General features: G+C 41.9%; 4 protein-coding genes across 6 annotated transcripts; 3 read left to right on the top strand and 1 right to left on the bottom strand.

Moving 5' to 3' along the window:
• The first annotated feature begins 9,289 nt into the window (after positions 1 to 9,289).
• igf2bp3 (insulin-like growth factor 2 mRNA binding protein 3) lies at positions 9,290 to 41,917 on the top strand. 3 transcript variants are annotated; one of them, XM_079523035.1, is made up of 15 exons: positions 9,290 to 9,949; positions 10,902 to 10,962; positions 17,887 to 17,935; positions 21,215 to 21,266; positions 21,832 to 21,886; positions 23,788 to 24,066; positions 26,174 to 26,308; positions 26,751 to 26,873; positions 28,619 to 28,754; positions 30,771 to 30,914; positions 36,667 to 36,789; positions 37,367 to 37,441; positions 40,622 to 40,753; positions 41,045 to 41,158; positions 41,667 to 41,917. In XM_079523035.1, the coding sequence occupies exons 1-15, from the start codon at positions 9,775 to 9,777 to the stop codon at positions 41,814 to 41,816; spliced, it is 1,803 nt and encodes a 600-aa protein (XP_079379161.1). In that variant the 5' UTR covers positions 9,290 to 9,774; the 3' UTR covers positions 41,817 to 41,917. The 3 variants fall into 3 exon arrangements, with proteins under 3 accessions (XP_079379161.1, XP_079379160.1, XP_079379159.1); XM_079523034.1 differs by having other exon boundaries at positions 21,823 to 21,886; positions 36,670 to 36,789; XM_079523033.1 differs by having other exon boundaries at positions 21,823 to 21,886.
• A 6,547-nt stretch (positions 41,918 to 48,464) lies between these two features.
• gpnmb (glycoprotein (transmembrane) nmb) lies at positions 48,465 to 63,819 on the bottom strand. Its single transcript, XM_079522090.1, has 13 exons — positions 63,620 to 63,819; positions 61,895 to 62,782; positions 61,185 to 61,346; positions 58,588 to 58,770; positions 57,527 to 57,688; positions 56,626 to 56,723; positions 55,704 to 55,929; positions 54,522 to 54,581; positions 53,409 to 53,621; positions 52,816 to 52,924; positions 51,526 to 51,749; positions 49,247 to 49,343; positions 48,465 to 48,792 (listed from the first exon to the last, which is right to left on the bottom strand). Exons 1-13 carry the CDS (start codon positions 63,696 to 63,698, stop codon positions 48,636 to 48,638), a joined length of 2,658 nt encoding a protein of 885 aa, XP_079378216.1. The 5' UTR covers positions 63,699 to 63,819; the 3' UTR covers positions 48,465 to 48,635.
• An 8,280-nt stretch (positions 63,820 to 72,099) lies between these two features.
• Positions 72,100 to 86,225, top strand: LOC306937897 (polypeptide N-acetylgalactosaminyltransferase 15-like). Its single transcript, XM_079521923.1, has 10 exons — positions 72,100 to 72,968; positions 73,665 to 73,831; positions 74,840 to 75,044; positions 77,691 to 77,858; positions 78,730 to 78,847; positions 81,970 to 82,164; positions 82,461 to 82,592; positions 84,012 to 84,113; positions 84,824 to 84,967; positions 86,008 to 86,225. Exons 1-10 carry the CDS (start codon positions 72,340 to 72,342, stop codon positions 86,209 to 86,211), a joined length of 2,064 nt encoding a protein of 687 aa, XP_079378049.1. The 5' UTR covers positions 72,100 to 72,339; the 3' UTR covers positions 86,212 to 86,225.
• A 1,285-nt stretch (positions 86,226 to 87,510) lies between these two features.
• oxnad1 (oxidoreductase NAD-binding domain containing 1) lies at positions 87,511 to 100,222 on the top strand. The gene is made up of 8 exons (XM_079522151.1): positions 87,511 to 87,617; positions 88,251 to 88,390; positions 90,388 to 90,451; positions 90,600 to 90,703; positions 93,803 to 93,944; positions 97,328 to 97,573; positions 98,562 to 98,670; positions 99,657 to 100,222. The coding sequence occupies exons 2-8, from the start codon at positions 88,263 to 88,265 to the stop codon at positions 99,812 to 99,814; spliced, it is 951 nt and encodes a 316-aa protein (XP_079378277.1). The 5' UTR covers positions 87,511 to 87,617; positions 88,251 to 88,262; the 3' UTR covers positions 99,815 to 100,222.
• The last annotated feature ends 20,984 nt before the right edge of the window (positions 100,223 to 121,206 follow it).

Below are 121,206 nucleotides of genomic sequence, written 5' to 3'. Positions count from 1 at the left end.
AGTCGTCCTTACCATTTTTTGTATTTCAGTTTCTTAATCTATTGCTAATCTATCTAGTGGTTGTAAGGAGGAAGGACAAGGCAAGTGTTTCTTGGGTCTCAAGGAATGTTGTAGGATCAACATGAAGAAGGGTAAGTCTTTATTTTACAGCGTTTTATTATGTCAGTGTTGATGAGAACATGAAAACTCTGTGGGGTCTCATTTGCAAGTATTGAACATTAATTTGTTTCCTGGTATTCCAGTTAATTAGAAGTGAGCTGTAAAATAAAGTTACCATGGATTGGTGGTGGTACTCTAGTCCAGTGGTTCCCAAAGTGGGGTCCGGGGTCCTTGAGGGAGTTCCAGGGGGTCCCCAGCTAAATGATAGTTTGGTTCCATTTGTACACTCTCAGAGTTAAATTAACATTGATTTTACAATATAAATTGGCGTTAGAGATAGAAATGCCATATAATGGGGACTGTAACCTGTTGCATATCAAACTGGGGGTCCTTGAAATGAAAATGGTTGAAAATCACTGCTAGAGCCATACAAATCTTCTCATATGGGGGTTCCTGGCATATATTTTCAAATGGGGGTCCACAGGTCGGATAATTAGTGTCATTTTGGGGGTCCTTGACATGAAAAGGTTTGGGAACTACTGCTCTAGTCTTAAGTCACACATTCAATGGTCTCATACAGCATTTGAGTACATCCAGAGGTTTTTATTTTCTTGTGTGTATAATAATATTTATTTATTGTTGTTACTTTGTATGGAAATATAAAAGAAATGGTATTATAAAGCTCCAAAATGTGCTTGTTTTCTGCCTCGGATGTGAATGACATTGAAGTTCCTGCTTCGCTTTGTAGATGTAATTGAGTGGAGAAGACACTCAATTTCACAGAACAGTATTACTCCCAACCTTGTGCCCAGGTTCTAGACTAGATACATAATCAAGTTCAAATCAAATCATTTTGGTCTACAATTGGAGGTTGGGGGGAAAGGAAGTAAACAACAATAAACTACCAGTTGTTTATTTGGTCTATTTTTTTAGTCTTTGTCCAAACCGATACATATGGTCTTAGAATTTCTATGTTCATTACGTTTTATGTTCATAAATTAACATGGGAGTGATACAAAGCAGACAACTCACTCAGTTTCCTTGTGTTGACTTTAAATAAAAATGATTGAGGTATGATGATGCACGTAATCGCAACCCTAACATTATTACTACATATCTTGCAAGAGTAGTGGCATTATTATCATGTTTACATTTGGGTACCGGCTTTTTTTTTTCTCCTTCTCATGAACAAGATAGTGTTATCAGTTTCTCAATGTTTGCATTGATCAAAACTTCACACTGAATAATCCAATCAACTAACCACTTTTAACCCTATATACTTCCTTGACCGGAGCCCAGAGGGTCTAGCAGGCCCCCTCATTTTCTCTCTCTACACCAAGACACTTTGTCGAAAAAAGACAATCTACAAGCTCACGTGTTTCAATGACCTGCTATTTCAGTTCAGTGTTCGCCCCAGAATAGAGATGATAGGGTTATTGTGGTTAAGTCAACTTGGTTCTATCTATTGCTATGATTTATTTTCAAATCATAGCACTGACTGCCACTGAACAAAATCCTAAGTCTGAGTGGCTAATAAAAGTAAAAAAGAAAACCTATGCTGAAGCTATCGGGGAGCTTTTCATCTGTTGACCTTAGCCCTAATAGTAAGGCGCTTCACCATGATGAGGTTAATAATCACTGCTGACATATCCAGGGGCCCCTCCGAGTTATGCATTCATTCACACTGACTGAGATAATTCTATAGGTTCCAAGGTAAGCAGCTGCACGTTGGCATGATTCAAAGGTCAAAGTATGAGTTCTTTCTTGCTCAATAGATTCTGCAGCCACGTAGTATATATATACGCTGAAACATGGATTTATTTGTGTGTATGTTGCACACATTTACAACTAGTGAACCTCAGTCACCCTCATGTTACCATTATGTTTTGAATGAGTGGCCTACAATTACAATTTAGGCATTTATAGCAGTATCTGTTCTGATTAATTGAAAATGTTGGACCCTGTTGTAAATAAGTGTAATGCCTAATCATGGATCGTCCACACAGTAACAGTTTTCGTACTGACTTGTGCTTTCGTTTGAAATGTACCCATTCTGCATACTGAAATAACATTTTCAATCAATCATATTATCAAGACAGCACTTACAAAGTGCGTAAATGACATGAATATAGAAAAATAGAGTCATCACACTGGATCATACTCCCATAGTGAATACAATTACATACTTGCCACCGATGCTTCATGAAACATCACCTTGTTGGTAACTGAAGATTCAATATATGGGAGCATGATGCAGTGTGTGGACTCTTATGTTTCTATTTTAACATGTTTTGTCCAGCACCTGAGATTCTATCTTTTGGAGACACGTGCTTTGTAAACTTTTTGCATGAACGAAAGTCAAACAATCGACAGAGTAAATGTTCATGTACTGTAAATACTAAATAGAGTTAAAAGAAAACAATTAAGCGCTACAAAGTAACTATACCAAACACCAAACCTAGGCTGTAGCACCTGTCTAAACAACATGCTATCTAAATAACATTTTTAGAATGTGTGGGCTAGCTAGCAGACAGTATATAAAAACATATGAGAACAAGCATAACCTTAACATAATGTATGCGGAATATACTAACATCTGTAAAAGAAAATGGGCAACAAGAAGTTAAATGGTAATGGCAAAACATTTTCATTGGGCTGGGCACCCTCTGATCAAGGAGTGCTGGCCAGTGGGGACCCCCAGGGGTCCTTGAGGGAGTTCCAGGGTGTCCCCAGCAAAATTAGTATTAGTTTATTCACTAAAGATGTATTTGCTCTTCTACAAGCTCATGTTGATGTTTGTAAATCTGCTATTTTCTAAACATTTCTGAAAAACCTTGACAAATTGTGGCACACAATTTTACTTATAGGGGTCCCTGGTACAAAATCTTTTTAGATAGGGGTCCGTGCCAAATACATATCAATTTGGGGGTCCTTGACATGAAAATGTTTGTGATCCACTGCTCTGATCTATGATCCGTTATTGTCATGGTAGAGAACAGGTGCATAGATGTACACCCAAATGCACTGACATTGATGTTAATGTTAAATACTTTTGAGCCCTCCTTGGTGGAAGGGGTGACGGGTCATCTGTGGATTGGATTATCGGAAGAATCTTGTGTATACAACTTGGAGTTTGGTTTCCAGACATTGTTTGGAACAGAGAAAAATCAAATGTCCACAGGCGTGGCAAATACAACATCATCATGGTTCTTTCTTCGTAACTGTTCTATGACAGTGATTTTTGTAAAAGATTTTAGGGCCAGCTTACATGAAACAGAAAAGGTTAAAGACAATCCAAATTGATCCCTACACAGACATGTTGTGTTAATTCAACTCTGAAAGTGTAAAAATTGACATGTATCTCCCAGAGTTAAAGGAACACACAGGATTTGGTTGTGAAGTATTAAACCACAGGACAGTGTGTGAAAGTTAACAAGTGACAACATGCTCTTAAGTCTGAGTCGATACTTGATGGAATCCAAAGACTGAAAGCCTGGCCAAGATTGTGGAATGTGCTAATTAACTAATCAGAAGTTTGCATGATGTGCCGATAGTGATCATATCTCAAGAAAGCTCTTAACAGTTACAAACCACATGAAATGGACATATTTTGGGGTCCATATGTTATATATCCAAGTATTTGGAATATTTTGACCAAACCTGTGACCTTGTTGTGAGATGTTCATAATGATGAAAGAAAATTACTATTTAGTATTTAATGAGGGAACAAGTGAGTTATTTTCTCCTTTCAATACACACGTTTATTTGTATAGCACATTTCAACAAGGCACTTAAAAGTGCTTTACACAAAACCTTAAGACAGAATTCAAATGCAATATGAAAACAATTCTACTCTGAAGATGAGGATATTTGCATCTCAGTAAATAGAAATCCACAGACAGGTCCTTGTTATGCATGGGACATCACTTCAACTGTGCAGATTTAGGAAACCTCTTAAATGCATACATCTTACATTTAGAATTCTATAATAAAATAAAATGATTGCCATATGAAGGGGACAGAGGTTAAATCAATGTTAGCTATTATGTGGGTGTATTTACTAAACCTGGACCATGTCACTAACAACTTGTTGAAACGTTTATACCTGAAATTAAATATTCAGCCTTCTCCATATTCAGTAATCATGCAGTTTATTTTTTGGGAAACAAACATAGGCTAGCTAGTAGCTAAGAAATCAAACTTGGAAGCACAACTAATCATGTTTTGCCCCTTTTCTATAAATCATCAATGCACCTGGCAAAAGCAAAAACAAACAATAAAATAAAAAATACATTAGCCTACTTTTGAATTGTCAAAAACCACCCTGATCTCGGATACAGTAACCAATCAATCAATTGTATTACATGAAGTTAACAAACGGCAAGAAGAGAACAAAACTTTGTCCAGTAGGCTTACATGCTAAGAGACCATTATATTTATAGGCAACGACTTGAATGTGTGACAAAGACAGCAAATATAGGCCTGTGTATACGTGACCACATGTGAAAAGATCCATGTTTAGGCTAGATTTGAATAGATGTTTTATCTAACTCATTCTACTAAAATATATACAATACCAAATTAATCCAACAATGTTAATGATTAATACAATTGCTTTATTTTACACAAATGTTCAAATCCAGAATAGGCTAAACATATAAGCCTATAGTTGGTAAACAGGTGGAGTTTGCAAACAAGTATTTAATGTCATTTTAAGAAATACATGTGGTCAGGCCTACTGTAAATGGATACTGAGAGTCAAGCGAGGTATTTATAGGCATGGCAGGGATCTACTAACTATCTGTCTATCTTATCTATCTATCTATCTACCTACCTATCTATCTATCTATACACACACACACACACACAACACTCACAAAAAAAAGATAGTTCTACATTTCTTCACATTCATATTTCAATATTTGCTTGGTCCTGATTCTGAGCAATTCACAACAAAACAGAGCCCAAGAAATCAACCATATCAATCTGTCTTTGTGGATTGCTTCTTTTACAATAAACAGCAACAATTCCATTACCATTTTAACAATTTCCCAGTCACCATTTAGCCTTTATTTAGCCTATACTAGGCCTACACAAAACAAAAAGCCTATTCCTTGCATGTTTTCAGAGGGCACAAACCCGCCATTTTATAATGAGATGTGGGGGTGCCTGTCCTGCATAAAGGGAATCTGGAGTAGAAGAATATGTGATAAGTTTATCAAATGATCTGATTACCCATAAGGCAGGTTGTGTAGGTATACAATCAGTTACTGTAGCTATAAAACCTTAATAACCGCGTCTTAATAATTACATCGATATAATGGCAACGTGCACGAAAGTTTTGTGGTGTTGGTCTTAACATTTCTATTCAACATGGCGTTCCACGACAATGTTCCATACATTCTGAACAAGGCGGTGTCAAAATAGATCCGGATACAACGATCCCATTCGTCTGATACGAAATAAATGAAGGAATGGATCTCACCCAAACTTTTAAAAGTTCCTTAGTTCGAATCAAAGTATAGCGCGGGTGTTGCTTAAAAGGGGGAGGGGGGCAAGATGGTTCTATTCTACACTACAGCCTGGAGTTAAACAACATAACACACAACGTTGGGGTATATAATATATGCTAAGCTACATTAATCGTAAACATAGTTTTTTTTCTTCCTATAAATATCTTCGGTTTAGGTTAAGTAAAAACAGACCGACTTTTTGCCCGTTCTCCCTTCCCTTTCATGAAAGCCGCTGAGCCGCCTGAACGCTCTCTCCACACGCAAAGCTGCTTGTCCCAAAACTTTATGTCAGTTTTGACCCTATGGAACTTGGCTATACGGAGGAGTCCTGGGTCTGGGGGGGCGGGGAGATTTTTTTCTGTACATTCCTCAGCGATACATTCACTCCTCCTGCGCAGTGTTGGCTGCACACTGGGAGCCACAGAGTCTTCTATGTGCACAGGCAACAAGGCCCCTGTGTCACACAAACAGTATACTGATCACTTTTTATCTCTTCGGATATTCACATTTAAATCGTCAATCAAGGACAGAAAGGCGTGCACCTTTCAGGCAAAACCCTTTAGGCTTGCATTTCGTTATTTACGTCGCTCCGGGGGTTAATATCGCCGGATGAAATTAGTTCTATTAAATTGTATAAGCTTATCTATACCACGAAGTTTAAGCTAATTCAACATTGTGGGCATCCACGTGTAAAGAAAGCTACAAATCTGCAGCTGAGCAAAAGATAAACAGTATGGGCCTACTGTTATTTATGAAAAAGTTAAAACGAATTACAAAACGGATGAAAAAACACAATTTGTTGATGTAGTAAACGTGGATTTTGGAAATACCCTACTCACTTTTTGCATTAATCTATTTTAGTTATCCTCATACTGCCAGCACAAATATGATCTCTATCCACTCATTAAGAGCAGCTACAAAGTGCCATGGGTTGAGTCAGCGCTTCATATTTCACATCTTTGGTTGGACCTAATTGAGAAAACATGGCGAAAAAGACGCATAACTCGCGGGCTGATTCATATAGAATGGGAGAACAAGGAGAGCCAATGAATGAGCTCGTTGAGGCCGAGCCAGCACAAGTAGTACGGAGCAAATCTGAAGCCACCTGATTGGTTAGCTGTCCCAGCCAATGAAATACCACTCTGTCTCACAGTGTCTGCTCGGCTGTAAAGGGAGTACACCGAATGCAGCTCTGGTCCTAGTAGTCTGTGACACTGCAAAAGGGCCCAATGCACATTGCACAAATCAAACTTACTTCTCTCTTCTGTTGTCTATGGCTATATAGAAGTGTATTTGTACGTCTCTAAATGATATGATGAATTGAAAACGGTGGACCCTCTTGTAAACAAGTGTAATGCTTTATGGTGTCGTCCACTCACAGTTAACAGTTTTTGTATTGAGTTGTGCTGAAATGTGTAATTCTGCAAACTGTTAATAAATACTTCAATCAATCAGTCTACTTTAAATGAGCAAGTAACCTATTATTCCTTTAACTTTGGGAATTGCAAGCATAACCAAGATCAATAGTTATCTGCATGTGTGTATCTTAACAAAATAGCCTACATTTCTTGGTAAAGAAATGTGGTCCCCAGGACCATAATGTAAACAAGTTAAACGACTAAGCTTTTTGTGTTATCCCTTTAACATTCATTGTAAACCACCTATGTACAAACTGTTGCAAACTGTTAAAATCAATAATACAATTTAAGATCTTAGGTATATGTTATAGCTAATCTTAGCTATGAATTATGCACTGTTCAAATTAGTCACTTAAGTCTCTTGAAATAGGCCTAATAATGCATCTCCTAGCTTTACTGTGGCACATAGACACACACATAGACACATGTGTAAACTGTGTTCATGGTAAATGGTAAATGGTGCATTTATATAGCGCCTTTATCCAAGGCGCTTTACAGAGATTGTGCATTACATTCACCCATTCACACACACATTCATACACCGATTGTGGCGGAAGCCATGCAAGGTACCAACCAGCACATCGGGAGCAATTTGGGGTTCAGTGTCTTGCCCAAGGACACTTCGACATGTAGCCAGGAGGAGCCGGGGTTCGAACCGCTGACCCATGGATCATTGGACGACCTGCTCTACCTCTTGAGCCACAGTCGCCCCATCATAGATTGGAGGTGAATCAACTGATACATCCAGGAAAAACAAGTAATGGATTCAATTGACAATTATCTCCACCAAAACAACAAAAACATTTTAGTTGCACTATAAGGCCTATGTGTGCCTTAATAGGCTACTTAACTTATTAAGTAAAATTAGGAACTACTGTGATCATTGTTTCACTGTAAACAACACTTCCTGTTTAGGTATTTTGTTCCGAGTCATGTCAATAGGCCTACATCTATAGTGGGGTTGTGGTGTAACCTTGGGCCCATGTGCAATTGTTTATGTTTTATGTGTTGGTTTAGGAAAAACTTTGAAAACTCCTCCAATGAAACTGTATCTCAGGCTGTGACTGTTCTAAAGTGTAAATAATAGATACAGGTATGTCTTTGAAACATGATAAACCCATCCCTCTATATAGGGGTGACCTGTGACTAACCTTCAGGTCTTTGGCTGTCATTTTCACATTGACTTAATGGCAGTTGTGCAATCTTTTTCTAAACATGGATTCTACATTTGAGTCAACTGGGCTGTGCGTTACATTATGACGCCGCACACACACACACACACACACACACACGGCAGCGTGGCAGGCAAACCCCTCCCTCTTGGAGTGCACGCACAGACCCATGCCTGAGGTATAGCAGAGCAGGTTCGCCATATGCAATTATGCATTCAGTCGGCGTGGCGGCGGGGCAACGCTATTTCAGTTTGTTTAAACTCCCCGAAAGTTGTGTCAAGAAATAGGTGGGGCGGCAGCACAGCAGCCTTCTTCTCACTCCGTAAACCCCCCTTACCATCATGTAATTTTGTGTGAACGAACACGCCGCCGGACAAGTCGGGGGCGTGCGGCTGGACTTTGTATTGTGGATCATAGGAGGGAAGGGAACCTTGTTGAAGAAGATGGATGCCATCATTTGAATAGTAGTAGGTAGTAGGCTACGTGTCATTCCCATATTGACCGCGGGGCCCAAGAAGCGACGCAGGGCCCTCCCTATCGTGCATTCTCTAAAAATCCGAGCGTGTTCATGATGTGCAAGCATACAATTTAACAATATAGTGCGATATCATTTATGAATGGCCCTACCCCCTTTCCCTTCTACACTACTGTGCCATCTGTAAAGCGCTCTTATATCACCATGGACGAGCTTTGGTGGTGCGCACAGTCACTCACAAGCCCCCGCAATATCATACCAGTCCCCTGCTATGGGTGTGCGACTGTGCGTGCGCGCACCCCCCGTTTTACTATTTCTCCACCGACCAATGAGAATCGAGTATTCAGCACAGACAGAGAAAGGCACACGAATGTGATTCTAGTAGGAGATACACTGGGTTCTCACGGAATCCCTTTACGCACATACATAGCTAGCCAGGTCCCCCCCCACCCCCCAACACCAATCCACTCTTCCACTCCTTTTCTCCACCACTCCCCTCTGCTCTGCTGTCCCCACCCCAGATTCCCGTGCAATTTTTCCCAATCCCCCCCCCAAACACTTAATTGAGCAATTGGGCTCCTCACGTGTGGGGTTGATTTGTAGTTTGAACACGTGGCTCATTCAAAAAAGCCGGAATAGCCGAGGATTTTTTTTCTTCTCCCCCCCCCCACTCTCTCTCTCTCTGTCTCCACCACCTTCTTCTTGGTTTTGTACTCAGAGGCGGGCGCGAGCCTTACCGTGTGTGACATTCTCTGGTCTATGTCTATTTGCCAGGGGGGCTTGTTGGAGGAATACAGAAAAAAAGTAGTTTTTCCTCCGTTTCACACAACGTACCATCGTTTGGAGACGCGGGATTAAAACATTGAGATTTTTTTTTACGCGACAGAAAGAGGGGGGCCAGGGAGTGCGAGCGCAGCAGCGAGGTTGCCAGTCAAATCTCTCTGTGGCTTTACCGACCTGGAAGCACGCCGCGGACACACAACTACTCCGTACTAGTGGTGGAGGCGATCCGAGCTACTCCAAACAAACACTGCACATTCTAGTGGGTAAATAGCGATTTGTCCCAGCTTAAAAGGGTGTCCCTTTCGGCGCTGAACATGAATAAGCTATACATTGGCAACCTAGGCGACGAGACGACCACGGAGGACTTGGAAACTCTCTTTGAGCAGTGGAAGATTCCGCACACGGGTCCGTTTCTTGTCAAAACTGGCTATGCGTTCGTGGATTGCCCAGACGACAAGAATGCAATGAAGGCCATTGATATTCTTTCAGGTGAGATGCTTTATTCTTTTAAAAATATATAAAGTATTTGAACGAACGACGCACACACACACTGCTGCAAATTGTGGAGATCGCTTTACTTCAGGCCCCTATGAGAGCGATGCATGTAGTCTTGTAGGGTGGGGGTGTTACCAAACGGATATTTCTCTCCCACAACCTCTATTTGGCCTTTGACACCGTGGACGCAGATAAAAATACATGTAGATTGAAATGTTGTGGCCCCCGGTGTAATGTACTGTTGATCAGGATGTACGAGCAGCGAGCACACACACACACACACACACACAATCACGGGGATATGCATCATGCATGCCAAGGCTTCTTCTTATTGTGGCTTACGCCATTCAGAGTAGTAGGGCGCATAAAGCATGCTGGCCCAGTGGCCCGTGGAGTGCGTGCTATTCGTAAAATATAAGCCACAGATCACTTTTAAAGGCACTCCCTTTGAACTTACCGCTTGTCCTGGTTTCAAAGTGTAGGGCCCCTCAAGTGGCCTAACTTGTTACATTGTAGCACACAGTGTAGCCAGTCTGTCCGCCCATGCTTACATTACACACCAGGTGGTTTAATTGTGCTGGTAAAATGTAGGCCAACTACAAGACCTTTTTGTCTTTAAAGTATGTTTTGGTTTGTTAGATGTACCACAACGTGAATAAACCAATCACATCTCTTAACAGTCCACGTTAACAGTTAAGTTAACCTCATATGTAGTTTTACGAATGGGCTTGATGTCTTAATATCCAGCGATGTGTAGGCTACATTGGTGTTACATGATTTGATTAGTAATGGGCTACACACTATTTGAGGACTCTTGCATATTAGTATATGGCTCAGATATTTTTGTGCAATGGCATACAATATAGTTGGACTAGCTACTAGCAAACGTGTCTCGTAGCAGTTAAACGCTTTTAAAAAATAAAATGCGTTTTATTTCCTTTCCTAGGTAAAGTGGAACTTAATGGAAAACTTCTGGAAGTGGAGCACTCTGTCCCTAAACGTCAGAGGTAGGTCCAGGGTTTACTCGTGGGGGGCTTCCTTCCAGGTTCCTGGTGGCGACATTTTTTTTTCTTCCTTCAGCCATTTTCTACAAGTATTGTGTTTGTCAAGTGGCAATTCTGCATTTGGTAAACGCGAGCTAGCTGTGGCAATTTTGTATTCTATGTAGATGTATACCCATTTCTATTTTTGCCCAAATGAAAGCCCGTTTTAACGAATGCTTTAATTTGGGGTCAAATCAAAGGTTGTGTGATGCACTCCTCCCCCCTCGCCATGATGACTGCGTGTGTCCTGAAAAACCATTGTTTTTTTGTTTATGACTAATGCCTTTTTTCTTCTCTGCTGCCCCGCCAGTTGGTAAATGATGTATTCACGTCAATGCACGGTATGGTCATACGTAGGCTAGGCTACTAGGCTATCCTTTACATAGTCTATTACGGGTTTTTTAAAGCCAGAGATTGCTGAAATGTGCAGTAGGGCTGAGTGAGGCGTAGGCCTGTGTGAACTGAAGTCGTCCATTTGAGAAGGATCTGCCCGTCAGTCTCCCTGCCTGCCCTGAGTTTCCGCCCACCCTACACAACACGACATGGACTCCCAAACGCTAATGGGATGGCAGCTTTTGGGCCCTAGTCATGGAAACCCCATACAGTGTAATCCCCAGTCTTAATTTAACTCTGGAAGTGTACAAATGTACCCAAAAAGCCCCTTATGGGTTCATCTGGAACATTTGTAGTTTGAGTTACAAATGGACAAATTAACAGATTTGTACAAATGGTCACTGAAATTGCATATTATGCAATAACCAATTTCCATGATATTTTGACCCAATTTAAGTTACACATTTGGAATTTGTCATTGTGTGCATAATTGGCACATTTGCCATAATTTAATCATTCCTTGATTTTAAATGCGGTCAGTTTTCTTGGTAATCATTCAAAGGATTTTAAACCGGTGTTGGTATGTTTCTCAGTATTAATACTCATTTTGTTTTGATTGGGCAACCTGTTGACATGTAGTAGTCAATGTAAGTGGAATAATAATTAAAACTACATTGAATGTAGAGCTGAGCACTTTGTGTATAATTTGTTTTAATTAATTTATATGGCAAACTGGTTTCAGTTCACACATTGATGTGAAATGAAAAAGAAAAACCTGTGTGCATTAGTGGGGGAAATTAACTTTATGATTGGTGGGATAAAATAGTGGAGTAGTAGTGAAGAGGTTTTGCATGGATACATTCCAGATGGAAGGTGAATTTGGGGTTTAAAATCTGAGCTGGCTCTGGCGAGGAAATTTGACGTTGCTCTATCTTGGTGTTATACAATATTATTGGCCAATAGAATGGCCACTCAATTTTCAGCTATATTAAAAAAATAATATATATATATATTTATATATTTAAAAAAAAAAATATGCCCTTGTTTAAACAGAAAAAGCACAACTAGTCAACGTTAGCAGTATACTGGCCACACACACGCAGCTCACTCGCTAGTCGGGGATGCGTGTACACTGAGCCCCCATTTTGCATTCCAGCCTGCTGAGTATCAGCTGTGGGCTTGGCCAATCAACATAGCTTAACCTTTGAACCCTTCAGTAAGGGGAAGTCTTGCAGCAGTGAGGTAGTCTCGCGAGTCTCACTGGAAGTGCCACTTACAAGTCCCATACAGTAAATTACAGTGCCGTAGGATAGCATGTACATTGTACACACTTGGAGATACTGTGTAAAGAAGGCTCAGGGTGTGTGGAGACGTCATAACGTTTTCAAGTATTTTTGAGGGGCACTAGCCCCTCCTATGTCTAGCTTTGAGGGTGTGCGTAAACACAAACATTAAATGTAAATGACATTGCAAATGAATGGCCATTTTTGAGTTTGTGTAAACCCAAACATTACGTAAACACAAACATTGAAGACGAAGGTTACGATGCAAATTGTGATTGGCTGGAAATTGAATGAGATGATGTATGATAAGAGGGCCCCTCACTTCACATGGGTGTGATTTTGTTCTTCTTCCTTTCCTCCATTGTGTGTGTGTGTGTGTGTGTGTGTGTGTGTGTGTGTGTGTGTGTGTGTGTGTGTGTGTGTGTGTGTGTGTGTGTGTGTGTGTGTGTGTGTGTGTGTGTGTGTGTGTGTGTGTGTGTGTGTGTGTGTGTGTGTGTGTGTGTGTGTGTGTGTGTGTGTGTGTGTGTGTGTGTGTGTGTGTGTGTGTGTGTGTGTGTGTGTGTGTGTGTGTGTGTGTGTGTGTGTGTGTGTGTGTGTGTGTGTGTGTGTGTGTGTGTCAAATCAGTTGAAATCACACTTGTGTGAATTGAGGGGCGCTCTTATCATACATCACATTCCGTGCTCAGCCAATGAAATCACCACAAATGTCATTCGGACAATCACTTTTGGCATCTACACTTTTCTGCCCTCACTTTTATCCTCTGTCTAACAGTGTCTATGTACTTTGCTCAGCCAATCAAATCATCGCTATGGGGTGATCAGCTGCTGTTTGTATTCACACAAACCCTCAAAGCTGGGTATAGGAAAAAAACAATACACATTTGTATGATTAACATTTCCAGCCATTTTACTGTCATACATTGACAATTCATGTCTTTAGAAGCACAGATTGTATAAACTTGGGCGGGACAATGCTTCCCCATCTTTAAAATGTAGGGGGGAAAACATGGCAGTTGAAAACTGAGCACCTGGGTGTGAACACAATCTACAGGTGTATCTGTTTACATTAAAAGTATACATTATATTACCACACACCACATAGCTTTGGAGAAAGTGTAGACGATTGCTTGTTAGCCTGTTAGTGTTATCCTAATCATGCTGCATAAAACTGTAGCTATATGTTTGTCTTGGCCTGTAGTTATTCGCTCTGTAAATGGTTGATTTGCTCATAAATATGTAAATTCATCCAACATTTAGAATAAGCCAAACTGTTGTATCAGTGTTTTTATTTTATGTTGTCTTATACACTTTGACCTGCCTTCCATGGTTATGTCTGCCTGGTTCCATAAAACTAGCTAGGCCCTACATTACACGCACACACATTTCCTGTCACTAGTGTGTAGAAAGTCAGAAAATGCCATAGTTTTGAAATAACTGCCCCAAGAGTATTAAGGGATTTTTTTATATGCGCTTGAAGTTGACAGATGCCATAGAGGGACTATGATAATGGTTTGTTGGTGCGCACACACCAACAAACAAAACACTGAAACAGAGCGAGCGTGTGTGTGTCGGAACAGTCCATTTAAAAAAAGTGGTGTTCTATAAATAACAGTAGAAATTAGTAACAATAATTGTCAATGTTTAGGTGGCCAAGCTTTGTTGTACAATACGTATTTCCTGGCTCATATTAGAGAAATTCTATGCCACCCAGGGTCACGATGGGGTCCCACCTGCAAAACGGAGATTTAGGGCTGAGACTGAGAAAGTGGCCCCATGTTTCAGTCAATCTGCAGGTCGAGTTTCCTCAATGATCCTTCACAAAAATATCAGAAATTGACATTGAGTTATCTAGTCCGTTTTGTGGGAGCGGCGTTTGTTTAATTTTTTAGATAAATGTAAAAACTTCCAACAAATCTAGGTACATAATGGTTGAATGTAGCTTAATGGGCATTGAAGGGCCTGTGAGAAGGCAGCAGAAACTAGGGCTGCATGGCGGTGAGTTATTCAGAACCTCTGCATGCTGAATAGTCAAATGGGTGTTGAGAACAGATTTTGAGAGTGTTTGTATCTACTGGTTAGTATTGATGGATGGAGCTACACAGCATGGTTGGATAGCTGAGAAATGGAGATGAATACGGATGTGGTCTCGTGCTGCCTGCTCGACATTAGATTCCCCTTGTGGTTTCATGTATGCATATACATGCTTGCGTACGTGTGTGTGTGTGTGTGTGTGTGTGTGTGTATGTGTGTGTGTGTTGAGGGTATTTTACATACATACACTTTTCCCTGGTGCAGGCCCATAGATCTCAGCTGTGTTGAGAGAGGGGGTGGCAATGTGGGGGAAGGGGGGGGTGGGCTGAATGTGTAGAATGCTGGTTGAATTTAAAAGTAAATAAGGAAGCCGGCCATCTCCTGGTCACACGATGAGCCTATGCTAGTCTCTCCCTAGCCCCCCCCCCCCCTACATGTTTCTGTCAGTGGACTTGTCCTGTGTCCATGGCAACGGGGCCCCACCCCCACAGGGCAGAGAGGGCCCTTGTTACCCTTCCCTGGAACAGGGTTAGTCCTCTCCACCCCACCCCCCTTCCCAAATCAAAGGCTGGAACTGGGGAATGCACCCCCCCTCCCCCCCATTCCCGGGCTGACTTCCTCCATGTGTGGAGCTATAGGTTAATCCAACTGGAAGTGCTTGGTGCATTTGCACATTTCGCACGGCGTTCCCACCGCAATGCAGAGCATACAGAAGGGGTGGGGGGGTGTAAGGGGGCTGGATCAGCTAGGAATGGCACAGTGGGCCGGAAAGGGCTGGAATTCCTCTTGGAAGCTCATTTGGGAATTTTCTTTACGATTCACTCATTTGGAATTAAGTGGTTTCCTAATGTTTTAAATTAAATCAAATCTGTACACACATGCAGCACGGCTAGCTTGACATCCAGAGGAAAAACATCTTATTTTTTAAAATACATTTTAATTAATGGCCTATGCTGCTAAGCATTCTCCTTCACACACATGTGCATGCCCCTTCATGTGGAAGTTCTTTTTGGGCCTGTGTGTGTGTGTGTGTGTGTGTGTGTGTGTGTGTGTGTGTGGCTGTTGCATGACCCGTTGTAAAACCTGTGTTATATGCTTTTCTCCCAGCTTGCGTACATTTCTTACTATGTGTTTTGGGGCTAAAGGTGAATTTCTGATGTTTAGGGAATAGGGCCAGGTGATGGATGTGATGTGGTGCTCTTCCCATTGCTTTTATCTACCTCAGTGGCATGCATGTAGCTGCGGACCCCCATCTGAACATATTTTGTGCCAGAGACCCCATACAAGATTTGTGTTAATGTTTCAAAGATATTTCCCAAAATATAAAAAATAGTCCCAAGTTTTTGAAAGATCTACAAGCATAATCTAAAAGCTTTGAGAGCTTGTAGATTGGCTGTTTTCAAATGGCCAATGTGTATATAGGTAATATGTTGTTAAACTTATTTGCTATTTTAAAAGGTCCTTTAGCAAGGACCTTCACTTTGAAAACCAGTGATCTACCTAAATTGTCACGGATTGTGTATTCAACAGTTTGTACAAGCTGATCACCTGAATTTAAATATACTGTATGTTGAACTGGATTTGATCACACTTGAGGAAGATTATTCAGGGGGAAAGGCTTGGAAAGCCTGACTCCATAGATAAGTGTGTGACGATAAGCCTCCATGAGCTCATTAGTTGATGTATGCTGGGTACACAACAAAATCTGTGATTTATCCATTTCTACATTCTGTGTTAAATTAACACAATGCTTTTATGATGTACACACACATCGATATAGTCTACACCTGTAGGCTATATGGATGTCTGTTTATATGGCCTGTATAGAACTAGGTTAGGGTCAGGGTTTTCCCCTGTACGATGGTTTTTTTTTTGCTTTTTTTTTTTTCTTGCTTTTTTTTTTTTTTTGCATGTATGTGTGAGTAAGGGTCAGAAATTCTGCTTCAGTTCTCAGCTGTATGTACATTGTGTTCCTTTTAGGTTGGTGTGTCAGCAGGCGATGGACTTTGGAGTGGCCGCACACTTTTCCTCACATTTTACATAACATCAGCCACGTTCAAAAGAACACTTGTGAAACTGCCTATGTGACTTCCAATCAACAAGTCATATTGTCTGCATGACCTCCAAAACATATCCCTTTGTACATCTTTTTGTCTGGTATTCCAGTGGTGCGCAACCATATATAAATTGGGAATCTCTATGCCAAAAAAAATGAATGAATGGATGAATTTGAAGTTTCTCATGCTGGATGTAGTCTGCATTGCTTAGTAATTCAGTGACTCTTTAAATGGCCGCCTTCGTTTGGCTCTGGTATGTGTGTGCATATGCCCGTAGTAGTTGTTCCCCCCCCCCCCCCCCAAACGGCCAGTGACCTGGCCAAGAGAGACTCCCATCGCGTCCTGTCCGACTCCCTCATAATTTAATTTGGTGTCACTTAAAATCCCTCTCCTCTGCTCCTTCAAATTTTCCCAAAGTGTGTGTGCTACTGTGCACGACCATCGTGTACAATGTCTGTTGAACATGGCATGAGTAAAACAAACTCTGCCAATGAGCAACATCTCACCCGTACAACACACGCAATGAGTACATGTCTTGGGAAGAAAAATAAATCTCATTCAGGGTGGTGTGAGTTTTAGCCCCCCCCCCCACCCCACCACAAAAACACACAGAATTTTCTCTTGGATGCCACTGTCGCTTGCTCTCTCTCTGACGTCTCCTTCCTTCTCGTCTTCCTTGTCCTCAACCCCCCACCCCCGTCTCTATAGTCACCTCATCTCCCAGTGCTGTGGTGTGAGTGAGACGGCTGGTAGCGGAGTGCATTGAGATTGATTTTCCATGTTGACCAGGCCCATCTTGTTTTAAGCTATCCAGCAGTGACTTGAAGCACCCCCCCCATGTGTCTGTCGCACATGTTCCACCTGCTGGGTATGGGGAATGGCTTGAAATGGTTGGAAAGGGATTCATCCACAGCTTCTCCACCTGTTTGTTTGATTATCTCTCTACCACCCAGCTGGACTGGAGAACAGAGACCCACTGATGTCTTCGTGGTCGATGCCTTTAGTTTGTCATTTATCGCACACACACACACACACACACCCCACCCTCGGTGATACTGATTATGCTATGACTTAACTGCTTTTATTTTCTCTACCTTTCCTCCACCCTTACCCCCAACACCCCCTTCTCCTCTTTTGCGCTCTCTCTCTCGTGCTCTCTGTCACTCTGTCTGTCCTCTCTCCAGGAGCTGTAAGCTGCAGATCAGGAACATCCCGCCTCACATGCAGTGGGAGGTGAGTGCTAACAGGCTGCTAACTGCTGCCAGGGCGGGGCACGCATCGCCAGCCGGCCCCAACTGGGCTCTCATTTAGACTTATGTCTAGAGCTGCCACAGCTGCCCTGGGGGTTGAACTGAGCACCCTCAACCTATTGAACAGAGCAGTGGGTGCTGGCCAGTCTTTCTTGGTGTGATGGCGTAGAGGTCAGCCTCTAATTATTAATTGTTAGATTTTTATGATTTAGACCGTAGCAGTGAATGTACTAGGGCAGGGGGACAATGGCATGGAGAGCATTTGTAACGACTCACGACCGAACCCTACATGTAGAGAGCAGCATCACAGGCATGAACAAGACCTCCCAACCCCTTTGTGTGCGCGTGTCTGTGCACGCACGCGCGAGCGCGCACACACAGTCACACTTCGAACCTTTCCCGACCTTACTGGGCATTTATGATGTCTTTAGTGTCAGTTAAAATACCATTTGCTAATTACCTGCGCATCCCTTATGCTTTTCTGTCTGGACTGTCCATAATTTGTAAGGGAACACGTCCTCTGATCAGAGCTGTCCCAAATACTGAAAGGTGTAAAAAATTATAAATTAATCACCGTTCTTGAAATACTACTCGCATTGGTTTGGTCTTTCACACGGGTATTTTCTTAGGAAGACTTGTATTGTATTGTAATTAACATAATTAATAAATACATTTTGTATGGTCACTGACTTTGCACATTGGTTGTGACTAGTTGCTCATGGGTTGCGAAAACGAAACACTATTGCTGTAAAATGTCCCATGTGAGCATTGAGCCACAGTGAATGAGAAATATTTAATTATTTTGGATTTTGCAGCGCTAAATTACAAATTTACAATCTTTAATATTCTGATGTATTTCTCGTGTTCATTTGATTATGAGTACATAATCCACAGCTCGGTCAAGGAGTCATTGAACTGGGAGCTAGCTGGGAACGGGTGACTGCATTTGAGTGGCTAAAGCAGACTGAAGTGTTTCTTTCAAACCCTGTCTTCATCTTTATATTTAATGGTTCAACATCAGTCATCAACTAAAATCAATTTCACTGGTGTCTGTGGTACAGGTGTACTGCATTGGGGTGGAATTTCCTGTCTTGTGTCATTGCCCTATTAAGTAACAGTTAAGTGTGTGTGTGTGTGTGTGTGTGTGTGTGTGTGTGTGTGTGTGTTCATACATTGTATTTATCATGTTTGTTTCCTGCACAGGACAGCAGATAGATAAGCGAGTAGACAATTTATAGTACAGGAAAAAAAGATTGTCTTTGACTAGAGACAATGGTGCAGGCCTTTATTTATTTTGTAGAAAGCTTTACAAATATATATATTCCTTCCGAAAGCCATGAAGTCAAATGAAATGGTATAATTAAAAATTGTCTGAATTTACATTCTATGTTATGTAAAACTAAAGCAATAGTTTTCCCCCTCCCACAATAAAAATAATGCTGTGGTATTGTTTTGGCTTGCCATGGGTTTTATGTGTGGTTAATACTATGCTAGTATTCTTACAAACATGGGACATAACACTTGATCATTTATTAATTTTTTCTGCCTCTGGAAGTTTGATCTTGTGAGACATTGGATGTATGCATAACATTAGATTCAGTAGCATTCGCTACCCTTGATCAAATGGCTACAGGCTGGTCCAGCGTTTTGTAATGGTGGGCTCGTTATGCCTACGCATGTCGCTACGCTGCAGTTCCAGATCCACCCATGTTGCTAGTATGTGGCAAGCAAGCCTTAAGCTCTCAAAGGTGACATGGAAGGTTTTTTCTATTTTTTTCCCCCCCTTGGGAGGGGGAAGGGTTAGAAGAATGGTGAGAATAGAATGAGATCTTTGGCCTTGTATGTAGCTTATCGGGTAGATAATGTGTCTCGTATGTATAGCCACGGAACGCGGGCTGTAGAGTGAGTAGTGGTGTGTTCACCAGCCATAGTGGGGTGGGTGGCCCTGGACTCCTTCCCCTTTCGCCTCCATGTGCTGCCGACTCACAGAATGTGTAGCATGAACGAGCGCCCCTCCCCCAGCCACCACTTCCTGCTGGAATGCACGACCCCACCCTTTCCTGAATGGCCTGGATTTCCATTGGCCGGCCCTCCTGGACAGATGGGCGGCTCAGCCAGCCAGCAACCAGCAGCTCTTGACTTCAGGGAGCTCTCATATCTGTGCAGGAGCAGCCAATGATGGGAATTGGAGATGGCAGGGAGGCGGGAGGTAGTGTCGTTGGTGGGATGGTGGAGTAGGGGTTGGTGGGGGGAGGGTGAAGCAGCCTGGTTGGCTAGGAAGGGGGGTTGAGCTGCCGGGGGTGTGGTTGTCCATTTTGACTGAGCATGGTTGCAGGTCTTTGGCATGTAAGCTGTTCTTGGAACCTTTCCCCGTTTTGCCCTCACTTGATGTGAATTTGAATCCTGTCGCTGCCATGTTTTGGGCAGGCAACAAATGTGATTTATTTGATTAAACAAGACGACGTAGAGCCTGACTGTCGAGGTCCCACGTATGCATTAAATATTGGGATTTATATAACTAAATGCCATCCGTCATCACTTGTTCACTCGTCTGTTAAAGGACTAGTCCTAAATGTTCGGTTCTGTAACTAATAATTATGTTACATTTTTATATGCGTTATTTTGTGGTGATTCACTGACCCCAGAAAACGTGTCTTAAAATAAAATCCAAAATGAATTGAGCACACAGACACTAGAGTCTATATTCAGTGGGTAAACATCCTGTGAAAATGGTGCAATGTGGCCCTCTGGAGTGAGTGGAAATATAGTGGCCCTCTCCATTGTCAAAGTTGCCCCTCCCTGCTCTGGTCAATGCAGTATATAGGGTTAAGTGGTTAAAAGCAGTTTATACCTGTTAATAATAAAATCTTTTTTAATAAGATTTTGGAGTGACACGCAGCAAAGGTTGTCAGGATGGGCATCAGCAGCCTAGGTGCCCGGACTACACCTGTGACCCTGTACACCTGTGATTTTTAACTTTTCAAATGAGGGTTTCGGAGTGTCTTGGATGTGCTTCCTGCCAGTGAGCTGGGCTGGTCCCCTTGCAGATAAGCTTTCGCTGTCGTGACAGTGCTAATGATTACAGATGAGAGCAGCCAGGTCCAACCAAACCTCGTTTCCTGGAGCATTTTATTTGGCCTTTTGGATTTGACCTTGTATGTCTTGTAATGTAGGTGACGGAAGCTTGTTCTGCAGTTTCACTTCATCAACTTGCTCGGGATGGCCTGAATGTCTAATACGGTAATGTCTTTGTTTCCTGCAGGTGTTGGATGGTATGTTAGCCCAGTATGGTGCAGTGGACAACTGTGAACAGGGTAATTATGTCTTTCTGTTCTTAACCCATTAAGACCTGAGGCCCATTCTACAACATGCCTTCTAAATCAGTAGTTCTCACACTTTCAAGATTTGTCAAATAGCAGAGGAACAAGCTCAGAGCGTGGTACGAAGTGACACTTCGTAACCCTTTTATATCTACTATTTTTGAATAGCAAACGCTAAAATCTAAAATGACACGGTTGCTTTCCTGGTTTTAATACACACCTTCTCCACACATCTTCCCTACCTTCAGATTTGTTGTGTGTGTGTGTGTGTGTACTGTAGGTTTGTGCATGTGTTCATTTTGTGTCCACCCCGTAAATCTCCTGTAGTTGAAAGAATACTGTAGTCTAGTTTACCAGTTGGAATGAAGATAAATTGAATGACTGAATTATAAATTGGGTGAATGAGGGAATTAAAACCCGTTGTCAATGGAGACCCTCCGTTTCCTATGGGAACTTCAGGTCCCGCACAACAAGCTAAAGCCCATGAGTGTGTTTTCCAACTGGTATGCCATTGGTGTTCTTGTATTGACTACTCCCTGCTTTCACGCAGTGAACACAGACACGGAGACTGCAGTGGTCAATGTTCGATACGCAGCCAAGGATCAGGCCAGACTGTGAGTCACTCTTTCACACGCGCAAACACATGCACACACTGCCTCTGCCCAACTCCTAACATCCAACTTTGTTGCCTTGATGCATTTTGCCACTTGTGGCTTTTTCCCATTGTCTAATATTCCCAATAGTCTTAGAATTAGCTACTTTTATGTAGTTTCTCATGTAATGCACCTGATTCCTGCTTCCGCCCCTACATCTTATTTGATGTCATGCAATAAGCAGTGAAAGAAATTGCCCATTTGGTGCCCCCTGGTGTACATGATATACACTGCAGTAGTGTGTTTCATACATGCTTTCATGGAAGAGCTGATGCCTTATTCTGTGTAGTTATTAACCTTGACCCTGCTGTGAGAAGGCATGGATCAAATGTCGGTACTTGAGTCTGAGAGAGATGAGTCTGTTTAGTGTTTATATATGAAACTTATATACTTTCCCTATTTTCAACTGCTTTATTATAAACTCAGCACAGAAAGTTTGGAAACTTACATTTTGGTCTGTTATTTCTCCCCTTTATTGCCTTTAATAAGTTTTGAGTTGCTTAGCAGATGTGAGAAACTACACATATTGGCCATGTTTACACTTATTAATTTTACACTGTGGAAGAACCATACACGGCCACAACAGCTTGGCACCTCCTCCTAATGCTGGTCACCAACCTAGCCACATTTTGCTGTGGGATGGCATCCCATTCCTCAACCAGGATTTGTTGCAAGTCAGCCAACAGGGTTCTGTTGGTCACTAGCACGTACAGCACGCCCAAGCTGATCCCGCAAGTGTTCAATTGCGTTGATATTTGGACTCACGGCAGGCCATTCCATCCTCTCCACTCCCAAATTCTGGAGGTACTCCTCCAGAATGATCCTGGCTGCAGCTGTGGGGGCGAGCATTGTCGTCCTTTAGGGTGGCGTTGGGTCCCAGATTCTGAAGATATAGGATCACCGCTGGCTTCAGAATCTCATCCCGATATCTCACTGCATTGAGATTTCCTTCAATCATGACAAGTTCTGTCTTGCCTGTGAGAGATACCGCCCCCAAGCTGTTGTGGCTGCGTATGAATTTTCCAGATGCTACTGAGTTTCCTAACACTGGGTGTAAAATAAATAAAGTGTAAAAATGGCCAATATGCGTTTTTATTTTTCTTTAATACTGTTAGAGTGCAATCATCCAATCCGCTAAGCAACTCAAAGCAAGGGTGAATGCCAACCATTGCCATTTTGGCAAATATTTTGGAGGCGCTACTCACACGTTTTAGCTCTGCTGCTCATTCCAGGAATGCCAGATCCTTACAAGCTATACCTCGTTGTAAAGATGACTAATCAACAATACCAATTGGCATTATTAAAGGGGAGAAATAACCAACCAAAGTTAAGTTTCTGAACTTTTTGCGCAGAGTTTATTTTGACACTTGCTTTGGCAATGTAAACGTATGTTTTTCTCAAGCCAATAAAGCTCATTTGAATTAAAAGTGTAGTCTTTTAGCCCTTTTAAAGGATTCAGGAAGCAGTCATAATTTATAAGTGCTACACTCAGCTATACGAGGGGTTGGCTTTTATTCAGAATCGCTTGCCTCTCAGTGTTCTGGCTCGGTTACTCGTAGCTTGTGTATTCTTTAGCCCTCAAGTCTTTTCACCCGTACGCTTGACTGGTTGGACTTTAGTGTTTTTTCAGACAAGGTAAAGGGATGAGAGCCACATAATGAACCTTAAACTTGCTGATTGTGTGCATTGAAGCTGATCTTGTCATATGCTGTTTGCACTGATTGCTTTCCTTCTATGAAAGTCAAGCTGGTCATATATATTTTTCTCACCTGTGAATCTGAACATCTTACCAATATTTGCTAGAACAGGGCAGAACGCTTCACCCTGACTGTCGATGTTAACAACCTCCTTTTGCTCACCAGAGCCATGGAGAAGCTGAATGGATTTATGATGGAGAACTATGCCCTGAAAGTGTCCTACATCCCAGACGAGACGGCAGCAACAGATGCCCCTCCAATGGGGGGTAGGAGAGGATTCCCTCCCCGTGGACCCCCGCGCGCCGGCTCCCCTGGTATGGGTGCAAGGCCCAAACTTCAGTCGGATGTGCCCCTGCGAATGTTGGTCCCCACGCAGTTTGTTGGCGCCATCATCGGCAAGGAGGGAGCCACTATCCGAAACATCACCAAACAGACTCACTCAAAGTACGTTTTGAATCACAGGTGTCTGTAGTTGCTACTTGGCAATGTAAAACTGAACAATGTTGACTACTGGGTACCCACAGTGGTATTGGCATAACTCTTGGGTGTGTGAGATGAGTCCAGGAGTGCCTTGGGATAGTTGTGACAACCACACATTATTTAGTTTTGATTCCGCAGAGAACAATCCTTGATTCTGTGGTGTTGAAAAACAGCCAGTAATCAAGCAAAAATGGATTTAGTTTTAATTATCAAGTAAAATCCTTTATGAAATGGATACAGTTAATTGTAATACCATTCTAAAACAATGTGTAACCTAGTAATTGAGTCAATGTTACTGGTTCTTTGTCCCTCTTGGGCAGATTTATTTTGCAGCATAAGTTCAGGAATTGTAAGTGCAACAAAAACATACCATTATAAAAAAGGTTTTGAAACATTATGCCTGTAGCTTTCAAGCTACAGGATGCCAGTGACTGTAGAGACTCATGCTGAGTTCGCTGTGAAAAAACGGCCTTTTCCTAAACTGTATGCATACACACAAAGCGGCACATGCTTGCACGTTGCACACGATCCCCATCTGACGGCGAACCGGATAAAAAAAAAAAAACCCTACAAAACAATTCTCTGCCATTCTGCTTGATTTCTGCACTGTGCTGAGAAATCTGCATATATGTGTATATATATCGCCCCCAATTTTGGAGAAACGTAGAAACTGTTTGTGTGATGACAGTGGAATTAAAGTCAATGGTGCTCATTTGAAGAACCTTGTTCTTCAATGCAAAATGTACCTGAAGCTGAACTACAGAAGAGCATAAGCTCATTGACATGTCCACAGACTGTCAAGAGGCACATTTATGAAACGCAGCCTCTTGTGATGTTCTGGGTGAGTTGTCAGGCAGAATTCCCAGAGCTTACTGTAAAAGCAAAATGTACATGGCTAGGTTGGAGCTAGAAAATGAGGCTCTGTCCCTGTCTACCACTATAACCAAGAATAGTTTGACTCTTGGGCTTCTTGGCCCACCCAACGCACACCAGTCGTCTCCAGCTTGATCCCTGGTGGTTCTTGTTCACATTCGGTTGAAAATGAATTTAATGAAAAGGGTGTGGAGTTTGCATGTTCTCGTTCTCTTGCACGTTCTCTTGCATGTTCTCGTGTCCCCTAGGCCTAAGGTAGGCACAAAAACGTGCAGTAATCCTGGTCTCTATACTGCCTCCCCCTGGTCACCTAGTCAGATAAAGGGTAAAGGAACTGGTTGGAATAACGTGTTCCTTCCACGAGCCACCCCCCCCCCCCCCCCGCCACGTCAAGTGATAAGAAGCGGCCTGCTCACTCCTCATGCATTGAAGGAAGCATAAGCTCAGTTTGCGGCACAGGTTGGCAGAGGGAGAGCAGCACCCAGGATTACAGCTTAGGCGCTGGAACCGCGTGAAAACAATGGGTTACAAAAATCGTGGGAAAAACCAAACAAATGGCATCAAATAACATCAATGAGAAGAGTTAAAACACGAGTGAGTGCAACCTACTCGGGAACAACGCTAGTTGTAAATCTTTTTCATATTCTTTTCACTTAACACTGACCATAACCAGAAACACTGATGAAATGTTTTCCCTTTCCATGTTTTCCATTCACCTAATGCTGAGATGGCTGCAGGTTATTTATTCAGTATGCAATGCAATATTATCTAACCATGTAAACCCACTTTGATAGGTGAAACCATGTATGTGTCGCACACGTTATATACATTTCTTATATTATTATTACTAGTGTCGTTTCTGTCAGTGTACCCGCCTGCCGCTTAAAGCCCATATATGGAGATTTCTGTATCTGTCAGTCTGTCTCTTTTGCCCATATATGGAATCTAGGCAAGTCTGATCATATTGACATCAGCATACTCCATATATGGGGATTTGTGAATTTACAGACGGTGAACTACACAGACAGAAAACTTGCATATTTTATAGTAGGATGGTGAGGATACCATCTCGCCAATAAGGATATTTTCTCTATGAATACAGGTGTACCTTGAGATCTTTACTTGCCCATTGGTGTGCCTTGGGTGCAAAGTGTGAAAACCACAATCACACGATCCTCCTCCTTTTCATGCTCCCCAGGATCGACATCCACAGAAAGGAGAATGCGGGTGCAGCGGAGAAGCCTATTACAGTCCACTCCACCCCTGAAGGCTGCTCCAACGCGTGCAGAGCCATCATGGACATCATGCAGAAGGAGGCAGTCGATACAAAGTTGTGAGTTTGCACACGTGTCGTGCACATTTCCCGTTTATGCACAATAGCAAACAGACCAACTTGCACACGTACTCAAATGTTCATGATTTGCTCAACCCTCATGGAAGCAGTTTTTTTTCCTATATTGATGGCTTCTGTATATTTTGACCGCAGTGCTAAACCTTTTGTTCCTTTTAAATGGTTCTCCAGTGGATTAATTACCTAAATTAAATGTGCTTTAGTGAGTGATAGCTCTTACCAATTACACTCCCAATAATGCAGTTGAGAGCTGCAGCAGACAGCTGTGTGTCTGTTTTTAGGCACAGTAAAGCAATCAGATTTTTTTCTTTCTTTTTCCCTAAACTTGACACCAATTACTCTGTCAGCCTGTTATGAATTATGCAAGAATACTGGTGAGACGCATCATTAACTAGGAATGTTATTTGCATGTTTGGCTTTGCAGTACGGAGGAGATCCCATTGAAGATCCTGGCACATAACAACTTTGTGGGAAGGTTGATTGGGAAGGAAGGCCGCAACCTCAAGAAGATTGAGCAGGACACAGAGACGAAGATCACCATCTCACCGTAAGATGATCTCAGACACACAAACCTCTTGGAGAACCACTATGGCTTCTCGGAATGTTTGTACTTTTTTTTACTTTTTTTGTTTATAATATGGACCAAGACAAAAAATAACCAGGTAAACGCACTTTGGTAGGTGAAACCATGTAATGTGTCGTACACGTTATTTACATTTCTGATGATATTATTATTATTGACCTCAACTGAAGACTGGGACTTAAAGGACAACTTTGTTTTGTTTTGTTTTCAACCACGGTTCATGTTTTAGGTTCTTTTTAGAGAAAGTAAAAGATGAGTTGTTTTTTTTAATTGCTTTTTCACAGGCTCTATTGAATGTGAAGGAGGAGGTACTAGGGGACTGCCATACTGTGTATATAGTGTATACATCCCAAGCATTTATTACATATTTTTTTGGGCTTAGTACAGTAGGTAGACGGGAAACGGGGAGAGAGATGGTGAAGGGGGGCGGGGGGGGTGGCAACACAGCAAAGTTCGTCGGGATCGGGTCTCAAACCCGCGACACACTGTCATGCTGGATTACCAGCGAATGTGCTTGGACCGCCAGACTGCCGCTTTGACAACGCCCATTCCAGAAACTGCTGCCGTGGGGAGGGCTTTCAGTCTGAATAATGAAGTGACACAAAATGTAAATTCAGACTATCAGTAGTGACAGTATCAGTCTAGTTTGAGGTAGGTCTAATGACAGTCAGACTATCAGTCTAGTTTGAGGTAGGTCTAATGACAGTCGGACTATCAGTCTAGTTTGAGGTAGGTCTAATGACAGTCAGACTATCAGTCTAGTTTGAGGTAGGTCTAATGACAGTCGGACTATCAGTCTAGTTTGAGGTAGGTCTAATGACAGTCTGACCAATAGTATGTCTGAACTAAAGCCTGTACCCGTACACTAGTAGTATTAACCAATACACACACACACACGTACACAAACTTTGTTTGACCTCATTGAACTTGGTTTGACCTCATTGTCTGTATTGCCCATAGTGGATGCATTCACCTGCACACTAATATGCTCATTAAGACTATAGCAGATGTCCTGGTAAACAGTTTATACTTAATACCCACTCAGTTATGACTTAAGACTATAGCAGATGTCCTGGTAAACAGTTTATACTTAATACCCACTCAGTTATTTATTAGACTTTATTTCAAGTCTCCAATTATAGCATGCTAAGTTCCTTTTTTTTTGTCTTTGTCCATATAAACCATAGTCTTCATTTTATTTAAATGTGTGCCCCCAAAAAATCTTTTTCATATTCTTTTCACTTAACACTGACCATAACCAGAAACACTGATGAAATGTTTTCCCTTTCCATGTTTTCCATTCACCTAATGCTGAGATGGCTGCAGGTTATTTATTCAGTATGCAATGCAATATTATCTAACCATGTAAACCCACTTTGATAGGTGAAACCATGTATGTGTCGCACACGTTATATACATTTCTTATATTATTATTACTAGTCCTTACCCGTTCAAATATGTGAACACCAAATTATGTACAGTGTGGGTACAGTGATGTAATGGATCCTATTATTGATGTATGTATTTTGAGGTTTTTATTTGCTGCTTTTTCACAGGCTCTATTGAATGTGAAGGAGAAGGTACTAGGGGTTGCCATGCTGTGTGTGTGTGTGTGTGTATATAGTGTCTACCTCCCAAGCATTGAATCACCAACCACTCACAATATATATCACTATCCCACCATAGCCGTAATTTTGTCATGTGTCCAGTCTCCAGGACCTGACCTTGTACAACCCTGAGCGAACCATCACAGTGAAGGGCTCCATCGAGGCGTGTGCCCGGGCTGAAGAAGAGGTGATGAAGAAGATCAGGGAGTCGTACGAGAACGACGTTGCTGCCATGAATGTAAGTTCACTCGACAGGAGAACAAAGTTTATCTGCAGGGTGTAAAAAGTTGGAATGGTTTGTTTTGAAAATCATTTCTCCTCGGGTTGGGAAAAAAAACAAAACATTTTGTTCATGTGTAAAACAAGTGTCTGTATTTGTAATTCTAAAACATAAATTGCACAATATTAGATAACATCTCGGGATCCCCCAGGAGGAAGTTAATAATGTTGCTCGGGAGAGGGACATCTGGAGTTCTCTGGTAGAGCTGTTGACAGATAAGCGGTTGAAGATGGATGGATGGATAGATAGATTTTTTTTGTTAGTTCTGTGTGGTTGTGGGTGCATGCTTGAGTTATTTTTATTTTATTTTTTTAATATTTATCCCACGATTTTGCAACCCATTTTTTTCACTCTGTGTCAATTATCTAATGTAATCCTGGGCGCTACACTTCCTCTGCCAACTTGGGGGGGCAGCGGACTGACCGCATGCTTCCTTCTATGCATGAGGAGTCCAAGCTGCTTCTTTTCACCTGACAGGGGAGAGTGTCCCCGGCTGGACGTAGCGCGTGGAAGGAACACGTTATTCCGCCCAGTTCCTTTCACCTCCATCAGGTGCCCCGGCTGGGGACACGGGGACTGGGAGAACATGCAAACTCCACACAGAAAGGCCCTTTCGCCAACCCTGGCAGTGGTTCCCTATGGTCATCAAATTGCTTTAGTCTCTCGCTCAGTCTGTTTCTCTCTGTGTGTGGTAAATGGTGCCTTTTATATAGCGCCTTTATCCAAGGCGCTTTACAGAGATTGTGTGTTACATACACCCATTCACACTGATGCTGGATGAAACCATGCAAGGCACCAACCTGCACATCAGGAGCAATTAGGGGTTCAGAGTCTTGCTCAAGGACACTTCGACAACTAACTAACTCTGGGGGAGTCCGGGTTTGAACTTGTAACCTTGCGGTTCCCATCCGGTCACTCTACCCCTGAGCCACTGTGTGTCTGTCTCTGTCTGTGTGTGTGTGTCTCTCTCTCGCGCTCTGTCCGTCTCTTAAGTCTGCCATATCTTCAGTGTTTGCCTCGTATTTCTGACCTGGGATGGGGGGGGAGTTTTGACGCCAGTGGTGTAAACAAAAGCTACGGGTACCATTTAGAGGAGTGGGAGCTCGTAGGTGGAGCCTCAACAGTGGACACTATATAAAACATGCGTGTTTAAGTTTGAATTGAAAATATCCCAACACATGCATCACCAGTATAGATGAATCCACAGAGCGTCTAGCGTCATACTTTAAATGCTTGGTATAACGTACAGCCGCCTTGTTCATACAACAAAGATTGGGTAAGACTGACGTTATGCATCTTTCAGGACCTTTCACTGCTTCGTCTCAACCATTACTCTATGGCTCTGGTCTCAGCCACCGCAGTGTCTTTTTTGACATTCTGTTTCTCTCCAAAGTTGAATGTTGCCACTACTGTTGGAGCAGCCGTAAACTACACAGGTTCATCCTGATGTTCTGGGCATCTTTGTAAAGTTAGCGTTAGTAAAAAGCAGGTAAAAGAGTAACGTTTAAGGCAGACTAACATCAGTCATTGTTCCATTCAATGTAGTAGAAGAGCCGATTGTTTACACCGCAGATATGTCGTCTCCGCCTACAGGAAATACGTTGCCTGCGACCATGGGACCCGTTTCTGAATCGGCTGATACAGACTGTGTAGGGTCTGGTAGATGACCTTCCCCCTAACCCCAGCTCTTCAGTTGTGTTTTCAATAAAGCACAATTAAAACCGGATTTATACTTTGTTGTGCATCTGTAGCGCCACCAGAAATTGTAGATCTATAACTTTGGAATGCATTTGTGTCGTGAGCTTATAGATCTGCTATTTCCAGCGTGTAGTGAGTGAATATAAAGCCCAGTCTTCATTTATAGCTTTCCCCCCTCCCACATTGTTCTTTAAAATGTATATATTTTAAATCTTTCCATAGCCCACTACGCTACATTGTTTTTAAAGTGTTTGAAATGTTGTGTCCTCTCTGCAGCTTCAGTCCAACCTGATCCCAGGTCTAAACCTAAATGCTCTGGGCCTGTTCCCTGGTGGAGCTCCAGGTATGGGTCCCTCCATGATGAACAGCGGCCCACCTCCCGGACCCCCAGGTGGTGGATACTCGGGGGGATCGTTTGGGGTGAGTGTCCTGGTCTGTGCTGTTGATCATCACCCCTGGTCGTCATGTCACACATTGTTTGTCTGGCAAATTCTAATTTCATGTTTTGTTTATTTATTTTGGTTAATGCCCTATTTCGTCAGTGTCGCTGTATTTTAGTCAATTATGAGCTTGTACAGTTGCCATTTGTGAATTTGAATCCTGTAAAGTACGTTTTGTACGCACAACTGCAACCATATGGTGGTCATACTGTAGCTGCAAACCCAGTTGCTTGTCAGCAACAAGTGGCACTTTTCACTCCACTAGAATGCCTCGTCTCGTATCCCATGTTGAGATCCGAGTGGAATAGTAAGAGTGGCGACACGCTTTGATCTCGCTGCAAAGCGGGTGCCTATGGGCTATAGTTCCAAACATTGGTACTATCCCAGATATAAAAAAAGAAGGATCCGGGCACACAAAATGAGGAACGCCTTTATTAAATGAATAAGGCAACTGCCCTGGTTTAATTTAATAAAGGCATTCCTCATTTTCTTTACTTTGTGTGCCCGGATTAGAGAACAGCGGATGAGCTTTTTTGTCACCCGAATCCGCATGTGCATAATTATAATCCGCCCGTTATCCGACCGCAATTTATTAATTAATCCAATTTATTAATCCGCACCACCCGCAATCCGCTGCGCAGGGAAGCGCCCAGCGTATACAGTATAGCCAATCTACAAGCTCACAACGCGACGCTGCGACGCGTTGTGAGCTTGTAGATCGGCTATTTATACTACTTGTACAAACAATGTCACTCACCACTCTCTCGACAGTTCACCAATGTTACGTAGTGGTTGTATATATCCATTTCCATGGTAACACGCCGTCCACGTTTTCGCGACGTATTTTCATACAGCATATCCAGCGGTCATCGGCGGCAGGGTAAAGAACTTAATCACTCCCAGTCCCACACCGAACGTATATTCCTCCCTTCTGTTTTACTTAGTTTTAAGTTTCTCTCAGACTCACTAGCTGCCTGTTAGCAACTTTAGCGTAGCTGCCTGTAGGAGACCACTGTGTTGTTGTTGTGCAACAGGACCCAACTTCATAGGCGGCTAATTTGTGCCAGATCATGGAAAATGATTAAATTAAAATACTACTACTAACGCACGCACGCCGAGATTGTGTGCGTTTTAAAAGCTATAATAAGCATATTTATATACTTTATTATGCCATTACTTTATTTCCCGCATTATTTCACCCGCGGTTTATCCTATATTAATTTATAATAAATTGAATTGACCCTAATCCACCCTAAACTGCGGTTCACCCGCGGCAACCGCGGCTAAATCCGCCACCCGCTGGTCTCTAGCCCGGATCCTTCTCTTTTTATCTATGTCTTGATCGCGTTTTGATCCGTGTGAGCACCTTTTTATCATTATCACATTTTGCTATCTCCATTGAGCACCTGGTTACTCTCATACTATTCCACTCGGGTTCAGATATCCCTCTGCGACCCATAAACAATGTTGCTGTTGGTCTATTTGTTAATTGGAGAAATGCTGATTGTCAATTCAAAGATTTTGTCTACAAAATAACCTTTTACCAGGTTACCAATTTGTTCTAATGGACGACTTCACCCATTTCAACCCATCTTCATATAAATGGTCCTCTCCTCACACACTGCCTTCATATAAATGGTCCTCTCCTCACACACTGCCTTCATATAAATGGTCCTCTCCTCACACACTGCCTTCATATAAATGGTCCTCTCCTCACACACTGCTCATGATAATATTGTACCATTTTTCTTTACTCGGCCTGTGTCAATTTTAAATTGTTTGACAGCGTGCTTCGATGGAACCTATTCTCTTGTGGCGTTTAGTCATCACCCAAATTGTTTTTTCATTGACATGAATTTACCGGCCAGGTATACCTGACAAAGATCCGGTTTATTTTGGGAGCGTTAAGACGGACCTTGTATGGATCTTCTCTTTCTTTACACCATATTATGATGAGCATTAGTGAGGACCAATTATATAATGAAAATGGGTGAAGTTGTCCTTTTATGACTTGCCTGGTTAAATTATATACAGCTCCATCTCAAAGAATTACAATATTCTGCGAAAGTTCATTTTCTTCCGTATTATAATTCAAAAAGTGAAACTCTTATATTCTCAATTCAATTTGCGTAAAGTGAAACATTTAAAACCTTTTTGTTTTAATCTAGATGATTATGGCATACAGCTCATGAAAATCATAAAATCCCATCTCAAAATATTAGAATATTTTACGAGACCACTAAATCCAGAAATGTCGACCATCTGAAAAATACATTAATGTATGCAGTCAGTACTTGGTCTGGGCTATTTTTGAACAAATGATTTCAACAACGGGGCGTGGCATGGAGGTGATCAGCCTTTGTCACTGTTGCGGTGTTAAGCACAGTGATACCATGGGCAATACACCAGTTACTAGTCGTTTTGGCAATGCAGGCAGGTGGCAAATCCAGCTGGAAAGGAAAATCTGCATCTCTATAAAGTCTGTCAACATACAGAAGCACAAAGTGCTCCAACATATCCTGATAAATGGCTGTTGACTCTGGACTTGATACAACACAGTGGACCAACACCAGCAGATGACATGCAGCCAGATAGAAAGCTGGCTTGACCCAGCAAATAAACACATGAATAATGTGGTGTGGCGACACGTGCGTGCATGCAGGCCCACCCACTCCTGGGCAGGCCCACCAAGCACTTCAGTACTGGCTTTGCCACTGATGACCTGGCACCCCAAAACGTCACACTGGAGTCAACACAGCCATCTATGATCTATCAGGATATTTTAGAACACTTTGGGCTTCTGTATGTTGACAAGCTTTATGGAGATGCTGATTTTCCTTTCCAGCTCGATTTGGCACCTGCCCACAGAGCCAAAACTACTAGTAACTGGTGTACTGACCATGGTATTCCTGTGCTTAACTGACCAACCAACTGGCCTAACCTGAAACCCATGGGGAATCTAGGTTGCATTGTCTGAAACATAAGACTCAACAATACAAATTAACCTCCGGCTGTTATCAATGCAACGTTGCAAACCTGGGCTTTCATAACACCTCAACAGTGCCACAGGCTGATCACCTCCATAGCTATTTTGTCTCATCTGTTTAAGGAAATAGGTAGCTGATATATTGCACTTTTACCTTAGCGCTAGGTATACTCTTGGTTGCTTGTTTTTGCAGAAAATGCACTAAAGACTTCTGGTGATTAGTAGTTTTTGTTCCCTACCTATGTTGAATACACTTATTGTAAGTCGCTTTGGATAAAAGCGTCTGCTAAATGACTGTAATGTAATGTAATGTAATGCCACACCCCATTGATTCATAATTTGTTCAAAAGTAGCCCAGACCAAGTATTGACTGCATACATTAATATACTTTTCAGATGGTTGACATTTCTGCATTAAAAAAAACTTTATTTTCATCAGCTGTATGCCATCATCAAGATTAAAAAACAAAAGTTTTAAATATTTCACTTAATGCGCAATGAATTGAGAATATATGAAAGTTTAACATTTTTTAATTATATTACGGAAGAAAATGAACTTTTGCAGAATATTCTAATTCTTTGAGATGGAGCTGTATAGTGTGCGGTTTCCTTTTGTGAGGGCACATGAGGAGAATGTGCTTGCACAAAGGAGAATGAGGTGTTCAAGTGCCGTAGAAAACAGTGATTTTTGTGAGTGGAGGGAAGGTCCATTCCTCCTCACAGCAGTTATATAGTGCTGGCCACCAATCTGGGCCTTTACCAGTCAAGTATGTCTTAACATTCATTCATCCATAATGGCAGCCATCTTGGGGTCCACGGAACTCAGTTTCATGTCATTCTTTTTCCTTGTAGAGCGGTCCCTTTGGCTGCGAAGGGCCATTTTGGGCCTCTCTGTTGTCTGTGAGCAGCCAGCCCCTCGCTGTAAGTCACCCGTTCCCCTCAGTGCTTTGCACGGCTTGAGGCTGCTCGCTACGGGATTAGAGGGCAGGGCTTGCCACATCTACGCACCTCCCACTGTCCAGTAAACCTAGGCCCAAGAAGAAGGGCCCAACTCATCCTTTTATGGCCAAACGTTTAGCATCTTTTTATGGGCAAACTTTAGTTTAGCCTACTGGTTTTTGGTCAAACGCTTGAGAAGGAATCGGCATTTCTGTTAAAATGTTTGTGGCCGCAGGGTCCTTTCGAAAAGATTTTTTTCCAAACAAGCCATTTAAACATCATCCTCATTATTGAAATCTCCATCTTCATTCGGAGCCTGCCAAAGCAAGTTATTTGTCCGCCCCCCTGCTGACATATCGACTAGTACATTGGGCCTCATCCAAAAGCAACATTTAACAGTGCTACTTGTTCCTCTTGCACGATGCTGCCGCCTCTTCTTCCAGATCTTTATAGTCTATCATGCTCCCTCTGATAGAAACGATTTGCTGTGGCAGTCTGCGGTTAGGCATCTCTTAATACTACAATCATCAGGTTTGCAGAAGGTGCTGATGGGAAAACGCATGGGGATTCAGAGCAGTTAGTGTAAAAAAATGCATCGATGCATCGTGATGTGCGATTCAACTGCATCGATCTTTGGTATTAAAATGGATCATCGATTTTAATTTTTCTCCACCAAAATAAAGTCGAGTGAGATATGGTGCAATGAATAAACTTGAAGCTTGCTATATAGCTTGTTTTTTGTATTTCCCTTATGCGGAGTAAATACTGTCATAGACTTGAATTCAGTGTAAATTGTGAAATTTGAGATGTCATGCAATTTCCCTAGTAGTCAAACTGTCAAAATCAAATCGTTGAGATTTACACTCCTCAGGCAGAGCAGTGTCTCCATGTGTTTGCCACACAGATTTTATTTTTTAATTTATTTTAAGCTGGGAGCATAAAACTCATGCATGTGGGAAGTTCTGATGTTGGCTATTGCTGTTGCTAGACTATACCAATTTAAAGTAGGTACCATTCTCTTTTTGCTAAATGTTCAAATATTTTACAGTTGCAGTGTCCTCCAAATAAATGGATGTCTAACAAAAGTCAGAGCACTGCACTTTTCATTGAAATATAACAAAAAACTGCTTTTTACCTTCTGATTGACTTGCGGTGTATTCGCATCTGCGTTTTATATTAGGAGAGCCATATTTTGATACATTGCAAGTTTGCATACTAGTGGAAACTATGAAAGACTTGAGGAGCTAGTGGCAATCACATGATTAATTGTATGAAGTAGAAAAATATTTCTTAGGATATACTGGGTCATGCTGCCGAGTAAAACTAATATCAATGTTCCTGTTTGGCAGACCATAGATCCAGGGCGCATGCCATGAGGTCAAATGCTGTTGAATCTAGGCCTGCAACTATAGATTATCATCTTAGCTGTTAGGGGTGTAAAGATATAGTAACTGCAACGAATAATCGATTTTTAACTGATTATTTTTGATTAATTACATTTTAATCACGCATAGTTTTTGCATCATGGAACCTCTCACTGGACGCGTGTCTTTTGGTTTTAACAAATGGACACGGATTTTTTTTTTTTTAATCGATTAAATCACAGCCTATTTTATGTAGTTGTGTAACAATGTCAAGCTACAATTATACACTCGCAAGCTCACAACGCGTGCACCCTAGCTGAATATATTTGGTAGTAAGGCTCACTTTCTTTGCTTTCTGCATAATTTCTAGTATGATCAGCTGGTCGGCAATGGCTACCTGCTCTTGTATGATCTAACCATGGCCGTGTGTGTGGTTGTAACCAGCAGGGGCAGCCTGAGTCGGAGACGGTTCACCTTTTCATCCCAGCACTGGCCGTCGGAGCCATCATTGGCAAACAGGGTCAACACATCAAGCAGTTGTCGCGCTTTGCCGGGGCCTCTATCAAGGTGAATGATGACGTTGAGTTTCTCAACTTGACCGGCTGTCTTATCAAAGACTTGCTGTTCCTGTCCTCGACTGGTGAAATGGGCTAGATGCACACAGAATAATTCTTCCTACTTCCGGGCAGCTTCCCTACTTCCTTCACAGGTGTTACCGATGATACCAATTAAGACACTGTTCCTTTTAGTGTGCAGTGGTTTTCAAACTTTTTAATTTCAAGGACCCCCATAAGTCTCAGAGTTACACACCCGTACGGGGCCATTTGACCCCACTCGGGGCCACTTTGGCCCCATTTACACTGGCAGCCTGAATCAGATCTGAACCACATCCAGATTGAAATCCGATTTGTTTAATTGAGTCATGTGACATGTTATACTCATGTTAGACTCACTCAGGGGGCCCACTGGTGTAGCAGAGTGTTTCTAGTGAGCCAACATGCACAATAGCAGCACCCTGACTCTGTTTGACCAGAATGGAACAGAGCCTTAATTAATATCAGCGGTAACGCCTGCATAGTGCATAGAGCCCATTGAGAGCCAGGTGAGGGCTGACCTGTTTCTAATGCTGTCTGCCTTCCTCCAGATCGCCCCAGCGGAGGGAATGGATGCCAAACAGAGGATGGTCATCATCGCTGGACCACCAGAGGCTCAGTTTAAGGTATGATGGACACAACTGCACTTGTTCATAGTATCAGTCTGGCTCATATGACCTTATGGATTTAGAATGAATATCAGTGGCCTATGCATAATTGTCTCCTCCAGGCCAACCGTGTGGCAGAGACCATCCATGTTGTCCATGCACACTCCCCCCTGGAGGCCAGAGCAGAGCTTCTGCCCTAAATACTTCACATTGGCTTGTTATAACGCCACAAGTAGGCTGTTTTTAAAATACGTTCTTTGATATTAATTCCAAACGCAAATCGTTACACACTATCGCTATAATCTTTTAGCGATGATTTGATTGGCTGATCACCCCATAGCGATGATTTGATTGGCTGAGCACATATTGAGGATAATAAAGTGAGGGCAGAAAATTGAAGATGCCAATTGTGATTGGCCGGAATATGATAATGTGTGATAAGAGCACCCCTCACTTCACACGAGTGATTTCCCATATTCGGCTGTAGTGTACATTTTTGTCCTAACAAACATTTAATGCCATTCACAATGACTGGAGAATTTGCGTCATATGTAGACGAGCAAATCTGTATTTTTGTTCAATCCCATTGACAATGAATTGAATGGAGAATTTACGTCATATCTGTCTGAGCAAATTGGCTATTTGGTCCTAACACAAACACGAAAGCATTTCCGGGGGTCCCCAGCCAAGAACGTTGAGAACCCCTGCGCTAGACCATCGGCGCCCCACTGAATGTTTAATTTTAAACAGCTAGTTGTTTAACACTTTAATATTGACTACATCGCCCAGGCGGTGGCGTAACCGTCTGGGCACCCGACTGGTAATCCAGTCGCAGTGTGCCGCGGGTTCGACTCCCGAGCCCGACACGGCCTTTACTGCATGTCTTCCCCCATCTCTCTCCCGTTTCCTGTCAGCCTACTGTCTGTCCCTTCAAAAACCAATAAAAAGGCGTAAGCCGCAAAAAAAATATCTTAAAAAAATATATATATATTGACTACATCAATCGTCCATACGGCAGTTCATCTCTACTAATTGCAAGTGGTGTAAAGTGCACGCCCACAACACCGGATTATGGTAGCGAACCTCGACAGTGCATTCCTAGTTATTATTAATTTGAAACGTTTTTTCTGATCGGTGACTATACATTTTATATTGGTATAAATATGGAGTTTCTTCTGATCGATGATGATACATTTTCTAGTGACTGTTGGATGAAACTAGCGGATATGGGACTGAGATCAGAACCTCCTGAGTTTAAACCCATTTAGGACTGTAACCCATTTTTGTATTTTTACCCTTTTTGTTTCTTGTCTTAATAAATACGCATAAACAAATTGAAATGTTGGTGTAACCAATAGTTTCAGTTTTGCACTGGCAAACCATCAATTACCAGCCTAACGTGACCACTCTTTGGAACATAATTGTACCCCAGCTAACACATGTGGTTCATTTGCTCTGCTGTTCTCTTCCACTTCACACAACTTTGACCAGAATCTCTTCAATAAACAAAAAATTGCCTCGGATATATGTAAACAATACCTACTGTATTCCGCAACTAGACATTTCATTATTGTGAAATTATGTTGCTGGATTTTTGAGGGCAATATTTGTACGTGGATCATGTAGTCAGTGGTCGAGTGTCTCAATAGTGTGTCTTGGCCAGCAGGCCATGCATACTTTGGGGCATAGTATCAGCATTATTTCAATCCCTGCATCAGCAGAATGTCATGTAGAATATCACTCTGCTTGGATTTTCAATTTTATAGACTGACAGGGTTGGGTAATGGTTATTTTAAAAGTCTGGTTTTCCATGGCCCAGGCCCACTCAAATGTCCATTTAAGTTTTTACAATAATGTTACCACCAGTCAAATGAACCATTTTAATAATAAATGGTGTATTAATAAATAAATACAAAATAGAACACCTCAAACTTAACCGTTTGACCGCCAGGATTAATTAATCTATTTATCGCGCATTGCCATGGTTTTTCCCCTTACAACCCTTATTTTGAAGAGCCAAATAGCCATAGCGCTGACGTAATGCTGTGTGCGGTGTCTTGACCAGTTGTTGTTCTCTCGCTCGGTGCAGAAAAAACCCGACTGCGAGAATCGCAGCGCCTGCTGACGGCCATCAAAACCTTTTCACCAGAAACGACATTCATTGTGCCGATTTGGACATACAGGCCATTGAAAGCAGCACATAGAGTGCAAGTGGATGCGCGGTTGCGCTCGCATCTTCAAAATGGCCACGGCTATCGATGCGATCCAATCAAAACATGGATTAAAGAATATAAAGCCTAGAAAACGTAGGCTACGCTGTTGGCGGGCTGTCGGACTAAAGTTAATCTACGCTGCTGGCGGGCTCCGTGTTGAAGGTTGGTGACGCCTCAAACTTAAATGTTGGTGAGTGACGTGCGTATGACCACCACCAAGGTCTAAATGTTCAGAAAGGGATGTCAGAGAAAAAGGTCCTGTACACTGTCTGGAACTTGAAAACAATCTCTATTAAATTGACACTTTAGTCGTTAAGACCTTCACCAGGACAAACATGCGGGGCCTTTTTCCTTGGTTTATAGATCCATTTCTGAATAAGAAGTGATGCAAGTGTGAACAGCAGACATGCCTGCTGTTCAGATTGGCAGTTTGGCTTCTTTTATACTGTGACACGATGATGTCGCGTGCGGAAAATAGCAGATCGGTTATTTTCAGCGCGCGACCCCAGCGTGCAACTAAGTGTCGGTGCCGCGCTGCGAGCTTGTAGACCTGCTATTTTTGAAAAATTGTGAAAATGTGGCACAAATCTTTGAATTTATATATTCTTTCAGAGCATTGATTTTAACTCAAATATTTGCTTGGGGGGGGGGGGGGTCTCTGGAACAACATATTTTCAGATGGGGGGGTCGGTGGCCAATTGCATATAATCTTTGGGGTCCTTGACATGATAAACTTTGTGAACACCTGACATAGAAACAGGTTTTTCTGAAAAATGTCATGATTTAGAAGACATTTGTAGAATCTGGTCTCGGTTCTTTTTATTTGCAAATAAACACTAAAAACACAAAATGTGTATGTGTTCTGTTCAAGCATCTGGGGCATCAAATTGGCCCTAAAGTCTGTGTATACTGTAAATAAGTCCTACAGTCTGTATAACGTGTAAATGATGGCAAAGCGTAAACATCACTCTTTGCTCTGCTTCAGGCTCAGGGTCGTATCTTCGGGAAGCTGAAAGAGGAGAACTTCTTCGGGCCCAAAGAGGAGGTGAAACTGGAGGCTCACATTAAGGTGCCCTCCTTTGCTGCTGGACGGGTCATCGGAAAGGGTGGCAAAACGGTGGGTACCCTCGGAACAATTGCCGTTTCCCTCATAACGCATTTGGTGTGTCGAACACTTATCGACACCAACCACATCATTGCAATATTCTGGGTTCACTTCAAATTAGTACTTTCCCCTCTTCTCCTCCCTGTCTAACTCCACTGCTTTATATAAAGCAGAATTGTCTTCCAAAAAAGGTTAAAAGAATAGGACCATGTCGATGCTAAAATCAAACCAAAGGTTTTGAAAGTCTCATTTGTTTTTTGCCTTGTGTTATTCATCACCACCATCTCCATTATTGTCTTTCAGGTGAACGAGCTTCAAAACCTAACCAGCGCAGAGGTGGTGGTTCCCAGAGAGCAGACGCCTGATGAAAACGATCAAGTGATTGTGAAAATTAGCGGACACTTCTATGCAAGCCAGGTTAGTGTCTTGTCTGTTCACAAGCTAACAGACCTGTTAAAGTAAGCGCCTCCCCCCCACACTCCCTGGCTCTGGTTTCCCCTAAAGCTTTTAGCTGATCTCTTTCCACGGACTGTACTATAAAACAAAGAACTTGGTAGGTACCCTTTTTTTGTAAGGAGAAGACAGTTCCTGATATTTGCCCTTAAATGAGCTTAACTTTTACTTTGAGCTCCTTGGTGTGGTACCCGTTAGAATCTAACAGGTGCCACACCAAGGCCCATGACGCCTTTGACAACTTTTTGTCTTGTTTTTTTTTTTTTGTGTACCGACGACCCTCTATTATACTAACCGTCAGCAGGTGTTTCCATAGGAGACAAGTTAATTCCGCAAAGGGGGGCGATCCAAAAATCCCTCCTCCATTCACTCCTATTATAACCACGATTAGCAGCGTTTTTCTCCATCCATGCCTGGATTGAAAGCGTTTAATGAATTAATACGATTAAATAAAGTCATTATTTGTCTCCAGCTGGCCCAGAGGAAAATCCAGGAGATCCTGTCCCAGGTCAGGAGGCAACAGCAGCCCAAGCCGGTGCACGGTGGCCCCAGCCCCGGCCCCAGCCCTGGGCCCGGCGCCGGCCCTCGGGAGCCACCACCTCCTAGGAACCCTAGGAAGTAAAGAGCCTCCTCCCGTGACTTCCTGGAGGAACGGTGACGGAATCTTCCCCTGAAGACATGGACGGGTGCAGCGCGAACTCAGGGGGGGAGAGAACACACAGACAGGGGGGGTCGTTGAGGGGGCGGAGGGGTGTCGTCATGCTCCCCTCAGGGCTCAAAGGTCATCGGAACATGACTGAAAACCTGCCCCTCCCGCTTTCTCGTTGATACATGTGGCACGCAGACGAGAGACCCTGATGATGCCACCCTTCTCTTCCCCCCCCCCCCACCCAACCACCTCGCCTATCTGCATCTCTGTGAGAATGTACTTCTGAGGATGTCACCCGCCCTCTGAAATGTGCACACACCCCTTCGCCTACCCCCCCCCCCCCTTTCTCTCCCTCACGGGTGTGTACTTGATGATGAATTTGTTTTTTTATTTTTCCGGTTGGTTTCCCTTTTTAACACTAGAAACACAAAAGAGGAAATAACGATCCTCCCTCTCCTATCACTTGGTTGGTGCGGTTCTGTAAAACCTTGCACGTTGACAAGATGTTCGATTTGACGTCAGTTTTAGTCGACACTTATTTTTCTTTTTTTTTCTCTCCCGTTTTTTAACCCCTGGAATGGAGTGTTTAACAGTTGAATTGGTTGATGAAGCTTTCTCTCCTTGAGTTTTCTTTGGAAAGGAAAAAAGGCATTGCGATCCGAGTCCTGGAAGGACCAAGAGAAAGGTTGATTTGGGGTGGGTTGGCTTAGACTGGGTGGGCCGGGTTTAGGCGTATGATTCTTGTTTTGGGACAGGACCCCCTGAAAAGGGTGGATATATGGGGCGTCCTGCCCCTGTATCGATAGTGGCATTTTATAAATTCGGATGCATTTTATAGATATACCTATATACGTATATAAATATATATTTAGAGAGGTGAGAGGGCAGAATGGCCAGTCAACACTTGAGAATGGTGCCGAACAGCCGCTGCCCGGGAAAACCAATTTAATATGCATTTTACTGAACTACCTCAGGATCCTAGTACCTCAGAAGAGAAAAGAAAAATGATTATATATATATGGAGAAAAAAAAATGTTCCTTTTCTTTTTTTTATTTTGCTTTTGTGGTATTTTGTATACTTTATAAAGCTGATAGTTCTTGAACATTTTTATTTTTTTAAGAAAATTTAAAATTTGGTCAGCTGCCATCTGACCTTTGCCTTCAACTCTGGTGCTTTAGGCGGCGTTGTTGTACATGTGTATGTATGACTATGATGATCCTGTACATAATGTCTGTACATAGCAGCCCCCGGAGCGAGAGTTGGCGCCCTTATCGGCTGGCGGCTGACGGGAAATATCGAGAAAATCACCTCAGTTTTTTTGCCTGAGGGTCCACCATCATCTTCTTTAAAAAAAAGTTAAAAAAAAAAAAAAGTTAAAAAAAAAAAAAGTATAAAGCTACACTTATTGGACATGCCGAATAATGCCAACCGTACATAATTGCAGCAATGCCATTTAGTTTTGGGATTTACATAACTTGTTGACGGTACACTTTGATTTGTCACGTTTATTTGTACTTTGTCCCTTTGTTGCCTTCCTAGAAGGGCTGTGGGCTTCAGTGTAGCTGCCGTTTAGAAATGATGGTAGTTACCCGCCAAGTTATCTGGCCAGCTGCTTTAAAGGCTTTCCCAACAGCCTCCTTTACATTGCAGCCTTTTGGCGAGGCCCCCGTACCCCGATTGTCGTTCTTTTTAATGGAGCGAGCTTCATCAGTTTGCTGTGGCCCTCATAGTCAGGCCATGGAGTCAATGTTAGTGTTGTTAAAGTGCAATGGCACGTTGGTAGAGGTTTGGATTGTGTAGATGGCTTTTCGTGATGTACCTAGTCCAGTTGGTGAGATATCTTGCGCCGTTGCTCCATTGATTAGAAATTGATAAGTCACCCTTCGTTTGTGCTAAAAGAGTTGACTTTGACCCTAACCCTACAATGTAAAGTCTATGATCAACGGAGCAAGATATCTTGCCAGTTGGAATAGTTGCATCATAACCAGAACACAACCCAAACCTCTAACCAAAGTGTTGGAGGAGTCACACTGATAGATGCTTTTTTCTTTTTTTCCCTTTTTTTTCACTTTAGGATCTGAAACCGAAAGGACCGTTTGTGTAACCTGCAGCAGCTTGCTATAGGTTGATTGAAGTGATGTTTTTCATTGGGTGGGGGTGGGGGGGGGGGGCAAAAACGGCACAAATTTTCAGAATTAATCTTGATTGGAGAGTAACATCCAACAAATTTAGCCTAAATATACTGAGTGGAGTTTATTTCCTTTATTTTTATTTTTTTGTTTTGGTTCTTTGATGCCGAATGTAAATATGCTGATTGTGGTAAAAAGTGCTAGTGTATCCATGCTTCCACAATGGAACGCAGTCTACCTCAGCTGAGGTGGAGGGAGAGGAGAGCGAGGGTGTGGAGAAGGACGTTGGGTGTATGTGTGACACGGTGCACGCCTCGCCCCGCCCTGCCCTCCGCCCCTCTTCCCACCCCACCCTCCACCTATAGCGCCAGCGCGCGCGGCGATACCTCAGTCCCTCTGGAACACTGCTCTCCGCACGGGCGCGTGCCTGCTCGCGCAATCCAACACCGCGCTTAACCTGAGGGGCACAAGTGATACTTAAAAATAATCCCCCCTGCCACCTTTCCCACCTGCCCCCCCCCCTTCTCTCCCTACTCCTCCTCAGTGTTTTTTGATCTACCTCTTTAGACACGTATTTGAATTAGAGGCATTCTATCGATTTAGATTTTTAGCCCCCCTCCCTCCCCCCACCTGTCCTTCCTTCCCCAGATATGAAAGAAAACTTAACTAAAAATCATGTACTCTTTAGAAATGAAAGATTAATCAAAAGTGATCAGACATATTTCCTTTGCCAGCGTATATATATATATACTCTTGTAGCTCAATTGATTAAAAATCATCAAACATGATGCTTTTATTTTCTTTCTGCTTTTAATTTTTTGGTGGTGTGGCTTTTTTTCTTGCGTTATTTTTTTTTTTGTGAAAAGGTTAAATCACCTTTTTTCTTTTTTCTTTTTTGATTTTGCATTCAATAGATGGAAGGATAAAAAAAATACAGTAAAAAAATAAAAGGGCCTACCTTGTTTCTGGCATGTACGACTATAGGACACAGAGTCAACTCATTTTCTTTTTTTCCTTAACCTTTTTAATGTCTTCTCACAGATGCTACATCTGCTGATTTGGTAGCCATTTGTTCTGTTAGCATTTCTTGGCTGTGTATCGTGGAACATCAGTTGGTATGGAACAGATTCGAGGGACTGGGTCTCAGTTTTTATTTTTATTTAGTTTTTTTTCTTTTTGAAAAGTGGTCAGATTTCAGCATGATATCCCCTCCTCTGTGACCATGCTTGTGCCCCTTCACCCCTTTCACACAGCTCCACTTGTCAAATGCCTCTGAATAAATGAAAGAACATGAAATGGGCTCCCATGTGTCCTGGGATTTTTTTTACATTATTTATTGTATTTTGTTTTTTTAATACCATTTTCACTCCAGTGAGTTTGGGGATTCTATTTGGAGGTGAAGCCATCGGTGGTTAACTTCATATCTGATCTCTCATCCAATATAACTACAGGTGCATCTCAAAAATATATATATATTATGGAAAAGTTCATTTTCTTCCATAATATAATTCACAAGTGAAACTTTCATATATTCTATAGAGAAACTTTCGTTCAACTTTGACCCCCTTGACACATTGCTTACTGGTGTAGTGATACTTTGACCGGGTCAAAGTTGAACGAAAGTTGCTCTACAATCCAGTGTTTTTGGCAGCAAATTTAGATTTGAGTTTAGTCAGTCTTTGGAATTAAACTTAATTTGGTTTTAGTCACATTTTAGTCGACTAAATCTACAGTTTATAATCTACCTTGATGGTGTCGTAATGGCTGATTTTACACTTGCTGAAAATAGCCGATCTACAAGCTCACAACGCGGCTATTTTCAGCATGCAAGCAAGTGTAAAATTACTTGTAAAATGACTTATACTGGATCTTGTCCACTAGTCCCATGCAAACATTTTAGTCTAGTTTTTAGTTGACAATTGTCTATATTTAGTCTTACTTCTAGTCATCATAGCTTAGTTTTCATGTAGTTTCCATTTCATTTCGTCGGTGAAAAAGGATAGTAGACGAACATTTTGTCATAGTATTAGTCGACAAAATCAACACTGCTACAATCATAAAGTGAAATATTTGTTTTGTTTTTGATGATTCTGGCATACATCTAGAGAATCTAAAAATCCTATCTCAAAATATTAGAATATTGTATGAAACCACAAACACAATAGAGAAGTGTCAACCATCTTGGAAATATGTTAATTTATGCACTCAATACGTGGTCTGGGCTACTGTTATGTTGCACTAGCCCCGACGACCTTGCAGGCATATGCAAAGGCTCAACTTATGTAACTTGGATAGCGTTTTACTTTTATGTAGACGGCACTAGAATAGCATTTTATGTAGACATAGAACTTTAAAGTATATATGTATAGTTTCATAGATATTCCACTGTTACATTCTTGCTTTTTGTTCTTTTTGTTCTTGCTTAATGTAAGTCTCTCTGGATGAAGAGCGTCTGCTAAATGCCAAATTGTAAATTCTAAGGTCAAGGTTCAAGGTTGTACTTTATTGTCACGAGTAAAACTTATTTTGGTTTCCTTCATACAACAGCAAAAGTATATAACTTTTCCACGATATTCAAATGATAACCTATTAGTATTCTCTGCCCTAGTGCACCACATAACTGATCAAAAGGCCAGTCCCAGCCATGAATTTACTTCAAAATGCCAGATCCTCTGCGACTATACTGAATTTGATATGGACCGTATACAAAATTGGAACCAAAGGTGGCTATAGAGCGTCGCAGTCCCGCCCCCTACCATGGCCCAGGAAATGATTCTCCGTTCATTTTCCTCAGACATTTCAGAAAGTATTTATTTAAAGACGTTTACGCCGCGGACAAAGCCAACTCGAGTCGTGACATCGTGACGAATCATGACAACAAACACAATTTTTTGGGCCGAACAAATAATTAGAAAGAAGAAAAAAAAGGCAGGTTACAACACTTTTTTGTTGTTTTTCTTCTTTGTAATTATTTGTTTGGTCCAAAATATTGTTTGTGTTGTCATGAGTTGTCACGACTCGAGTTGGCTTTGTCCGCGGCGTAACCGTCTTTAAATAAATACTTTTTGAAATGTCTATGGGAAAAATGCATTGGGATTCATTTCCTGGGCCATGGTAGGGGGCGTGGCCAAATGACCAAATGGCCGGAAAATAGCTTGTATATCGGCTATTTTGGTGAATAAATGTTTAGGTGGTAAACTGATAAACGCCCCATTAGCTTCCGTGGTCGGTAGTCTTCTTAGGTTCCACATAAAACATCATATTATATGCTTCCCAGCAGCACAAAGTAATTGGAATCGAGACCCACCAAGGACTCCTTTTGTTGTTTATTGTAAGTAGCTATCAATCTTTATTTGTGTAGACTCATGGGTCCATTAAAAAAACGAACATAAAAAAACACTACGTACCGAAACACCCCTATACTATAAAAACATCAGCTATTACAGGAGACAATCGCACCAGTGTTTCCATAAAGTATAATTTCATGCCAATACTTAGTTTTTACTCGATGTTTTAACTTAACAGTATTCCTACATTGTGTCAAAACAACATCGGCGTACTGCTTCCACCACATGGTACAGCTTTTTCCATAACCGCATCCTCCATGCCTTATCGGACACAGAGCAGTTGGTTCACACCTTTTATTAAAATGTCAGATCAATCTGGTCCATCATGGATCGATCGTCATCCGGTTCGATCGTGGTTCGATCGATCCCATGCCCTAGCATAGTTAACCCGTTCAGATTAATTTAATTTGCCGTAAACGCATGAACACATTCAAGAGAATATTAATATGTATTAAAACATTTAATTTCTATCATTCCTATTTTATATTATACTAAAACAGAGAAAATATATATTCATCCTAAATAACTTTACCATGTAGGGCAGGGGTGGGTAACTTTGACGATGGAGAGGGCCACTATATTTCCATACTCACTCCCTAGGGCCATATATTACTGTCGTAGCAAAAATAGCCGAAAAAATAATTCAAGATTCCAATTCGGACGCGTTTTGAGCTTCTAGATCGGCTATTTTTGCTATATTCGAATTGGAATCTTGAATTATTTTTTGCTCTTTTTGAATTGGAATCCTGAAAAATACTTGTGTTGAGCAATGCGCTACTAATTTAGACTCAAGTAATTAAAGCAGGTCATGTTTGCATGTTGTGGAATTGTAAACAGCTGAAACCAATATTATATCAGTGTTCTGACATTAACCTGAGGGCCACATTAAGTGAAGGTGGGGGCCGCATGTGGCCCCCGGGCCGCCAGTTGCCCACCCCTGATGTAGGGGTTATGGCTGCAAGCCACAGTCCAAAGAGGGAACAATCTGTTATAGTTATAGACTCATTGCATTCCCAATGCAACCACTTCACCTAAAAGTATAAGACTTGACAGCTTCTTTCACCCACTTGCTAATTACACACTACCCATGCATCAATCACTTGCTCTATCATACACTGTGCCAACAACATTAATCGGCAGTAAAGTAATTAGTAGTATTTAATATTTCTCGACAAGACATTAAAATGTGGTTCATGCCATTTTGTGATTCGTAAACCTTTGATTATTTGCATAGTTGTCACTTAATTTCTCGACATGGCCCCAGCTATTATATTTCAGCCATGCCAAGGGAGTGAAGCAGTGGCGTCACGTGAGCCTACAGAGGCCGCGAGGAGCGGTTCAGGAGGTGACGACTCTCCTCGCTGGTCGGGAAGAGTGTCTCTCTCAGCCGTCCCATGCGTCCTCCGCCCCCGACATGGACGGCAGCGTCCTCCACCAATGATCTGCGCACGGGCCGATAGACTTTGTAGCGCCTGGGGAAAGAAAGAGAGAGGTGTCAGGGGATGCGTAGAGAGAAGGCCGGGGTGTGAGTGGAGAGAGGGTTGTGCAATGCAAAATGAATAACATGGCGGGAAAGGAGAATAAATCAGACATGGGATGGAAGATGAAAGTGAGGAATGATATAAGAGAATGAGATGAGTGATCCGAATTTGCCTGGGATACCCTGAACATTTCTCTAAGAAATGCACCTTGTTTGTGGCATGTAGCCTACTGCCATACAGTATGTGTGCGGCTGCCACTCCCTTTTACTGTGTTCTTAAGGGACCCTCAGGGTTCCTTGAGGGGGGTATTAATGGACCCTTACTAGACCTGTAACTCTGAGAGTATACAAATCGCCCCTCTGGTTATGGGTCGCGTGCGTGCGTGGGTGCGTGCGTGCGTGCGTGCGTGCGTGCGTGCGTGCGTGCGTGCGTGAAGACTACTCACTTGTAGACCAGGAAGGCAATGAAGGCAAAGACTGCTGCCAGGATAACGGTGGAGGTGAGAACCACCTCAGGAGTATGAACAGAAGACTTGGAAGCTGCTGAGAGACGGAGAAACGGGGAAAGCATCAATCCTGTTCTCTATCTAAGGTTATTGGCTGTTCACAACTTGTATTGACAGTTTCAATTTGTATCACAACTTGCATTTACAGTTTCAATGTGTAGTACAAAAACTCTGTAGTCATGGTATGAATGAACAAGTATAGATATCACCTGCACGTTGAATGTAAATATATACTTTCATATATCACAATCCGATCTTTTGCACATTGATAATTCGTCTGGATTCAGGGGGAGTAATGCCTTTAGGGCACAAACATAACACGTTTGTATAAAATATTGTTTTTAGATAAAGTATGCAAATTAGGTACATCTACGTACTAATCTATGCACTCTTTATATGAACATCATACATGTAGATTGAGGCCACTGTATGCCCAAGTTGCGGCCTCTCCTACTGGCCAGAAATTGCCAGTTCAGCCCAACAGCTTCAGCGAGAGCAGCCTACGGCAGCAACAATTCAGCATTAGGAATTTTACTGCGGACCCCCGAGTTCTACGGGAACCTAACCTAACCTAACCACCAGCAACTCCAGTCCCAGAGTTGGATCGAAGCTGGACAGCGCCGGGAGTGATCTTCATTGGGGCCTTTGGATAAAAAAGTACTGCTCACATTGGCCAGTCTCACTGTTCTCCATGGATTGCTATCGCTTTTTCAACGGAGGGTCTGAGGGTCATATAACGTTTGGGTCTTTTTCCATGGCGAGCAGGATCATTTGAAGAGGTCTAACTTATAACCATACATCTGGAAAATGTCTGAAGCAAGATAATAGATTATCCCACACCGGAGGACAATGGCTGGCGGCAGACAGACAATTGTCTTGTCCCAGTGTGGCTCTCCTGTTCAGTTTCCACGAAGCCTGTGCAGAAAACCTCCCAGGAAATCAAAGTGCAGAGAGGGAGCTGATGAATCGAGGTCGGAAAGTGAAAGAAGGAAACGTCTTCTACCTCAAAGAGGCAGAAAAAGGAAGATGCTGTATTCTCTAATGAAAATCACTGCAGTGATTTTCTACTCAGTAGACAGAGTTGGAAACTTAATTTGTCTATAAAATGACATATGACATAATGACATATAATGCTATTGAATTACCTTATTTTTACCTAACTAAATTCAAGCACTAGTGTATTTTATCATATGAATGCACATGTACATTATGCCTGCCTGGCTGTACCTTATGTAATTTATTGCATACACAGACACTTCTAAAGAGGTTAAATATAGCAGTACACGCAAAGGTTTTTTTTACATCTGTTTTATGGAAGGTAGACTGTTACTGCGGGCGAGTTCCTGCAGCATCGCAGGCGTGCATTAAAGGGACACTTCACCCTTTTTACAAAAAAATATATGTCAATGACGTTTAGAAGATTTAGAACACTTTCCTGGGGTTTTTATGTGGTTTTAGATCTTTTAGATTTTAGCCGTGCCCATGATGTCACAGACACTGGGCTCACTTCGCAGTTCCCAACAAGTGAATCTTGTTTGTGTCCGAGCATAGGCATGGCTGAGGCATGGTAACGCCCCGCCTGCCTGTGATTGGTCTACTGACACTGCCCGTCTTGACTGTCCTCCGAGACGCGAGGTTACTCCGTGGTGAGATTGAGAAATAAATGTTCGTCGACTACCTTTTATCACTGACGAAAACTATACTAAATGAAAACTAAGTATGATGACTAAAACTAAGACTAAAGTTTCGTCAACAAATACAAAATAGAAATGTTAGGAAGGGACAAGAGATCCAGTATAAGTCATTTTACACTTGTGTGGGCTATTTTCAGCAAGTGTAAAATCAGTCATGACGGCATCAAGGCCCGCCAAAATACATTTTAGTCGGCTAAATCAACTGTAGATTTAGTCGACTAAAAGCGTATGACATTTAGTCGACTAACACTAAAACATTACAGGTGACTAAAACTAAATTAAAACTATTCAAGAGACTATGGGCTCCATCTTGCACCACCCCTTATCCCTAAACTTATTTGCCATTTTTTACTATTTTAAAACATTTAAAAATAGTTCAACTAGCCAATCTACATCGACACGTTGTTAGCTTGTAGAACTGCTATTTGTACTATTTAAAAATGTTTTAAAATGCGGGTGTGTGTGTGTGCGTGCGTGTCATGTGTGCGCATGAGTGTACTGTATGAGTGAGCGCGTGGGACTGACCAGGCGTGTCGTCCTGCGTCTTGCTGATGGTGACGGTGGTGGTGGCCAGAGCCATGCTGCCAGGGTCCACCAGGGTGATGTTGACGCAGTAGGTGCCCGGCTCCTGGAACGTCCTCTGCAGACGCACCTCGCAGCTGGGCGACGGCGGGACGTCGTTGCACACCACGCTGCGAACGGTCCGGCAGGTGGCGTCCGACACGATGGTGCACACGGAGGTGGGGTTCCTGGAGGCAGAGAATCCACCTTTATTTAACCAGTAAATACAAGTGGGAACTGGCCAAAAGGCAGAAATAAAATTACACTTCAATACTACATCGTAAATGTCACATTTTGAAACGGCAAATAAAACATCCATAATACACCTCAAAGTACATGAAATAAATACACAATATACAAAATCTAAACCGAAATTATAATTGAACAAAGGCCTAGTATATCCAAACATGTGCAAATGTTGGACTGTACATCTAAGATGATCCTTTTGAAACGTCTCAAGGGAACTTTCAAAGCCATTTTTTTAGGATATAGAGCAGTGGTTTGGACGTCATCTTCAAAATGAAGCCTTTCCTGAAGGTAGATTTTGGTAGACTTTTAGTATGTTATTTAGCGTGGCCAATACTACCAGAATTAAGTGAAAAATCATTTGTAGAGATATACAGTATAGCGGTGCAGGCTTCCATTTTGAACACCATCTTGAAAATGAAGCCTTCCGGAAGGTGTATTTTCCTAAATTTGTAGTATGTTCTTAAGCATGTCCAGAGGTACTAGAATAAGTTGAAAAGTACTTTGCAAATGTTTTCCCATTTGATATATGGCCATTTTAAACTCCGTCTGGGACACAATCTTGAAAATGACGGCTTTCTGGGGAGTAGATTTTGGTAGACTTTTAGTATGGTATTTAGCATGCCCAATACTAGCAGAATCCATTGAAAAACCTTTTGTATCAATTTTTTGGGGGTTAAACCTTATATTGATTCACCTACTTACTTATATTGGAAAATAGCTCATCTACAAGCTGTTTTGCAGATCTGCTCTTTTCGCAACATTTTGAAAAAATCTTTTGGGTTATTTATAGAAGGTTTGTTGTAATCCTCTGCATTTTCAGATGGGGGTGTGTGGCCAAATACAATCAATCTGGAGGTCCCTTGACATGTTCTACTGCCTACTGGCTTAACTTTCCTGAGTAAAAGCATTAATAAGCACACTAGACCGGTACGTAGGTAGGTACATAGGTTGGGGAATTACTTAATTAAAGACACAGTTTACTGATCCAAGCTCAGCCTCGCTCACCTGCCCAGGCATTTGACCACGAAGCTGATGTCAGTATTGGTGACTTTGGCAGCAGAAACGTCCAATATCCTGTTTGTTGGCTGGCTGAAGAATAAGCTGTGCTTGGGCTCTGTGGAGGGCACAGTTACAGCATGCAACGTTGTCTTTTTAATAACTTTTAATTATATTACACAAGATCTTGTTATATTTCATGCCTTTCATCTGCCAATGGAAAGGCAGATCTACAAGTTGTACCTGTATATCGTCACTGTTGGGGCAGAAACCTTGTATCTCCATATTACATTAAAGGGATTGTGACATAAAAGAATAGTTTTTGTAATTTTTCTTTTTTTTCTGAGCTCAATTGCACCTAAAAAAACCCTGAACTTTTAACATTCATGTGCTATTTTTGCTGCTTTTGACATTTTTGGTCTAGTTAGGTCTGTGTGGGTTTTATAAACATTACCAAATGAAAGGTATTAACAAGCTCCTGCATGTGACTAAATAATGGAACCTTTTTTTCTCTTCCTTTTCCCTGAAAACAAGGTTACTGCCACACAGCGTTTCCTCCATTCTGAAACCCTCCACCTCCCCCAGCCGCCACAACAACCTACCAACAATGGTGATGTTGCCCGAAAAGTAACCATAGAGGTAGTGGAAACACTCCATTTCTCCCTCAGCTGCTACCAGGCTCCGGCGGCTTCGGAGCAGGGCGGCGAGGGCTGTGGGGCGGGGCCCCGGAGTCACGTCGGCCACCGTGTCAGGGAGAGGCTCGGTCCCCGTCGACGTGGGAACGGTGGAGGGGCCGGGCTTGGTGGTGGTAGGGGCTGGGAGGAGGAGGAAGAAAGGAAGGAAGGAAGGAGTCACAGGTTTATGGCGTCAGAAGCCAGGGTGAACATGGTGTGTTCCTTTTACATTTAGACCTTTCGTCGATTCTACGAATGCCTTCTAAATCCTGACAGTTTTCTGAAGAACCCATGTTTCTATGTCAGTGGTTCTTCAAACATTTTCATGTCAATGACCCCCAAAAATATATGTAATTGGCCAACGACCCCCATCTGAAAATATGTTGTTCCAAGGACCTTCCAGAAGCGAAGGTATTAGTTAAAAACATTCACTGTGAAAGAAAGTATATGTTTAAAGATTTGCGCCACATTTTAACAAAAAAAATGGCAGATCTACAAGCTTGTAGCTTGTAGATCTGCTATTTTTCAATAGCTAAAGTATAACATAATGCTTAAAACAAAAAGGTTTTGTTAAAAGGTTCTATAAAAGCTCTATACTTTAGTGTTTGTTGCAGTAACAACTCTCCAACTCTTTACTAAACAGAACCAATTTCATCTTATCAGGAAAGAGAACTCATTTATTAGCTTCAATCAATTTCTTTATTTCACCTCTTCCAATTTTACGTATTTTTTATTTATTTATCGGTATAACCTGTATGAGGTCTCTCTCTCTCTCTCTCTCTCGCTCTCTCTCTCTCTCTCTCTCTCTCTCTCTCTCTCTCTCTCTCTGATTGAATTGAATTGGAATCATAAGTCTTCCCAACCTGAAAATGACTTTTACTCAAGAGCTGCGGAGATGGGGAGACGGCTGTTACTGAACAAACACTCTATCAATGATTTATATTTAACACTTGAACACTTTTAACAAAATCACGCACGCACGTGTACACACACACACACACACACACACACACACACACACACTGTAGTAATCTTCCTCACCCCGAGTGGTTTCCATTTTACCAGTGATAGCGTGGGTACCAGGCGGAGGTGTGGGGGCAGCTGGAGAGAAAGATCAATAAAACACTTGAAATTAAGAATACAATACAGTATAGTGGACAGTTACGAGGTGCATTTACTTGTACTTTAATCCTGTACAGTACACTAGAAAATGTGCCATGTAAGTTGTACTTTTGAATAGGCTACTTAAGCATTTAATCAAGCATGTGCGCATTTAAATTCTTCAGTATTTTTTAAAGCAAGTATAAGCACAGATTTGATCGAGCAACTTACACTTGTTGAGTAATATTTGAACGGAAGTATCTATACTTTGACTACTGGGGTTTGAGTACTTTGTCCACCACTGTGTACACGCATATTGTGTCCATAGGAGACCATTTCCAAACTCGGCTCGTGATTGGTTGTCAGTGGCGTAGGGAGCTCTCTGCTATGTTAACTTTGCCCGCACGCAAGTGGTTTAATTCCCCCTAACACTAAATCTAACCCTAACCCTAACCTCAGTCTTAACCAGACAGTTATTCCCCCTAACCTCATATCAGTTTTAACCAGCCATGTATCAGTTTTAACCAGCCACGTAATCGTTTTTGGTCGAAAACATAGTCTGTGGTTGTTGGAAAATCAGACCCGTCTGAACTGAGTGGTGCCGTACAGCAGGGGTTCCCAACCTTTCTTTTGTCACAGACCGGCACACCGTTCATAAAATGTTCATGGACCGGCACAGGGGGGCAACGTTCTCACAGAAGACAGTTCCCATAGGCGTTTCCAAAAGTATTTATTTAAAGAACTGTAAGCCTCGGACAAAGTCAACAGCCGAGTTGACAAATACATAACAACTTTTTTGTGCTGAACAAATAATTAGAAAAAAGAAGAAACGGTGTGTACCATGCCCTTTTTTTCTTCTTTCTAATTATTTGTTCGGCCCCCAAAAATGTGCTTATTGTCATGATTTGTCAACTCGGCTGTTGGCTTTGTCCGAGGCTTAAATGTCTTTAAATAAATACTTTTCGAAACGCCTACGGGAAAAATGAATGGGGAATTATTTCCTGGTGCCCTTGTCGTTCAGAAAGGGGGCGAGACTGCAGCGCTCTATACGCGAGGCTAACTTTTCCCACCACTGCCTACATCAACAACAGACACAACATAAGCCCCAGCAGCCAACCGTACCTGTGGGAGGCTGGGGCGGCGCGGGCCGTGGCGTCGGTGGGGCAGCGGGGGGCGGGCACTGGACGCGGAAGGCCGCCTCCACGGTCAGCTTGACGTTGACCGTGCCCAGTGTGCTGTAGGCGTGCGTGGCCACGCGGCTGTGTGTCACCAGCTGATTGCCGTCCCGGAAGTCCCAGATGTAATTGACGCAGGCGGCCGTCCTCAGGTAGTCGCTGGGGTCGTGCACCTGCATGCACGGCACGCACCACGCAGTGTTGATTTTGACGGCAACATTTTTTATTTTAGTTTTTTTAGTCAGTCTTTTGAATAGTTTTCATTTGGTTTTAGTCACATTTTAGTCACCATGGAATGTTTTAGTGTTAGTTTAGGTTTAGTCGACCAAATGTAAGATTTTAGTCGACGAACGATTTAGTCGCCTAAAATATATTTTGCCGTTGTAATGCCTGATTTTACACTTGCTGAAAATAGCAGATCTACAAGCTCACAACGCGTCGCAGATCGGCTATTTTCAGTGTAAAATGACTTATACTGGATCTCCACTAGTGCCTTCCTAAAGGCTCATTCATAGTCTGGATTTTCGGTGATGAGGGGACCACCGGAGCTGAAATAATGTTGAGCGGTGGTGAGTGAAAACAGAGAGAAGGGCTGGGGCAGTGGCGGTGGTTTGCTCTTCACCGCGGCTCGTGACGTCATGTTGTAGTTCGGTGGTCACCTCACCACTGAAAATCCAGACTATGAATGAGCCTTTACATTCTAGTGTAGTTTTTATTCGTTGACGAAATTGTCAATATATTTAGTCTTAGTTTTAGTCACCATAGCTTACTTTTCATTTTAGTTTCCATTTAGTTTTCCTCAGTGAAATAAGGTGTAGTCAAAGGAATATTTTTCGTCGTGGTATTAGTCGACGAAATCAACTACTGACCTGCACGTTGAAGACCACCTCCTCGCCGCGCATGTACACGCTCTCCGAGAGGTTCGCCGCAGCCTTCTGGGAGACGTTGACGACGAACGGGATCTTGTCTTGAGTGACGGACGGGCGGGCGGTCGGAGAGATGGAGTATTAGTAGAGTCATTTATTTACTTACATTTGTTTATGTGCATTGACTACCAGTGGTGTCAAGTAACACCAAGTAAGTTTATAGTGTTTATACTTTACGTGAGTTACGTGATTTCCAATTTCCAATACTTTTACTTCTACTCCACTACATTTCAGAGGCAAATATTGTACTTTTACTCCACTACAATTAGTTGAAGACTTTAGTTTAGCAACAATACCATGATATTTTTTTTGTTCCATTATTATTAAAATCTTAGTGTTTCGTCAATTCTTTGGGGGCCCATTTGCAGTATCCACCAGTGGATCCCCCCCCCGGCCCACAGGTTGAGAATCACTGCTCTGCCTGGCTGTGTGTGTGTCAGTCCATCCATCATTTGGAATCGGTGCGTCATGTGCAGCCAGGAGATTGACTGTATAAGGCCTATTCTAAAGGCCTATACCTATAGGTGATAAGGTGGTTTAGTAAAAACAGAGAGGTACCGTGTGTTGGGGTGAGCGCTGAGCCGCTTACCATCGCGGCGTGGCGTCATGTTGTAGGTTTCGGGGGTCACCATTATCAACCAAAAACTGGAGTATGACTAGGCGGCCCCTAACAGTGTAATCGTGTGTGTGTGTGTGTGTGTGTGTGTGTGTGTGTGTGTGTGTGTGTGTGTGTGTGTGTGTGTGTGTGTGTGTGTGTGTGTGTGTGTGTGTGTGTGTGTGTGTGTGTGTGTGTGTGTGTGTGTGTGTGTGTGTGTGTGTGTGTGTGTGTGGGGGCTTTCTCCACCTGTGACAAAGAAGATGCCGCTGTCGGTGGAGAGGGGGGCGTACTTTCGGCGCTCCTTTTTCCTGTAGACCATGACCTCCATGATCTCTGACCCCAGGGGCATGACGCTGGTGTTGAGGGTGATGCTGGAGGACGAGCCGTCGCACGTCTCATAGTACTGACCTGGGAGGAGGAGACAGGGTTGAGAGTCTATGTGGATCCCAAGCATGGAGTTCTATAGAATACTAGAGAGCGGACCGGGAGCGACAGCCCCCATGTTGCACGGTAAGACTATGGTCATTAGTAGTATTGCCATCACCTGGGTGGGTCAGGCGTGTAACTTTCCCGACGTTAAGCCGTGTATATGTTCAACAACACAGCCATGCAAAATAAGTAAATAATGTTCGAGCGAAGGGCGAAGGGCTAATTAAATGGTGTTTATAATATATGGTGTGGCAACTCATAACATAAAACAGTCTTACTGCTCAGGCAACAGTATAGTTACAAGATAGTGTATGATTATTTCCAGCAGTGGCTAGAGTGTGTAGAGTAGACTGTAGAGTCCTGAGTGTTGAAATGAAACCAAATGCACCCGTTGTGTATGCCAGTGAACGGCTACGGTTTGTAACATGTTGGTGTGCAGGTCTGTGCACGTGTGCAGGTCTGTGCACGTGTGCAGGTCTGTGCACGTGTGCATCTGCTGGACTATCTCTGCTGTCTGGAAGAAAGCACCTAACTCCAAAATGTTCATTTTTCAGGAAATGAAAAAACATCCAGCTCAAGGAGGTTAGGTTAGGAGACAAAAGTGAGGATGCGGAATGAGGTGTTCAATAGCATTGATTTATGAAGAAAACAAATAGACAAACGGGTGGAGTTTGGCAGATAGTTTGAGGGTCCAATGGAGTTGATGGAGCACTTGATGATACTTTCCATTGGTTCAATATTTTTTTAACCAACACACAGACATAAAGGGTGTTCATGTATGAAAGCCTACGTGTTCTCTCTTACCCAGGGTGTGCCATACATACATAGACAGTGCTCTCTTACCCAGGGTGTGCCATACATAGACGGTGCTCTCTTACCCATGGTGTGCCATACATAGACGTAACCCTTGCGTCGCCAGTCGTTGCTCTGAGGGAAGGGCTTCCCGTCGGGGAACACGTTGCATCTCTTCAGGTCTTTGCATGGTCCAAAACCGTAGTCGTCCAGCCAGGACGGGTCCGCGGTGTCGTTGAACACATAGCCAGAGTGTACCTGTCCATTGGCTGCATGGTCAGAACGAAATGTTAAAGTAACAAGATGGTTACCCGAAATGACAAACAAGATAAAAGATGAACAGAATGCATGTCAAACCTTTTTCCTTTTCCTTTTAGGGGACAGGAGCGGTTGGTAAGTAATTCTGGGGCCCTTAACAATGTCTGATGCAGACAGACAGACAGACCTACAGAATAGGCCTGCTAATACAGAACAACCCCCCCTGCTTTAATGTACCTTCTTGAAAGGTGGGGATTTGGTAGTTTGTCTACACTGTATAATCAAGATCAAAAGATAAGCTCAAGGTGCACTCTGGAATGTTGTGGCGTGCTTTGAGGTCAAGTGCTTGCAGAGTAAATCCTAACACAAACACACACATACAAATCCATTTTTACACTCTTAAGGCCCTTTCAGATCAGACGGGAAGCGAGTGACGCAGGCGTTCGCTTGGATCAGCGACAGGTATGCCCATGGGGGGGGGGGGGGGGGGGGGGGGCTCACCACGATCCAGGTCGAGTCACCCGGCGGGTGCGTGCACAACTGATTTTTCACGAGACCGCGCCCGTGAAAATACGCTTGCATAATTATCTGCGCGTCCAAAGTAAACGAATAAAGGTGTGGTGCGTGACGTGGTGTAAATGGGAAATGGTGCATTTAAAGCCAAAGCACTTTCACCAACACATACATTCACATATTGATGGCAGAGGAAACCATCCAAGGCACCAACCTGCTCGTCAGGAGCAATTTAGGAGTTATATGAAGTGTCTTGCTCAAGGACACTTTACCACTAACCCAGGGGGGTGTTGGGGTTAGAACCGGCAACCTTCCAATTCCCAAGGGGCCGATCTACCTCCCGAGCCACTCGCGTGTGTGATGTGGTGGGGCATTGTGAGGTGTTTCGTTGCATTTGGCATGCGGCATCGTGTGGCATTGCAAGATGTTGCGTGGCATGGCGTGGTGTGGTATGCCATTTAATGTTGTGTTGTGAGGAGCTGCATTTCATCATGTGCATGATGTTTCAACCCATTTCACATCAAGGCCCATTATTTATTCGGCATTTGAGCCACGGGCCACCATTTGATGAGATGTTTAGCCTCTCAGACCGAGAACTTTGAATATTTTTTATATTGTTGGATAAGATTTTGTCCACAATTCCATGCTGTATTGATGTTGGTACCATAGGAGAGATAAAAGGCAAAAGTTGATCAAAGTAAGAATTATTCTACATTCCCTAATTGTGTAGACTTCTTGTGAATTAAGATGTTTAATAACGCCCTTGAGAGTTAAAGTTCTAATAAGGGTCCATTTGGTTACCAACTCTCCATCCTTTAGCTGTGGACCACCTGGAAGTTGAACCCCCTCAAGGTGGTCTGGTGATAACCAGTGGTCCACTGGTTGAAAACCACTGATGTAGTGTGATGCGTTGTGGGGCAGTGTGGCATGATGTGGTGCAGTGTGGCACGGTGCGTTGTGGAATGGTGTGGCGTGGCGTGGCGTGGCGTGGCGCTGCTTGGCACGGCACATGCACCACAGCTTTTGGGAAGCACCTGAGGCATACTGTACATGGGCAACTGGCGGCCCGGGGGCCACATGCGGCCCCCACCTTCACTTAATGCGGCCCTCAGGTTAATATTATTGATTTAAGCTGTTACAATTCCAAACATGCAAACATGACCCGCTTTTGTATGTCCAATGTGTTCGGATTTAGTTCATAAAAACTAAATTAATTTGAAATTAAATAAAACGTTTATTTTTCAGGATTCCAATAAAATAAATTGCCAATTTTTTCAATTCAAATATAGCATATTACCTTATTGTATTTTGTAAATGCTGTGTTTCAATATGTATACCTAACTTCTGGGACTTTTATATGTGACAAGAAAAAAACTGAGATATTTTGCCATAATTCCTATATATGTATTTAAGGACTTTGATTTCTATGATTTAATGGCTGTCTGAACTGCTGAATATTTGCACTTTTGGTACAAGTTGGCTGTGTGTTCATGTGTCTGCACGGGACAGAGGAAGGTGTCTCACCTATAGGGATTAGGGAGACTATATAATGTGACACTTCCCGTGTCTCCAGCAGACAACGCTGATGAAGGCTTGAACGCCGAAACGCGTTCGTTGCTGCTGCTCTGCAGCATGAGCATACCATGTCAACAATTAAATAAATTAAGAATTCTGTGAGTGCTGGTTTTCTCTTTTAGAGAAATTTCTGTTTAAATTCAAATATAGCAACAAATAGCTGATCTACAAGCTAGTTTGTAGATCGGCTGTTTTTGCTGCGACAGTAATATGCAACGTGGCCCTCTGGAGTTAGTGTGTAAATATAGTGGCCCTCTCCATGGTCAAAGTTGCCCACCACTGTGTTAGTGTGTAAATATAGTGGCCGTCTCCATGGTCAAAGTTGCCCACCCCTGACCTGAGGCCTCCAGCTCCGTACCGTCGTGACAGTGCTGGTCCCACACCAGGTCCCCGTTGGCGTCCTCCTTCGTACACGGAGGATACTCGATCTTGGCGGTGAAGGAGATACTCGAGCCGTTGATCGCTGGGCTGTCACTCGTGAGACGAATTGTAGGTTTACCTGAGAGAAAAGAATATATAGGTACAACATCAAAATTATTGTAATTGTATTTGTATTACATTATATAATAATAATAATAATGACATAATTATGAGTTACAATTTAAATGTAGGTATTCTTCTATATTGAGTTTTGCCTTCTTTTCTCCTAACCCTTCATTATTTGCTTTGCACCGCTGATTGTATTGACAATAAGCCATATAAATGAATAGCTACACCGTAAATGAATTAAAATCCTATTAATTAAAGGAAAGGAGGGAGGGAGGGAGATTTAAGCCCAAACCACACCAAAGGGTGGAGACGGGACGAGACGGTTTTAGCGTTGGTCCCAGCGGTGTGATATCATGTCCTGTTGCACGTCGACCCAAGTGATTCAACTGGTTCAATTCAATGGCCCGAACCACACCAATGGGTCGACATGCGTCTACTCGCAAGCGTTTGGTTGCAAGGAGTTTCATGGCGACCCATTGGTGTGGTTTGGGCTTAAGTGAACAAGGAAGAGAGACTAATTTCATGATGTATAGTAGGAATGACTATAAGCCATACTACCTTTATGGTGCGTCAGTTCTTTTGGCTTTGGCTTCGGCATAAATGGAAACGGTGGGTAAAGGCCATCGTCCCAGGGATTGCTGTCAGGGAACCACCCTGGGAATGACGGGATGAATGGGATGGGAAAGGGAAACTTCCCCAGCTTGTCAGGGTGCTTCTTGTCAGGTTTTTTAGGGGACCACTTGTCGGGGTGTTCTGGGTCCCACCCTGGGATCGGAGGTAGTGGTGGGATGGGATATGGTGACTTCTCGAGCTTGTCTGGTTTTTTAGGGGACCACTTGTCCGGATGTTCGGGGTCCCACCCTGGGATCGGTGGGAGCGGTGGAATGGGATATGGTGACTTCTCGAGCTTGTCAGGGTGCTTCTTGTCAGGTTTCTTTGGGGTCCACTTGTCTGGGTGTTCGGGGTCCCACCCTGGGATAGGTGGGAGTGGTGGAATGGGATAGGGAGACTTCTCAAGCTTGTCTGGTTTTTTAGGGTCCCACTTGTCCGGATGTTCGGGGTCCCACCCTGGGATTGGTGGGAGTGGTGGGATGGGATATGGTGACTTCTCGAGCTTGTCAGGGTGCTTCTTGTCGGGTTTTTTAGGGGACCACTTGTCTGGGTGTTCGGGGTCCCACCCTGGGATCGGAGGGAGCGGTGGAATGGGATATGGTGACTTCTCGAGCTTGTCAGGGTGCTTCTTGTCGGGTTTTTTAGGGTCCCACTTGTCTGGGTGTTCGGGGTCCCACCCTGGAATCGGTGGGAGCGGTGGGATAGGATATGGTGACTTCCCGACCGGTATCGGGTTCTGGTTAGGGTCCCATCCTGGAAACGGTGGGAGCGGTGGCATGGGATATGGAAACTTCCCGGGCAGCGGGTGCTTGTGAGGGAACATGTCCCTGTATGCTGCAGCAAGAGACAAGGAAATAGAGTTATATTGGGTTAGAAGGTTAGAACACCAGAATTGGATTAGACTTGGCAAGTGATTCTCAAAGGAATCCCACACGCTGCAAGCAGCACCCTTCCAGAGCTAGTCCCCAGCAACATGAAGAAGGAAAAAGAAGAAAAAAAGATATTGAATTTCATTTGGAAGTAAACCGTTTTAGAGAATATATATTTGAAATACAGGATTCATATTGAGATTAAAGTCCACAAAGAAAGGAAACAATAGCACACTGTATAGGTTTATAGAAGCGGTCTAACAAAACCTCACCAAAATAACATTTGCTTCATTCTCGCTATCGAAAATGAATTGAATTTATTGTTTTAAAAGCTATGTTTAAAGCTTATTTTCGATGTTAAATCAACACTTGAACATATCCGTCATCCAGACCCTGCAGTGCACGCGCGCCCTAATGCAGCTCATGGGACTCTGACTGGCAGACAGGGCACGGACACTGCCTGCATAAACTACTATAAGGCAGGCCAATATTAGGAGGAAACGTGAGATAAAGACAAATAGTGCAACCTAATTGTATGAGCCCTAGCTGTGTTCCTAAACGTTGCCATATCCAAACATATTATGACCAAAATAAATAAATAAATAAATATAATAGAATCCTTAATTTTATTTTATAATTTAAACAATGAGACGTTACGCAGCGCATACAGGCCTGCCGCCTATAATGGTAGAGACACATTTCTTTATTCAGGCTTAAACTGAAAGCTAGGCCTAAGAGTAAAATAGGCCTACCGATATCATAATCAAAAATTTAGAACCATAAGAAGTAAAGAAGGACTTACTTTTCTGCGGCTTCTGCCCATCAGCTTGATAAACGAAACATGTGCATGCCAGCACAAGAATATATTGTAAACATCCCATTTCAGTCGTTAAGGATATATATATATATATATTTCTTGACAAAATATCGACAATGCTGGATTTCTTTTCTCTTTAAAGATTCAAAAGAAGTTTCTCTTCGCATCACCAACGTCGGTCGACCCACCAGACGAACTTGTACAATGACATCCCGGTGGACCAAGAACTCCCCTCCCTCACATCCATAATCTAATCGCGTGGCCGCGCGGCGCGCATGAGCATGTGATGTTTAACGAGATGCAACTCATCCCTCATTAGCTTCTATACTAAAGGTACCCACACACACACACACACACACACACACACACAGCGTGATTCACTGTCCTTTCCATGGCGCAGGCCTTATATATCTTTTTACTTAATAGCGCTTTTTGTCTCAAACGCATTGAACAAAGAAATGTCTGAGTTTGGGTTTAATGAGTCTCTATTTTTCGGTGGAAATCATGTGACTTATAGCCTAATTGCGACGTCCTAATAGCTAGGATACAGCCTATATGTCTAAAATCCATGATATCTATGCAAGCTATCTATATTGCATTTAAATCAAACAATAAAATAAACCAACCAACTAATTATAGCTATAAGAGCTCAATGTCAAGGGCAGGGACTTTGAAGCAATATTTCTCAGCATTTTTGTATTGCAGAAACGTTCATCGATATCAAATAATTTTGACCATTCTCTTTTCAATAAACATAGCCGTGTAATTGAATTTATTCAATTCAAAGGGAATTGGCTAGCCAGTGTCATTCACTCAGAAATGTACCTACTCGAATTAAAACCTTGATTTTAATTGATACAGAATAAGTTTCGTTCTGGATAAAGTTATTTAGCCGAAACAATTATAGCCTAGACTTGCAATACATCTTTAGCCTCGCGGTTTGACATTTTATGGTTTTATATGTGCCATCAAATCTAATTGAGAATTATGAACCATGCAGAACAATCCTGCTAATATACTTATTGCCTTAGTTTTAGCCAACAATCTGTCCTGGAATTAAGGGACATTACAAAATTGAGCAGCTGTTGAAACAGGATACCATGCTGACTTTTGTGCAACTTAACACGTGATATGAGGCCGGCTACTGTACATGAGTTTGGACATTTGCAGCACAGCTGCGTAGCCTAATTTGAAATATCAACAACAATGACAATGACTATGCAGAATTCGATCTTGTTCTTCAAAACGAGATATCTCTTTGGACGTCAAGTGAACTGTTGTTTTAAGTAATCCATGTGTAAATCATTTCTGGTCTAACATAACATTGAAGTCCATTCAATCACCTCACAACATCTTCCCAAAAATACCAATATCCACAAAATGACAAGGGGTAAATTAAATCCATTTATTGCTTAGTAATTCCATCCATGACTGATAACAATTGATTGAGACTGAGGAACACAATTAAAACAACACAACTATAAGCACAATACCAACCCTTAAGTTAATAGGAGAATAGGATATCTATAAACACCTTTAAATGCTTCAAATCACTGCATGCTCCTTAAAACGCTTTTATTTTATTTAACGTTTTTATTTTTACTCTTTTCCAAATCAAGGCTACTTGAGATAGCCTATACACAGTAGCCTATAGGCTAAGTGATTTCGTTAAATAGTGCTGCATGTATTATTTATTCATAATTTATTTATTCTTTATTGTTTATATATGGCATCATGTATAGGCATAGACTGGTTTATTTGTGAGAGTTTACGTGCATGGAGCTACACAGCGTTTCCTTATTATGAAAGAATCTCATGATGTGTGTGATTTGATAAAGCCAATTAACCTAACGAGCAACGCAAGTCAAGGCATGCATGCAACTGACTGACTGACTGCCTGCCTGCCTGACTGACTGACTGACTTGACTGACTGACTTGGCTGACTTGACTCTTGACTGACTGACAGCCTGACTGCCTGACTGACTGACTGACTGATACTGACTGACTGACTGACTTGGCTGACTTGACTCTTGACTGACTGAGTGACCACGGCTAGGTCACATGATATCCGTTTACTCGTTTAGTGACACATGCAGTACAGTAGGCTAAACTAAAGTATAAATAATGTGTCTTGTATTAGCGAGACAGAGAAAATGTAAACACTACTAAGCTACGTCCAGTAGAGAGCAGCACCATTCTGCAGTCTCTCTCTCTCTTTCACTTTGTCTCTGTCTGTTCTCTCATGCACTCCCGGGCCGTCCAGTGATGGAAAAAGTACTCACATGTTTTCTTAAAAGTATCAACAGGGCTTATGGCAATGTAGAACTACTCCATTACAAGTAAAAGTATGGTAATCAAAAATTACTTGAGTATCAAAATGTACAAAAGTAGAAAGTACTCGTTATGCAGAATGTCCCATTTCAAGTTTTCAAATATGGGCAGAAGTGGTTAATATATGGTTTGTAATAATAATCCAAATCTACAAAATAACTATTAAAACTAAAGTTTCCAAATAATTGTGGAGTAAAAGTACAATATCTGTCTAGTAAAGTAAAGTAAAGTAAGTATACTAGTCTACAGTGGGTCGTCCACTCACAGTTAACAGCCTTTGTATTGAGTTTGTGCTTGAAATGTACTGTAATTCTGCAAACTGTTAATAAATTCTTCAATCAATCAATCAATCAAAGTCTACTCCCTCCCCTTTGTCTCTAGTCTGTGCACACATTTACAGAAAAAGAGTGTGTGTGTGTGTGTGTGTGTGTGTGTGTGTGTGTGTGTGTGTGCGTGTGCGTGTGCGTGTGCGTGCGTGCGTGCGTGCGTGCGTGCGTGCGTGCGTGCGTGCGTCTGCAATAATTGGCAGTCGCCAGAAGAATCAGAATCAATCTTTATTGTCACATCACATTAAGGTTGGTGAAAAACGTGTTGTGCAAGAGAGAAGAGAATAAAGTGCCATATATGGAGAAGGCGATGCTTCCTGTACCCGTGATCTGTATCCTGAAGCACTTGTTGTACAGCTTTCCAAGTTTGCACTGGTGCATCCACTCTTTATGGTGCATGGTTTTGAGGGTATAGAGATGCTTTTTGAACGCTGTTGGCTGGGCATTCCACATTATGGTGGCATAATATTGTCACATGAGTTCATCCCCATGCATGCATCTTTGTGCCGAATCTGGGTGGAATGAGATCAGTGGAGTAACAGTTACTGTTGGTGTTGGTGGTGGTTGGTGGTGTTGGTGTTGGTGGACGGGCGTCCGTGTGTGGGCCTTACTCACTCTTTTGAAGTACCGTAGTTAGTTAGACAGCTAGGTACATGCAAGGGCACTGGTCCCTTGAGTTAGTATCTTTAAGGCCCATTGCATATTGTTCGCAACGCGAGGCTAACCCTGAGCCATCTCACCCAGGCCTACAGTAGCTAGCACAGGAGTTCCCAAACTGTGGTGCGTGCACACCTTGTGGTGCGCGAACGTCCTCTAGGGGGTGCGTGACATGAAAAGGGTAATGTCGGTTTTATGGTGTTATTTAACACAAACGACAAAATCCGGTAAACACTGTTGTATAGGAGATGTATAGAGCAGCTGTGGGAGTACAGCAGCTGCATGTCTCTCAAGGCAGTGGCATTCTGTGAAGTGATTATTTGCCATAATCGTATTAAAAAAATTATCATTTTCGGCCAAATGCAATGAGACTTAGTGTTGGGCGTGCGTCATCTAGGTCAGGAGGTAACAGGGGGTGCACGGCCAAAAACGTTTGGGGTAGCATAATGAGCAGGGGTTATGACTAGGACTCTCCTAGTCTCTCGAGACAGACTGTTGACTAACGTCAAATTCAAAGGAAAAGAGGCTGTTGTTTTGCTGACGAATGGGTATCCAGATTAGATTTGGGACTCTCCTAACCCCTGCTCATATCATGCTAGCTACTGTGTGAGGTCTAGTAGTAGTCTGACATATCTGTTCTGATTTGGTGCCTTTGAGGTGTTTGAGTACCATGTCCATGGCATGAGTCCACAGTCTACTGCAGTCAAAATGACATTGAGAGCTCTAGCTCCGTTTGGAACCTCAATATCTACTCTTTAGCTCAGAGATGAGGTTCCGTGGCAGGATATATCCCTGCACAGGTCAAAATGGGGTCGAGCCGTCCACAAACAGTGACGAAAACCCTTTTCGCAGTATAGTTTCCAAAAAGTAGTTATCAGAACCGAGCTACAGATGATAAACTTAACACAGGCACGTCAAATTTTAAGTCAGGGGTGAAACAACCTTACAAAGCGGTTGTTTGTCAGCCAGTACCATGTTTTCCTAATGCAATCTTACGGAAGCAGTACTGTGCATACGGACGGGGGTTGACTGGACTAAAGTTTTATTTAAGCCTGATTGTTTCACCCCTGACTTAAAATGTTACGTGCCTGTGTTAAGTTTATCAACTGTATCTCGGTTCTGCTACCTTTACTTTTGCTCCAGCTATAGTGTCCTCAGTGCATACAGAGTACAGATCGACGAGGAGGAGATCCTGCCCAAAAATCATATTCTTTGGTTCTTTGGTTGAACAAGTGTGTGCGCACATGTGCGTGTGTGAGAGTGCTTTAGAATGGGCAGTTGTGTTATTCTGTGTATGTGCATTCATATTGTATGCATAATATACTGTATGCACGCATGCAAGTGTACAGGCCTACCTGCCTACATGCAACATATGTGTGTGTACTAATGTATATTTGTGTGTGCGCGCGCGCGCGCGTGTGTGTGTGTCTGTGTGTGCTTATAGTGTATGTTATTAGGTATGTATATTATTTATATATTTATATGCGAGTACAGGATCCATGCATGCATTGCAAGTAGGCTACTTGTTCTCATTTCCAATGTTGGCCTCCACAAGAGTGAGGAATGCAGGCACATTCCTGAGGATGCGTGGGACTGCACCATGGTCCTGCTGTGAATGTGTGAGTGTGTGCGTACAGTATGTGTGTTCGCCCGGACCCCGGACTGTGCGTGTGCGTGTGCATGTGCATGTGCATGTGCATGTGCGTGCGTGCGTGCGTGCGTGCGTGCGGTAGTCTGGAAATGTGCTGGCAGTGGAAATTTCAATTCAATGTGTTTTGGCCAGAGGACAGGGCATATGGGAGTGTTCACTGTGTGTGTGTGTGTGTGTGTGTGTGTGTGTGTGTGTGTGTGCAGTGCTGGAAATACATGTTGGCCAACTTCTCGTACTCAAAACATGTGCCCTGTAACATTAACATTCCCGGACTGTGTGTTCTCTTAAGTGTTTATGTGTATTGTTTTAGACTAGTTAGTATGTTTGTGGAGAGGGATGGAGGTGTGTGTGTGTTCCCTCGTGCTAAGGCTTCTCTGTTATTATGCTTGTTGTTTTGTTTTTGTTCACGCCATCCATGACATCCTCTTTTTCCAGTTCTTCCCATCTTCTTTCTTGATTGATTGAATACTTTATTAGTAAGAAAAGTAAACTTCATTCCATTCACTCCATTGTGGCCCTATATGTATTCAATTATTCAACATATAGCGTAAAAAATAACACATGTCATCAACAAATATGAAAACACCATATACATAGGTAGGCTATAATTGTGGTCCTATATGTCCTTATCACTTTTTCACAGTTCTTTGAGTTGGTTCCATTTAGTGTACCCATGTTGTTGTTTTTTTGGTTGTTAGATATTTAAATTGTATAATTTGTCCCGATCCGATCACGTGATTGGAAATCGGGGCCGATCGGGTTATTTTCAAAATATCGGAATCGGGAGGGAAAGATCGGAAATATCGGATCGGGACAAATCGGTATCGGCAGATACTCAAAATCAAATGATGGGAATCGGATCGGGAGCAAAAGAACGTGATCGGGACATCCCTAATAATAATTATATTTACTTTCCCAAATTCCCATATCTATTAGTATTTCTCTCTCTCACACACACCCTTCCTGTCTTCATGCTCCTCTCTAGTCTTTCAACTTCAATCTCTCTCTCGCGCTCCAGGTGTCTCCGCCCCCTGTATACTGTAATCAGTGCCATCAAAAGCCACTGTTTGATCTGCCCTGTCATCTCGTGCAAAGAGAATGACACACGCACGCACGCGCGCACACACACACACACAAACACGCACACGCACACGCACACACTCACACTCACACTCACACTCACACTCACACACACACACACACACACACACACACACACACACAGGGAGCCCCAGCCTAACCCCACCTCCTCCTCATTCAAGGTAGGTAATCACAGACACCAAAACAAAACAGGGGGTCTCTCTCAATGCAGCCAAATTGGCTTCAAAGCCATGCAGTGCTGCCAAAAGTAGCAGGCGGTGGTAGCCAGCAATGGCCTTTCACAGCTTAAGTCAACACTGACCCGAAGTCATTACAACAGATCCCGCTGACCCATAATGTTGGCACTTAATTTTCCCCAAACTCGATAATAAATAGCACTAACTCACAGTGTTGATTTTGTCGACTAAAACTATGACGAAAAAGTCTGTCGACTACCTTTTTTTCACTGATGAAAACTAAATGGAAACAATTCTATGATGACTAAAACTAAGACTAAATACATTGACAATTTCGTCAACCAAATACAAAATAGATTAAAATGTTAGGAAGGGACTAGTGGACAAGAGATCCAGTATAAGACATTTACACATAGGTTGCATGCTGAAAATAGCAGATCTACAAGCTCACCGCTGCGATGCACCACATGAGCTTGTAGATCGGCTATTTTCAGCAAGTGTAAAATCACTACATCAAATCAACTGTAGATTTAGTTGACTAAAACTAGACTAACACTAAACTAGACTAATAAAACTTTCTGCAGGGTGACAAAAATGTACTAAAAAAACTGACTAAAACTAAATGAAAACTATTCAAGAGACTGACTAAAAAACTAAAATCGAAATTTGCTGTCAAAATCAACACTGCTAACTTAGCAGTCCAGCAGAGAGCTCTGCTGCAGTGCTGCTTGGAGTCCAGTTCCATTTCTCCATTCAGAGGAAAACAACAGCGGAGGCTGCCAACTCTCTCTCGGGAGGAAAACAGGAGGAGAGGTCGTGGCTGCTGTTGCGGCCGCTGGTGTTACTCCAAAATGTGCGATCTATCGAATTGCGTGACTGACGATATTCTGTCAAATTAAAGTCATTACCGCAAGCGAGGATCAAATGCATGGCATGGGCCATTTTTTTTCTCACTAAACCATGTAGGCTATATCATTATCAAACATGAAGAAGTCAGTCCTTTTATGATGACTTCCTGTTTTTTTGTTATATAGTGATTTGTACGTCTCTAAATGTTCTGATGAATTGAAAATGGTGGACCCTAGTCCTAGGCTATATTGTAAACAAGTGTAATGCTTATGCTTTATGGTGTCGTCCACAGTTAACAGTTAACTCTACTAACTGGTGAAAGCGATTCTCGTGGTTTTTGGTCGAAATGGCGACCTCTGGGGTGACGGAATTGAATAGGTTACACATGTCGCTGTAACAGCGAGGCTTTCGGCAGCCCAAACAGACGGTCATGGGACCGTCGAGGCCCGCCGCCAGCTGGCCAGAGAGAGCATCTTGGATATGACGCGCCAGTAGGAGATCAACTCAACTCTCTCAATACAAATACAATGAACAGACCGTTATGGCCTGCTGAGACCCCCCCCCCCAAGAAATTAAATGTATGGTAGCTTAAACTTAAATGATGCTTGCTTGGTGAGATTAATTGATATTTGAGATATCAATATGAGTCAGTGTCAGTCTACTCAAGGGAAGGACACTTTTTATGAACAGGAATTTAACATAATGAACTAAAAATTAGTGGTTTTCAACCCTTTTCATATCAAGGCCCATTATTTATTCTGCATTTGAGCCACGGACCACCAATTGATTAGGCTACATTTAGCCTATATCAGACACAAAACTAAATAATATTTTGTTCTCGTTGGGTAAGATTTTGTCCACAATTCCATCCATTCCGTATTGATTGGTAGCCTATACCATTAGGAGAGATAACAGGCAAACATTGAACAAAATACTACATTGACAATCTACATTCTCTCATTGTGTAGACTTCTTGTAAATTAAGTAATGCAGATGATTAACTCTTGAGAGCATAAAATGAAACAGGTCCATTTGGTTTCATTTTACGCTCTCAAGAGTTACAGATCTAAGGGTCCATTTGATTACCAACTCAACTCTCCATCATTTAATTAGCTGGGGACCACCTGGAACCCCCTCAAGGACCACTGGTTGAAAACCACTGAAATATAAAGTCTACACACAGACAGGAACTTGTTGCTGGACATCAGGTGCTGCCTGCCTGCATCAAAGTGGCCTGCAGGTCTTTAGGACCGCGAGGAGGCGCTCCGGATGAGAGAGACCATGGTGGTGGTGCACCTCTGTTATTAAACACCAATATGAGGGTGTCTTCTTCAGTTCAAACCACAACAGCAGCTTCTATCACATGAAGTTCGACGCGTTATGGAATGCTCTTCAAACGGTTAATAAATGGACGCTTGGGTGGGTTGTGAGGCTAAATCCACAGTTTATAGGATAATCTCTTCACAATGCCGTCGATATCAAAGAAAGGGACAGGTCAGCGGTCCGGAGTAGCATGGTGCCCCAGCAGCAGCCCCACTAACTTCTCCTGAGTGCTCTCTGAGAATCTTCCTCTCTCTCTCTCTCCTGCTCACTCCCATCCATTCCTCCCCAGTTATGAGGCTACTGCGGGGCAGAGTGCGAGCTCCCCGGCGACGCATGTGCTGCTTCCTCTGGCTGCTGCTACTCGCCATCGCCCTGGCTGCCCTCGGCCTCTCCTCCGAGCTCGTCTATCGGGACCAGAATAATCATCAGCATCATCATCATCGTCAGAGAGCCACGAGCCTTCATCCCCGCGGTGGTCCACACAACCAACGGATCCCCGACCCGCCGGACCTCGAGGTCATCGTGGACTCTCGGGATCCGGCGGCGTCGAAGGTCCGCACGGGGCTCCTCTCGCCCCTCACTTCTCTCCGAGAGGACCAACTTTTATTCGTGCCGGCGGCGTCGGCACAGCAGCAGGGCAGCAAGAACCCGCCGGTTCCACCACCACCACCGCAGAGGAAAGGGAGTTACAAGATGCTTATGCCGGGGCCAAATAAGGACACCAGTCACACCACCACCGCTCCAACAACATCACCGTTGACGCGCGGGGCTATGGGGAAGGCGGTTCGGCCAATAAAGGCGCAGGAAGGTTTGGAGAAGGACATGATGGAGCTGGCTGCGGTTCAGAAATACGGTTTCAACGAGGTGATTAGCGAGCGGATTTCGTTGCACCGTGGACTGCCCGAAGCGCGCCATCCTGCGTAAGTGACCTGACCACCCTGTGCAATGAATGGCCAAGCGCGCACGACGAAGGACAGACTGGACTTTGCATTGATTTGATTGTAGACACAACTTAGTTAACATAACTCCTCTCCCCTTGTACCATTTGTAGCTTATTTATTGTTTCACTTACATGCAAAGGTGAAAAGTAACTAAGTACTGTTTACTTAAGTACAATTTTGAGGTATTTGTAGCCTATACTGTAGTAGTCAGTAGCCTACCTAATTTCAATTTCCAATTACTAATACTCCACTACATCTCGGAGACAATTATTGTACTTTTACTCCACTACATTTATTTGAAAACTTTAGTTACTAGTTACTTTGTAGAATTTTATTATTATTACAAAACATAGACTAGATTAACCATTTCAGTCCTAGATATACTTTGGCCATTTGAAAATAGCCGAACTAAAGCTCACAATAGATTTTAATACACATTTGAAAACTTGAAATGGGAGGGACATTCTGCATGAGTACTTTTACTTTTGGAGCTCCTGAAGTACATTTTGAGGCCAATACTTTTGTACTTTTACTCAGGTATACATTTTGAATTCCAGACTTTTTACTTTTAACAAAGTATTTCTATATTGCAGTATTGAACGTCATTAACATATGAGTTTTAAGTGTCGCTTTAAGCAAAAACATACTTTTTCCCCCATCACTGCGTAAATACAGGTGTTTGGGGGAGCAGTACAGCGAGTCTCTCCCCTCTGCCAGCGTGGTCATCTGCTTCCACGACGAGGCCTGGTCCACGCTGCTGCGCACCGTGCACAGCGTTCTGGACACCGTGCCCCGCCAGTACCTGCATGAGGTCCTGCTAGTGGACGACCTCAGCCAGCACGGTGAGTCAGCTGACTATGTGTGCACATGCCTGCGTTGATTTATATATATATATATTTTTTTTTTCAAATGAGTTTGTCTACCCATCAATCCATCCATCCATCCATCCATCCATCCACCTGACCCACCCATCCATCCATCTATATTATTATCCATGCCTATAGGCTACCGGTCTCTCAGTCCACTTGCCAGAATGTGAACCCGGGCATGTTGAGGAGCCTATACTTGAACTGCTATTTTTGGTTATTAAAATGTTGAAGCACTGAGAAAACTGTTGCGCCTTTCTTCGTCCTTTTTTTCTTTCCAAACTTGACTACGGTAGTGGTGCAGGTCTCAAAAACATAAGGGAAACTTTGACAGGAAAAGACTCGCTCACCGTATAGAAAATAGAAGTAAAACTCCTTAAACTGAGATTTAGGGATTAAGTCTTGGTTTATTAAAATGTAAAAGTTATTATTAGTTAGTTAGGTGATGTCTATTTTTAGTTTCCCCTTCGTTCTTAGGTAATATTTGACAACTTGGCCAATGTTTTAGGGCTTATCAAGCATGTTATCAAGCATAGCGACCCATGATGTCATGTTTAAACAATGAAGACAAGAGGCGATCAAGAAATAAATGTAATCATCCATGCTGGCACAAACAGTCAGTCTAAAAGTGTATTGATACCTGCCAACCAGCGCTGTCCAGGTAAACAAAATTACGCTTTTAAAGTGACGGTACACATATTAACCAGTTAACAGTTTCTTTAATATTATTTTATTGGTAAAAAGGTAAATTGCCTTCCATCTGTTCTGTATTTGAAGGCCCTATAGTAAGAGATACCGGTTCTGTTCACAATTTATCGTCTCTCGTCTTTCCACAAAATGCTCAATAATGGGCTCGATAAGAACCCGGCTCGATAAGCCTGATCGATAAGGTGCTCGTTATCAATCAAAATGAACAAGCTCCATCCCTACACTGAACACACCTGTGCTTTGCTCTGGCTGTCTCTGTCCCCGTGCTGCCCACAGGTCACCTGAAGAGTGTGCTGAGCGAATATGTGGCTCATCTGGACGGGGTGCGCTTGATTCGCAGCACCAGGCGCCTGGGCATTGGTGGGTGTCGCTCGCTGGGTGCTGCCAGGGCTGCGGGCGAGGTGCTGGTGTTCATGGACTCGCACTGCGAGTGCCACAGAGGCTGGCTGGAGCCCCTGCTGGAGAGAGTGGCACAGGACAGGTATACAATATGCAGTAGCCCACCACTGTACAGTTGGGTGCCACCGATATTGTCTCTTATCATTTGACCCATTTAGGCCTGACCTCAAAATTTAAAAAAATCCTTCTAAATCCTCCAGTTTTCTGAAATAAATATTTTCACGATTTTTCAAAAATAGCAGACCTACAAGCTCGTAGCGCGCCACTCGGTGGCGCGCTATGAGCTTGTAGATCTGCTATTTTTCAATAGCTAAATTATAACATAATGTTTAAAACACCAAAAGGGGTTCCCGCCCAAAATGGTTTAACTGTCCTTTTGCGCAGATCACGCAAACCTCAGCAAAAATATCGATGGCCTCCAACTGTACGTGCGTTGTGTTTGTAATGTTACATAGCTGTTATACCTAAAAGGTGTCCTGAATATTGACAAAACAAACAGATGCCAATACATATTCATGCATTGAGCCACAGCCCGCCCCTGTTAGTCTTAACTATGAGCCATTGAGAGGTGATGTCTTTGCCTGGGTTCTACCTCATCATTTGCTCCCGGTGGTTTTTTAGGATTGATTTTAAAATGATTTTTACCAAGCCCTAAATGGTCTTGCACCTTCTTACCTCCGTGACTGCCTACCTAGATATGTCCCTAACCTCCCCCTCAGGTCCTCCACAGCTGGCCTGCTTGAAGTGCCTAAAAAAAAAAGTCTACTAAAACATGTGGTGAAGCAGCTTTCTTTCTGCTGGGAATAAACTCCCATACAGCTCAGACACGCACCCTCTGTAGACATTTTTAAAGCTCAACTCAAGACTCACCACTTCACTCTTGCTTAGTTGGGTTTTTAAAACATTTATTTTTGTGGCTTTTGCCTTTATTTGATTTTTGATTTTTTTTGTAGAGGGATAGAATCACAGTAGGCTGACAGGAAATGGGGAGAGAGATGGGGGTGGGTGACATGCAGTAAAGGCCGTTGGGATCGGAAGTCGGAACCCGCGGCACACTGCCAGACTGGATTACCAGCCAAGGTGCCTGGACCGCTGAGCCACAGCCCAGGCTCTAGTTGAGTTTTTAATATCTGTGTTTCAACTCTGTTCTGACTGATGTGTTTTTCCTTCTTCTATGCTTTTATGCTTTTATTTTTTTATGTTCTTTGCCCTTGTTTTACTGTTTTAACTGCTTGCTTGTGTTTTATTGCTATTTTTTTGTTCTGCCCTGTAAAGCACTTTGAGCATGTATGAATGAAAGGTGCTACATAAAGTATATTATTATCCAACTCCCTCAACAAGAAGATATTAGAATATATCACTTTAACTTTACAAACATCAACTTTACAGATATCCTCATCAAAGTATTACACACATACAGTAACAGCAGACAGTGAGAAGGGAGACGTGTGTATATATTCATTAGTGAGGTGGGAGAGGAGTGCGTGAACTTATGCCTCAGGCTCACCTGATTTGGCTCAAACTGCCTGTGGAGTGGCTCTAATTAGGTAATTAGGCGTGAAGTCTGCAACCACTCATTTCATTTTTGACCCTTTGTCTCTTTTTCTTTTCTCGTTTAACCTCTTCATTCTTTCCTTTCTTTCTTGCCATCATTCCACACAGTCATTCTTGTGAAAAGAAAGAAAAAGACAAGCGTAAATGAATCGCATCTGTCCGTAAATTAAAACAGACCACAACAACGGATAGTGTGTTTATGTTGAACTTGGCTGCTATGTATTAAAACACGAGCTGTGTAAACCCGAAGCCGGAGACAGTGATGCATGCATGCATCCAGCATAGTCTCTCTCTGAGTCACTGACACACAGATATCAGCTTTAATGATGGGGGGGAAATGCACGAAGCATGGAGAAAGACATAATGAGCTGGATAACTAATTGAATTGGACAGCCGTAGATGGTTGTGAATCAGAAGGTCGCCAGTTCAACCCTCGGTCAAGTCTATAAGGGCGAAGTGTCACTGAGCAAGACACTTCACCCCAAACATTACTTGAGAGGCCATATGCTGGCTGAAGTGAATGCATGCCTTTAAAAAAAAGCGGATTTGAGTGTTATCAACCAGTAGGTAACTTATCAAGGCCATATACTGGAGTCAGTGGGCTCTACTGGAGCGGAGACGTTGTTGTTGTTGTTGTCAGTCATTGTCCGACGTGGTGTTGGTCGCGTCCGACTATTACTGACGTATTGCTAAAAGTATTTTAGCAATTTAGGCTTAGTGTTACTTTTAGTAGGAAATTCTGATTTAAGCTCAGTCTCTGAACTTTAGGCCTGCCTAGGCTATACTTAAACTATTTAGTTTTAGTCTAGTCTTAGCCAACTAAAAAATAACACTGGCATAACAGAAACTAAAACATAATTGCCCAGACTCTTCTTCAACAAAGATGGCGAAAGCAGACATTTGTTGTTCTGTACTTATACAATTGTATGGTACAAAACGTCTTTAAACCAGAAATCTAACCAGTCTTAACCGGCCACGTAAGTAAACATAAAGCAAAGTTGTATAGCGCCGTTCCACAATGTTTTCACTTCGGCTGCAGTAATTTCACTTCCGTGTTACCTAATAGCAGCCAGTAGGCTCCAGTTACATGGTCTTTATGGGTTGATGATAGCATTTGAAGTGGGTGAAATGTGGGTGTCAGTAATGCTTCTCTGTGGTGATTCTTTGTGTCTAGGACCCGTGTGGTTTCCCCTGTTATCGATGTGATAGACTGGCAGACCTTCCAGTACAATTTAACCCAGTGGCCAGTGAGAGGAGTGTTTGACTGGAGACTGGACTTCCGCTGGGAATCATTCCCTCAGTCTCAAAACACAGACCAAGATTCGGCCATCAAACCCGTCCGGTGAGAGAAAGATTTCACCTGTTTTCCTTACCATGTGTTACAGCAGTGGTTTTCAACCCTTTTCATATCAAGGCCCATTATTTATTTGGCATTTGAGCCACGGACCACCGTTTGATGAGATTTGCCCTCTCAGACTCAAAACCAAAGAATATTTTGTTATTGTTGGAATAAGATTTGGTACACAATTCCATGCTGTGTTGATGTTTGTACCGTTAGTAGAGACTACATGTAATTGATGCAAACGTTGATCAAAATAACAATTCTTCTACATTCTCTAATTGTGTAGACTTCTTGTAAATTAAGTAATGCAGATGTTTAACAATAATTTAACTCTTGAGAGCGTAAAATGAAACCAAATGGACCGGTAAGGGTGCCCGTATGGGTCCATTTGGTTTCATTTTACATTCTCAAGAGTTAAAGATGTAATAAGGGTCCATTTGGTTACCAACTCTCCATCATTTAGCTGGGTACCACCTGGAACCACCTCAAGGACCACTGGTTGAAAACCACTGTGTTACTGTACAGTATGCAATGTGATACCTTATAAATTGTTCACTGAGGTGGGAAGTAATAAAGAACAATAACCATGTTATTGTACTTGAGTATAATGTGAAGTATTTTATACTGTACGTGAGGATTTCTGTCACTGAACAGTTTATATAGATCTATTTTTCTGTCTGCATTCCTATCTGTCTATCTATTTTTTAAATACCTTTTTTAGAAATCATTATTCATAATTATTATTTTCTTTTACTTGAGTAAGGCATGTGAGTCCCTTTGCTATCCCTGGTGGGCCTCTATGACAATTTCCTTCCCTAAGTTTTGTTCCTGACAAACAAAGTGATTCTGAATTTGAATCTCATTCTGATAGGAGCCCGGCCTTAGGAGGTGGAGTCCTGGTCATTGACAGGCATTTCTTCCAAAGTGTGGGAGCCTATGACCCGGGCATGCTGCTACGGGGGGCGGAGCAGATTGAACTGTCAATCAGGGTAAAGGAAAGCTGTCGGGCGGGAAATGAGGGGTATTTATGTACTGTATTCATGTATGTTCATGAATAATGTCCTCAATATATGGGGGGGGAGGGATCTTAAAAACATATCGCTGGCCACGTTGGCCCGGCCACCCCACGATATAATAAGAATAAGAAAAAGAATAATGACTATGCACAAAAACGAATTTCACCCACTTTTGTACTTGTAGGCTACTGTGATGTGACTAAAGATGATTCTGATTCTGAACCATGTAACTAACTTTCCGCCCGAAACCCGGTTTCCTGAGCAATTAGCCGTTCGCTAAGTCCCATTAGCGACGGTTACTAGGTAAGGATCCTGGTCACGCTTTCAATGCTGGTCAAAATGGTTAAGCAGTGTCAATAAATATATTTGCTGTAGCATGTGTGGACCTCAGAAAGAGGCTTGGTTTTCTTACCTTGTTATGAGCAAACTAGTCCATTCCATGAATTCTTTCGCTCCGTTTTGCACTTTAATAGTAAATATTAGAAATAAAAACAGGCTCTCATTGACTTCCATTGTAACGGGGAAACAGCTCTCAAAGTCACTCTTTAGCACATAAGCGAACACAACAAAAGCTGATTCTGACCGTTTATGACATCAGGAAAACTCATGCGGTTTTATTTTTAATAAAAAATGTCAACGTTGTCTTGTTTTGACTAGTTTGTGTGGAAAGAAGATCCGATAGGTATGCCTACAAAACGATCTGATTGGTCCAAATCTGTACACCAACTCCTGAAGTGTATTATTGGAATGCCGTTGGATGTAAACATCCAAACATGTATTTGATCTTGTCCGCTTGTCGCTAAAAAACATACACAATGGACGTGTTTGAGGGAGACACTTTAGGAGAAATGTCTGCTGCTCGTCTGCGAGGCTGCAGCTGGGTGCATCTCTATGAGCAGGGCCTAGCTGGAAACAAGTTCTTGAGCTTAGCCCAGATACCCTGGGTAAATATAGTAATCATTTCATTTCATTTCATTTCATTTCAAACAGCGTGGCGACTTGTTTACAAACGAGAGTTGGGAACACCGCAGAACCGCTTCACTCCAACCAAAATAGTTACTTTATAAATCAAAAGACGAAAATAAAACGGCATGAGTTTTTCTGATGTCATAAACGGTCAGAATCCGCTTTTGTTGTGTACACTTATGTGCTAAAGAGTGACTTTGAGAGCTGTTTCCCCGTTACAATGGAAGTCAATGAGAGCCTGTTTTTATTTCTAATATTTACTATTAACCTGCACAACGGAGCGAAATAATTCATGGAATGGACTAGTTTGCTCATAACAAGGTAAGAAAACAAACCCTCTTTCTGAGGTCCACACTGTTACATAACAGCAAATATATTTATTGATACTGCTTAACCATTTTGACCAGCATTGAAAGCGTGACCAGGATCCTTACCTAGTAACCGTCGCTAACGTGGTATTGGCCAAGAACGGGCTTGGGTGGAACTTAGCGAACGGCTAATTGCTGACGCATTGAGCTAATAGAGCCTGCCTGCTTGCTCAGAGGATAAATTGAATCTTGACCATCAGGTCAAGATTTGTGTCAGATCCTGTGTAACAAATAACGTTCTTGAACCTCCTACCTTCTACATTGGGGGCGGCAGTGGCTCAGGAGGAGATAGATCGGCCACTTGGGAGTTGGAAGGTTCCCTATCTCCCTGGGTAGTAGTGTCAAAGTGTCCTTGAGCAAGACATTTAACCCCTAACTGCTCCTGATGAGCAGGTTGGTGCCTTGCATGGTTTCCTCCGCTGTCAGTGTGTGAAACTGTGAATGTAATGCACACTGTAAAGCGCTTGGGATAAAGGCTGTTCCATTTACCAATGTATTCTGCATTTGAGCCACGGACCACCATTTGATGAGATTTAGCCTCTCAGACCAAAAACTAAAGAATATTTTGTTGTCGTTGGATACGATTTTGTCCACAATTCCATGCTGTATTGATGTTGGTACCATCAGGAAAGATAACAGGCAAACCTTGATCAAAATAACTCATCTACTAATTCATCTACATTCTCTAATTGTGTATACTTCTTGTGAATTAAGTAATGCAGATGTTTAACAATTATTTAACTCTTGAGAGTTAATTATGGAGAAATGGACGGGTCCATTTGCTTTCATGTTACGCTCTCAAGAGTTAAAGATCTATAAGTTACCAACGCTGCATCATTTTAGACCACCTGGAACCCCCTCAAGGACCACTGGTTGTAAACCACTATAGTATAATAAGCACACACACAATCTCGTCTTGGTTGGTCCTTTGATATAATAATATTAATAATAATAATAAACTTTTGTCGTATATTACAAAGCCACATTACGATGAAATATCCATATAATGTTGTATAATGTCATGTTGTTGTGCAGGACAAACCTTCACTAGCTGAGTTCCTGCATGTAAGTTCTGAGAGGCTTGATATTAGCTGGCCCACAGACACATTCCAAGGAGGGCCTATGTGATCAGTTGAAAAGGTCTGCTATGAAATTGTAAAGGCTATTGTATTGAACCGTGGATACCATTGTGTTAATAATCTATAGAAGTGACCATCTACTTAGTATGCGGTGGTCTGGGGACGCACATGCACGTGCGTACACACATACAAGGGCGTTGGGGTGCACACCCTACATGCACTATTTGGGGAGAATTATAAAGAGGGTCTCAAATGTGCGGAGATCCAGAGAATCCAGTGAGAATCCACAGAATCCAGTCAGAGAGGTCAGTCGAGAATCCAGTCAGTCAGAGTGAGATCTGTAGCCAGGTTCCAGATGAGATCGGGGACAGCTATGAGGGGACTGCTCTAGGATGGCTCTGGAATGGACTGATCATGAATTTGGTAACTAAGCTTTGTCCTTAATAAAATGATACAGAAATAAGGACATGCCTGGCGTCTCCAATCATTTATGCAACAGGGTAAAAAGTGCTTCCTGGACACTCAATATATGACAAATAATGGCAATACACTACAAATAATGGCGAGCTAGATCGTGGCCTCATTGTTCGCGCTCGGGGGGGCAGTCTGCTCCTCTGGGACGGATTGAGGAAAAGAACTTTGTTTTGTCACGGAGTGTGTCTACTTTATTTATAATTATTAGGTGTGGCTGTGTGGGGGCTCTATGGAGGTGGTGCCCTGCTCGCGGGTGGCCCACCTGCACCACCTTCACCTGCCGACCCCCCTGGCCGACCAGGAGCTGCTTCAAAAGAACAAGATCCGCGTCGCAGACACCTGGATGGACTCCTACAGCAAGATCTACTACAGGAGAGACACTCTGGCTCACTTCATTAGGCAGGTGTGTGTGTGTGTGTGTGTGTGTGTGTGTGTGTGTGTGTGTGTGTGTGTGTGTGTGTGTGTGTGTGTGTGTGTGTGTGTGTGAGTGTGAGTGTGCGTGTGCGTGCGTAATGACTGACTTTACACGTTGTGAGCTTGTAGATTGGCTATTTTCAGCATGCAACCAAGTGTAAAATTACTTATACTGGATCTCTTGTCCACTAGTCCCTTCCTAACATTTTAGTCTAGTTTTGATTTGTTCACGAAATAGCATACATATAGGGAGATCTACAGTGAATTCTTTATTTCCCTGAGCAGTCCGAGAGCCCCAATATCACAGAGCGCGTGAGACTGAAGAGAAGGCTGGGCTGTCGTACCTTCCACTGGTTCCTGACTACCGTCTACCCTGAACTCTACATACCCCAGGACAGAACTGCACTGTCAGGAGAGGTAAACGCTCTCTCGCACGCACACACGCACGCACGCACCCCCCAAATAGTGCCCCCTCCAGACAGTGCCCCCCCCAGTACCCCCCCAGTGTCTCCCCAGTGCCTCCCCAGACAGTGCCCCCCCCCCCCAGTGACCCCCAGTACCTCCCCAGACAGTGCCTCCCCAGTGTCCCCCCAGTGCCCCCAATCAAATATGATGTAAAATCTTAAGTAAAAATAAACTTTACATTAAGTACTGTACTCATCTCATTCAGTAGTCATTCAGTTGTGAAAACAGACACTTGGAAAAGAGCAGGCTATAGGCTATTTATTGATTGATTGAATACTTTATTAACACTTTGGGCCACGCCTCTAGGAGGGCCTAGTCTTGTTTCCATAGAGGGTATGCGCGTGACATCATCATCATACCCGGAAGTTATGCGGGAACGCCTACTGAGTGGCAAATCACTACTTTCTGGCCTTGACAGCCCATGAAAAGTCTGATTGCATTAGACGATGCTGAGTGACGTTAAACTCACTTTTCCACTCACTTTGCCACTCGATTTCCCATTCACTTTATGCATGCGCATACCCTCTATTGTGGTCCTCTGTATAATCTTGAAATCGGTCAGAATCGGTATCGGCAGATATGACCCTGCAAATAATCTGAGATCGGATATCGGTCATAATTTCATAATCTTGCACCCCTACTAAAAACCAATACATTTGCATTCCATCCAGACACGCATGCATTCATGCATATACATTGCATGAATGCATGTTCACTTTTCGGTGGTCACCATCGACATCTCTTTAAAGGTTTATTTGTTGTTTTAGTATTTCATTTCAACTTCAAATTTCAACTTGCGCGCTCTGCAAGTTGGCACCCGACAGAGTGCAGTTCTAGTTTATTCAGCATTTGAACCACGGACCACCATTTTGATGTCATTTAGCCTCTCAGACCCAAAACTAAGAATGTTTTGTTGTCGTTGGATAGGATTTAGTCCACAATTCCATTCTGTATTGATGTTGGTACCATTAGGAGAGATGACAGCCAAACGTTGATCAAAATAACAATTATTGGCCTGGGCCGTGGCTCAGCGGTCCAGGCACCTTGGCTGGTAATCCAGTCTGGCAGTGTGCTGCGGGTTCGACTCCCGATCCCAACGGCCCTTACTGCATGTCATCCCCCCCATCTCTCTCCCCATTTCCTGTCAGCCTACTGTCTGTCCCTCCATACAAAAAATAATAAAATAAAGGCGAAAGCCACACAAAAAAACATTAAAAAATAAAAATAACAATTATTCTACAGTCAAAGTTCAGGTCAGTTAAAGACCTAGAAGGGTTACCAACTCTCCATCATTTAGCTGGGGACCACCTGGATCCCCCTCAAGGACCACTGGTTGAAAACCACTGCTCTAACGTGCTTGCATGTTTGCAGCTCTACAACGTTGGCACCAGCTACTGTGCAGACTACCCTCGAGGACAGGGTCTGCAGGGAGGAGGCATGAACATAGCGCCCTGCAGCGGCACTGGCAACCAGGTACCCATCCATGACAAAGATGATGATAATAACAAAATACTAATGGCACTCGCATACAAGTGGAGGTTAGAAAGTGCTTACGGTTTTGACACACAAACAAAGCGGTGAAACTATACTTTTATCGTTATAGTTACTGTGTGTGTGTGTGTGTGTGTGTGTGTGTGTGTGTGTGTGTGTGTGTGTGTGTTGTGTGTGTGTGTCCCAATCAGGAGTCAAGCACAGGGTTTTAAAGACCCTTCCTGACCCCAATCAGCATGCTGCATGCAGGGGTCAAAGGTCCTACTCTAAACACCCATACACTCTAAGCATCCATAGGGACAGACGGACAGACACAGGGAGGGACACGCATAGCCATTTGAAGGAGCGGTGTGCACCGCTCAAAATGGAATACAAATGAAAACGTGTCTACACATAAAGACTGATGGAGGGGAAAGGAACTGGTTGGAATAACGTGTTCCTTCCACGCGCTACGTCCAACCGGGGAAACTCCCCCTTGTCAGGTGAAAAGATGCAGCTTGGACCCTCATGCATTGAAGGAAGCATGAGGTCAGTCCGTTGCTCTCCCCAGGTTGGCGGAGGGAGTGTGGAGCCCAGGATTACATTAGATAATTGACACTGGGTGAAAAAATGGGTTACAAAATCGTGGGATAAAAAAAAGAAGCAGAGAATGGATACCCCAAAGATGTATCTCTTTCACCATGTTGTTGCAGCACTGTGAGCTGAACTCCTTGGGAGAGGTGAGATGGGGTCCTGCAGGCATCCTGTGTTTGGACGCCAGAGGAGACAGGGTGGTCCTGTCCCCGTGCACTGCCCCGCAGCCAAACATCAGCGCACTCCAATGGAAGGTCATAAAGGTCAGCCTGGGGAACAAGGGTCAAGGTTTACCATATAACCTTGCACAGACTCACTTATTCTATCCCTATGGCGTACTTAACCCAAAGCATAATTATTGGAGTGAAATTCCGGGTTGATGTTTTTGGCGAAGCAGATTCATGTGTGGTGTGACTCAGACCTTTCCTGACAGAAATGGTAGATGTTTGTTGAGTTGTTCCCATACTAATCAAAACAAAGAATTCAGCATGTGCTTTTCTCTCAGAGCGCAGCAGACTTGGTGGCTAGGCTAGCTAGTTTCTTGGGACATTTGTGGTCGCAGTGGCTACATCTGTCATTGAAAAATTGTTATTTTTCGGCAATTATCTTAGTTTTAAAGGACCTATAACATAAAATTCAACTTTATCAATTTCTTTTGTGTTTTTGGGGCTCCCATATGTGTTTTCTATCCCCACAAATAACCAATTTTGAACAATCAGGCTTTCATATCATATAGGTGCTTTAATGGAAATTGCTCTCAGGAACAGCTCAACTGATTTTGTCCTCATTGTATAATTCCTCCTCTTCTTCAGTCTTCAGTTCCAAATTTGCATTTCCACTTTGTTTACAATGTCCACTATTGTTGATTTTCCATGCTGGCATGGAATGGAAACAAGCCTGGTTTTATCTAGCATCAGTATTATAATGACTCAAATATTAAATAATCTGCATATCAGCACCCCCACCACCTCAGGACATTGTGGTACTGCAGCTAAAACTGCTTTCAAAGTCCAGAAAGAAATGACAAGGACTGGTTATATCAGAGTGGTGATTGAGGCTCAAACCATTAGAAATAACTTTGAGGGACAAAAGCAGTTTTAAAATGCTTGTTATTTGCGCTTTAAGGGTAACTGTTAAGGGTAACTCGAGGGTGTTCTTTATCGTCATTAATGCACTTCTGCGATACCTTTCGGAACTCGCCCCGTGGGCGAGTTCCGAATCTACAAAGTAAACTAGTAACTAAAGTATTCAAATAACTGGAGTGGAGTAAAAGTACAATGTTTTCCCCCCTCCTTCCTTCCAGCTGAGTGGACAGCTAGTGCATCTGCAGTCCCAGTTGTGTCTGGAGGCTGTGAAGAAGGAAGCCGCCCGCCAGGCTGAGAGGGGCCAGGGTAGGGGAGGTAACGGCACCAAGACGGAGGAGACGGGCCTCTTCCTGCGCACCTGCAGCCATCACTCCCGACAACAGTGGCACTTTGAGCAGCTAGTGGCTCCCAAGTTTGCTTAAAGGACAACTTTGTTTTTGTTAACCAAGGTTCATGTTTTAGGACGGTTGTTATTAGAGAAAGTAAAAGATAAATGGTAAAATGGAGCATTTATATAGGGCCTTTATCCAAGGCACTTTACATAGATTGTGCATTACATTCACACACCAATGGCGGAAGAAACCATGCAAGGCACCAACCAGCAGGACAATTCAACACTAACTCTGGGGGAGCCCGGGTTCGAACTGGCAACCTTGCCGTTACCATCCGGCCACTCTACCCCTGAACCACCACCGCCCCTTCACATTCAATAGATCCTGTGGTCTTTTATGGCCAGATTAAACTTTCTGGGGTCTAGTAGGACTATAGTAATTCTTCTAATAATTAAGAAATCGCCGTAATTCTTTTTTAAAATACAAATGTTGCCACTTGTTCGAATGCCCCCGTCTCTTCTGTCAAAAATAGCTAAAATCGCGAAAACTAAAGAAAGCAACACTCATCTTTTACTTTCTCTAATAACAACCTTGGTTGAAAAAAAAACAAAGTTTAAGTTGTCCACTTAAACTTAAACCCCATATGGTTGAGTGGAGTCCCTCAGGGCTCTATGCTAGCAGCTCAGTTTTCTGTTGTGGGGAAAGCTTTCACTGAAAATAGCCGATCCATAAGCTTGTCGATCTGCTATTTTCAGCAAAATGCTTTGACCCACAATACGGATGCTGGGATTTAAGTGGTTAATGTAGAAAGCACAGAGGGAATGGTGGATTTATTTGTCAGACATGATGGAATCCAAGGCACATATTTTGTGGGCAAAATATGTAGCAATATATCCCCATGATGAGATTGTGTATATATACTTTGTCATCCTCCAATTAGCCACTAATACTATATAATTCATGTTGTTCCTGTTTTAAGGATTGCAAATGCAGACTGTGTAATGTTAATAATTGATGGATGATTGAATACAAACTGAATAAAATATATTTGTGCTTATGTTATGTCTTTTATTATTATTATTATTATTATTATTATTAATAATATGGAACAACAATCGAGAAGCCATGACAATTTCGTAATTTAACATCCAATTTGTCAAGAAAGACCCACCACAAATCTAATCTTGCATGGAAAAGATAACAAAATTGTCCTCTCTGATAAGAAAAAATAACGATTGGCAATACACGTCTGCATATTACTCCCAAATAACATTTCAAGAGGAAAACTGATTAGTGATGATTAACTATGTGATAAACTACCTTTTACAAAATATGCGCATCTGCACATATTATGCGCAACACATATGCGCAACACAGAGCCAAACACACCAATCACTTCCGGGTACAGAAGAAGTCACCCAGTCAGTATGTTATCTAATAGAGCATTAGCCATTAAACCATGAAGATCATCTGAGAAGAAACTTTACCCTGTTTTGGTGAGGACAAAAAATAAAATAAAAACAACAGTTTAGTAACGCTAGTTACGCTGTTTTGGAGTGTACATAAACAGTCTATGAACGTAAAGGAGGCAATCATGGGAATGGCAAGTTGGCAACCGAGCGACAGCCTGGTCTTTGACAGCTATATATCGGCTAACCCAAATCTAGTTACTAACGTTAATTTGAATGAACTTAATCGTCACTTTGAATTGCCCTGCGTGAAGTATTGGTCATACTAACTGTAACAATTAACTTAGTTGGTACAGAAGTGAGATAACATGAAATTGATTGATTGGTTGATTGATTGAACATTTTTATTTCACAGTATGCAGAATGGGTACATTTCAAACGAAAGCACGAGTCAATACAAAAACGGTTACTGTGGACGACAGACACCATTATTAAGCATTACACTTGTTAACAACAGAACAGGGTCCACCATTTTCAATTCATCAGAACATTAGTACAAAACAAATATACACTTCTATGTCACTCACCGTAGTCATATTGTCTTTCCGTTACCTTCTCGATTATGGACCAGTCCCACTCTCCCACATATACAGTAGCATGTCATGCTTTGTTAAGTGTCTATGTTTACGTGGTGGTTGTTGTTGTGTTGTCCTTTACTAGCTGTGTGGATCCATGCTGCTGCCACAGGCCACGATGAGCGTCCCCTGTGTCCTGACCACAGCTGCTCGAACCTTCACCCTGGCAGCAGGTGGTCTGCTCCGTTCCCGGCTATTGTGCCCCGCTTGCTCCACCATCACAAGGTGGGTTTCATGAGCATCTAGAACTGTGTTTTTTTTAAAAACCTTTTTCATGTCAAGGCCCACTATTTATTCACCATTTGAGCCACGGACCACCAGGTTTTGACCTCGCATACCCAAAACTAAAGAATATTTTGCTGTCGTTGGATTTTGTCCACAATTCCATGCTGTATCGATGTTGGTACCATTAGGAGAGATAACAGGCAAACGATCAAAATAACAATTCCTCTACGTTCTCTAATTGTGTAGATTTCTTGAAAATTAAGTATTGCATATGTTTAACAATAATTTAAGTCTTGAGAGCGTAAAATGAAACATGTTTCATGTTACGCTCTCAAGAGTTGTAGATCTATTAGTTTATCAACTCTCCATAATTTAGCTGGGGACCACATAGCCGCAATTTGCAACTGGAGTTGCAATACCCTCCATTGAATCCCCATTCATCCAATTTGCATCTGCGATCTGCTTGTATTAAATGATGTTAAACCCACCAACATTGCAGCTGTAGGCCAAGCTTGAATTATCCTCATTCAATCTGCAAAGCGTCTGTTTCATAAAAATACACCATAGACATGTTATCAGCTACTTTATGTCAAGAAATTCTCTGCCGTGATATTTTTTCTGTTGGAAGCACTCGTTTTTATTAACGGGTCGTGCTGCTGCCTCCATTATGTGAAAGTTTGAACGTACGCAGGGCCGTTACCGTTAGTGACTTCAACGAGTGCTTCCAAACTCCAACACTTAGAAAAAGAATCACCTGCACAGAATTGCTTGACAGAAAGTAGCTCATAACATGTCTACAGTGGATTTTTATGAAACAAACGCTTTGCCGTTTGAAAGAGGACAATTCAATCTTTCCCTACAGCTGCAATGTTGGTGAGTTTAACGTTGTTTAATACAAGCGGATCGGAAATACAATTTGGATCAATTGCAACTCTAGATTCATCCCATTATAAAACAATCTAGAGTTGCAAATTGCGGCTAGGAACCACATGGAAGGACCACTGGTAGTCCGCCGGAGCACTGGTTGAAAACCACTGATCTAGAACATTTCCAACAAATCCATCCTATGAAACAAAGACTTGACAGTTGACAAAGAGGATGCTATACGCACAGGTGCAATACTGGTTTGTTTAATCATCGTTTAATACAATCAGATTGTATTCTGTTTCGTGAATGGGATGTGACTATAGGGGGTGTTGCAACTTGTAAGCAGATTAAGTTGCTTGTGGCTATATACTTACTACCTAGACCAGGGGTTCTCAAACTTTTTCATGTCAAGGACCCCCAAATTGATACTCATTAGCCTGCAGACCCCCCATTTGAAAATGCATGCCCAGGACCCCCATAAGAGAAGATTTTTACGGCTCTAGCAGTGATTCTCAACAATTTTCATTTCAAGGGCCCCCGGTCCCACATTTAATGGCATTTCTATCTCCGGGACCCCAATGTATATTGTTAAATCAAAGTTAATTTAACTCTAAGTTACAGACCCACAAGGGTCCATTTGGTTCCATTTGTAAACTGTCTGAGTTACAGACACAATTGGGTACATTTGGTTCCTAACTATCATTTAGCTGGGGACCCCCTGGAACTCCCTCAAGGACTCCTAGGGGTCCCCGGACCCCACTTTGGGAACCACTGACCTAAACTCCTACTACCTACCTTATAATCTAGACTAGTATACCGGTAGTAACTTTGTTACAGTTTGGTGCACTAGTTAATAAATACCAGTACACTCTCGGAGTTACACATTTGGTTCCATTTGTTTGAGGACTTTCCTGTGTACTAGTACTAGCTATTGCACCCGGAAGTACTTGCCAAGTTTGAGCATATCATTTACCTGAAGTTTGTTGGAGCAAGTTGACAGCGAGGTAAAAGTCCACTTGTTTTGTGCTGTCCGCTACGAGAGCATGTGAATCTGCTTGTCCGTTAGAGACATGTGACTCTGTTTAGATGTGTGCCAGCAGCAAAAACAACTTGTCTTTTATATTTGGCAGGAAAATGTCATCTGAAAGACAAATGGACCATTTAGAAAGAACGGCCAACAACAACAGACAAAATGTAAGTTGATGTTTTGTCACGGGAATGGAGTAATTTGACAGTATCATTAAGCAAAGATGGTTATTTGTGAGGTTATCTGTTAGTTAATCTATTAATTTCCGTCCCTATGTGTACACTTAAGTATTACCGGTATGTCTTTCTACCTCAGGCTGTGTATACAGCAAAGGTGTGTGGCATGATGAACGAGTCGGACACAGTAAAACGCTTGAGACTGGCTGTTCCTCCGGACTTCAACTTCAGAGCAGGACAATGGTGAGTAGGCATTGACTTTTGACTGCTGACGAAAAGGCAGCCGTTGATGGTGTTATTATTGTTATGTAGATCTAAAGATATAGACCACAACAAAAGAATGAATACAGTACAAAGTAAAATAAAACATTGATTGGTTGTACTAGAGAAACTACACTAGTAATATTTCTGTCTTGCCCTGTCCAGAAGCAAGAAAGCAATGTAATAGAAAGTTGAGTAACAGTCTGTTCCTCTTGCACAGTCCACTGTAATGCTTCTCTTCGCCACAAGGGGGAACCATTGTCTTGAAAAAACAAAATTAAGTTCTCCATATGACTTGTATCTGCACTGTGTTGTTGAGTGTGAGATCTCAGTCAGTGTGCAGTATAAGATAAACAATTACACTTAGCAGACTCTTATCCAGAACAACTTACAAAGTGCAAGAGATGAGTATAAGTGGCTTGCCATAAACACTAGTGAGACAACAAATGGGTAAAGCGTCCAAATAAAAGCAGAGGTTTGTCCTTGTTCTCTAGGCTAGGGAGTGCACATACAAAGACACACAAATCGGCCTTTTATACCAGGGAGTGTGTGTGGCTGTGCACAGGTTTGCTCTGATCAAGCCAACAGTGCCGGAGATTAGCTGTACATGGACGGAATGACACGCACACACGCACACACACACACACACACACACACACACACACACACACACACACACACACACACACATATATATATATATATATATATATATATATATATATATATATATATATATATATACACACACACACAGCAAGATTGCCTGGTGAAGATAATTACGGCAAGTAATGCACCAAGATTGACTCACATTTGGCTTTAAATCAAGTGACAGCCACCTGCACTAGGTTAGAAATGATAGGCCAGTCAATCTGGCCATTTTTAGCCAAATTTGAAATGTTTACCTTATAGGTTTTCAATGGTAGCCCAACGTTCAATCCCTGAATTGACCATGATCAAAAATGTATTGTTATTTATTTAATTTATTTTGGGTCAAATATTAGATTGACTGGCCTATGAGCCTGTGATTGTGCTGCTAGTTTTGTCTTCATTGCTCAAACAGAACCCAAAAGACATTATGATAGGGCCTAGGGGTGGCACGGTGTCCTAATGGCAACGACGTTCCTGTTCAGTAGCGGAAAGGTCACCCGGTGGTGAGTGGCCCAGCCAGGCACATTCTGTTGGACTGCCCTTGGCCAGGACACTGTGCAGTCTGCACCTGCTCATGTATTGTAATTGGCTCAGTTAAATACAGATCTGATCATTACGATCTGTCAGTCAAATGAAATCAACTGCATCTCAAGTACAACGTGGGCACTTCGACTTCACGGATCTTTGAACACACTTCCTGTTTAATTAATGAATGTACTATCCGTGTGCATCCATACAGAAGACTGATGGTGACTTTCCCGTTTATACGAGAGGTGAGGTGAGGATGAGCCCCGCCGTGTTGCTCTGAAACGTCACCATTCTTGCAGATTAAAATCCTTTTAATAGGAGCTACTTGGTATGCAGATTTATCCGTTTCAATTTCGAAAAAGTACAGCAGCCCATACTGTGGGTGGGCGGTTGTGAGATATGCAACAGCCGGTCAGCTGCTGGCCCCGCGGCAGCTGGTAATAAATGTAAATGGATGGAAATCCTCGAGTATCTCTGCATCTCTGAGAAAGACAAGAGTTGCACTCTCCATCTTCCAGGTGCGAGGAGGTGGGCGGAACATATGTGAGCATTTCTTTTCCCACTGCAGATCCATATTTATGATCCCTCCGAGGGTTCGTACAATGGGTTCATTGTGTTGGTGGTGGAGCCGTGCCTCCGAATGCTTTGCATTGTTTCTATCTCTCTGGGGGATAGAAACTAAACTCCGCAACTGGACTGACATTATGAGACGGTGTACGGAGAACATTGTTTTGAACATGATTCTTTTTTAGCCAGTGGTTTTCAACCAGTGGTCCCTGAGGGGGTTCCAGGTGGTCCTCAGCTAAATGATGGAGAGTTGGCTACCAAATGGACCCTTATAGATCTTTAACTCTTGAGAGCGTAAAATGTTAAAATGAGTTAAAAAAAAATCTGCATTATTATTTACAAGAAGACTACACAATTAGAGATAATGTAGAATAATGTTGCCTCTCCTATGGTATCAACATCAATGCAGCATGGAATTTTGGACAAAATCCTATCCAACGATAACAAAATATTCTTTAGTTTTGTGTCTGAGAGGGTAAATGTCATCAAATGGTGCGTGGCTCAAATGCAAATAAAGGTCCTTGATATGAAAAGGGTTGAAAACCACTGATTTTTAGCGATCAGAATCACAAATGGCAATAGAGAATCTGCGGACACTATCACAGGTTCTTATCAGCAGGGGGGCAGTATAAAAAAAGAGTGGATGTGGTGTTGGCATGTGGGGGACAGGGCCAATTAGGCAACAGGGGCACACAGTGCAAGACGATACACATGGCAAGTCTCAGTGCTTAAGTAACAGATGTTTGGAGTTTGTGGAAGTAATAAGGGTTGTACCCGTTTGACCATAATTCACATGCCAGCCATTTTTCTCTTACATCATACTTAATGGTGTGCTACGCAAAAGTAGCCGGAATAGCCGATATACAGGCTCACAGCATGTATTAACAACAGCTCGTCACTAAATAGCAACTACTATTTATCCGTTTCCTGAAAAGTAATAGTTTTAGACATACAGTGCAATGTTTCCGCCCATGAGCTGCGATATATGAAATGGGATTATGCTGCTGACCGAAACTGACCCCTATAAATAAAATAATTTGAATCTATGAAATGGGATTTTGGGCTGCTGACTGACCCCCATAAATAAAATAACGATATGAATCTATGAAATGGGATTTTGGGCTGCTCACTGACCCCTATAAATAAAATAATAATTTGAATCTATGAAATGGGATTGGGGCTGCTGACTGACTGACTGACTGACTGACTGACTGACCCCTATACATAAAATAATGATTTGAATCTAAATGCATTTTGAAGTAAACGCACACATTATTATATAAAATGGCTAAGTTATATAAAACAATCGATTCAGTTCAAATGCATTGTTTTCAGGGTGGACTTCTTCATCCCTGGAATGGAGACGGTGGGGGGCTTCTCCATGTGTTCCAGCCCAGGCTTGCTGCAGAGAGAAGGCGTGATTGAGCTGGCTGTCAAGTACGCCAAACACCCCCCAGCACACTGGATCCACACCCAGGTAAACAAACAACCCCCAGCACACTGGATCCACACCCAGGTAAACAAACAACCACCAGCACACTGGATCCACACCCAGGTAAACAAACAACCCCCAGCACACTGGATCCACACCCAGGTAAACAAACACCCCCCCCCCCCCCCCCCCCCCCCCCCCCAGCACACTGGATCCACACCTAGGTAAACAAACACCCCCAGGCCAGCACACTGGATCCACACCCAGGTAAACAAACACCCCCCCAGCACACTGGATCCACACCCAGGTAAACAAACACCCCCCCAGCACACTGGATCCACACCCAGGTAAACAAACACCCCCCCAGCACACTGGATCCACACCCAGGTAAACAAACACCCCCCCAGCTCACTGGATCCCCACCCAGGTAAACAAACACCCCCCAGGCCAGCACACTGGATCCACACCCAGGTAAACAAACACCCCCCAGGCCAGCACACTGGATCCACACCCAGGTAAACAAACACCCCCCAGCACACTGGATCCACACCCAGGTAAGTGCACATGAAGGCGGCTGCCTTAGTCCATCCAGACCAGTTTGTTCAGCTGGGTTGGCACTTGGCAGTATCTCCAAAATGACACTTCAGCGGGTATTTTGGCTGTTCTTGCACCTCCTACCTAGATGTTCTGACTAGCCGCAAAAGGTTTGGCTACTATGATTGATCAGATGCACACACACACACACACACACACACACACACACACACACACACACACACACACACACACACACACACACACACACACAGAGTTGGGCTTGTACAGTACAGTACAGTAGTACAGCACCACTCAGTTCAGGCGGGTCAGATTTTTTTGTATTATTTAGACAGAGTATTATTTTCTACCCCTTTTTCTCCCAATTTATTTAGAACCCACAACCTCCGTGGTGGTGGGCAGGGACTTTACCACTGCGCCACCCGAGCGCCTACATGAGCAGGTGTTCCTATTTTAATCGGGTGAAGTATTTTATTTTGGAATGATACTCTTCAAACCTTGGCCTATTTTTGAGAGGCGCTAGGCGCTTGCCCCTCCTATGTCCAGCTTTGAGGGTTTGTGTGAACACAAACATTGAAGACAAAAGTGAGGACGCAAATTGTGGTTGGCCAGAATGAGATTTAGGCATAGCTTTACTGAGTTTACGTTTGGGAATACCTGATTGCGACCGTTCAGAGGTTGCCAGATTTGATCCGGGGCGAGCATGTTTTGAGGCGAGCGGTATATCATTTTATGAAAGGGTATAATCAGGCCCAAACGAGGGGCCTGGCCCTGGTCTGAACACTTTGGCCCTCATTTATCAATTGAGTGTAAAATCTGCCCCAAATTCGAGTGTAGGTTTCGTAGTACACCCACGTCGCCACGGCATTTATAAAGTGATCGCAAACAGCTGATCCTTCCTTAATTTCGTTCCGACGTTAATAAATGTGACGGCTGAAATCTATCTGGCACGCCCTATGAAATCAAGCCTCGCCCTCGTTTTTGCGACATGAACAACTGCAGTACGACCTTGGAAACCATAGTTACATGACGAAAAAAGTAAATAAAAACGTTTCCCGCCTTGCCTTGCTGCCCGCCTCACCCCCCCCCTCTCATACACACACACAGACACACGCATGCACATGCAACTTGCAAGCAACTGTCACTGTGTGTTGTTAGTTGTATACAATTATTAAAGTGTTTATTCATTTAATATACAACAAGATTAGTGAACGAAAACATGAACCTGTGATTCTGTGAAGCATTAATTAAATAACATTGCTCCTGTTCTATCTGTCTCTGTCACTGTCGTGACCTGCATGCACGTTTATGACATTACTGTATATTAGACTGCCTCCCTACCCTGTGGCTCAGTCAGTTTAGAGCTGGTCCAGTTTAACTTCAAGGTTTGTGCATGCAACTATCTGGTTAGTAAACCACAGCATGCAAGCCGCCTTTGTTTTAAATGGCCCCCCCCCCCCTCTCCATGCTAATTTGCCCAGTCAATCATTTGATCCACGCTGCGCGCCTGCTGTGTGTTGTTAGTTGTAGCCTATATTAAATGATTAAAGTATTTACCGGTATTCCTTTATTATAGCCTAAATGGTAAATGGTGCATTTATATAGCGCCTTTATCCAATGCGCTTTACATAGATTGTGCATTACATTCACCCATTCACACACACACTCATACACCGATTGCGGCTGAAGCCATGCAAGGTACCAACCAGCACATCGGGAGCAATTTGGGGTTCAGTGTCTTGCCCAAGGACACTTCGACATGTAGACAGGAGGAGCCGGGATTCGAACCGCCGACCCATGGATCATTGGACGACCTGCTCTACCTCCTGAGCCACAGCCACAGCCGCCCCTACAACAATAGGCTATAATAAACCATGAATTAAATAACAAATATAGGCGCACACACACGCTGCTGTTTTGCAACATCTCCTCTCCTGTCCTGTCTGTCTGTCTCTATCACTGTGGTCCGTTCATGACACCGTGATCTGGTGCAAGTTTATGACAATCTATTTAGATTACCTCGCTAGTCGCTGCAGTCACTGGGCTGTCAACTGTCAATATGAATGTGCAGCCTAAACCAGCCTCATGTGGCACTGGTGGGCTGGCAGCCTGGCTGGATTAGCCTACCTATCTCCGAAGCGGTCCCCTGCACTTTCGGTGGCACGCCGGCACGGCACATTTGGCATTCGAGTGACACGTTGGGTTTATCCTTAAAACGACGAGATGTAACTCGAGAAAGACATCTACAGGCTGTAGATTGCACTATAGCCTACCTGTTGGTTGGTAGACTTGACTATAGCTGCAGCACTGCAAATGCCTCTCTCGGGGGGGGGGCACCGGCATGCGCTCATGCAAAACTGTTTAAATGGCTTAAGCATCTAACTTGCAACATTGTTTTTAATTGCGCGATTTTAATTGCTTGGAAATATCCTACAAATTTCATATGACATGCCTTTACAAAATATATTTTTTCACATGTATTATTAGTTTTATACATTTTACGAGTGAAAACATGTTTAGATGCCTGTGACAGCATGTCAGCAGTTCAGACAATGCTGCTCCGCTTGTGTACGACAGAAAAACAGCTGAGGACAAAGCCTACGACAGCTCCAGACCTAACGTGATTTTTGTCCTGGCTCACGTTCAAGTTCAAGGTTTTGCGGAAATGACAAATGCCGGAAATTGCGGGAATTCCGGCGTGCACCCATATTTTGGCGGACGCCGCTTTGATAAATGAGGGCCTTTATCTGTCTACATATATCATTTGCTTATCGCTCTCTTTAACGCCATCATTTGTCTATCTTTGTTTTTCCTCTCACTCCACCTCCCACATCTCCTTGCCATTTCCCCTTCTTTTTGTCTTTCCTTTCTAGTGTGCGTTGGGTTCCCAGGTCGCCATGAGGGTGGGCGGTGACTTCTTCTTTGACCCCGCGCCCTCGGAGCCCTCTGTGGACTTGCTGCTGGTGGCAGGGGGCGTGGGCATCAACCCCCTCTACTCCATCCTGCTGCACGCCGCCGACCTGCTGCGCTGCGGCCACGCCTCCGGTGGGAGGGACTACCACATAGGCTCCACCCACCTCTGCTACAGCGCTAAGAACTCCCCGGAGCTGCTCTTCAAGGTGTGTGTCTGTATGCGTCTGTATACAAATATCAGACGAGATGTATTTTTTTTAAATGTACTTTTTTAGGCTGATATCATGACAACAGTGTTGATTTTGACAGCAAATTTAGATTTTTGTTTTAGTCACAGTCTCTTGAATAGTTTTCATTTAGTTTTAGTCACATTTTAGTCACCTGGAATGTCTTAGTGTTAGTCTAGTTTTAGTCGACTAAATATCATAAGATTAGTCAACTAAATCTACGGTTGATTTAGTCGACTAAAATGTGTTTTGGCGGGCCTTGATGCCGTCGTAATGACTTTAATGCTGCGACGTGTTGTGAGCTTGTAGATCTGCTATTTTCTGTATGCAACCAAGTGTAAACATATTTTCTATATATATATATATGGGGGTCCGCGGCCAAATTCAGATAATTCTGGGGGTCCTTGACATGAAAAAGGATGAGCACAACTGACACAGAAACATAGGTTTTTTCAGAAAACTGTCAGGATTTAGAAGACATTTTGTAGAATCGTCCTCAGGTCTAAATGGGTTAATGATACATTAATATTTGTACTGTAGCGCAAATGGTGTCAGCAGTACTTACGGCACACACAGCTTTACAGAGAGAGACAGCATCTAAATAACGTTAAACACTCGTCTGTCTAGGAATGTTTCCCACTGCCTTATGGTTTTCTAGCTGTCTCTTAATCACCTACGTTCTCACACACACACACACACACACACACACACACACACACACACACACACACACAGAGTGAGAGACACAGTATTTGGTGGGGATCGAGCAAAGCAGCAAGTGCGTGGGTGAATACCATATCTTAACAGAAGAAACTCATTTACATAAAGGCCTATCTTCGGCATGCGTGTACTGATGTATGAAGTTTGAAGTAGCTTATGTCATGCATGCATAAATGAACTGTGTGTGTGTGTGTGTGTGTGTGTGTGTGTGTGTGTGTGGTGTGCGTGTGCGTGCTCTCGCTCTCAGAATACCATCATGGAGGTGTGCCAGGAGTTCCCTGACAAGTTGTCCTGTAAATTCCACATTACGCAACAGAGCACGAATTTCGAACAACAGCTCCAACCCTATGTCAGCCGTAAGTAACAGGCAATGCACAGTAACACACACACACACACACACACCTTATCGCCACCATGCACAGAGCGTGGGTGGTGTGCAGGTCAGTGCTGATGACACGTGCACCTGGCAGCATTCGCTGTTCAGCCGCCCACAACCGCCTGACTTGATGAAAATCAGAAACATCATAGACCCACGTCCACATAAATCTGCATCTAAACCTGAGGAATATTATGTGGGAGCTATTAGAGGCAGTTCAACACGCATTGTCTCAAATGTTGTTGTGGTGCTGCTGACACTGACAGTAAATCCCCTTGGGGAACAAAAGCCTACTCCCGCACACTTTCTCTGCTTTAACTATGCTAATTTAACCAAGTGTATGGCACTTTTTTTTTAACGCACGCACGCACGCACTCACGCACGCACGCGCGCACGCACGCACTACTACAGTACTACTGGTCCTGAGTTTGATTTTTGTTTTCACGTGTAAGCATGTACATGACAAATAAAATTAACCGTGATTTTGAAAAACAACAAGGGTGTGATACTACTAGTCTTGTATGAGGTACAATTTATCATTTATATTATAGTTAAGTTATTTTAGATGTTTAGTTTATTGGCCCTAAATGGATAGTGGTTATTTATGTCCAGGTTTGTGTGTTTGTGTGTATCCCATAGCGATGATTTGATTGGCTGAGCAATGTGTGAATGTGTGTACCCACACAGAAAGCTGGCTATAGCTTTCTTTCTATGCCCAGCTTTACGTGTTCAATGTTTGTGTAAACACAAACATTGAAGACAAAAGTGAGGACGGAAACTGAGGACGCAAATTGTGATTGGCCGGAATGAGATGATATGATTAGAGCGCAACTCACTTCTTCTTCTTCCATGTACACTGTTAACCAAATGGTTAACGGTGTACATGGAAGAAGAAGGGAAAAAACCACACCTATCCCTGGTGAACACATAGGGGTAATCTGTATATTTCCTCACTGTCTTCCCCAGGTGGGAGGATCACAGAGGCGGAGCTGCAGGCTCACGTGGACCCCCAGAGGACTCTGTGCTACCTGTGTGGACCTCCACCCATGATCCAGGCCCTCTCCCAGACCCTTACGGACCTTGGCCTGCCCAAAGACAGAATCATCTTTGAGAAGTGGTGGTAGAAGCACAACCACTATAGAAACCAATAGAAATACATCAAACAACCTGGCCCTGGCCCTCTGAATCTGTACTGTAGTCCTCCGGGGCAGTCCAGCAGGCAGTGACGTGGAGTTAAGTGTCGCGTGGCAGTGCTGGCGACTGACGTGAATGCACGCATCTAAACCCAGGGCGCTGCATGCGCCACAGTGCAATCATACAGTATATGTTTTACCCTTAGCCTGCAATTCTTCACTAAGGCTTACATAACCTTCCACGGCTGAACAGTCCTGCATTCACAGAAAAGTGGGCCATCCTCTCCTTGGCTGTTACCCAACAGACTGACCTCTGCTTCTGAGACTGGAAGATCATTCCTTTCCACCTGACATTCTGACGAGACTAAGGGCCCTATTTTGCGTGTCTTAAGTACCAGGTCTTAGTCTTATGACTTAACTTAAGACCTGGAGGTGTGGCTGTTTGGCCACTCAAAATAGCTAAACAAAATTGGCCACGCCTCTAGGTCTTAAATTAAGTCATAAGACCTGGTACTAAAGACATGCAAAAATAGGGCCCTAAGACTGAGAATCTGTTGTTTTGCGTGCACAGGACCTTTTATTTTTTTATTTTTTTTATTTTTTTTACAGCTTATCGGCTTTGAGTGGTTGGCCGTGCTGTTTGTCACCCTGTGGAGTATCGCAACAGGTCTACAGCTGTGGCATATAACTTCATCTGTAGTACCAAATGGTACCAAGCTTACAGTGGGGGTGGGGGGGGGGGGGGTCAACTCTCAGTCCAATGAGAGGAAGCTCCAATAAAGATGGACTGAGAAGACTATTTATGAACTCACCTTGAAACTCATACGAGTAATAAATATTTATTTATATTTTTATATTTATTTATTACTCGTATATTATATTCACACACCCACGGGCCGAGGCAACCAACCAGCGGCGTCAACTTTGGGAGTGCCTGAGGGCTTGGGCACTCACTGAAAAAATAATAAGACAAATAGCACCCACTGAGATTAAGGCTGAAGATCCCCTCCCCCTGGTAATTTTGTCACGTAGGCACACACCTTTACGGTGTTCACAGAACAGGTATTCAAATGCTAATACGGTGGCTTTGTTCCAGTGACCGCACGGTTCATTCACACTCCGTCTCCTGCAGCAACACAACACTAACACAGTCAGCGGAGAGGCTGCTGTCTGTGTACCGTCGGCCCGTCTGTAAAGAGCCATGACTTGAGACTTGACAAACAGAGCCATCTCAGCCAAAATATCCCAAAACAATGTCCGGGGAACAGAACTGTTCCTTTTCCTCAGACTACTTTTACTTTAATTAAAAGGTAAGATGCAGTGGCTGTAATTGGGTCAAGGATCTTGCTTTCGTGAGCAATGGTGTACGAGATTGGTAATACATTGGTCAAATCATGACATTGTTAGACCATCTGGGGGAAATAAATAAATAAATCTGCGTCGTCGTCGTCCCACCTAGCTAAAGGTAAAATCCACCCGCCGCTTATGGCTGAAACAATTTAATTATTTACTGTTGATCATGCTGAAATGTTGAAACAAGATGCTGAAACAATTTAATGTGTTCGTTAATTGTTGTGAACTGAGCGCGCACCACTGTATTTATTAGCAAACTGTAAATTATAAAGTACCAAAAAAATGTTTTTTTCCCCCGCTGGGGGGGGGGGGGGGGGGGGGGGGGGCAGGGAGGCGGGGCGGGGGGCACCCACTGCCGTTATAGGAACCTGCCGCCCCTGCAACCAACCACCAGCCTCCTCATCGGGAGCAGTTCAGTATCTTGCTCAAGAACGCCTCGACACAAAGCCAGGATAGGAGGAGTTGGGGATCGAAATATGGAACCTTTGGTTCCCAGATGGCCGCCATACGTCCTGAGCCAATGCTGCCAAGAGTATGAGGGGTGTGTTGAGGTCAATACAAATAACAGCAAAGTGTTCTTTCACACTGCACACAATGTCTGAAGAATGACTTGTTTCCATCAAAACACATACGTACATGCTCATTGGATAAATGCCGGGGTAGTTGTTATTTTTGAGCAGTGCTAACCGCTCCAACTTGTGACTTTGTTTGGGTGTCTATGCATTATTATTCCTCCCCCCTGTGATGTCATGTAGGTCTATACATCATCATCATACATACATCATCATGATAAAAAGGCACCACTCACTTCACATGGGTGTGATTTTTAGAATGCCAGATATATTTAATGATTTCTGTACAGTCATTTGCATTATTTATTTACAGCAGTCTTGTGGGATATGGTGTGACTACTATTTTATTAGGAATTTTAAAAGCGCCCACAACTCCGAGTATGATGATCTAAAAATCACAGAATAGCTTTTAAAAGCAATATGTTGAAAACACCAATATCCAAAGTGGTCCATAGCAGATCTGCATTGTGGACTATCATCTCCTCCTGGCTGATTTATCTTTCCTCCTGGCTGAGGAAATATCAATATATATTTTCAAAAATGTTTCTTGCGTATACAGTGAATAATGATTTTGTTGCAGTTGGGCTGTTTTGGAATTGTTTTATTATTTATTATTTTAGAGTATTCGGCACTGCATGTTCTTGTTCACATCTGGCGTTTTTATGTGGTCGCTGGGAGTTCTACTAGACATGCATTTTCAGCTGGGGGAAAAAAAGGCTTTGGTGGACACATGGCCTAACAGTGTTGTTTGGCAACCTGAATGCTCCGGACCACAGAATGCTATTTAAAGGACAGTAAAGACTGCAGGAAAAAAAATCCTTACCATAGAACTACTACATCATTGGAAAGCCCAAAACATTGTATTTTAATACAACATTGAACATTGAAAGTGGATAGAGTGCTGCTGAAATAAGTCGTGACAGAATAAATATATCTTAAAAAAAAGGCTTCCAAAAAACCAAACTAAATGGTCCGTTTCTGCTTTCAATTTTATGGCTACTACTATGGCACTTGCATTTTGCATTGATGTGCAACATCTGGTGTTTTTATCTGCTACGCTGGGAGTTCTAGGCATGCATTTTCAGCTGGGGAAAAAGAGGCTTTGGTGGACACATGGCCTAAGTTATTGTTGCCAATGCAATTAATGTACATTTAAATTACACTCATTCCATTTACAAAGAGTCCTGAGCTACCCAACACTACCTCACCGTGCCGCGAGGGGGTATTTTGTGTGCCTGCTGTCTTCCTTTGGTTCTCAGGCTCCCTTAATTAATGGTAATCACAGCTTTCCTATCGTCCACATCCATTGCACACACCAAGAATTACATTGTTTTTTTGTTTAGTTTTTTTCCCCCTTCTTGGCTGTTTTAAATGACTGTTGGATTCTAATTTAGCACTCATTAAAATGAAGCCCTCTATTACAAAGCTAGCCAGCCACCCTTATTCTCAGTTCTCATGCATTCCATCTTAAAAACATTACCGGAGCATCAAATCGCACCCCACTGATCAACAATTTGTTTCAGGTTGCTGACTCATGCATATGCTCTGAACATTGTTCTATGTTATTGTGTGAAGTATATTGTGTTTATAATGTATACTGTACATGCACATTATGTTTACAGTCTATCTACTAGGTATGCTATGATTTTTGGATGGTGTGCCCTTTCATTGTATTTAATACACAGTAAACTTGAATTTGGTATGGTGGAGCAAAACAATAAATGAAAAAAGATTTTGCAGTAGCCCGGCCGGTCGGAGATCAAAGGGGATACATTTATCCAGAGATCAGAGATACATTTAACCAATACTTCTACTAATTCGAAAACGATTTTTGAAACCACTACAGAAAAAAACAAATCACAATAAGAAAACACAATAATTTACAATGTCATTCATTTGGTTTTATAGAATTTCTTACTCCTTACTTCTTTCTCACTCAGTTAAGTGTTCAATTTATTTTCAAAGTATTGTTCTGTGCATTCATTCCTGAAGGAAGGGTACATTATAGAACTCAGTTCAGTACATTATTCATATTTATTATAGTCTATAGCATCGCAGTATAACACTGTATAACACATTCCTTTGAATGCTACACTCTAGTCTAGAGTATAACATTGGAAGGATTAGACCCTTCCTCACCCAGGAGTCCAGACATCCAGACATCATATCATGTGCACTTACTGTAAGCATCAGATCAGCCAACACAGGGAGGCTGGCAGAACCTTCACTAAAACAGCCGGGACAACGCTCCACACGTCCCAGTCTCTTATCAATTCTGGCTCCAAAAGCATGGAATTAACTTTCCATTGCAATCAGATTCAGAACTGCAGACTCACTCCCAATCTTCCTCCATAGTCTGTAAACTCACCTCTCCGGACTCCATCTTAGCCCGTAGTACTTGTCGTAACACTTGCACTAGCCTCGATGACAAAGGCTAGTGTAGTGGTCAAATGATCAGAATCTCAGCACAGATTCCATTTTCAAATCCCTGACCTACATGTATAGTTCAATATTGGACTACTTTGGAATTTTCATGTCTTGGTAGCTCAGTCGGAATAGCTCGTGACTCTTGAAGTTCAGACATTTCTCAGGTTTTCATGTCCCAAGACTCCCATCCCATCAAAGACCATTGGAGGGGATTGTGTCTCTCGCCCTGTTTCCTGAGAGGTAAAGGTGGGGGATGGAGGCGGCCATTATATGGAGCGTGTCACGATGCGTGATGGACTGACAACCATACAGTGGTTTGAATCTTTGAAATGTTTCATATAGTTTTAGAAAAATAGTCCTTTCAAATTTGAGAAAATTATAATGGGGGTCAATGGCAGATTTTGGCACGTCAAAAAACCACTTTCACCTAGAAACTCCATTCACACTTTATAATTCAGCTTACTGTGGAGACACATGCTGGAACTTTTTACTTTGAAATGTTTTATAGTTTCTGAGTTATTTAACTTAAACGCCCAATGCATTCTCAATGGCAATAGCACAAACTTTGGCATGCTACTAGTCACTAGTCATTCCCAGGCAGGCTCTGTACCCAGTGAGCCGCTGTGCATGCTGTTCTTAAAAGGCCGAATAGATAATGACAGAAGAGCCAGAGACTGGTTTCCATTGTGGTTCATAAACATTCGAGCGTCTAGAGATAAACAACAGCAAAAGAAACAATAGACAAATCTCCTGTTATTTTATTTTTTGTATTTTATTTTTGTATCAATGTTGTACTCAAAGGGAACAGCAGACTGCATTGTGGCAGGTAGCAAGTAGATCAGTGACTTAGCACTCTGGCTGCATGATCTGGAGATAGTGGGTTCAAACCCCACTCAAATCTTTACTTGCCAAAATCTGCCATTGACCCCCATTCTGAATTTCTCAAATTTAAAAGCACTATATTTCTAAAACTATGAAACATTTCAAAGATTCCTTTTCAGGCAAACATGTCCACCGTAAGATGAACCTAAGTAGGCTTGAATGGGGTGTAAGTATGTAGGACTAGTAGCATGCCAAAGTTTGTGCTATTGCCATTGAGAATGCATTGGGCGTTAAAGTTAAATAACTCAGAAACTACAAAACATTTCAAAGTAAAAAGTTCCAGCATGTGTCTCCACAGTAAGCTGAATTATACAAAGTGTGAATGGAGTTTCTAGGTGAAAGTGCTTTTTTGACGTGCCAATATCTGCCATTGAGCCCCATTGTAAAATTCTCAAATTTGAAAGCACTATATTTCTAAAACTATGAAACATTTCAAAGATTCCTTTTCAGGCAAACATGTCCACCGTAAGATGAACCTAAGTAGGCTTGAATGGGGTTTCTAGGTGTAAGTATGTAGGACTAGTAGCATGCCAAAGTTTGTGCTATTGCCATTGAGAATGCATTGGGCGTTAAAGTTAAATAACTCAGAAACTACAAAACATTTCAAAGTAAAAAGTTCCAGCATGTGTCTCCACAGTAAGCTGAATTATAAAAAGTGTGAATGGAGTTTCTAGGTGAAAGTGCTTTTTTGACGTGCCAATATCTGCCATTGAGCCCCATTGTAAAATTCTCAAATTTGAAAGCACTATATTTCTAAAACTATGAAACATTTCAAAGATTCCTTTTCAGGCAAACATGTCCACCGTAAGATGAACCTAAGTAGGCTTGAATGGGGTTTCTAGGTGTAAGTATGTAGGACTAGTAGCATGCCAAAGTTTGTGCTATTGCCATTGAGAATGCATTGGGCGTTAAAGTTAAATAACTCAGAAACTACAAAACATTTCAAAGTAAAAAGTTCCAGCATGTGTCTCCACAGTAAGCTGAATTATAAAAAGTGTGAATGGAGTTTCTAGGTGAAAGTGCTTTTTTGACGTGCCAATATCTGCCATTGAGCCCCATTGTAAAATTCTCAAATTTGAAAGCACTATATTTCTAAAACTATGAAACATTTCAAAGATTCCTTTTCAGGCAAACATGTCCACCGTAAGATGAACCTAAGTAGGCTTGAATGGGGTTTCTAGGTGTAAGTATGTAGGACTAGTAGCATGCCAAAGTTTGTGCTATTGCCATTGAGAATGCATTGGGCGTTAAAGTTAAATAACTCAGAAACTACAAAACATTTCAAAGTAAAAAGTTCCAGCATGTGTCTCCACAGTAAGCTGAATTATACAAAGTGTGAATGGAGTTTCTAGGTGAAAGTGCTTTTTTGACGTGCCAATATCTGCCATTGAGCCCCATTGTAAAATTCTCAAATTTGAAAGCACTATATTTCTAAAACTATGAAACATTTCAAAGATTCCTTTTCAGGCAAACATGTCCACCGTAAGATGAACCTAAGTAGGCTTGAATGGGGTTTCTAGGTGTAAGTATGTAGGACTAGTAGCATGCCAAAGTTTGTGCTATTGCCATTGAGAATGCATTGGGCGTTAAAGTTAAATAACTCAGAAACTACAAAACATTTCAAAGTAAAAAGTTCCAGCATGTGTCTCCACAGTAAGCTGAATTATACAAAGTGTGAATGGAGTTTCTAGGTGAAAGTGCTTTTTTGACGTGCCAATATCTGCCATTGAGCCCCATTGTAAAATTCTCAAATTTGAAAGCACTATATTTCTAAAACTATGAAACATTTCAAAGATTCCTTTTCAGGCAAACATGTCCACCGTAAGATGAACCTAAGTAGGCTTGAATGGGGTTTCTAGGTGTAAGTATGTAGGACTAGTAGCATGCCAAAGTTTGTGCTATTGCCATTGAGAATGCATTGGGCGTTAAAGTTAAATAACTCAGAAACTACAAAACATTTCAAAGTAAAAAGTTCCAGCATGTGTCTCCACAGTAAGCTGAATTATACAAAGTGTGAATGGAGTTTCTAGGTGAAAGTGCTTTTTTGACGTGCCAATATCTGCCATTGAGCCCCATTGTAAAATTCTCAAATTTGAAAGCACTATATTTCTAAAACTATGAAACATTTCAAAGATTCCTTTTCAGGCAAACATGTCCACCGTAAGATGAACCTAAGTAGGCTTGAATGGGGTTTCTAGGTGTAAGTATGTAGGACTAGTAGCATGCCAAAGTTTGTGCTATTGCCATTGAGAATGCATTGGGCGTTAAAGTTAAATAACTCAGAAACTACAAAACATTTCAAAGTAAAAAGTTCCAGCATGTGTCTCCACAGTAAGCTGAATTATACAAAGTTTGAATGGAGTTTCTAGGTGAAAGTGCTTTTTTGACGTGCCAATATCTGCCATTGAGCCCCATTGTAAAATTCTCAAATTTGAAAGCACTATATTTCTAAAACTATGAAACATTTCAAAGATTCCTTTTCAGGCAAACATGTCCACCGTAAGATGAACCTAAGTAGGCTTGAATGGGGTTTCTAGGTGTAAGTATGTAGGACTAGTAGCATGCCAAAGTTTGTGCTATTGCCATTGAGAATGCATTGGGCGTTAAAGTTAAATAACTCAGAAACTACAAAACATTTCAAAGTAAAAAGTTCCAGCATGTGTCTCCACAGTAAGCTGAATTATACAAAGTGTGAATGGAGTTTCTAGGTGAAAGTGCTTTTTTGACGTGCCAATATCTGCCATTGAGCCCCATTGTAAAATTCTCAAATTTGAAAGCACTATATTTCTAAAACTATGAAACATTTCAAAGATTCCTTTTCAGGCAAACATGTCCACCGTAAGATGAACCTAAGTAGGCTTGAATGGGGTTTCTAGGTGTAAGTATGTAGGACTAGTAGCATGCCAAAGTTTGTGCTATTGCCATTGAGAATGCATTGGGCGTTAAAGTTAAATAACTCAGAAACTACAAAACATTTCAAAGTAAAAAGTTCCAGCATGTGTCTCCACAGTAAGCTGAATTATACAAAGTGTGAATGGAGTTTCTAGGTGAAAGGGCTTTTTTGACGTGCCAATATCTGCCATTGAGCCCCATTGTAACATTCTCAAATTTGAAAGCACTATATTTCTAAAACTATGAAACATTTCAAAGATTCCTTTTCAGGCAAACATGTCCACCGTAAGATGAACCTAAGTAGGCTTGAATGGGGTTTCTAGGTGTAAGTATGTAGGACTAGTAGCATGCCAAAGTTTGTGCTATTGCCATTGAGAATGCATTGGGCGTTAAAGTTAAATAACTCAGAAACTACAAAACATTTCAAAGTAAAAAGTTCCAGCATGTGTCTCCACAGTAAGCTGAATTATACAAAGTGTGAATGGAGTTTCTAGGTGAAAGTGCTTTTTTGACGTGCCAATATCTGCCATTGAGCCCCATTGTAAAATTCTCAAATTTGAAAGCACTATATTTCTAAAACTATGAAACATTTCAAAGATTCCTTTTCAGGCAAACATGTCCACCGTAAGATGAACCTAAGTAGGCTTGAATGGGGTTTCTAGGTGTAAGTATGTAGGACTAGTAGCATGCCAAAGTTTGTGCTATTGCCATTGAGAATGCATTGGGCGTTAAAGTTAAATAACTCAGAAACTACAAAACATTTCAAAGTAAAAAGTTCCATCATGTGTCTCCACAGTAAGCTGAATTATAAAAAGTGTGAATGGAGTTTCTAGGTGAAAGTGCTTTTTTGACGTGCCAATATCTGCCATTGAGCCCCATTGTAAAATTCTCAAATTTGAAAGCACTATATTTCTAAAACTATGAAACATTTCAAAGATTCCTTTTCAGGCAAACATGTCCACCGTAAGATGAACCTAAGTAGGCTTGAATGGGGTTTCTAGGTGTAAGTATGTAGGACTAGTAGCATGCCAAAGTTTGTGCTATTGCCATTGAGAATGCATTGGGCGTTAAAGTTAAATAACTCAGAAACTACAAAACATTTCAAAGTAAAAAGTTCCAGCATGTGTCTCCACAGTAAGCTGAATTATACAAAGTGTGAATGGAGTTTCTAGGTGAAAGTGCTTTTTTGACGTGCCAATATCTGCCATTGAGCCCCATTGTAAAATTCTCAAATTTGAAAGCACTATATTTCTAAAACTATGAAACATTTCAAAGATTCCTTTTCAGGCAAACATGTCCACCGTAAGATGAACCTAAGTAGGCTTGAATGGGGTTTCTAGGTGTAAGTATGTAGGACTAGTAGCATGCCAAAGTTTGTGCTATTGCCATTGAGAATGCATTGGGCGTTAAAGTTAAATAACTCAGAAACTACAAAACATTTCAAAGTAAAAAGTTCCAGCATGTGTCTCCACAGTAAGCTGAATTATAAAAAGTGTGAATGGAGTTTCTAGGTGAAAGTGCTTTTTTGACGTGCCAATATCTGCCATTGAGCCCCATTGTAAAATTCTCAAATTTGAAAGCACTATATTTCTAAAACTATGAAACATTTCAAAGATTCCTTTTCAGGCAAACATGTCCACCGTAAGATGAACCTAAGTAGGCTTGAATGGGGTTTCTAGGTGTAAGTATGTAGGACTAGTAGCATGCCAAAGTTTGTGCTATTGCCATTGAGAATGCATTGGGCGTTAAAGTTAAATAACTCAGAAACTACAAAACATTTCAAAGTAAAAAGTTCCAGCATGTGTCTCCACAGTAAGCTGAATTATACAAAGTGTGAATGGAGTTTCTAGGTGAAAGTGCTTTTTTGACGTGCCAATATCTGCCATTGAGCCCCATTGTAAAATTCTCAAATTTGAAAGCACTATATTTCTAAAACTATGAAACATTTCAAAGATTCCTTTTCAGGCAAACATGTCCACCGTAAGATGAACCTAAGTAGGCTTGAATGGGGTTTCTAGGTGTAAGTATGTAGGACTAGTAGCATGCCAAAGTTTGTGCTATTGCCATTGAGAATGCATTGGGCGTTAAAGTTAAATAACTCAGAAACTACAAAACATTTCAAAGTAAAAAGTTCCAGCATGTGTCTCCACAGTAAGCTGAATTATAAAAAGTGTGAATGGAGTTTCTAGGTGAAAGTGCTTTTTTGACGTGCCAATATCTGCCATTGAGCCCCATTGTAAAATTCTCAAATTTGAAAGCACTATATTTCTAAAACTATGAAACATTTCAAAGATTCCTTTTCAGGCAAACATGTCCACCGTAAGATGAACCTAAGTAGGCTTGAATGGGGTTTCTAGGTGTAAGTATGTAGGACTAGTAGCATGCCAAAGTTTGTGCTATTGCCATTGAGAATGCATTGGGCGTTAAAGTTAAATAACTCAGAAACTACAAAACATTTCAAAGTAAAAAGTTCCAGCATGTGTCTCCACAGTAAGCTGAATTATACAAAGTGTGAATGGAGTTTCTAGGTGAAAGTGCTTTTTTGACGTGCCAATATCTGCCATTGAGCCCCATTGTAAAATTCTCAAATTTGAAAGCACTATATTTCTAAAACTATGAAACATTTCAAAGATTCCTTTTCAGGCAAACATGTCCACCGTAAGATGAACCTAAGTAGGCTTGAATGGGGTTTCTAGGTGTAAGTATGTAGGACTAGTAGCATGCCAAAGTTTGTGCTATTGCCATTGAGAATGCATTGGGCGTTAAAGTTAAATAACTCAGAAACTACAAAACATTTCAAAGTAAAAAGTTCCAGCATGTGTCTCCACAGTAAGCTGAATTATACAAAGTGTGAATGGAGTTTCTAGGTGAAAGTGCTTTTTTGACGTGCCAATATCTGCCATTGAGCCCCATTGTAAAATTCTCAAATTTGAAAGCACTATATTTCTAAAACTATGAAACATTTCAAAGATTCCTTTTCAGGCAAACATGTCCACCGTAAGATGAACCTAAGTAGGCTTGAATGGGGTTTCTAGGTGTAAGTATGTAGGACTAGTAGCATGCCAAAGTTTGTGCTATTGCCATTGAGAATGCATTGGGCGTTAAAGTTAAATAACTCAGAAACTACAAAACATTTCAAAGTAAAAAGTTCCAGCATGTGTCTCCACAGTAAGCTGAATTATACAAAGTGTGAATGGAGTTTCTAGGTGAAAGTGCTTTTTTGACGTGCCAATATCTGCCATTGAGCCCCATTGTAAAATTCTCAAATTTGAAAGCACTATATTTCTAAAACTATGAAACATTTCAAAGATTCCTTTTCAGGCAAACATGTCCACCGTAAGATGAACCTAAGTAGGCTTGAATGGGGTTTCTAGGTGTAAGTATGTAGGACTAGTAGCATGCCAAAGTTTGTGCTATTGCCATTGAGAATGCATTGGGCGTTAAAGTTAAATAACTCAGAAACTACAAAACATTTCAAAGTAAAAAGTTCCAGCATGTGTCTCCACAGTAAGCTGAATTATAAAAAGTGTGAATGGAGTTTCTAGGTGAAAGTGCTTTTTTGACGTGCCAATATCTGCCATTGAGCCCCATTGTAAAATTCTCAAATTTGAAAGCACTATATTTCTAAAACTATGAAACATTTCAAAGATTCCTTTTCAGGCAAACATGTCCACCGTAAGATGAACCTAAGTAGGCTTGAATGGGGTTTCTAGGTGTAAGTATGTAGGACTAGTAGCATGCCAAAGTTTGTGCTATTGCCATTGAGAATGCATTGGGCGTTAAAGTTAAATAACTCAGAAACTACAAAACATTTCAAAGTAAAAAGTTCCAGCATGTGTCTCCACAGTAAGCTGAATTATACAAAGTGTGAATGGAGTTTCTAGGTGAAAGTGCTTTTTTGACGTGCCAATATCTGCCATTGAGCCCCATTGTAAAATTCTCAAATTTGAAAGCACTATATTTCTAAAACTATGAAACATTTCAAAGATTCCTTTTCAGGCAAACATGTCCACCGTAAGATGAACCTAAGTAGGCTTGAATGGGGTTTCTAGGTGTAAGTATGTAGGACTAGTAGCATGCCAAAGTTTGTGCTATTGCCATTGAGAATGCATTGGGCGTTAAAGTTAAATAACTCAGAAACTACAAAACATTTCAAAGTAAAAAGTTCCAGCATGTGTCTCCACAGTAAGCTGAATTATACAAAGTGTGAATGGAGTTTCTAGGTGAAAGTGCTTTTTTGACGTGCCAATATCTGCCATTGAGCCCCATTGTAAAATTCTCAAATTTGAAAGCACTATATTTCTAAAACTATGAAACATTTCAAAGATTCCTTTTCAGGCAAACATGTCCACCGTAAGATGAACCTAAGTAGGCTTGAATGGGGTTTCTAGGTGTAAGTATGTAGGACTAGTAGCATGCCAAAGTTTGTGCTATTGCCATTGAGAATGCATTGGGCGTTAAAGTTAAATAACTCAGAAACTACAAAACATTTCAAAGTAAAAAGTTCCAGCATGTGTCTCCACAGTAAGCTGAATTATACAAAGTGTGAATGGAGTTTCTAGGTGAAAGTGCTTTTTTGACGTGCCAATATCTGCCATTGAGCCCCATTGTAAAATTCTCAAATTTGAAAGCACTATATTTCTAAAACTATGAAACATTTCAAAGATTCCTTTTCAGGCAAACATGTCCACCGTAAGATGAACCTAAGTAGGCTTGAATGGGGTTTCTAGGTGTAAGTATGTAGGACTAGTAGCATGCCAAAGTTTGTGCTATTGCCATTGAGAATGCATTGGGCGTTAAAGTTAAATAACTCAGAAACTACAAAACATTTCAAAGTAAAAAGTTCCAGCATGTGTCTCCACAGTAAGCTGAATTATACAAAGTGTGAATGGAGTTTCTAGGTGAAAGTGCTTTTTTGACGTGCCAATATCTGCCATTGAGCCCCATTGTAAAATTCTCAAATTTGAAAGCACTATATTTCTAAAACTATGAAACATTTCAAAGATTCCTTTTCAGGCAAACATGTCCACCGTAAGATGAACCTAAGTAGGCTTGAATGGGGTTTCTAGGTGTAAGTATGTAGGACTAGTAGCATGCCAAAGTTTGTGCTATTGCCATTGAGAATGCATTGGGCGTTAAAGTTAAATAACTCAGAAACTACAAAACATTTCAAAGTAAAAAGTTCCAGCATGTGTCTCCACAGTAAGCTGAATTATACAAAGTGTGAATGGAGTTTCTAGGTGAAAGTGCTTTTTTGACGTGCCAATATCTGCCATTGAGCCCCATTGTAAAATTCTCAAATTTGAAAGCACTATATTTCTAAAACTATGAAACATTTCAAAGATTCCTTTTCAGGCAAACATGTCCACCGTAAGATGAACCTAAGTAGGCTTGAATGGGGTTTCTAGGTGTAAGTATGTAGGACTAGTAGCATGCCAAAGTTTGTGCTATTGCCATTGAGAATGCATTGGGCGTTAAAGTTAAATAACTCAGAAACTACAAAACATTTCAAAGTAAAAAGTTCCAGCATGTGTCTCCACAGTAAGCTGAATTATAAAAAGTGTGAATGGAGTTTCTAGGTGAAAGTGCTTTTTTGACGTGCCAATATCTGCCATTGAGCCCCATTGTAAAATTCTCAAATTTGAAAGCACTATATTTCTAAAACTATGAAACATTTCAAAGATTCCTTTTCAGGCAAACATGTCCACCGTAAGATGAACCTAAGTAGGCTTGAATGGGGTTTCTAGGTGTAAGTATGTAGGACTAGTAGCATGCCAAAGTTTGTGCTATTGCCATTGAGAATGCATTGGGCGTTAAAGTTAAATAACTCAGAAACTACAAAACATTTCAAAGTAAAAAGTTCCAGCATGTGTCTCCACAGTAAGCTGAATTATACAAAGTGTGAATGGAGTTTCTAGGTGAAAGTGCTTTTTTGACGTGCCAATATCTGCCATTGAGCCCCATTGTAAAATTCTCAAATTTGAAAGCACTATATTTCTAAAACTATGAAACATTTCAAAGATTCCTTTTCAGGCAAACATGTCCACCGTAAGATGAACCTAAGTAGGCTTGAATGGGGTTTCTAGGTGTAAGTATGTAGGACTAGTAGCATGCCAAAGTTTGTGCTATTGCCATTGAGAATGCATTGGGCGTTAAAGTTAAATAACTCAGAAACTACAAAACATTTCAAAGTAAAAAGTTCCAGCATGTGTCTCCACAGTAAGCTGAATTATACAAAGTGTGAATGGAGTTTCTAGGTGAAAGTGCTTTTTTGACGTGCCAATATCTGCCATTGAGCCCCATTGTAAAATTCTCAAATTTGAAAGCACTATATTTCTAAAACTATGAAACATTTCAAAGATTCCTTTTCAGGCAAACATGTCCACCATAAGATGAACCTAAGTAGGCTTGAATGGGGTTTCTAGGTGTAAGTATGTAGGACTAGTAGCATGCCAAAGTTTGTGCTATTGCCATTGAGAATGCATTGGGCGTTAAAGTTAAATAACTCAGAAACTACAAAACATTTCAAAGTAAAAAGTTCCAGCATGTGTCTCCACAGTAAGCTGAATTATACAAAGTGTGAATGGAGTTTCTAGGTGAAAGTGCTTTTTTGACGTGCCAATATCTGCCATTGAGCCCCATTGTAAAATTCTCAAATTTGAAAGCACTATATTTCTAAAACTATGAAACATTTCAAAGATTCCTTTTCAGGCAAACATGTCCACCGTAAGATGAACCTAAGTAGGCTTGAATGGGGTTTCTAGGTGTAAGTATGTAGGACTAGTAGCATGCCAAAGTTTGTGCTATTGCCATTGAGAATGCATTGGGTGTTAAAGTTAAATAACTCAGAAACTACAAAACATTTCAAAGTAAAAAGTTCCAGCATGTGTCTCCACAGTAAGCTGAATTATACAAAGTGTGAATGGAGTTTCTAGGTGAAAGTGCTTTTTTGACGTGCCAATATCTGCCATTGAGCCCCATTGTAAAATTCTCAAATTTGAAAGCACTATATTTCTAAAACTATGAAACATTTCAAAGATTCCTTTTCAGGCAAACATGTCCACCGTAAGATGAACCTAAGTAGGCTTGAATGGGGTTTCTAGGTGTAAGTATGTAGGACTAGTAGCATGCCAAAGTTTGTGCTATTGCCATTGAGAATGCATTGGGCGTTAAAGTTAAATAACTCAGAAACTACAAAACATTTCAAAGTAAAAAGTTCCAGCATGTGTCTCCACAGTAAGCTGAATTATACAAAGTGTGAATGGAGTTTCTAGGTGAAAGTGCTTTTTTGACGTGCCAATATCTGCCATTGAGCCCCATTGTAAAATTCTCAAATTTGAAAGCACTATATTTCTAAAACTATGAAACATTTCAAAGATTCCTTTTCAGGCAAACATGTCCACCGTAAGATGAACCTAAGTAGGCTTGAATGGGGTTTCTAGGTGTAAGTATGTAGGACTAGTAGCATGCCAAAGTTTGTGCTATTGCCATTGAGAATGCATTGGGCGTTAAAGTTAAATAACTCAGAAACTACAAAACATTTCAAAGTAAAAAGTTCCAGCATGTGTCTCCACAGTAAGCTGAATTATAAAAAGTGTGAATGGAGTTTCTAGGTGAAAGTGCTTTTTTGACGTGCCAATATCTGCCATTGAGCCCCATTGTAAAATTCTCAAATTTGAAAGCACTATATTTCTAAAACTATGAAACATTTCAAAGATTCCTTTTCAGGCAAACATGTCCACCGTAAGATGAACCTAAGTAGGCTTGAATGGGGTTTCTAGGTGTAAGTATGTAGGACTAGTAGCATGCCAAAGTTTGTGCTATTGCCATTGAGAATGCATTGGGCGTTAAAGTTAAAAAACTCAGAAACTACAAAACATTTCAAAGTAAAAAGTTCCAGCATGTGTCTCCACAGTAAGCTGAATTATACAAAGTGTGAATGGAGTTTCTAGGTGAAAGTGCTTTTTTGACGTGCCAATATCTGCCATTGAGCCCCATTGTAAAATTCTCAAATTTGAAAGCACTATATTTCTAAAACTATGAAACATTTCAAAGATTCCTTTTCAGGCAAACATGTCCACCGTAAGATGAACCTAAGTAGGCTTGAATGGGGTTTCTAGGTGTAAGTATGTAGGACTAGTAGCATGCCAAAGTTTGTGCTATTGCCATTGAGAATGCATTGGGCGTTAAAGTTAAATAACTCAGAAACTACAAAACATTTCAAAGTAAAAAGTTCCAGCATGTGTCTCCACAGTAAGCTGAATTATACAAAGTGTGAATGGAGTTTCTAGGTGAAAGTGCTTTTTTGACGTGCCAATATCTGCCATTGAGCCCCATTGTAAAATTCTCAAATTTGAAAGCACTATATTTCTAAAACTATGAAACATTTCAAAGATTCCTTTTCAGGCAAACATGTCCACCGTAAGATGAACCTAAGTAGGCTTGAATGGGGTTTCTAGGTGTAAGTATGTAGGACTAGTAGCATGCCAAAGTTTGTGCTATTGCCATTGAGAATGCATTGGGCGTTAAAGTTAAATAACTCAGAAACTACAAAACATTTCAAAGTAAAAAGTTCCAGCATGTGTCTCCACAGTAAGCTGAATTATACAAAGTGTGAATGGAGTTTCTAGGTGAAAGTGCTTTTTTGACGTGCCAATATCTGCCATTGAGCCCCATTGTAAAATTCTCAAATTTGAAAGCACTATATTTCTAAAACTATGAAACATTTCAAAGATTCCTTTTCAGGCAAACATGTCCACCGTAAGATGAACCTAAGTAGGCTTGAATGGGGTTTCTAGGTGTAAGTATGTAGGACTAGTAGCATGCCAAAGTTTGTGCTATTGCCATTGAGAATGCATTGGGCGTTAAAGTTAAATAACTCAGAAACTACAAAACATTTCAAAGTAAAAAGTTCCAGCATGTGTCTCCACAGTAAGCTGAATTATAAAAAGTGTGAATGGAGTTTCTAGGTGAAAGTGCTTTTTTGACGTGCCAATATCTGCCATTGAGCCCCATTGTAAAATTCTCAAATTTGAAAGCACTATATTTCTAAAACTATGAAACATTTCAAAGATTCCTTTTCAGGCAAACATGTCCACCGTAAGATGAACCTAAGTAGGCTTGAATGGGGTTTCTAGGTGTAAGTATGTAGGACTAGTAGCATGCCAAAGTTTGTGCTATTGCCATTGAGAATGCATTGGGCGTTAAAGTTAAATAACTCAGAAACTACAAAACATTTCAAAGTAAAAAGTTCCAGCATGTGTCTCCACAGTAAGCTGAATTATACAAAGTGTGAATGGAGTTTCTAGGTGAAAGTGCTTTTTTGACGTGCCAATATCTGCCATTGAGCCCCATTGTAAAATTCTCAAATTTGAAAGCACTATATTTCTAAAACTATGAAACATTTCAAAGATTCCTTTTCAGGCAAACATGTCCACCGTAAGATGAACCTAAGTAGGCTTGAATGGGGTTTCTAGGTGTAAGTATGTAGGACTAGTAGCATGCCAAAGTTTGTGCTATTGCCATTGAGAATGCATTGGGCGTTAAAGTTAAATAACTCAGAAACTACAAAACATTTCAAAGTAAAAAGTTCCAGCATGTGTCTCCACAGTAAGCTGAATTATACAAAGTGTGAATGGAGTTTCTAGGTGAAAGTGCTTTTTTGACGTGCCAATATCTGCCATTGAGCCCCATTGTAAAATTCTCAAATTTGAAAGCACTATATTTCTAAAACTATGAAACATTTCAAAGATTCCTTTTCAGGCAAACATGTCCACCATAAGATGAACCTAAGTAGGCTTGAATGGGGTTTCTAGGTGTAAGTATGTAGGACTAGTAGCATGCCAAAGTTTGTGCTATTGCCATTGAGAATGCATTGGGCGTTAAAGTTAAATAACTCAGAAACTACAAAACATTTCAAAGTAAAAAGTTCCAGCATGTGTCTCCACAGTAAGCTGAATTATACAAAGTGTGAATGGAGTTTCTAGGTGAAAGTGCTTTTTTGACGTGCCAATATCTGCCATTGAGCCCCATTGTAAAATTCTCAAATTTGAAAGCACTATATTTCTAAAACTATGAAACATTTCAAAGATTCCTTTTCAGGCAAACATGTCCACCGTAAGATGAACCTAAGTAGGCTTGAATGGGGTTTCTAGGTGTAAGTATGTAGGACTAGTAGCATGCCAAAGTTTGTGCTATTGCCATTGAGAATGCATTGGGTGTTAAAGTTAAATAACTCAGAAACTACAAAACATTTCAAAGTAAAAAGTTCCAGCATGTGTCTCCACAGTAAGCTGAATTATACAAAGTGTGAATGGAGTTTCTAGGTGAAAGTGCTTTTTTGACGTGCCAATATCTGCCATTGAGCCCCATTGTAAAATTCTCAAATTTGAAAGCACTATATTTCTAAAACTATGAAACATTTCAAAGATTCCTTTTCAGGCAAACATGTCCACCGTAAGATGAACCTAAGTAGGCTTGAATGGGGTTTCTAGGTGTAAGTATGTAGGACTAGTAGCATGCCAAAGTTTGTGCTATTGCCATTGAGAATGCATTGGGCGTTAAAGTTAAATAACTCAGAAACTACAAAACATTTCAAAGTAAAAAGTTCCAGCATGTGTCTCCACAGTAAGCTGAATTATACAAAGTGTGAATGGAGTTTCTAGGTGAAAGTGCTTTTTTGACGTGCCAATATCTGCCATTGAGCCCCATTGTAAAATTCTCAAATTTGAAAGCACTATATTTCTAAAACTATGAAACATTTCAAAGATTCCTTTTCAGGCAAACATGTCCACCGTAAGATGAACCTAAGTAGGCTTGAATGGGGTTTCTAGGTGTAAGTATGTAGGACTAGTAGCATGCCAAAGTTTGTGCTATTGCCATTGAGAATGCATTGGGCGTTAAAGTTAAATAACTCAGAAACTACAAAACATTTCAAAGTAAAAAGTTCCAGCATGTGTCTCCACAGTAAGCTGAATTATAAAAAGTGTGAATGGAGTTTCTAGGTGAAAGTGCTTTTTTGACGTGCCAATATCTGCCATTGAGCCCCATTGTAAAATTCTCAAATTTGAAAGCACTATATTTCTAAAACTATGAAACATTTCAAAGATTCCTTTTCAGGCAAACATGTCCACCGTAAGATGAACCTAAGTAGGCTTGAATGGGGTTTCTAGGTGTAAGTATGTAGGACTAGTAGCATGCCAAAGTTTGTGCTATTGCCATTGAGAATGCATTGGGCGTTAAAGTTAAAAAACTCAGAAACTACAAAACATTTCAAAGTAAAAAGTTCCAGCATGTGTCTCCACAGTAAGCTGAATTATACAAAGTGTGAATGGAGTTTCTAGGTGAAAGTGCTTTTTTGACGTGCCAATATCTGCCATTGAGCCCCATTGTAAAATTCTCAAATTTGAAAGCACTATATTTCTAAAACTATGAAACATTTCAAAGATTCCTTTTCAGGCAAACATGTCCACCGTAAGATGAACCTAAGTAGGCTTGAATGGGGTTTCTAGGTGTAAGTATGTAGGACTAGTAGCATGCCAAAGTTTGTGCTATTGCCATTGAGAATGCATTGGGCGTTAAAGTTAAATAACTCAGAAACTACAAAACATTTCAAAGTAAAAAGTTCCAGCATGTGTCTCCACAGTAAGCTGAATTATACAAAGTGTGAATGGAGTTTCTAGGTGAAAGTGCTTTTTTGACGTGCCAATATCTGCCATTGAGCCCCATTGTAAAATTCTCAAATTTGAAAGCACTATATTTCTAAAACTATGAAACATTTCAAAGATTCCTTTTCAGGCAAACATGTCCACCGTAAGATGAACCTAAGTAGGCTTGAATGGGGTTTCTAGGTGTAAGTATGTAGGACTAGTAGCATGCCAAAGTTTGTGCTATTGCCATTGAGAATGCATTGGGCGTTAAAGTTAAATAACTCAGAAACTACAAAACATTTCAAAGTAAAAAGTTCCAGCATGTGTCTCCACAGTAAGCTGAATTATACAAAGTGTGAATGGAGTTTCTAGGTGAAAGTGCTTTTTTGACGTGCCAATATCTGCCATTGAGCCCCATTGTAAAATTCTCAAATTTGAAAGCACTATATTTCTAAAACTATGAAACATTTCAAAGATTCCTTTTCAGGCAAACATGTCCACCGTAAGATGAACCTAAGTAGGCTTGAATGGGGTTTCTAGGTGTAAGTATGTAGGACTAGTAGCATGCCAAAGTTTGTGCTATTGCCATTGAGAATGCATTGGGCGTTAAAGTTAAATAACTCAGAAACTACAAAACATTTCAAAGTAAAAAGTTCCAGCATGTGTCTCCACAGTAAGCTGAATTATAAAAAGTGTGAATGGAGTTTCTAGGTGAAAGTGCTTTTTTGACGTGCCAATATCTGCCATTGAGCCCCATTGTAAAATTCTCAAATTTGAAAGCACTATATTTCTAAAACTATGAAACATTTCAAATATTCCTTTTCAGGCAAACATGTCCACCGTAAGATGAACCTAAGTAGGCTTGAATGGGGTTTCTAGGTGTAAGTATGTAGGACTAGTAGCATGCCAAAGTTTGTGCTATTGCCATTGAGAATGCATTGGGCGTTAAAGTTAAATAACTCAGAAACTACAAAACATTTCAAAGTAAAAAGTTCCAGCATGTGTCTCCACAGTAAGCTGAATTATAAAAAGTGTGAATGGAGTTTCTAGGTGAAAGTGCTTTTTTGACGTGCCAATATCTGCCATTGAGCCCCATTGTAAAATTCTCAAATTTGAAAGCACTATATTTCTAAAACTATGAAACATTTCAAAGATTCCTTTTCAGGCAAACATGTCCACCGTAAGATGAACCTAAGTAGGCTTGAATGGGGTTTCTAGGTGTAAGTATGTAGGACTAGTAGCATGCCAAAGTTTGTGCTATTGCCATTGAGAATGCATTGGGCGTTAAAGTTAAATAACTCAGAAACTACAAAACATTTCAAAGTAAAAAGTTCCAGCATGTGTCTCCACAGTAAGCTGAATTATACAAAGTGTGAATGGAGTTTCTAGGTGAAAGTGCTTTTTTGACGTGCCAATATCTGCCATTGAGCCCCATTGTAAAATTCTCAAATTTGAAAGCACTATATTTCTAAAACTATGAAACATTTCAAAGATTCCTTTTCAGGCAAACATGTCCACCGTAAGATGAACCTAAGTAGGCTTGAATGGGGTTTCTAGGTGTAAGTATGTAGGACTAGTAGCATGCCAAAGTTTGTGCTATTGCCATTGA

The sequence above is a fragment of the Electrona antarctica genome, assembly GCF_951216825.1.
Source record: "Electrona antarctica genome assembly, chromosome: 15".
Classification (NCBI taxonomy): Eukaryota; Metazoa; Chordata; class Actinopteri; order Myctophiformes; family Myctophidae; genus Electrona; species Electrona antarctica.
The sequence above is the reverse complement of the archived record's forward strand: the minus strand, read 5'-3'. Positions and strand labels throughout refer to the sequence as shown.

What these genes read in the sequence shown, in the direction of transcription:
- igf2bp3 (XM_079523033.1), top strand. Translation starts at nt 9,775, where the DNA reads ATGAATAAGCTATACATTGGCAACCTAGGCGACGAGACGACCACGGAG. An exon ending in TTGCCGGGGCCTCTATCAAG is followed by an intron (nt 36,790 to 37,366) that starts GTGAATGATGAC and finishes GCCTTCCTCCAG; the next exon opens with ATCGCCCCAGCGGAGGGAAT. An exon ending in GACACTTCTATGCAAGCCAG is followed by an intron (nt 41,159 to 41,666) that starts GTTAGTGTCTTG and finishes ATTTGTCTCCAG; the next exon opens with CTGGCCCAGAGGAAAATCCA.
- oxnad1 (XM_079522151.1), top strand. Translation starts at nt 88,263, where the DNA reads ATGCTGCTGCCACAGGCCACGATGAGCGTCCCCTGTGTCCTGACCACA. An exon ending in GCTTGCTCCACCATCACAAG is followed by an intron (nt 88,391 to 90,387) that starts GTGGGTTTCATG and finishes TATATTTGGCAG; the next exon opens with GAAAATGTCATCTGAAAGAC. An exon ending in CCAACAACAACAGACAAAAT is followed by an intron (nt 90,452 to 90,599) that starts GTAAGTTGATGT and finishes TTTCTACCTCAG; the next exon opens with GCTGTGTATACAGCAAAGGT.
- gpnmb (XM_079522090.1), bottom strand. Translation starts at nt 63,698, where the DNA reads ATGGGATGTTTACAATATATTCTTGTGCTGGCATGCACATGTTTCGTT. An exon ending in CTATGTATGGCACACCATGG is followed by an intron (nt 57,689 to 58,587) that starts GTAAGAGAGCAC and finishes TCCTCCTCCCAG; the next exon opens with GTCAGTACTATGAGACGTGC. An exon ending in ATTGCCTTCCTGGTCTACAA is followed by an intron (nt 48,793 to 49,246) that starts GTGAGTAGTCTT and finishes TTCTTTCCCCAG; the next exon opens with GCGCTACAAAGTCTATCGGC.
- LOC306937897 (XM_079521923.1), top strand. Translation starts at nt 72,340, where the DNA reads ATGAGGCTACTGCGGGGCAGAGTGCGAGCTCCCCGGCGACGCATGTGC. An exon ending in TCGGCCATCAAACCCGTCCG is followed by an intron (nt 77,859 to 78,729) that starts GTGAGAGAAAGA and finishes TCATTCTGATAG; the next exon opens with GAGCCCGGCCTTAGGAGGTG. An exon ending in GAACTGCACTGTCAGGAGAG is followed by an intron (nt 82,593 to 84,011) that starts GTAAACGCTCTC and finishes GCATGTTTGCAG; the next exon opens with CTCTACAACGTTGGCACCAG.